Source organism: Epinephelus fuscoguttatus, linkage group LG18 (assembly GCF_011397635.1).
Source record: "Epinephelus fuscoguttatus linkage group LG18, E.fuscoguttatus.final_Chr_v1".
Lineage (NCBI taxonomy): Eukaryota > Metazoa > Chordata > Actinopteri > Perciformes > Serranidae > Epinephelus > Epinephelus fuscoguttatus.
In genome coordinates, this window is record NC_064769.1 from 20,032,516 (window position 1) to 20,162,911 (window position 130,396).

General features: G+C 40.9%; 8 protein-coding genes across 13 annotated transcripts; 6 read left to right on the top strand and 2 right to left on the bottom strand.

The window, feature by feature from the left end:
- The first annotated feature begins 788 nt into the window (after positions 1-788).
- On the top strand, positions 789-20,451 carry LOC125906171 (bone morphogenetic protein 1-like). 2 transcript variants are annotated; one of them, XM_049604620.1, is made up of 20 exons: positions 789-1,108; positions 6,802-6,900; positions 6,994-7,143; positions 7,273-7,390; positions 8,124-8,302; positions 8,402-8,507; positions 9,576-9,700; positions 9,905-10,020; positions 12,423-12,525; positions 12,696-12,812; positions 12,986-13,131; positions 13,361-13,556; positions 13,636-13,761; positions 15,491-15,654; positions 15,783-15,963; positions 16,938-17,063; positions 18,964-19,091; positions 19,206-19,419; positions 19,618-19,868; positions 19,956-20,451. In XM_049604620.1, exons 1-20 carry the CDS (start codon positions 976-978, stop codon positions 20,088-20,090), a joined length of 2,913 nt encoding a protein of 970 aa, XP_049460577.1. In that variant the 5' UTR covers positions 789-975; the 3' UTR covers positions 20,091-20,451. The 2 variants fall into 2 exon arrangements, with proteins under 2 accessions (XP_049460577.1, XP_049460578.1); XM_049604621.1 differs by having other exon boundaries at positions 15,494-15,654.
- Positions 20,452-21,804: 1,353 nt separating this feature from the next.
- On the bottom strand, positions 21,805-27,593 carry trim69 (tripartite motif containing 69). Its single transcript, XM_049604624.1, has 6 exons — positions 26,402-27,593; positions 25,959-26,054; positions 25,252-25,485; positions 24,552-24,574; positions 24,344-24,459; positions 21,805-23,755 (listed from the first exon to the last, which is right to left on the bottom strand). The coding sequence occupies exons 1-6, from the start codon at positions 27,035-27,037 to the stop codon at positions 23,211-23,213; spliced, it is 1,650 nt and encodes a 549-aa protein (XP_049460581.1). The 5' UTR covers positions 27,038-27,593; the 3' UTR covers positions 21,805-23,210.
- Positions 27,594-40,015: 12,422 nt separating this feature from the next.
- On the top strand, positions 40,016-64,127 carry LOC125906176 (calsenilin-like). Of its 3 annotated transcripts, XM_049604629.1 has the most exons (10): positions 40,016-40,122; positions 40,331-40,425; positions 46,812-46,986; positions 59,299-59,423; positions 62,311-62,380; positions 62,789-62,859; positions 62,951-63,058; positions 63,154-63,258; positions 63,449-63,511; positions 63,606-64,127. In XM_049604629.1, exons 2-10 carry the CDS (start codon positions 40,420-40,422, stop codon positions 63,651-63,653), a joined length of 771 nt encoding a protein of 256 aa, XP_049460586.1. In that variant the 5' UTR covers positions 40,016-40,122; positions 40,331-40,419; the 3' UTR covers positions 63,654-64,127. The 3 variants fall into 3 exon arrangements, with proteins under 3 accessions (XP_049460586.1, XP_049460585.1, XP_049460587.1); XM_049604628.1 differs by lacking the exon at positions 40,016-40,122 and having other exon boundaries at positions 40,285-40,425; XM_049604630.1 differs by lacking the exons at positions 40,016-40,122; positions 40,331-40,425; positions 46,812-46,986 and adding an exon at positions 54,472-56,698.
- A 6,453-nt stretch (positions 64,128-70,580) lies between these two features.
- On the bottom strand, positions 70,581-74,621 carry LOC125906174 (prisilkin-39-like). 2 transcript variants are annotated; one of them, XM_049604626.1, is made up of 3 exons: positions 74,467-74,621; positions 73,389-73,960; positions 70,581-73,358 (listed from the first exon to the last, which is right to left on the bottom strand). In XM_049604626.1, exons 2-3 carry the CDS (start codon positions 73,954-73,956, stop codon positions 72,469-72,471), a joined length of 1,458 nt encoding a protein of 485 aa, XP_049460583.1. In that variant the 5' UTR covers positions 73,957-73,960; positions 74,467-74,621; the 3' UTR covers positions 70,581-72,468. The 2 variants fall into 2 exon arrangements, with proteins under 2 accessions (XP_049460583.1, XP_049460582.1); XM_049604625.1 differs by having other exon boundaries at positions 70,581-73,960.
- Positions 74,622-76,692: 2,071 nt separating this feature from the next.
- LOC125905982 (protein phosphatase PTC7 homolog) lies at positions 76,693-86,709 on the top strand. The gene is made up of 6 exons (XM_049604334.1): positions 76,693-77,249; positions 79,195-79,374; positions 80,473-80,671; positions 82,427-82,550; positions 82,682-82,811; positions 84,065-86,709. The coding sequence occupies exons 1-6, from the start codon at positions 77,048-77,050 to the stop codon at positions 84,121-84,123; spliced, it is 894 nt and encodes a 297-aa protein (XP_049460291.1). The 5' UTR covers positions 76,693-77,047; the 3' UTR covers positions 84,124-86,709.
- A 2,257-nt stretch (positions 86,710-88,966) lies between these two features.
- Positions 88,967-98,315, top strand: tbc1d10ab (TBC1 domain family, member 10Ab). The gene is made up of 9 exons (XM_049604359.1): positions 88,967-89,601; positions 91,802-91,901; positions 92,233-92,340; positions 92,629-92,735; positions 92,835-92,949; positions 93,064-93,129; positions 93,629-93,818; positions 94,905-95,059; positions 95,283-98,315. The coding sequence occupies exons 1-9, from the start codon at positions 89,420-89,422 to the stop codon at positions 95,679-95,681; spliced, it is 1,422 nt and encodes a 473-aa protein (XP_049460316.1). The 5' UTR covers positions 88,967-89,419; the 3' UTR covers positions 95,682-98,315.
- A 16,648-nt stretch (positions 98,316-114,963) lies between these two features.
- On the top strand, positions 114,964-117,028 carry LOC125906283 (apelin receptor B-like). Its single transcript, XM_049604799.1, has one exon. The coding sequence runs from the start codon at positions 115,044-115,046 to the stop codon at positions 116,118-116,120; it is 1,077 nt and encodes a 358-aa protein (XP_049460756.1). The 5' UTR covers positions 114,964-115,043; the 3' UTR covers positions 116,121-117,028.
- Positions 117,029-123,470: 6,442 nt separating this feature from the next.
- On the top strand, positions 123,471-127,342 carry nfkbil1 (nuclear factor of kappa light polypeptide gene enhancer in B-cells inhibitor-like 1). Of its 2 annotated transcripts, none has more exons than XM_049604538.1 (5): positions 123,471-123,545; positions 124,130-124,424; positions 124,508-124,620; positions 126,444-126,555; positions 126,637-127,342. In XM_049604538.1, the coding sequence occupies exons 1-5, from the start codon at positions 123,522-123,524 to the stop codon at positions 127,224-127,226; spliced, it is 1,134 nt and encodes a 377-aa protein (XP_049460495.1). In that variant the 5' UTR covers positions 123,471-123,521; the 3' UTR covers positions 127,227-127,342. The 2 variants fall into 2 exon arrangements, with proteins under 2 accessions (XP_049460495.1, XP_049460497.1); XM_049604540.1 differs by lacking the exon at positions 123,471-123,545 and adding an exon at positions 123,721-123,790.
- The last annotated feature ends 3,054 nt before the right edge of the window (positions 127,343-130,396 follow it).

Genomic DNA, 130,396 nt, shown 5'->3' on the forward strand with positions numbered 1-130,396 from the left:
AATGTCAAGTAGGGTATATTAACTCAAACAACTTATTTGATGAAAATGAAAATGTGTGGGAACCCTGCCTTCAAAGTGCACATATTTTGAGACCTGAATGCTGCATTAGACTTTAGAAAACTGACTTCAAAATGTTAATAACCTCAAAGGACAACCTTGCAAAGCAACAGTAGCTGCTGCAGTGGAGATCCTTTGACACCAAACAAGCTAAACTGAACTGACAGAAGTTGGGCCTTTCATCCAAATGAAAAAAAAAAAAAAAACATGGCTGTAGTCCTTTCTGTTTGTGCCAACATGAAAACAGTTCATAGAAGAGACTGAATTTTCTCCTGCCATTACTACATGACACTGTGTAGCCGTACAGTGGCTCAGATGAGGAGCAGAAAATGGAATTTAGCCTATCTCACATAAAAGGTTTCACTAAATTTAAATGGGCAAATGAAATGCAGCAGTATAAGATAAAGTTTGCATGTGGCATGGATGATCTGAGGAGGACATTAAACTCATCACAGTCAGTAAGTCGATCATTTTCTGTCTTTACTTGTGCCAGTTCTACAATCTACAATGATAATTTTGCTCCAAAATGATTCTTTAACACCAAACTAAAGTTAAAACAGAAAGAAAGAAAGAAAGAAAGAAAGAAAGAAAGAAAAAGAAAGAAAGAAAGAAAGAAAGAAAGAAAGAAAGAAAAATGTTAAGTCACTTAGGCATTATGTAAATGTGCATGTAACCCATCTGCCTGCAGGTGAAGCACCTCTCAGGCTTCAGATGCATGGCTGTGTGTTTTGCTGTGGACTGTGCGCGCTCTGCTGTCGGTGCTGTATGGCAGCGGATCACTGCTGCAGAATGGAGACGTGAGAAAACAGCGCTGTGCTTTTTTTTTAAATCACATCGCAGCTGTCGAGAAACTTTATTTATTTTTTCCTCTTCCTACAAGTACCAATTTTACCTCGTGTAGATATTTGATCATAAGTTATGGAAGTAGCTCCAACATTTCTGTTCCTGCTGTGCGGTCTGCGCGTTTCTCTGGCGGCTGAGTGGGAGTTTGAGGACACTAATTTTACCTACCTCGGTGATGCAATCGATTACAAGGATCCCTGTAAAGCTGGTACAGTGACTTTATCTTCTCTAAGAATTTATTTATCTTTTGCATTTTATTTTAGTGTATATGTAGCCTAATGTGTGTTTAGCCAGTATCCCTATAGGCCCTGATCACTGTGAGCTAAAACATGTTTAAAGTTAAATTCAGCCTTAATGATTTTGATGTAAGAACAGTTGCCAAGTTAATAGGCTCATGTGAACATTTGCTAATAATTAATAGTTAATTAACCATTAAGTAACAATAAAGTCCTAACCTGCATAAACTGCATTACTTCATAGTAAGACTTATTTTCTTCATGTGTTACTGTCCCACTATATTTACTCGCTCCTTCCTTTCCATGCAGACCATCTGTTTAATATTGGCTTACTAGTAAAGTAAAACAAATGTGATCATAGTTGAGACAAATTTCCTTAAGTCAACAGCTCTCAAATAATGTTTAAGTTCTAGGTGTTTGCAGAAGTAAAACCACACTATGAAAATATTAAATTACAGGTACACGTCCTGTAACTTTGAAGACATCAAGGAGGTGTTAGAGGATAAGCAGCAAAATGCACTCAAGTATCATAAATAAAAGTTCTTAATATGTGACATTAGGCCCCTTTTATGTTGCTGTATTAAATTATTTTGTTATTATAATACATTTAGTTGCATTCTAATGTTTAAGTTGAGGTATAGATCATTTAAGCTATGTGGTACTTTCATTTTCAGCAAGTTTATGAGCTAATATTGATCTTCACAATGTTGTAATAACTACAGCTGTCAAATAAATGCAGTGGAGTATTTGCATTTGAAATGTTGTGAAGTAGAATTAGATCAAATAGCTTTAAATTCATGTATTCAGGTGAACCTTACACAAGAACCTTAAAACTGTGCTTAGGTGCTGTTTTTGAGTAGCCTAAATTTGTTCAGTGACGTGTTTCAAGATGAAGGGATCATACAGTTTAAAACAAGTTTCACATTTTTGTCTGAAAAACAATCTAATGAGAAAAAGAACATTCGATTAAACATATTGTATAGGCAATAAATGCAGGATACTGATGACATTTCAAACATGCATCATGGATTAAATGTCAGATCTAAATGAACTGGCATGAAGCTGCCTCTGATGTATCTGCCATGCCTTTGCAACCAGTCTTCTCCAGTGTTAAAGAATGTACAGCTTTCTTTTTTCCGTCATCGTACATGCCAAACAATTACTTTGGTTATTAGGATGGGCTCCAGTTGGTTGAGGTCCCTTTTCTCTTGTGACTTCTGAAACTTCCAAAACACACCACTCTTCTCCTCCGAGGCAGTTGCCTGGAGACTAGAGGTCATTGAGGCCGTGCCAGCGCAGTCCTCGGCTGGACGCCGGTGAAATCCCTCTGGCTTCAGGGCATGGGGTGCACACTGCAGGGGTGACAGTCATTTACAGTCACCCTTTGCATGAGTGAATTCACTTCAAAGGCCGACACAGGGCCCACTACGTCTTTTCATTTGGACTTTCAAAGGTTGTTACATCACATGGGCAAATGAGGTATTTAATGGGAGCGACTCTAGCGAGCTGCTCTGCTCGACTTGTACAACGTGGGATCCTGATTTATACATGAGGTCGTAATAATGGAAATGAATTGCTAAGCCCGTAAAGGGAACATAAAACTTGGTCAGAATGTGTGTGTGATGTCACCTACCATAATTTTAAGAATGAGCTTTTTAAAACCTGGATTTAGGTTTATCAATCAGTGTCAAATCTTAATTTGAGCTTCAGAATTAGCTACTGACCTCCGTTTTGTGGTTTGACTTTGTATTGTAAGGCAGAGGTTGAAGGTTTCCCGCTCACTTCAACACATTTTGTCGGAGTCACCAACCCAACTTTCCATCCCAGGCTATCATTCCTGCTCTTCACATGTCTGATTTCTTAGGATTGCTCCTTTTTGTCTCCCAATCTTCAGCTGTGAAGGTTGAATTATCTGAAAGGATGCATCTTTTTCAGCACATACGGTACTGAGTAGCAACTCAAGCTATTAAATTATAGCACTTCACCACTTATGTCTTCCAGTTTCTGTGCTATCAAATTAAATCCTGCAGTATCAGTGGTGGAGAAGTATTAAGATCCTTTATTTCAATAAAATACGTAGCACAACACCATAATAATACTCAATTACAAGTAAAAGTCCTTCATTTAAAATCTAATACCAGTAAAAGTAAGTATTATGAGAAAAATGTATCTAAAGTTTTACTCATTATGTAGAATGAATGACCCTTTTCAGAGTCGTATATATTTCAGTAAAATCACAATACAAACATATTTTATTATCAATGAGTTTATGATTCTGAGCAAATTGTAATTACAAACCACTAAAATTAGTTATTGAAGTTTTGGATTTACTTATATATAAAGAGTTTTGTCTGATGTGATCTATAACAGAGGAGCACATTAGGGGAACACATTATCACTGATGTGCAATACTGTTATGTGTAGTATGTGTTTTTAAGTTTTTATGGTGTATGTTTAATTTTGTCTAGACTATTATTGTAAGGCAGCAATACTTCACCACAGTTCATTACACTGAACATCAGTTTGATTATATAATAACTTTGCTTATAAATTTGTCATATCGTGATTTATATTATTACTGGAAAATATTGATTTCAAGTATCAACCAGCCCATTTGATAAAATAAAGCTTAAGCAGCATTTTAAAGTGGAAATGGACAGTTTTCTTTGCTTTCACTTATAGTTAAGAAGTAAATGTTTATTGCACAATGTCATGGCTACAGAATAATGACACAGTGGCATTTAGATTGGTTCCCTACATGACTCACTTTCAATATGAAACTCTGTCTGCCACTGGGGACGGTCTCCCATAGAAATGAAGGATTAGTTTACAGCACAAGGAAGTGTGTCAACCTTTCCGCAACCAAAACAGAAAGGATAGCTTTTTGTTTTCCACGGCAGCTATCTGTAACTATCCCCACTTATCAAAGAGGATCAGTATAAGTTCTCTGCAGTTACAATCCCAAGTAGCAGAGATGGTGGATGGTACAACAACTGAAGTAACCCACCTCCCCGCAACTGTTGAGCATAGATATTCTTGTGTGTTCACTCATGCCTTTTTATGTGTTTGTACTTGCTGTACAACTAATTGTCCTCTAGGGACAAAATAAATTTGAAGCTGGAGTTGAAGTTAAAAACAAAGTGTATCTTGTGTTGTTGGTAGTTGCCCCGAGGAAAACAGAAAGCAATCCAGTTGTCTTTGTGACAATGACGCCAACAATATTAGTATTTGGTAATGAAATAAACTAACTGTTTTTGAGTACAGGATCTGAGTAAATTAACTTCCACCACTGGCAGTAATGCATCGTATGTCTGGAAGCATACCACAAATCAGTGGTCAATAATGCAAATCAGTGGTTAATGATACCAAAGATGATCTTGAATGACCCTTAAACCCCCATTTTTAAAATTTCAGTTTGGTGTCAAAGGGCAAAATCAGTTCATGATTGTGATCGTTCTTTCTATGGCAATTTAATGTCCTGTAGAAAAGATGAAGTCTGAGACTGACATCATGATGTTGTTAACATAATCTGGGCCTCGTACAAAAGATAAGACTCATGTTTGGGAACTCCATGCTGCTAAACACACACTAAACAAACAAACAGTGTTCCTGGAGTGCTCACTAAATAATCATGATCCAGACTGATGGTCACAAGTGATTCATTTTAGACAACAATGAGTTTCCTCCCTACAGACTCCTCTACAGGTGAAGACATGCAGTTTGTTTAATCTACATGCTGTTCAGAGATGCAGTACTTCATGTTATCAGGCATAAGGTCATTGCTCCGACGTAGAGGACCTCACTCCTGGGTTAATGAATTGCTGAGCATGAGCATGGAAACATACCCCTGCTTACTGACCAAGGCACTGCACTACAACAGAGTCAGAGTTGTGTACATTTGGGAAAAACACAACCATCCAGATGTCGCCTGTAGGCCTTTCATTCATATTTGCAGTTATTTTTACTGTAGGTCACCATTTGAGTAGCTAAGTCTAGCACAGTGTCATTACAGTCCTGTAATGTATTCAGGTCACATCTTTATTCTTTAAAATGACACAGTAGTTAGACAGTTCTCCAATATGTCCCAGTTTGTGTTGGGGAGGTGTGTTTGCTGATCAAACAGACACACTGAGTCCAGTTCAGGAGCTCGTTTTAGAACAGAGATATGCACTTTTAGGACAGACAGACACAGCATAGCATGCAGTGGGCTTTGGCTCCTGTTTGCAGGTGAAAAGTTTAGTGAAATTCAGAGATAAAGTTTAAATACCAGCTGAAACTGGCTCTCTGTGTGCAGTGCAAATAATTTAACTGGAGTTCTACTTTTTTAAGTTCAGTTTTCAGATTAAGGTTTCTATTTACAGAACACTACTGAAAGAAATTGTTGGATATTTTGGGAAAGGCTTTGGATAAGAATGCCAATGCTAATATACAGCTACAGCCAGCAGATGGTTATCTTAGCTTAGCATAAAGGCTAGCAGCAGGGGTGACCAGTTAGCCCGGCTCTGTCCAAAGGTTAAAAACCTTAACAGCTCACTGATTCACAGTTTTATATCTTATTTATTTTAGCTCTGCTCACAACCATCTATAAATCCACTGTTTTTACCTTCTGGGTTTTGTATGTATAAAACAAATGAGATAACATGGTAATTAGTGAGCTGCAGATGTGCTGCCACAAAAAATGTTGGCATTGTATGTTTTTGTTTTTTATTTGTAGGTTATGTAGCAGATATTTTAAAACTCTATGTTTCAACAATGCTGTGGTCAATGTGGTTAGGTTTAGGCACAAAAACCACTTGGTTGTGGTGAGGAAAAAATTGGGGGGGGTTTTGGCTTAAAATACATGGTGCTAGGAGAACAATCCCTGCTAGAAGCATGACAGGTGCCTACATGGCAATACATGGCTAAATTATAATCGGTTGTTGATTGGTTTTCAGCAGTGGTCTGGAGTGGTCCACAGCTAGGCAGGCATCTCACTTAGGTGACAATCTGGGTCCGTGTCATTGGTCCGACAGCCCATTGGTCCGACATCCCATTAGTCCGACGGTCCGCGGTGCTGAATGGCTCCCGGCGGGCGTATTTCTACCTTAATGGTGCGCCACGACCGGCTCTGGGTGAGCTGGGAAAGGCTTGAGGCGAAGCAGGCTCACAGCTTTGTGTTTGTCACTTTCTTTTTCATTTTAACCCACACCATGATCTTTTCCTGACCCTAACCAAGTGGTTTTTGTGCCTAAACCTAACCAGACCTTAACCACAGGGCATCATGATGATTTCAGAACAACGGGACTTCGGAACAATGGGTTTAATATGGTCGGAACAATGGGATGTCAGACCAATGGGCAGTTCCCGACAATCCATCCACCATCCCCTCCACCTCGGCATGACATTAACTACATCACTTCAGAAACATTGATATGTGTATGAAATGTGCAAAAGTAATGTATTCATGGTTTGTATAAATGTACAATGCCAACATTTTCTACTGGTGACCAGCCTGGGATTTATACGGAGCCAAGCTAGCTGTTTGTGTTTCTAGTCTTTAAGCTAAGCTAAGCTAAGCTAGCCGTCTGCCAGCTGCAGCTTCATATTAAACAAACATATCAATATATTGTTTTATTTTGATCATAATGTCATCTGTATGTATGTATTATGTATCTGTTTGCCTCAGCTGCCTTTTGGGGAGATATTGCCCTCGATGAAGATGACCTCCGCATGTTCAAAGAGACCCCTGGACAGCACACTGTCCAGACTAACCACACAGACTCAGGTATCAAAGCAGGAACAGTTCTGACTGCCTGTTCAAATAAAAAGATGAGGAACGCTGATTTTCTTTTTTCTTTCTTTTTTTTTTTTTTAACAGATAACAGTTCCACCACCAATGACAGTGTCAGGAGTAAGAGAGCTGTGGACAGACAGAGTCTCCATCGTCGGAGGAGAGCGGCCACCTCCAGACCTGAGCGAGTGTGGCCAGATGGCATCATCCCATATGTGATCAGTGGGAATTTTACTGGTGAGCTCTGAATGCAAACAGTAAATTACTCACATATTCTTACAGGGGGAGTTTTCTGCTACATACAGCCAGCATGTGTTAGTTGCGGTTTTGACATTCTGAAGCTGTCAAAGTGTAATTTCTTTTCAGGCAGTCAGAGAGCCATTTTCCGTCAGGCGATGCGTCACTGGGAGAAACACACTTGTGTGACATTCATAGAGAGAACGACTGAAGAAAGCTACATTGTTTTCACCTACAGACCTTGTGGGTGAGTTGGCCATTAACCATTTTTAAATCATGTATTTGTTAAAGTTTAGTTGGGAGGTTTTTCTATCATGCTGTTGTGTTCTAAAAATTTAGACTGATTTTGTCTCTACTGTGCAAGACAGTCATTGATTTCCATTCATTCTTATATGATGTGAAAGTCACAGTATGTTTGGCTCCTTATATACAATATATAAACTACCTGCCAATTTGCAAACACATTGTGGTATGGCAACGTATCCTCCTACAAGGGTTCATATCTTACGAATTACCGCCCCACAAATGGTGTTGTGACATTACTTACTTTACATAACTTGTGCTTAACACCAAGGTTAGGCAAGAAACATTAGTAGATTAGATTTACGGAAAAGAAACATGGTGACAACATACCTGAAAGTTCACTTGGTTTCACATAGGACACAAACACTGGTCTCCTTGGACAAAGTCCTGTGTTTGTTTGACACATCCACCACCCCAACCTCCCTCATTATGTGGACTTTCACTCTTTATACTACTTTCTTCTTAACACCCAATAGTTCATTGGTTATGTGATCACAGCCTTCCCAATTAGATGGGTTATCTATGAATTCGGGTGCATTACTTTTTGGAAGTATACATACAAACAGTACATTAGAACAGCCTTGGAACGGCCATTTAATATTCATAAATAGCAAACAGTCGGTGTCTGTTCTGCAGGAGCTTCAGGATGTGGAACTAAACAGTGTCGCCCCCTGCAGGTGTTGCTCTTACGTAGGGAGGAGAGGTGGCGGCCCTCAGGCCATCTCCATCGGAAAGAACTGTGACAAGTTTGGCATTGTGGTGCATGAACTCGGCCACGTCATCGGCTTCTGGCATGAACACACACGTCCGGACCGTGACGAGCATGTAAGCATCATCAGAGACAACATCCAAGCAGGTACTGTTGTTGAAAAGAGTGTGAAAACGTGTGTGTGCTCACCGACCCTCCAGATGTTTCACCATTCATTCAGTCCACTGATTATGTGTATATGATTAGGACAGGAGTATAACTTCCTGAAGATGGAGCCAGGCGAGGTCGACTCACTTGGGGAGGTGTACGACTTTGGCAGCATCATGCATTATGCACGGAATACATTTTCCAGGTTGGCTTTTTGGTGCTTTCTTATGCATTTCCTTCCTGAAGTTAGTTTTTGTGTTAAAGCAACTGCAAGGATTTCATCACTTTAATTTCCCAGGTGTCATTTATTTTCAGCTCTACCCTGGTTTACATTAACAGTCCATTAAACAGCTCCACTGGGGCAGTTGCTGGACTCATGAGCCAGAACTGTTGAGCATTCTGTGATTCACTCTGTCCATCCTGCCTGTATGTTTTAACTGGCAACATAAAGTGCACCAGCCTGCTTCTCAAACCAGGCCATCACCAGCACCACCTTACCTCCGACAGTCAGTTATTAAACTCCTGTAAATTTCTGAAGTTTAGAGAAATTACTGTTTTTACTGTTAGTTGCACAGTATTTAATCAAGAGTTTCTGGTCATTTGACCTTCCTAACTGTCCCTAATATCATGCTGCATCATCAGCGGAGCTACTACACTGACCTGGTGTTTGTCCCTTCATTCAGCTCTGCTAAACAAGCTCCATAGGAAACCTCGGGGGATTTGATCCTTTATTGTCACAGAAATGGTTTCACACTAGTCTCCTTTTCATTTCTGTCTCGTGCATGTTGTTGCCCCGTTGCTTTTCTCTGTGCTTTGGTTTTTTACCTCCATTGCCGCTTTGCCGGTCTGGGTCATGGAGGCGAGCCAAGCTAAATAAAGGCCTGGCAGTTCAGGCTTTGTTGAACAATTTGGGCTGGAGTGGCCTTTTTCTCTGGCATTCAGGAGCGGGCTCCACTGAGCCGGCTGGCACCGTCGAAAGGCCCCATTCAGAGTGCTCTGTTTGCACATGCCTGTCATTCATGGGTGCATCACCATGGGAACTGTGCAAGAGTGAGCTCCAAACCCAGTGAGAGATTATCAGAATCAATAAAGTATCAAGGTGTTGAACAGGAGTCGGATCGAGAAAAAAAATCACGCTAATCTGTCTGTCAATGTGAGCTTCTGAAAAACACATTTTCTCATCAGGCTTCATGTGCTGTAAATGATTTTTGAATTATTACTTTTTTTTATCTTCTCTGATCTCTTTTGATTTCATGTTTGTGATATGAAACAGAGGAATCTTCTTGGACACAATCTTGCCCCGTTATGATGTTAATGGAGTCAGGCCAACTATTGGACAGAGGACCAGGCTTAGCAAAGGGGACATAGCACAAGCCCGCAAACTCTACAAGTGCACAAGTAAGCTGCATTATATATGTAGAAAATATAGTCACCCAATCTTACTTTTATCATTTTCAAAGTCAATGACATATTACACATCATGACTGGATGTGAGCTAAGCAGTTAAAAATCTCCCATGTTCTTCTGTCTGGGGCTTTAATGTTATGTCTTTGCTCTGTTGTTGTATAACCATGTGTACGTGATGGTGTCTGGTACTTAAAGGGTGTGGGGAGAGCCTGCAGGAGAGCACTGGAAACTTCTCTTCTCCTGGTTTTCCGAACGGCTACTCAGCGTATGCTCACTGCGTCTGGAGGATTTCTGTCACTCCTGGAGAGAAGGTGAGTGATGGCAAATACGTGGGAGTATTAACTCAAGAAGAGCTACACAGTTAACCAAATTTATCAAGTTACTGATTTAATGAATGCCAGTTACTCATATCACAATTTTCAGTAAATGAAATATCCCGAGACTGTCTGGACTTTTTAAAGCAGGGATGTCAAACTCATTTTATGTCATAGGCCACATACAGCCCAGTTTGATCTCCAGTGGGCCGGACCAGTAAAACCATTGCATAAAACCTGTAAATAACAGCATCTCCAAATGTTTCTCTTTCTTTTAGTGTAAAGAAGTACAAGCTCATTTTGAAAACAATCATATGTCTGTTTTTTAGCATTCAATCAGTCTACTACTCACTGTCACTACATGTGCATTTTCCATGTATGTCCTGTTGTTTGCAGTGATGCTAACATCACCACACCAAACTAAGGTGGCAGCTATTAGGAAGCAGGTTAAGTTATCCCTGCCTTATAAACTTTTTACAAATCAAAAGTTTTGGTACAGCCTCCTCAATCAGGTTTCAGCAATATTGTTTTAAGATAGAAGTCTGATACAGATTCATTTGTAGCCTACTGAAGCTGCTTATTGACAACATTTTGCACAATGTCTAATATTTAAGGATTAATCCACTAGTAGGTGTGTTCCAAACGGTTTTAATGCACAACATGGGGACAAAGAATTACCCGACACGCAGCAGAGGCTAGTTGCCTCCGTGAAGTGCATTAAAACTGTTTGGAACACACCTACTAGTGGATTAACCCGCTTATACCATGGTCATTTGCCAAGAATACAGGAATAAAAGGATTCGACAACTTTTGGTGAAAGTTTTGTACTCAAAATCGAAAGTTTTTGAAGCAAGAGCTCACCATTGTCATGACAAGGAATAAACTAGTCCCTTTAACAACCACGCCAGTTACAGTAGTCACAGTAGGACGGGATGAGGCTCAATTGCTTTAATAAAGCCAAAAGTAGCCTATTAAAAATTAAAATTAAGCTTGATTTAGGTCAAAATTATTCCACAGTGTGGTTATTGTTTATAAAACGATAGGACCAAGTAGTGAGTCGTGACCCAGTGTGCAGATAGGCCATCAGACTCTTCTGCGGATTCTTCCCCAAAATCCTTGTACTCTCCAAATAAGTTAAAAGAAATGTTAAAATCAGCCATTTCTGTTTGTTTTTCCCTCGGAAGTTGTTTGACAGCTGCAGTGTTTTTTTTTCCCTCGGCAGTTGACAGTTTGACAGCTGCGCTTGTTAATGTTGCTGTGGTTACAGGCTGGTTAGCAGATGAATTTAGACAGTTATAAAGTTTAGCCGAACTATGTGTGCATTAAAGGGTTTTAACGCGTACCTGCTGACCAAATCAGAAAAGAGTATTCACCCAGACCATGGTATAACTCTGAATAAGACCACAATAAGTATATTGTTGATCTAGAGATTTGTATTTTGGTCCAAGTGAAAAAGTTTCTGAAGCAACATTTTACATATTCAGTGTTTAACTTGCTCCTGAAACCTGGCACCTCTTAGCCTTCTCAAGTGCACCAATATAAGGTATGCAGAGTCATCTAGTGGGCCAGACTGGACCCTTTGGCGGTGGCCAGTTTTGGCCCACGGGCCGTATGTTTGACACCCCTGCTTTATAGGGACAATGAGGGTAGCGATAAATGGACTTCATTTGTATAGCGCCGTTCTAATCTTCCAACCATTTGAAATGCTTTTACACTGCACACCTCACACATTCATACACTGGTGGCCGAGGCTACCATACAAGGTGCCACCTGGTACTCATTTAAACATTCACACACATTCACACACAGATGGCACACAATTTAGGATCCAGTATCTTGTCTAAGGATACTTCGGACATGCAGACTGGAAGAGCCAATAATGTAGCCACTGAACTTCCGGTTAGTGGATGACCCGCTGTACCTCCTGAGCCACAGCTGCCCCGATTTGTCGCTCAGGAACTGTCCTGAGGGAAAGTTTGGAGTAGCTCCACTGATAGCTCACCTAGCACCACTGATAGTGTTACAGGCCAGCTGAGGAGGACGCCATTAATGTTTACATCTTGCACTGTCATGAGCAGGAGCTTCTTGTCCATGAGTAGATGCACGCTTCCTTCTGCGCAGTGATACAGTTAGTGTGTGTAGTTTGGTAGAGAGAAAATAGTTCCTACATGAAACTGCTCACAACAGTGGCACTTTGAGCACCACAAGACCAGTGCCATTTAGTTTCCTTATATTAGACTTAGAAGTTAACAAAACTTAGAAGTAACAAAAAGAGGAAAATTGTGTGTTTATTAATATTTCAACTGTTGTGAATCATATGAATAAAGATAGATGTCAAATCTTGATGCCAGATTTTTTCTGTAACACTCTGCCCTACATGTGTGTCTTCTGTCTTATAGATTGTTCTGAATTTTACTGCCATGGACCTCTTCAGGAGTCACTTGTGTTGGTACGACCACGTGGAGGTCCGAGATGGTTTCTGGAGAAAAGCTCCTCTGAAAGGTCTTTAACTTTGATTTACAGTGGAGCTCCTCTCCTTCCACTGAGTGTCATCTATAAATCTGTCATTAGACTGATACAGTGTCATGATGACTGTGTTATATACTCAGTAGCAAGCACTGTGAAGTAGTTACTGACAGACACTGCCATTATTTTTTTATGTGCTTTGGCAGGCCGTTTTTGTGGAGACGCACTTCCAGATTCAATCATCTCAACCGACAGTCGGCTTTGGATTGAGTTCAGAAGCAGCAGCAGCTGGGTGGGCAAAGGCTTTTCAGCAGTCTATGAAGGTGCAACACTGATGATATGTGGATTTTAATGTGCACTTTTATTTGCAGCATCCTCAGCAGTTACAGCAGATTTTACAGGTTTTACACTTCCTTTTCACTGTATATTGTCAACTGAAGGTAGAAATATAGAACAATCTCTGGATGAAACAAATCACTTCTCACCTCCTGTGCAGCCATCTGTGGGGGAGAGGTGAAGCGGGACAGCGGCCAGATCCAGTCCCCCAATTATCCTGATGACTACCTTTCCAACAAAGTGTGTGTGTGGAGAATTACAGTAGAGGAGGGATTCGATGTTGGCCTCTCCTTTCAGTCATTTGAGGTAAAAGCACTTTTGTTGTTACTGTTTACATATTAAGAAAATGAGGAAATGACTCCAGGAAAACTGTGAGAATGCTTCACAAATCAGGTCACTTGGAACTTCATTTTTGTTAGCCCTCACTTTTGTTTTACTTGCAAACTTCCTCAAAAGGAAGTAGGCCTGTTTAATCATCACTATCATCTGCTGTAAAATCTTTTTACAAACTTCACTGTCCTTGCTTCCACTGCAGATTGAGAGACATGACAGTTGTGCCTACGACTACGTTGAGGTGAGGGATGGCAGTTCAGAGAGCAGCCCGCTGCTCGGCCGTTTCTGTGGCTACGACAAACCAGACGACATCAAGAGCAGCTCCAACCAGCTCTGGCTGAAGTTTGTGTCTGATGGCTCGGTCAACAAAGCCGGGTTTGCAGCCAGCTTCTTTAAAGGTGAGAAACTCATGTTGGTCACAAGCTGCCAGAAATAAAAAGAATTCCTGGTTTAATTTTGGCGATTTTCTTTTGACAGAGATGGACGAGTGCTCCAGGCCTGACAACGGTCACTGCGAGCAGCGTTGTCTGAACACACTGGGCAGCTACAGATGTGCTTGTGACCCCGGATATGAGCTGGCAGCTGACAGACGCAGCTGTGAGAGTGAGTGTAGAGCACGACCATACACACTAAACCTGCAAGCTAGTTCAGACAGTCAGCTTGAGTCTGCCATTACACTCGGATGGCATACCACTCTCACTGCAACATACTGTATGTCCAACACACCTTTTCGATCATGGTGTAGTACTTCCCGTGAAAATTTGACATTTTGGGAAATACACTTTCTGGAGGAGGGTAAATTGAGAAGATCCTCTTACGTGTAGTGCTATTTATCAGTCTAGATTGTTTTGGTGTGAGTTGTTGAGTTCTGGAGAACCGTAGAGATATCTGCCTTCTCTCAAATATAATGGGACTAGATGGCACTTGGCTTGTGATGGTCAAGAAAGAAATACATTGTTGTCAGCAGTTTCATGTAGAAACTCTTCTCTTCTGACCAAAATACACCTGTCAACCTTATTACAGCACAGAAGGAAGTGTGCATCTACTTATGGACGAGGATCTCGTGTAAATATTAATGGCGCCCTTCACAGCTGGGCTGTAATGTTACCTAGCTCAGTGGTGCTAGGTGAGCTATCAGTAGATGCACGCTTCCTTCTGCACAGGGATACAGTTGACGGGTGTAGTTCAGTAGAAAGAAAATAGTTCTTACATGAAACTGCTCACAACAAGGTCTGTGGATTATCTTGAGTAACGAGGTCATGATTTCTGGAAAGAGACATTGAGTTTATCAAATGCATTTTTTGGGTAGCTTGAGTTCCACAAGCTGAGTGCCATCTAGTCATCTACATCTCTACAGTCGATATCTCCATCACTCTGCAACTCACACCAAAATAATGTAGATCAATAAGTAGCACCACAGGTAAGAGGAAAAAATGTTTTTGAGTTCAGGGTGAACTCTACCTTTAAAGTTTGGAAATAGGGTGAACAGCTGGCCTGGCAGCATCCAAGCATGATAAAATCCACCTATCAGCAGATGTTAGAGTCTTTGTGTTAAGCTAAGCTAACTACCTAACCACTGACATTTTATTCCACTTGAGTTCGTTCATCCTCAGGTTCATTCAACAGCTAAAATAGGCCCAATAAACAGTCTCTAGGTATGTTTGAGTTACTACAATAACAACAACAAATAAAAAAGCTCAGACAGGCCTGGGGACTGCAGCTGGGAAGTATCAACGTAGACCATGAAGTTAAAAATCTTTTTGTAATCAGATAGATAGATGACAAAAAAAAATTATATATGACATTTAACTTTTACAAGTGCTGCTCATACAGGCATAACAAACACGTGTATTCTGGGAAGAAGGTCTTATCTCTTTTTGCACAGTTGAGACCCAATTCTCTGGTAGTCTCTCTTCCACCACAAGAGGGCAGTACTCACTTACTGTAACTTCTTATGAGCCTCAACAGTCTATTGCAACACTGTTTTGATTAATCTGAACAGAACAAGAAGGGAAAACATTTCAACTCAGAACAATGTGTTGCTTTCCATTTTGTAGAAAGACAGAACATTTATCCTGCAACCTTTGATCACCAGTGATTCAGTTCCACAGTTCTATTACTTTGATTTTATTTGGGTATTACTTTATTTCTTGGTGTTTCTTGGTAATAAACAACATGCAAATTAAGAAATCATCTTTTTCTGCATTTAAATGATCAAATAAAAGGTTCAAGAATTCACAAATTCACACAATTGGGTGATTTGATTTATGTTATGCAAGTGTTTTTCTCTCACACTTCTACCACTAAAATCAGAATGCTCTCCCACCACCAGCAGCTGCCTGTGGCGGGTTCATCACCAAACTGAATGGCTCCCTCACCACCCCCGGGTGGCCCAAAGAATACCCACCCAACAAGAACTGTGTGTGGCAGCTGGTGGCACCCATTCAGTATCGCATCACTCTTGTATTCGATGTGTTTGAGACCGAAGGGAACGATGTAAGTGATGTTTTTACTGTGGCCTTTCTGCAGATGTTTCATCAGATAACCTGCGAAAATCATGCTAATTTCACAGGCCAATCCTTTGTCCTCTGTAGTAAGTAAAATGTTCTAGTGTTTACCATCAGGTGTGTAAGTATGATTATGTGGAGGTGCGCAGTGGGCTGAGTTCAGACTCAGAGCTTCATGGGAAGTTCTGTGGAGCAGAGAAACCCGAGGTCATCACCTCCCTGCACAACAACATGAGGATCGAGTTCAAGTCTGATAACACCGTCTCCAAGAGAGGCTTCAAGGCTCATTTCTTCTCTGGTGAGTCTCAAAGAGTGAAGTTATTCAGAAAGTACTGAGGAGGGAAACAGTGAGGAAGCATTACATAATGTCCAGACCTGGTACAGTGAGAAGGGCAAAACCATAAATTGACTCCAATAACAAAGCAGGCAGCTGTCTTCAGTCTCGAACACCAGAACTGAGGCAGTGTGGTTCGATTCTTTGAGAAGCTTGGATTTAATTTTGCACAATTTAATACCATAGGAGCATGCTTGGTGTTTAAGTGAGATAAATCTCTTAATTTTACACTCAGCATCACATTCACATTTTGCATTATTCACATGTAATCTTATTTTAAACTTTAAAGCAAGTCCAGTGTTTGTTTTTTTCCTAATAAGTATTGTAGTGAATATTTCATTGCATAGAAAAAAAGCTTTTTCACAAAATGATATGGAGAGCACTTAATGCCACAACAGCTTAAATGAATGTGTTCTATTTAATCAGACCACAGATGGCAATACATTTCCTGCTTGACTGCTTGTAATTGAAATAAATATTGATAGCTCATCTCAATATCCATGTGGGAATATCTCATTTACTCCTTATTTTAAAATTAAAAGTTGTGAAAGGGCCTGCTCACATGTTTTTTATTAGGTATTTGTTCACTGTTGACAGCATGAAACCAAATTAATGTTGATAAGTGGGAATGCAAGTTGTGGATATTTGACAACCCTCTATTTTGGCCTGTGGATGTGGAGAAGTGAGCTCTTCAGAAACACTAACACAGGGCTCTAACCCAAGAGATGTTTTGCTGATTGCTGACCCAGGGTTGTGGCTCTTGCGTGTTTCATACTGCAGATTCTTCCTCCTTGAGAAACACAACGAGCCTTTGTGTCCACACTCAGCAGTAGTTCTGGGCCTAAAATGTTAACTCAGTATATTCTGAAAGTTTTCTGCAGCCCACTGTGTCACAGATTCACATGTTGTGAATTAAAATTCCTCAAACACCCCAACAGATATAGATGAGTGCTCAAAGGAAAATGGAGGCTGCCAGCATGAATGTGTGAACACCTTCGGGAGCTACAGCTGTCAGTGCCGCAGCGGCTTCATGCTGCATGATAACAAGCACGACTGCAAGGAAGGTACAGTAAGTGTTTCTGCTGTCCACTCAAAGTATTTCACCACTGGAAAGATGGTATTTTGATAAAACTGGGCTGTCTGTGCAGTAGAAAGAGGCAAATACTTTTGAAATTGGTGCCACATGACCAGAGAACACAGAGAAAAGGGGCGGTGGCATTTTGCCCGAAAGGGAGAAAACCTACAACTACCAGAATGCACTGCGCCGCACCGGACCTATAGGTGCTCCCACTGGCAGGATAACATAACGCGAACTTGGCAGTTTGACAGAATAGCGGTGCTGGTAACAAATTATCTTGTATTACAGTTAAACGCTAAGTTAAAACATGTTTTTGAAAACATTTGAGGAAATAAGCGACGCGGTAACAGAATCATGGATTACATTTGCTCAGCACTGCTTAGTTTTAGCATTTGAAGGGAGTTTGGTTTGAGTTTCAAAGAGTGGACCGGGTCTGTCTTTTCATCCACTTCTGTACTCTTTGTGTCCATGGTGGTAGCATGCGTGGCAGTATAAAAATCCTGAAACACAGCCTGTAGTTTGAGTAACAGCCCGAGAGCCAGCAAAATGTTTTGCATCATCCGGCGGAGTTTGGCTGGGAGACGAGAAGGAAGATCTAGGGACTGGTTAGATGGAGGGAAGTTTACTATAGTTCATTTACAAATACTACTCACATTGTCATGATACAAAGCTGGCTGAAAATTGGTGAAGTATCCTTTTAAAGGTTCAGTTCACCCAAATTACATAAAGTCTAAAATTTATTTTTTATATTTGAGTGTTTGATTCTTCATCTTTTTCATGAGAATGAGGCCAGGAGAATGAGGCTGGATATAAAGTCATGAGGGGACAGAGACTGGGGTGTTCAATCTTCTTACTTTGTTTGATATGTCTTATTTTTACAGTACTGTAGCTACATGGATTTTCTATGTGTGGATGGTGTATGAAAATAATGAACGTAGCTACCATGACATCAGCCATTACTTTGTTGATTCCTGTCTAGAAACCTTGAGTTTGGAAATTTGATCGTTGCCATCTTGGATATTTGGGGCCAGAAGTGACCATATTTGAATGAGAAGGGGCTAGCTGCTAGCTTGGTTAGCGTGGTGTATTTGCGGTCGTGGTAACTGTGATAATGCTAATGCTAATTTTTGCCAGCAAAAAACATGCTTAAAACCCCTAAAGCAAAATATATTTACCAGAAAAACTAAACATCAGAGTCCTTGGAGGGTCTTTTAGTAAAACCAAACACAATACAAGAATTTTTGAGGTGACCAAAATTTTGCATTGAAGTGAAATCATGAAATCATCTGGAGTTACGTTATGGCACCATTTTGCTGTTGCTGCGACGGACAGCATGTCAGCACTCATCTGTCACTTAAAGCAGCCATGCCCCTTAATTATGCATATATTTTATGCCTTACAGAGTTTAAACAAATGAGCTGTAAAAATCACCCACCCTACATGAATGGAGAAAAAAAGCTATAGAGACAGAAACCGTTTTTGTACCAGGCTGTAAACATGTTTATTTGTGCTGTGAAGTTGGGTGTTATAATGTGAGGTCTGTAGGGATGTGACTCACTTTTGGAGCCAGCCTCAAGTGGCCGTTCGAGAAACTGCAGTTTTTGGCTTCATTTTTCAGCCCTGAATGTTGCCGCTTGGGAACTAGCCTACATAAAGCTAGCTCATTGTCTCACTTATTGTCTCTCCAAGTCACAATGAAATCTGTTTCCTCAGTCATGTTTGAAAAGTTTTAGTTTTGCTTTCATTATCATGTACATTTGATGGATACCTATTTAAAGGAAAAATTCCCCAGAGATCATTTCTTCCAAAGATTAGGAAATGATGTGACCTCCCAGTGATGCAGCTCTTATTGTTTTGTCCTGAAGTCATTTTCCTTTGTCCTTCAGCGGGCTGTGATCATGCTGTAAACACTGTGTCAGGGACGATGAGCAGCCCCAACTGGCCTGATAGGTATCCCAGCAAGAAGGCCTGCACCTGGTCTCTGACCACGACCCCGGGCCATCGTATCAAACTCGTATGCCATTGGATGTTTTTTCTTTTTTCATTAAAACTTTACGTCATGACCCAAATTAAAAATTGAAAAGCAACTTATAAAAGGTGATTCATAGCTTTCTAAAATGACTTTCAGGTTTTCAATGAGATCGACATGGAGGCTCATCTGGAGTGTGCTTATGACCATCTGGAGATCTACGACGGGCGAGACACGCGTGCCCCCAGTCTCGGACGCTTCTGTGGCACCAAAAAGCCTTCTCCAGTCATTTCCAGTGGCAACAAAATGTTCCTGCGTTTTTTCTCAGACAACTCAGTGCAGAAGAGAGGCTTTGAGGCTTCATACAGAGCAGGTGGGCACAGCAACTGTGGCTTTCCCAAAAAAGCCTGGAAAATGAGTACAATGGCACTCTGGGGAAAGAATAGACTACCAAAAACGTGACATTTTGACTATTGGTTTGTTTTCTGCCGTGTTTAGAAAGCTGCATTCTTCCCTCATTTTTACGAGTTCCTCTTTCTGACCCTCTAATTTTGTGGTTGTGAATTCCCAGAATGTGGAGGAAGTCTGAAAGCCGAGGTCAAGACAAAAGATCTCTACTCTCATGCCCAGTTTGGAGATAACAACTACCCCAGTGGCTCCGACTGTCTGTGGGTGGTCTCTGCTGAGAAGGGTTATGGAGTGGAGATCATCTTCCAAGTGTTTGAGATCGAGGAGGAAGCAGACTGCGGGTATGATTACGTGGAGCTGTATGACGGTGCTGACATCAAGTCTCCGAGGCTGGGACGATACTGTGGATCTGGGGTAAGGCTAAAAATATCAGTCTGCTGTAGTAAACACTGTTTAAATTACTCCTCAAAAACCCTCTTTTTTTGTCTCTCTTTTCCTCAGGTTCCAGAGGAAGTCTACTCAGCTGGGGACGCCATCCTTTTAAAGTTTCACTCAGACGACAGCATCAATAAAAAAGGCTTTCATGTACGCTACACAAGCACAAAGTTCCAGGACACGTTACACGCAAGCAAGTGACTCTCTGAAACTACCCCCAAACCTAAATGGAGACTTCACCCCTAACATTTGGTCGGACACACCCATCTCCAGGCGAGGAGTGGATGCATGGATTCACACCACAAACACCAACCCGCATACTTTACATTCACATCTGTTAGACAGAGTGAAGCCATGCAGACAAAATTGCACCTTTGCTCCTCCTCATTATATAGCTATATAGGATGAAAGGCGAGGACTAGTTTGCAGTGATAATTTCGAGTAAACAAGTAAAATGAGCTGATCACGTCATAGCACTTTGTTGAGATATAAAATGTATATATTGTGATATAGTTTTCTTGTTTTTTAATCAAAATATCAACTGTGTCACTTTTTTACTGTCTGGGGTTGAAAGTTCACTTCTAATGAATGTAATGCACTTTGTTGTATTATATCACTGGACAAATGCACATTATAATAATAATAATGAGGATGGAGGATGAAGAACATCTAAGCTTAGTTTTATTTTCCTTAAATCAGACTTGGTCTGTTATTTAAGTTTTCTGACCTGCCTTTGATTTACTTTAGTGATGTTTATGAGTTTCATTCCCTCACAGTATATTTTGAGTGGGGTTTCTGTGCTGTATATTCTCTTGCAACACTCAGCAGTACAGCATGATAACAGATAAAATTATTTTCACTTTACATCTCAGACTACTTGCTGATCAGGAAACATTTTCCACACTGACCTCAATCAGCAACTTAAAGATGGGGTAGGCAGTTTTATTTTGGCGTCACTGGGCGAACGTTCCTTAACAGCCTTTCAGCATATTGTAATTCAACTGCACTGAAAGAAAACTAATCTTCTGCACCTCCTCCTCCTCCACTTCTGCTCTGTCTTCAGGCTTTAGACAATCTAGCCCATGAGGGGAGACTTTGGCCAATCACAAGTCATTTCAGAGTAAGGGTGTTTTGATTGGCTGTTCTAGAAATGCAGATGCATGTGCACATCCTTTCAGGGAAAGCCCGATTGAATGGTGGAAAGTCCTGCAGGAAAAAGTTGCTATTCCAGCATTGGCAACAACTGCCTACACTTCAAAGCAACCCAAAAAGGAGGATGGACTTACCAAAAATACAGTGAAGTGTTTCAGAGATGGAGAGGAAATTTTGCTAATAGTTTAGCCTTATTGGTGTAGTGGTTAGCATTGTCACATCATAGCAAGAGGGTTTCTAGTTCAAACCTGGGGTGGGGGAACCCCTCTGTGCAACGTTTGCATGTTCTCCCTGTGTCAGCGTGGGTTTTCTCCGGGTATTCCAGCTTCCTCCCACAGTCCAAAGACATGCAGGTTAATTGGTGACTCTAAATTGCCCATAGATGTAAATATGAGTGTGAATGGTTGTCTGTCTCTATGTGTCAGCCCTGTGATAGTCTGGTGACCTGTCCAGGGTGTACCCTGCCTCTCGCCCACTGTCGGCTGGGATAGGCTCCAATGAATTTGAGTTGCTACAACCTATGCCGGAAGGTTTGTTTTCAGAGTTGCTGCCCATGCTGCTTCCAGGAATGAAGTCCTACAGCAGCAGCGAGCAAGGCGGACAGACAGCAGGGTGGCTAGATAGCTAATTATTGTCTAATTTGTGGTCTAATAAACAGAAAGCCAGGGATTGGAGCAAGGAGGGGCTGAGCAAATGCACTGTGTGCAGCTCTACAGTGAAATGAGATTAAATAAATCAGTGCGTTGGAAACATTTCACTGTATGAAGAGCGTGCAGACGCCCCTCTCATCTGGTGGGAGGGGCTTAGGACAGAGAGGGGAGAGCTGCAGGAGGAGGGTGTCACATTCTGCCATTTGTATTTTTTGCCTTTTCCAAAAAAAAAAAACACTGCCTACCCTAGCTTTAACACCAGCTGAATTTGCTCACAACAAGTGATTTTATTTCTTAACTTGCCCCACTGATGTAGAAGTGTACTCTGGATGGTGTCAGTACACTGTGACATCATCGGTGTGGTTACAGGTACAACAGAACACACATCTTACAGGGTGTGGACAGAGGAGCAACTTTAAACTTTAAACCAGAGAGCGCAGTGAAACTTTTTAGCCTGGTATTAAATGAGGAAATTCACTTACAGGACACACACAAAGTGACTGGGTTCAAAGAGAGAACAAAGGGAGGAAGGCAGCGTATACAGCCTCTCTATACGGTGAGGTGATTGTTCCAGGCAGAGGTGCTTGTGTGGTTCTTCCTGCCTCAGGTGTGATTAACTGACCTCTTGGGGACAACTCGTGAACAATTACACACTTCTTCGACGTCTACAGTATGTAGTCAAATTCAATGATGTTCTCTTCATTTTTATGTCAGAATAGGAACTAGGAATAGGAAGTTACAAGAAAGACTTTTATTGATATAATTCAGTGTGACACTAGGTGCCACTTAACATGCATCAGCCCTTGGATCAGCAAGGGTGAACAGGTGGTACAGTCACGGCATCAAGCACAAGAAGTACAAAGTAGATATCCAAAATTAAAATAATTTGTTGACATAAAAATGTTCTGCTACTAGTTTCAATAAAAACAGCTTAACATTTCCCACAGTCCCCAACTGCACCAAAGGCAGATTTGACACCACAAAATCAACTAAAACATAATATACAACTTTTCAACATGTCAATAAAATCACAGGATAGAGTGATAAACATGTTTCATTAAGTGTATTAGTGTAACATGCACAAAAAATATTACTGAATCATTAAAAACAAAAAAACATGAAAGCACATTTAACTCACTACAGTCAGGTAACCACAGTTTCACATTCTTCATTGAAGCACAGCTTCTCTGACATGAAATGTGTGGCAGTAGATCCAGTCTACAAACTGAGCAACGTCTTTGTTTATGTGGTGCACACAAAGCCGTATGAATGATGTCACACTGCTGTCACACCTGATCAACAGGTGGCAGTAAAAAGCTAATACTGTATATGCTGCAATGTGCACATGTGTCCACAGGGCACCTTTAAGATACATCTGTTTCTACTGGACAGATATTCTAATATCTGTCATTAATCTATTACTCTAATTCTTTACAATAGAAAGTAAACTTTTCCATGTTTGTTTGGTAACTTTGTACCCCTGTATCCCCCTTTCAGTTGTATTTTTGTCACAGTTTATTTAAATCTTTGGTAAGAAAACTTTGAGAGGCTCATTTTCATGCACCTTATCCAGAAAGCCCAGGTTGAAGTAAGGGTACAGGGTCTCAGTGAAGGTCTCCCTGAAGGTGTAGAGGTGTGTCATGCACTCTGCATTGTAAAAGGACACCAGGCCCCTCTTGTAGTCCAGGTACACTCCGATCCTGGCCAGTGGCTCCTCCAGGGACAGAACGGTCGGGGGTGAAGTGCCGGCCATGTACTGTATCCCATAAGAGAGGGAGAGAGTCCAGAAGCCGTTGGCAGGGAGGGCTTTGATGACCCCTTTTCTGGGCACCGACTCTCGGGCCACCCCTACAGTCCAGACTGTGCTGCTGTAGACTTCAATCTCCCAGTAGTGGCGCCCGTGGGTGAAGCCCTGGCTTCCGAGCAGTGACAGAGCAGCATTGAATCTGTAGGGGTTGTCCTGCACGGTGTGGTTAAAGGTCTGGTAGCGGACACAGGTGAGGGAGGAGGTCAGGCTGAGCCAAGGGTTGGCCGTGCTGGAGTTGAAGGTGATGGCTGCTGGAACTGAAAGCAGGAAAAGTACAAAACAATGAAGGATTTGGTGTTGGTTTCTGTATAATTCAGTGCTTGTAGTTTTAAATTTTAAAGTCTCACTTAAAGGTCTTGCATGTGGGATTTAGGGGGATATATTGGCAGAAAAATAATGTAATAAGTGTGTTTTCTTTAGTGTATAGTCACCTGAAAATAAGAATCTTTGTGCTTTTGTGACCTTAGACTGAGTTGTTTATATCTACATAGGGTGTAGGTCTTCGTCTACGGAGATCCCCATGCTTACGAACATTTTGGAGATGGGATGGTGAGGTGGAAGCCTGATTATGGAAACTGTTGAATATTTTTGGTGTACAGCATTTTTGGCTTTTATCCGTACATTTTTAGCATGGATCCTGCGCATTGTTTTATAAATGAGATCCCAGGTCCGTTTGTTTTGGAGAAGAGAACTCTGTATATTTTGGCGCCCATTACAATCTTCCCACATGATGAACGCTGAAGGAATTCTACCCAGGAGAGGTTTCAGCTGGTTTCAATCTAGGATCCTCACCACTAGATGCCACTAAATCCCCCTAAATCTCACACACTGTTTCTTTATAGTACCTGGGTAAATGCTTCCCTTCATGGATTTCCACACTCTGTACTGCAGGGGCCCCGCAAACCGACCTTCACACAGACTGGGCGGTGTAAACGCAGGTTTCTCAAACTTCAGCGAAGGCCTGCCAACCAAAGCAAAGTCAGAACAGTGAAGAAAGAGAATCAAAACAAAACCAATCCAGGACAAAACAGCTGAAGTGTTTCCCACACTCACCTCTGGAGCAGGACTTTGATGCTCTGAAATGAGAGATGGGAATAAACACAGGATAAGAGAGACAGAGAGTGGTGATTAGTTTTGTTGTATCTGAAAGAGAACGCTTTTTTCCACATTACATCAATGTCTGAGCTCACGCTATCCCACCCTGTGGGATCTCCCTGTGGCCCGGGGAAAGTCCCGCAGCCGTGGCCCAGAGTATGGCCCCGTGCCTGAGCTAAACTCCTTATCCTCCAGATCAACGAGTGACATCACTGGCCTACATCCTGTCTGCACTCACTGCTTAAGTCTTTTGTTATTAGAAAAGAAGCAGCACTGTTAACTTTTTTAACTATTATTTAAAACATTACTTCAAATAAATGCACACTGACATGATCAACATGCTGAGGACCTTTAAGAATAGAGTGCAAACTTAAGCAGGAAAATGGTCACACCCTTGCTCAGTTAATTCCTGAATGCTGAAGTTGGAGCCTGTTTAACATTTTGGCACAGACAGGAATAATGTATAAAACTAACTTTCACTCCAAATTGTACCTCCCTACTTAGTTTGCCTCCTTTGGGATATAAATAGCTCCGGAAACAAATAAGTTTAAAATACAGACATCAGCATTTCTCGCCTTAATCGTCCCCAGAGCTGACTCATCATGCTTTTAATAATTTCCAGATGGACTCTATTCATCATGTATGACGTTGAACCTACCCGCAGCAGAGTGAAGGCGTCCTGCTCTTTCAGCTTGTCCTCTATCTCGTGGAGGGCTCTCTGCAGACGAGAGATCTCCACGCACAGCAGGGCCTTGTGCTCGTCCAGTCGGATCAGCTCCCTGCGCTCTTCCGTCTTCAGCTTCACCTGCAGGAGCTTCTCCTCCTGGTACAGGAACTGATGCAGGTCGCTGAACTGGGCCTCAATGCGCTGCTTCAGGTCAGCGGTGTGCTCCTGAGTGGATGGAAGACGATGGGATCACTGGGAGTAACCACTTACAGTAAAAGGGTGGAGGTTTTTGTTTCAGCATTAGGGGGCAAATAATGAAACGGGGTGTGGGGGTCCCCCTCAGGAACTTTTTGGCATCAAACAATTAATTTCCTGCATTCTGGGGATTTTCCCACGCAATTTTGTGCCTTTTCTACATCAATTTAAGGTGAAAATGTCTTCAATTTCATCAAAATAAAGCCCTCTTCTACTTTAATGTCTTTATTATGGTGGCGGAGCACATGTTCTAAGCACTGAGCGGGACGTGTCCCCTGTGGTCCCCCCAAAATCTACACCCATGCCATGTTTTGCTCTTTTGTAGTGTCTTGTGTTTCAGGTAAAATCTGATTTTAAGACACTAAATAGGTCAAACCGAACAGTCATAGTCAAGTAGTGATTGCAGTGTGTGCGTTATGATATGTGCGTGCGTTTCCTCTCACCTTGAGCTTTTTAACCTCTTCCTCGGCTTCCCTGTCATACTGCAGCGCTGTGTTGAGCTCAGCTTTAAGGGAATCCATGGAGCTGTTCAGAGACGCCTGGCGGGATGGAGACACAACATCACTGCATGCTGACCTGCTTCTTACTTCAAGTGCAATAACACAACTAGTTTTTTTGAGGTGTTTTGGAGCCAAAACAATCGATAGATGCAGGTTAAAAACTCCATACTCCATACTCCACCACCTGCTGCGATGTTATTTATAACATAGTCAAAGTTAGTTTCCACCAATACAATGAGCATATATACTGTACTATGCACAGAGTAACATATGCATGATCCCTGAGATGCATCTTAATGTGTACAACAGAGGAAAACAAACAGTCAGACTTTATGACCGGATAAATTGTGAGATCTTGATGTTCTGCTGAGCTTTTTTTTACTCACCCTGTACTTCTGTTCAGCCTCCTGAACACACACCATGGTATGATTCCTGTGCTCCTGGGACAAACCACACACCAGACACACCAGCTCCTGGTCCTCTTCACAGTAAAGCTTCAGCTCCTCTCTGTGTCTGCTGCAGTGTGGGACCGGAGCAGGAGCCCTCTCTGTCACCGCAACATCTGCCAGCCGGGGTCCAGTCCCGCTCTCCTCCAGACCCTGACAGTAGCTCTCCACTATGTTGGCGACGATGCGGTTTGGCCTGTAGCTTTGCCCGGGGTACACCTTCCTGCACTGGGGGCAGGAGCCTGTGCCACCTTGACTGGGGCCCCTGGGGCCGGTCCAGTAACCCTCAATGCACGCCTGGCAGAAGGTGTGATCGCAGGGCAAAGACACCGGTTGCTTGAAGAGATCCAGGCAGATGGAGCAGGTGAGATCTCTGCTGATTCTGTGTGTATGTGCTGAGCTTTTGGTTACTTTTCCAGCTATGGGCGGCTGTCGCAGCTTTTCCATCGCTGCACCAAAGTCTCCCTCCTTTGGTTTCCAACTTTTCTTGTCTGGCTTTATCCCCTGGTTTAGTTTCTCCAAGTTCTGCAGATACACCGTCTGGATTTTCTTCACTTCTTTCTGATTCTTGCTCATTCCTTTGCCTTGATTGTTTTCCTTTGTTCTGACTGTACAGCTGGACCTCTACGTCCTTCCTCTCCTGCAGAGTGTGGCTGCTCTCGTTGGCCTCCAGTCTTCCTGTTGATTGTGGGGAAATGAAGTGGGTGGTGCAGAAGCAGCCACAGCCTCTCACATCCTCAGCAGATAGTGAGGGGATCTCAATGGGCCCCGCTTTTCCCTGCAGACTGACGTCACATCTTAGTCAGGAAACCGAGGCGGGCCGTTGATATTCTATCCTTAGCATGTTTGTTTAGTGGAGTCTGGCCAGTGAGTGCAAGAGAGTCCTGCTTCACTAAACTCATAATCTGTTGTAGAGTAACTGCAGAAAAATGTAAATCCATTCGCTGTGACTCTGAGTGTGTGCGTCCAGGCATGTGTGAGTGTGAGACAGAGTGAGACAGAAAGAGACAGCAACAGAAAGTCTGAGCAGTAACAGATTCCTGCTTCTTTTTATGGTAACACTGTCTGCCCAGTAAGTAATCATTGTTCTTGAAGGGTAAACAAGATCATTAGAAGATTTACACAGAGAGAGGAGAGCATCCTGCAGGCAGAGAGCTCCACCATGGACAAATACAAATACTGCAGGCATGCTGTGAGTGTCTTTTTCCCCTCATCCAGTTATAGATATTTACAGCTTGGTCCCTGAGGGCTGGAACAGCTGTCCAGTTAAGCTAGTTGACTGCTACAAAGAGAAAGAGCCCTGACACATATCAGCACGTGAGTAGTTTACACATTACAGGGTGTTACATGAAGCTAATCACACCGTGCTGCTGTACAGTCAATAGGTACAGACGCCCTGTGATTACACACTGGGACATTATCAAAGGTCAGGTGAGGGAAAATATGAAATTTGGAAAAACATGTCTGTGTGACAGTAGGAGAGAACAAAATTTACACAAATACAAACATGTAGTGTGTGTGGAGTGTATACAGACGATATGAGTCTCTTGTTAAAGGTAGAACTTGTATCTTTGAAAAGTCTGAGACAGCAAGATGATCAGCAGTTAACTTATGTTGTGGACACTACTGACATCTGGTGTCCAAACTGAAAATTACACAAAAATAAATTATTATGCAGTCACAGTCGTCCCAAAGGTGGTGATCTCTTGGGTAACTAGACAACCTAAGGCATCAGTTAGTAACTAGCGTCTCTGGAAAGAGAGTATGGGGTGCCGTTTGTAAAGTGTCTCACGCTGAAAATAACATCAACATTTTGCCACATTCAGCTTCAAACAATGTTTAAAAAAGTGTTTTTAACATCACCTTTTACCACATTTACAGCAATATTTGTTAACTTAGAAATATATTAAATAGTTAAATCTTAATATTAAATGTGGCACCTAAATGTTAAATGTTAAATCTCAATATTAAATCTAAATCTAAATGTTAAATCTAAATGCTAAATCTAAATCTAAATATTAAATGTGGCACCTAAATGTTAAATGTTACATCTAAATATTAAATCTAAATATTAAATCTAAATGCTAAATCTAAATCTAAATATAAACGTTAAATCTAAATGCTAAATATAAATATAAATGTTAAATCTAAATATTAAATATAAATATAAATCTAAATGTTAAATCTAAATGCTAAATATAAATATAAATGTTAACTGTTAAATCTAAATGTTCTGGGTGAAACTAAATATTTAGCTAATATGCAAATTCACACTGCCGGTCACCGGAAGTACCAAAATAAAAGCTCGAGATGGTCAGACTGTGTTTATAGAATCAAATAACGAATTAAAACCAACTTATCGGGGGAAATGGACAATTGAACATACATTAGCGTGATAATAACTACCTAAAATAACAAGAAACGTGTTTGGAGAAATTTTATTTGATGTGTACTTTGAGTTGTTAGTGTCCCTTCGGGGGGAATCACCTTGTTCTTTACAAATACTTCCGGGTAGAAAACCAGCGGAGTTTAGCTACATATATATATATACATGCATATCTCACATTTTTCATGTCACTATATCACCGTTTAGACTAATCTGATGTTTGTAAAGTCTATAAACACAATGATCGAACAAACATTACTATCACGTTCTGAAATTAATAACATGGTTATTGTAGATTAGCGGGGCTAGCCGTTAGCTGTTAGCCCAGTTAGAGATGTCTGTAATGACTCTAAACTCTAAACGGTCCGTGAAAAAAAAATTTTTTTCCAGCGGATGTCTTAGTTACAACATGATTGAGCTAACTGGAGTAGTTTCATGTCGTATCCGACAACGGGAGGCTTTTAACAGATGACGTCCTGATAGCTTTGCTGCTGCAGCCACTGATGCTTTCTAGACATCGTGATTTCCCAAAACTGAATAAATACCACACATCGCAACACAAAACTGCTTTGCTAGCTCAATCATGTTGTATCTAAGACATCCGCTGGAAAAAAATATATTTTTTTCACGGACCGTTTAAGAGTTAATGAGTCATTACAGACACTGCTAACGGGGCTAAGAGCTAACGGTTGTTAGCTTAGCTTAGGTTGTTAATCCCTCTGAAGGGACACTAACAACTCAAAGTACACATCAAATAAAATTTCTCCAAACATGTTTCTTGTTTGTAGTTATTATCACTCTAATGTATGTTCAAGTGTTCATTTCCCCCGATAAGTTGGTTTTAATTCATTATTTGATTCTATAAACACAGTCTGACCAACTCGAGCTTTTATTTTGGTACTTCCGGTGACCGGCAGTGTGAATTTGCATATTAGCTAAATATTTAGTTTCACCCAGAACATTTAGATATATATTTAGCATTTAGATTTAACATTTAGATTTAGATTTAGATTTAACATTTATATTTATATTTAGCATTTAGATTTAGATTTAGATTTAATATTTAGATTTAATATTTAACATTTAGGTGCCACATTTAATATTTAGATTTAACTATTTAATATATTTCTAAGTTACAAATATTGCTGTAAATGTGGTAAAAGGTGACATTAAAAAATTCACAAAATTATTTAACATCACCTTTTACCACATTTACAGCAATATTTGTTAACTTAGAAATATATTAAATAGTTAAATCTAAATATTAAATGTGGCACCTAAATATTAAATCTAAATCTAAATCTAAATGTTAAATCTAAATGCTAAATATGAATATAAATCTAAATGTTAAATCTAAATGCTAAATATAAATCTAAATGTTAAATGTTAAATCTAAATGTTCTGGGTGAAACTAAATATTTAGCTAATATGCAAATTCACACTGCCGGTCACCGGAAGTACCAAAATAAAAGCTCGAGATGGTCAGACTGCGTTTATAGAATCAAATAACGAATTAAAACCAACTTATCGGGGGAAATGAACACTTGAACATACATTAGAGTGATAATAACTACCTAAAATAACAAGCTCCGTTGCCGTAACCGTTAGCTCTTAGCCCCGTTAGCAGTGTCTGTAATGACTCATTAACTCTTAAACGGTCCGTGAAAAAAATATTTTTTTCCAGCGGATATCTTAGTTACAACATGACTGACCTAGCAAAACAGTTTTGTGTTGCGATGTGAGGTATTTGTTCAGTTTTGGGAAATCACGATGTCTAGAAAGCATCAGTGGCTGCAGCAGCAGCAAAGCTATCAGGACGTCATCTGTTAAAAGCCTCCCGTTGTCGGATACGACATGAAACTACTCCAGTTAGCTCAATCATGTTGTAACTAAGACATCCGCTGGAAAAAATATTTTCTTAACGGACCGTTTAGAGTTAATGGGTCATTACAGACACCGCTAACGGGGCTAACAGCTAACGGCTAGCCCCGCTAATCTACAATAACCATGTTATTAATTTCAGAACGTGATAGTAATGTTTGTTCAATCATTGTGTTTATAGACTTGACAAACACCAGATTAGTCTAAACGGCGATATAGTGACGTGAAAAATGTGAGATATTCATATATATATGTAGCTAAACTCCGCTGGTTTTCTACCCGGAAGTATTTGTAAACAACAAGGTGATTCCCTCCGAAGGGGCACTAATAACTCAAAGTACACATCAAATAAAATTTCTCCAAACGCGTTTCTTGTTATTTTAGGTAGTTATTATCACGCTAATGTATGTTCAAGTGTTCATTTCCCCCGATAAGTTGGTTTTAATTCGTTATTTGATTCTATAAACACAGTCTGACCATCTCGAGCTTTTATTTTGGTACTTCCAGTGACCGGCAGTGTGAATTTGCATATTAGCTAAATATTTAGTTTCACCCAGAACATTTAGATTTAATATTTAATTTAACATTTAGATTTATATTTAGCATTTAGATTTAACATTTAGATTTATATTTAGCATTTAGATTTCACATTTAGATTTAGATTCATATTTAATATTTAGATTTAACATTTAGATTTATATTTAGCATTTAGATTTAACATTTATATTTATATTTAACATTTAGATTTAGTATTTAGATTTAATATTTAGATTTAGACTTAGCATTTAGATTTAACATTTAGATTTAGATTTAATATTTAAATTTAACATTTAACATTTAGGTGCCACATTTAATATTTAGATTTAACTATTTAATATATTTCTAAGTTAACAAATATTGCTGTAATGTGGTAAAAGGTGACATTAAAAAATTCACAATACTTTTTTAAACATTGTTTGAAGCTAAATGTGGCAAAATGTTGATGTTATTTTCAGCGTGAGCCACTTTACAAACAGCACCCCATAAACGGCTCCCCATAAGAGAGACGTTCCCAGCTGGTGGGTCATTGTCCAGAAGTAGGTACGGATCCTTTCCCAGTGGAACGCAAGTGACTTGCAAATGTGTCAAGTTTATAAATAACATACTTTATTTTTAAGCGCACTGAATTTCTGGCACAAAGATTTTACTTTGAAGTGCGGTTTTCTGCTGTAGAGCGAGTGACTGACAGCCAGACTCCGCACAACTACCTAACAGAGACAGTAAAACAGCTTGACGACATGTTCAAATGCGAGTATGATGCTGAACGTATTAAACTATGTGAACCCTGAACTGATGACTGAGGAGAAATCTGGACCCCGCGGCTGGACCAGTTGGGAACCACTGGCCTAAATAACGCTATAAATTTAGGTTACAATTTTGTGAGGGAGAAACTGTCTTGGCCAATTTTGAAGTCTCGCTAAACTTGAGAGGGCTTGCTTCCAGTAAATGTTTTGTTCCTTATAATCAGTGTACTACTTCAAATTAAAGCTATATGTCTTTCATTTAAGGGCAATGAATCTGCTAACATGTTTAGACCTAGACACATAACACATTTATACAGGATTGTTGTGGATCTTATTAGTCTCTGCACATCAGGTTATTAGTAACATTAATCACAAACCATGAAACCAAAGCATAGCAGTACGCAATTCCTTAGTAGCTTTCACCTAGCCTATATATTTTAACAGCATTATAGAATTCCTAAAATTCAATCATGGCTTTCGGTTTTGGTGCCACCCCAAATGTCAGTGGCTCCATCTGGCTACCCCCATGAAAAATTTCTGGGGGGCACTGCTGCCTGAAGCTCAGAAATCAGGAGGGAAATACATGAGATAGTAGATAATGGAAAGCAAATGAAAATCAATTGTTATATCTTTGCGTGCATTGTGTTGTCATTCTCCAACCACACACCCTCAAGGTGTGCACTGCAGAACATTACATGTAGAAATACTACCTACCCTGTTGCAGCACACTTCATTGAGGCTGGGCACGGAGAAAGTGACTTGTCCTAGACGAGGAGGCAACCTTGATAGTTTGTTGTTAAATAGAGAGGCTTTTTGGATCTATTCCTGAAATACCCTTGTCCCTAATGGCCTTAATGTTGATTTTGACTTTGCATAGAGATCATCGTCTTCAGTACAGATAAATCTGTCTTTGTCCTTAACTTTTTCTACTTCTCCTCTTTTTCGTCAGTAGCATTAATTTTCTTTATGGAAAATTATTTTTTTCTACACTGACATGTTTCTTCTATACAAAATAGTCTAATATTTGTCTGTTTAAAAAATCATAAATACCACTACTACTGACTGTCTCTGCTGAGACATTTATGTCAACACCTTTAGGCCTCCTCCGTATAGGTGCTCAGTGGGAGCCAGTGATTTTTGGTTTTTCCTTTAAAAATAATGTCTCTCCTAATATTATTCATATTACACTTAGCTTTTTTCCTGTTTTATATGGAGGCTTTTGTTAAACATCATGTAGCTTAACATATCGTGAAATATATTGTGCCTTTCTAATTTTTGCATGTATATATTTTTTGGTACACTGTACATTTGAACCTGTTGATCAAATTGCTCTAATGTGACTTTTAAATTACATATAAACAAGTGGTTATTTGCTTCTCCTGCAATATGTAAGTATAAATGAGGACAATCCTCCCCATGATAGAGCACACCCATGTCCTGTCCTCTATTTAATGTGTGTTGAGCTGTTCTGTATCTAAATACCCTGAAGAAGATTGTCATGTTGAAATCTTGGTGAATTATTAAAATATTTTTGCTTTGTGGCTACAATTGTGCAGCTATCTTCATGCACATCATTCTCCAGCCAAAAGCTCCCACAAATTTTTTCCACACAGACCTACAGTATGAGGCAAAGATGGTGACCATGGCTGACAGAAAGATGAGGAGCTGATGTGTGTGGGAGCAGGTACGCATAAATCTGTGAAGAGATGAGGCATGTGTGACAGCAGTAATGGCTCCAGCAGTAGATCACCTCCGTCTCTTCTGCCACGATGATTGCAGATGTGCTGCAGATGTGTCTGAGGAGCTCCACTGTGAGTCTGTGGTGTTGGAGAGCCTTAAACGCTGTCTGTGGAGCTTAACATTAACAGGTATGACGCCCCAAGATCCACCTGTTAATTGGAAGATTGAGAAAGCAATCAAACTTGCAACTCTTTCTCCCCTATTATCCCTCCTGTCACCTTCTGTGTTCTTATCACATTTAAAACTGTAAATTAAATCAGGTCAGACGTGGTGTATGTGTTGTATTTCTCATGATGTGCAGTGACTGGAATATTAAAGGCAATAAGAAAGAGGCAATGTGACATGAAACTTTTATCTGCTGTGTTCCACATTCACTGCAGTTTTAGTGTAAAATAAGTTAATTGATGTCACTCAGTGTAATTAACCTGTAACCTTCAGTGGTCTCTAATAAAAATGACCATCTTCAGACCTGCACACACGTAATTAACACAGGAGGCAGATTAGGGTAGTTGAGTTAATTAAAAGGCTGAAATACTGTGGCATTAGGATTCCTGTAAACCTCATGGGCCAGGGGAGGTTTGAGTGGGGCGCAGGTAGCATGAGGGGAAGTGAGGAGGTTACTGTTATGTGTTGACTAAAATGCAAGCAGTGCCATTCATTCATTCATTCAGCACCCTTAGCAAGATTCACTTGTACCCCTAACCTATTGGGTCAATGACTCATTATCAGTTATTTCACTTTTCTTTTTTGTCAGGGGTCGAGTGCAGACCCAAATGCAGCACACTGAGGCAGGCAGACAGTTGGTGATGACTTTTATTGCTCACACAGATATGCAAAAGTTCAGTGGTCTTTGAGTTAAGCTTGCTTGTAGTGGAGTGAAGTCTGCTGTAGCTAGCCAAACCAGGAGAACTGAGGTAAGCAGGTTTGGTGCTGGACCATGCAGCCACAGAGCCAAGCAGACGGGAACCAGGAAGGGAGCAGACAGGATCGGTACTGAGGAATCAAGCCACGAGTGAACGCTGGAATGTCTTGCGTGTAGTCCAAAAAAAAAACAATCTGGCAAAGCGCGCGCGCGCGCGTGTGCTGGAGAGGCTTTTATACCACGCTGATGGCTGATGAGCTGCAGCTGTGGAGGCAGGTGAGAGGAGTTGTCTTGATGAGAGGGGCATGGCTGGCCAGCAGGGTGCAGGTGAATGGAAATGTACCAGGAGCAGGTGAGGGAGAGGAGCAGCTTTTTTCAAAAGATAATTTACAATTCATCCAAAATAAGATTATCTTTTGAAAAATGTTTTTGAAGACTGTGAAGGAAAAAAATATTGAAAAAGAAAAGTGAAATAACTGTGATAATTAGTCATGTGACCCATAGCACACCTGTGAGTGCTCGTGTGATTCTGTTGAGCGAACCTGAAGAAGCCATGGGCGAAACACGTTGTCCGCTCTTTATAAAATCACAGTAATTCAGTTCAGTGTGCGGTAGTTTATGTTGATGATTTTATCTGAGATGTTCCTGTGGCCACCCAGCACCTGATCCTTGAGACTTGCTGTGCAGAGGGAGTTTTGTTTACCCCCCAAAAATACTTTATTATCTTTTATATTTATTGCATTTATGACAAAAACAAGAGCTAATTAGAAATCAACACCAATAAACAACTTAGCTAAGTGACAATGATAACAAACAGTACGGTATGTGCAAACAGTGCCGGCCTGTAGCGTGGGCAGTATGGGCAAATGCCAGCGTCAGCTTGTTAGTATTTTATTTTGAATATTTTAGCATGCTGATGTTAGCATCTAGCTGAAGACTTGCAATGCAATCCACTATCCATACTACTATACTGTATAGTATGCCAGAAAAAGATTTAATGCATCCCAATACATAGTATGTCAAAAGCAGTATGCCAAAAATACCAGGATGTTCCACTACACCTGGTCCGATTGTGCAGTGTGCAAACCAACATGGTTTTCTGGCTATTCTGACCCACAATCCTTTGCACAGTGGACAATGTCACATGATTGACAGCTTATTGACAGCTATCAGAAGTTGCAATGACACCACATTCAAGTGACTGATGACCAGTTGATGCGTTTAATAATAGGAATATTAATAGTTTAAGTGAACAAAATAATCATAAAGATTATAAACAACAAAAGGACATAACTAAAAATAACAATTACAGAAAAATGCAGCTGTAACTTTACTGTCATGAACATGATATCTACATTTATGCAGTTACAACTTACATTGCAAAGTAACAACAGCAGAGCTCTCCAGGTCGACCTCTGTCTCTGTCGAGTCAGGTGGCGAGTGGCATTTGTTATATCTCCAAGGTAACAGACATAAAAGCAAGAGGGGTCAAAGTTCAGGGTTGTAATAAGAAAATTATAAGAAAGTAGTATGTCCCGATTGGGTGCATACTGCATGCAACAGTACATACTTTTGAGGGGTAGCTGCAGCACCTGCTGGAGTGCACATGGCTGCAGACTCTTATCTCAGAAACACTTCTTGCCAAAGTCAGATGTTAGTATTTTATTGTATAGTTTTGTTTATTGGGATTGCTGTGGAGATTTTAATTTTGCTTCCTCTATACTTCTGCTTTGTGTTTGGACCTTTGGGGAAAGAGTTATAACAGCAGAGTGTAAACAACAAGAAAGCTTTAATGTCCTCTTTGCTATGAGGCTGTTTATCCTCATCTGCTCCATTACATTACACGAATACCTTTGTATTACCTATGACTCAAACACAGGTTTTAATGTCACATTTCAAGGCTGTGCTCGTGTGTGTTATCATACAAAGGCATGAGAAGCAGTGGGTATTTGTGGCACAGCCGGAGACAAAGTGTGAATATGTGCACAAACGCGTGCAGCCATGCGTGTGAGTGTTTGTGGCAAATTCAGAAAGAAAATGCAACATTCATGAGGACAGAGAGGAAAATAAAAGAAACTCCCTTTCACAGAAACACACGCACATGCACACACACAGGGGGGCACATCTGCACCGAACACACACACCCTCAATTAAACCCTGAGCTGATGTGTAAGGCACCAGGGAAACTGGAGGCTCTCTGGAACTTGTGAGGCTAAAAATAGCCTCAGTGTCTGCAGGAGTGAGATAGACCTGTAGGAAGATAAGAGGCACAAGGACAGACAGTGCAAAATATTGAATTTCTACAGTTATGACGGTTATGGCGGTAACAGTGTGAAAGGTATTATTTTCTATTAATATGTCAACTATGAATTATCTAAAGCAAATAAAATATACATTTAATGATCTAATTTTAATCTCAAATTACTTTAGTTTTTCCCATTTTTAGCCCTGCAAGTGACACGGCAAAAATGACTAAATCCCCTAAATTTTCATATATTTTATCTGCACGCTCATCTTCTTTGTGAAGATGAAGTGGAGCAACAGCACTCTACAACTTTTCACTCTTAATGGTAACATTTTAACCAGTGTGGATAACTTTTGTCTGTAATTAAACAATATATCCTTTAGAATAAAAGAAGACTTTGGTATGCCCCAAAATACATATTTAATTCTTTCCATGCATCACCCAAATCATCTTTCTATCTTTCTCTTCCCTCCCCTCCATCACTGTTTTTTGTCAGATTCCCTCCGACAATAAAAAGCCCTCCTCCTCCTCCTCCGACTCCTCATGACTTTCATAGAATCTGAGAGGAGGCACTTAAGCAGATGCAGAGGCAATGTCAGGGCATATTTTGGGCACAGGAGGCAGCTTCCTGCGCTCGTATTCATTTACCTTTCAAGTTAATGTGAAACCATGGACAGAGGTGGTTGCACAGTACAAAGTGTGCTCGAACTGCGGTGTAATGTCACATTTCAAAGTCACATGCAGCTTGTTTATTCAGTGATGATGGGATGTTTTGTTGGTATCCGTGGTTGCTAATATTTGGCAAGAACTAACCAACCAATGTACCACCCAAATTTACGCTATTGTATTAGGGAGACAATACACAATGATTATTGTAATGCTGATATTTTTAAGCACTTAAATACTAAAATGGTTCTAAAAACAGTTAAAAGTCTGTTCAGTAAGTTCCAAATAGTACATTATGCAGACTTGTGGACTTCAGTCACTTGACTTGGACTCGTATCACCAATTTGATGACTTTAGAGTTGTAATGCCTCACCCTTAGGCAGCCCTATGGGGAAAACAAAACTCAAAATAAGCACACACACCTTTAAAACACTCAGATCCATGGGATATATTACAAGAAATATAAGCAAACAAGACAACAAAAATCCCACGCTGAGAGGCAGCAGGACCAGCAGTCCCCACACCAAAGGCCTCTCTCCTCTGCTGCTGCCACGGGAGCTTTCAAGCACCTCCTCCATGTCAGGTGCAATGCATCTTGTTAAGAAATGCAGCACACCTGGGCAGATCTACGACGGAGGGAAAAGGCACACAGCACAGAACACATACAGCTGTAACAAGAGTTGAGATGACAAAATCAAAAAAGACCTGCCACTTGACCTGGTCTTCAACACCAATGACTCGTGAGCCTTTATTTAAAGAATTGAGAATAGGGTTACTTCAGGCAGGACACAATGTCAAGCTCAGCTCACCTCACAGTTACATCAGCTGATCTCAAGCAGCCCAATAGCTGATTGCTGATGGATCACATGATTCCTTTCTCCACAACCAATTGGCAAATCTCAATCAGGGCGCCCTGTTTAAACTGCTCTGGCCTGACTGCTGTTGCTGCTTCCTCTGCAAGCCTGTTTGCAGCCCACCTCCACCCCAGCTCCTCCTTTTTATGCTGTGTCTGACTTGTCAATGCCATTGCTGTTAGTCATTAATGCTGCTCTGTTCTGTTCCTGAGAGGGTCTTTGCTGCTGCTCTCTCTGCCTTAGGCTTTCCACGTAGGCGCATGGAAGGGCAGAGAGGTTTACTCTCTGCCATCGGCTTTCCATGTAGGCACGTGAAAGGGCGAAGAGATGTGTTCTCTCTGCCTTAAGCTCTCCACGCAGACGCAGGGAGGGCGGAGAGGTTTGCCCTCTCTGCCTTTGGCTTTCTACAAGGGCAGAGCGGTTCCAGAACACAGCCATACCACCAAATATCAAATTGCAAATGGAAATAAAGTTTTCTTTAACTAAAGTGGTCCTGATTGAGTTTTTGTTCATTTATTTTGGGCTTCTATTTAATAAGACAGCTTACAGTAAGAGTGAAAGAGGGGATGATATGTGGCAAAGGACTGAGGGTCTAAATCAAACCCTGGGCCACGGCAGCAAGGACACACCCTTAGTACATAGTACACCTGCTCTACCAGGTGAGCTACTGGCTGCCCTGACTTGTGAGCCTTTTCACTTAATAATAGTTGATACCCTTCACCAAGCCTAAAGGTTAAAAAGTATCATATTTAAAGTGTACCACAAATCCATTAATTTCTTTTTTATTTCCTTAACATTAATCATTTTATTTTATCCAGACATAAAACATAAAGCACGCTACAACATACAATATCAATTTAAAGGAAGAATAATAAAGAATACATGATGAATTAAATAAAAGAAGACAGACAGACCTCATTCTGTTGTTTATGAACGTGCAATGTCAGCATTACTTTTTTATGATGAAATGCAGTCAAACTTGTTTTAACAAATAAAAATGAGAAGAGCATTCGTGAATTAATGTTAATTTATCATTACTCTATTGTAAAATGGCATTACATTTGGTAAAGAGGGCATAATGACTTGTTTAGGACCCGGAATTCAAAGTTTAGGACATCCCAGCTACTCTGGACTTTATAGGGTGCAAAGAGTTGAGACTCTGACATCATAATTATTTCTACATAATGCTGCCATTTTTATCCTGCAAATTGTGCACGACTTTTGCAGCTCAAAGATAATGACACACCTCAGACTGTCCCCCCAAAAAACAACTGTGAGTGGCTCAGAGTGAGAGATTGTTCCAAGTACCCTGTAAGACTGTCTTGTCTGTTGATATGAGGACTGTAAATCTCATAATATAATACTCCTCCTGTTATTATTATTATTATGATATCTGAACGGCATCACAGAGCTATAAAATCAAATCTATTTGGACAGTATGTGAGTATGAAACACAGCAATCTTCTTTAATTTCCTCAGAGAATCCGACTGTTAGCGCCTGTCTGAGTTTGGACCCATACACCATCACTGCAGGTTATAATATGTCTGGCACTTCTAATAATATGTGTCACGATGTGAACACCTCATGCACACCTCGCTCCTTCGGTCGCCCTATAAATTGTTTGCCTCATCTTCACTTGTTGAGAGCAGCTCGGGCTCCAGTGCTTCCAGTGTATCTGTGGAGGATCACGACCTCTGCTGCAGATCACTCTCTGAATCATTCTTTAATCCTCTGACTCTTCAGGTTTGTTCCTCTGTGGCTGTGATTATTGTGGTTTTATAGTGTGTGTGTGTGTGTGTTCCTCGGCACCTCAGTGTGTGTGTGAGTGTGTGTGTGTGTGTGTGTGTGTGAGAGAGAGAGAGAGAGAGAGAGAGAGCTCTGCACTGCGAGCAGCTCTGCTCCTCCTTGAAGTAGCTGGTGTCTCTCTGTCTCTCTCTGCATGCTGCTGCAGATCACTCCAGGGTCGTCTGAGGAGCGCGAGCGGAGGACGATTGCAGCGATTTTTCTTTTCTGCAAAACAGCAACACACATCCAGACGCAATGCAGGTACAATTAACATTGATTACTGTTTGCTTTCATTTACTTATTGCTGGAATAGACGCGCATGCAAACTGATTAATCGTGGTAATATTCCTTTATGTGCTGATATTACAGTTTGTTGCTAACTTGAAATGGTCTTGGTACTTTCTGATTCATCTGCAGCAGAAAGTCTGAAAACTGAGCTCAAAATGAGAAAAATCACTAGACCACACATTTTATTGAGGCATGCATTGTGATTTACAGTGTTGGAAGAAGTAGCCAGGTATACTTTAGAAAAAAATCTTACTTTTAAAAATTCTCTTAGATTTAGTGTCAACATTGGGGGACCAAATATTAAACTAAAGGTTTGGGAGGTCCTCCACCAGAAAAGTTTGAGCATTAAACATTTAATTTACTGCATTTTGGTGGTTTAAATGCACCCGTTTGTGTACTTTCTGCATCAATTTATGGTGGAAAAGACTTTAATTTTGTCAAAATTAAAGTCCTCTGCTGCTTTCATGTTTTATTGAGGGGGACAAATGCATGTTCTAAATATTGAGGGGTACGTGTCCCCTGTGTCCCCCCTGAAATCGACACCTATGCTCTAAGTAAAGAGGTATGATGAGCAAAACATACTAATCAAAAGTATAAACATACTAATTGTGCAGAATGGTCCCTTTCAGAGTATGATATATACTGTACTACTGGGTTAACATAAGCAGCATTGTTATGTCGGCTGTTAAATATCTTTAACCACTTAATAGCTGTTGCATAATTTAATCTATAAAAATGCATTATATATTATTTATTGATCATATATTTTGTATCTAATGTCTGTTAGATATATTTATATATGATAAAGTGGATTAAATGCACAATATTTACCTCTGAAATGTAGTTAAGAGGAAGCAGTGGGCGATATGGAGAAAATCAAATATGTCGCTGACCTTAATATCAATATTGTGATGATATTGTGGGGTTGACTATCTGTGCTGTCACAAAATGTTTATACAATGAGATTTTTGGTAAATAATCACCAGTAATGTGAGTATAATGACAAGGTGTTTAACAGAAGAGTCTGGTAAGTCCTGAAAATGTCATCACTTTACTGTAATTCAGTCTTTAAAACCTGGGAAAGACAGCATTTATGATTTAACAATATCCCAAATTTAAGATGACATCTACTTTCTTATTACAATATCAATATGTTGATATATTGCCCAGCCTTATAAGTGTAAAATAACATAAAAAATAAGGTCCTTATGTAAAGTACAAGCATCTCAAAATTTGATTTCAGTGCAGTGCTTGAGCTGAATTTGTGATTTCAACCTTTACATATAATTAAAAAGGGCGCATGCATTGTATGTCAAGCTAAGCTCAAGGTAGATACTCATACGATATTCTGTGTTTTTCATGAATATGTTAAAGTGGAGTTTGAATGACTTCAGGCCAAAACATCTGAGCCATATGGCATACAGAGATGAAAGGAGGTCAGGAGCATCACAGGTGATAAAGAGTTGTGTCAGGCTGTGCAGGCGGCAGGACTGGAAGCCAGCACACAAGCATAGGCAACATATGTGATGATCAGTGGAGGATGGTTGCCCACAGCGTTCACAGGGACTTGGATGATCACAGGGAGCATCTCGCAACTCAGCGCACATGACTTCAGTCCTTTGAATAATGCAGCTCTCTTAATGTTAAGAACCCAAATCATCTAACCCGAACTCACGTGGTTGCGTGTGTGTGTGTTCAGTGTGTTTTCAGTCGTTATTGTGGCTTTTGGAAGATCCATAGAACATTTCACTCGTAGTCATCTTTCACCTCACCGTTGCAGCCAACTCTGATCTTTTATTGATGCAGTTTTAAGGAGTGTGAATTATTGAGCGACATTCTCGATGCTCTGTATGCTTTGGCATCCTTTCATATTCAAATAGGGGACCGGGGGGACAGACAAGCTCCCGAGACAGTAGCTGTACCTATTTTCTCTACAAAGTCTTTACATTACAGCCTCTTAAAGCTCTTTACCACAGGCGAGTAAAAAGACTTTGTAGAGACAAAGAAAAAGGATTAAGAGAAGCAAAACAAAGCCAAAGAATTATCAAACTGTCTCCAAAGAACCAAACGAGAAAGGAAGGAGGAAGCGTCTGAAAGGCTGAACATGTAGTAGAGTCAGGCGGAACGGTATAGGGTACAATCACAGTGACAGCAGCTGTGAGTCATTCATACTGTATGGGACTGAAAACCAGTCCAACAAAGACGTGCCTCAGAAAACAAAATATTTAAAATGGGAACACAAACGCATCACAGTTATCATCCTCACATTACAGCAGATTGGTTAAAATTCACCCATTAAAGCTTTATTATCGCCAAAACATTAATGTGAATATAGAGACAGCGACTGTGCATCTGGTGTAAGAGGAGATGTCATGTAGTGATCAAAATACCTGGAAACTAGAGACCATCTTGCAATGGGATCACAACAGCTGTGACACTGATCTTAAAACGAATATGGGCCACTTGCATAAAGTGGCGATGTCACTGACCCCCTTTCCCAATTCCTGCCCCCTCACTGTCGGCGCCCTTCGTCGGACCACACCCAGCTTCAAACTCAGACTTCACTGTGATCCCAAGTACACACCTGTTAAAGGACAACTTCGGTATTTTTCAACCTGGGCCCTATTTCCCTATGTGTATGTGTGCGTATGATTCATGGGTACAACTCGTTCTAAAATTGGTTCAGTATTGAGGGGGTTAGGGTTAGGGTTAGGAGCTGCAACCGGAGCTGCGAAACGAGCTAAAACGGTAATGGGGGCAAATACGTCCCGTATAAGTTTGCGCATTAAAAGTGCTTTTTTTTTTGCCATTGACCGGTTCAGATGGCCAGTGCTATGAGTGGAGTCAGCTGTCAGTCAGTGCTGGAGCAGAGAGGGGGAGGGCGGTCCCGCTGGGTACTGTAAGTGAGTATGTGTGTGAAGTGTGTGTGTTACGCTAGAAGAGTCAGAGGACAGAGTCTTTTACAGGCTACTCCTTGGAGTGTTACCGGAGTTTTTGGAGTGCTCAAATAAACAGGCCTTTTTCCCAAACGTAAGAACAGGATGTCGCGTAACACCCCGTACAGCTTTCATAGGCTGCCTTTGTCGGACGGTGAGATGCTGAAGTTGTGGCTAGTTGTGCTACAAATGGATGCTAACACTCCTGTCCAGACACTGCTCCTTGCAGACCATCGGGTCTGCAGTGCTCACTTCTCCCAAGATGACTACTGCCAGCCGAAGAAGAGAAGACATCCAATCCCGAAACACCTCTTCCTCAAGAAAACGGCTGTCCCACGAGTAGAGACAGCTACAGACACAGTGGAGCAAAGCTTGTGATATCACACAGCCCAGAGGTAAGGGAAAGGCTAAGTTAGCATGCTATTTAGAGAGATAGCACTGGCGATCTGAACCAGTCAGTGGCGAAAAAACACACACTTCACACATACATACTCACTTACAGTACCCAGCGGGGCCGCCCTCCCCCTCTCTGCTCCAGCACTGACTGACAGCTGACTCCACTCATAGCACTCATAGCACTGGCGATCTGAACCAGTCAGTGGCGAAAAAAAGCACTTTTAATGCGCAAACATATACGGGACGCATTTGCCCCTGTTACCGTTTTAGCTCATTTCACAGCTACGGTTGCATCCGCCTCCCTCAATACTGAACCAATTTTAGAACGAGTTGTACCCATGAATCACTGTAAAGAACTGCCTTGCCCATCACTAATTCACACCCCTGTTCTTATAAGTCCTCATTTTACAAGAATATTTGATTTTTCCCAATTCTTTCTCTCTTTTTCTGGAAAGTAAGCACATTCAAAACTCCTTCTTTATCCTTTAATCTGTATAATGCATGAAAAAGAGAACACCATTTCACAGAACTGTGTAAACTCATCCCTTCTTAAATGCGATGTTTGTTGCTAGACACAAATGCAGCATGAAGATGCAAAAAGTCTCCAAGAATCTACGAGAGCCCTGCTATCTCATACAGATAATCAACCCTTATTTTGTTCAGCATTTGAGTCTTAAAGTATTGATTACTGAGGTATCGATCTGTTCAAACATACTCACCAGTTGGCTGGATGTCTGAATGTAACTCCTGCTGCTGGTCCAGCTGGCACAGTGTGTTTTATCTTAGAAAGCTATGAAAGCAGATCCAGCTCACCAGTGCCAAAGCTCCTGTTATGTCACACCACCTTGTGATTAAAAACCTACATCAATATATAACTTGTCCTTCCAAAAAGGCATTTATGGGAGGTTATACCAGAGGAAACTGTGCTTAAATTGGACTTTGTGTAAGACAGCACCTTATATGTAATATGTCTCTGTTTCAGGGTCTTACATTAAGTGTTAAAGACCTTCTGCTCTCTGTAATTTTCATTCTGTACCAGACAGTGGATGACAGGCATATAAGGCAAGTTGCAGTGAAGTTGGGAGCATTTCCTGCCTTTCTTAGATGTAGTGCAGTAGAGACAGGACATGAGGGAGATGATGTGTAACAAAGGCCGTAGCAACAGGAGAACCAGGGACATTGCAATTACATGGTCAGTTAATTTTCTAAATCCAATCTACCAACAGCAACACAGAGAGTCTGCAGCCATACTAGTGGCTCTGTGAGGCTTTTGTTAGGCACAATGGTACTTCGAACTAAATGTTAACATGCCAGTGCCAAGTAGGTATAATGTTAATTGTGCTCACCATCCTAGTTTAGTATTTTAGGATGCTAGTATTTGCTAATTAGCACTAAACACAAAGTACAGCTGAGGCTGATGGAAAATGGCAGTCATTTTGAAGGTGACTGACACTTTTGACCCTATGATGGTGCTGGATGAAAAGTTAAGGGTCACTAAAGTTATTACATTTCATCCTGAGGTGGACATGAGTCATTGCACCAAATTTCATGACAATCAATTTAATAGTTGTTAAGGCAGTTTACTCAAAACCACAAGCAAGAACTCAATGGATCTCTAAAGTCATAAGGATTCATCCTCTGAGCACCATGAATATCTGCACCAGATCTCATGGAAATACATCTAATAGGGCAGGGATGCTCAACTTGCTTTGCCCAGGGGCCACCTCTGCAAAATGGCAGGTGGCCAGGGGCCAGTTGCTGATAGCTTGCACAGATCAGGTTTACACAGAGGAGTTTCTAGGACTTGATGACATTCGGGGCTTAGCTTGGACCTCTGGCAGGTTTCAAGGGGATCCTTGCCTGGCACTTTTTTGACAAACAAGCTTTGTTTTGATGCTTTTTATGTACCCTGGCACCTAATTTATATTAAAAGTGCAAACAAAATTCACATTTTGGAACAACTTATTTTCATTGTGAAAGAAAATGGATGGGAGGCCACATGACAAGTTTTCACTGGCCAGATTTGGCTTACGGGCCACTAGTTGAGTATGACTGTAATAGGGCCCAATTGTTGAGCTATTTCAGTCTAGACTAAAGTAGTGGATAACAAAGGAGGGGAGAAACCTACACCCTTATGCTAGCTGCTATGAACAACCTGGTCTTACTCCCAACTCATCAAATACCAAAGCTAGGTCAGTGGCCCTAGGTGTCAGACATGCTGCACTGAGGCACCCCTTAGTGGCAGTATGAGACGCATCAGGTGGCAGCATTTTTTGACGCTCCAGACAACTACCGTAGTGTAAAGAGCATGAGAGTTCATCTAAAGTTTGTGCAGGAAGGGAGGTGGATGGGTCAAACAAACTCTGGATTTTCACCCGGGAGACCACTGTTTCCCATGTGAAACCACAGTCCATCAAGTTATTTTAATAACAACATAGTGTGCCAGTATGTGTAGCGTGATATGCAAGTGACATATGTCACACATGTCACAGATGTCATGGATGTCATGTGACACTGACGTTATTTTATTATTTTAAGTTAAGGCATTATGTTGTTTTTTTAAACCTAACCATGTCCTTTAGTTGCCTTCCTACCTAAGGAAGTACCTAGAACACAAGGTTGTTGTTTTTTTAACCTATGCTCTAAGTTTATTTTGAAAAGGCACTATGCATTTAACAAGCAGAAACTGTACTTTTCCTGTTGAAACAGAGGTGTATTTTGAAAAGACATGATTCCGGTAACAAGCGGAAATTGACACGCTGTCCCTGAGCATCCAAAACTGACACTGGACAGGCACCTAGCATGTCATAGTTCTACATCTAGGGCCACTGACCAAGCCTCTGTATTTGACGAGTTTGGAATGAGAATGCATTAAAACCAATAACATGGAAGAAATTACATCTGGGTTGTGTGTCTCTGTGTGGTCATGTGGACCCTCTGGTGGGGACTCCTCAAAGTGCAGAAGCACTATGAGGTCTGTCTTCTCTTTTCTCTCTCAGCGTACAGTTTCTTTTCTGTCTTCCTCAGGCGGACGGGAAGGCAGTGGATGGTGGCCTGCTGCCTGATGCCAACGGGAAAGACCCAAACCAGGGTGGACAGACAGACGGCTCCAAGTGGCAGAAACCACGGCTCACGCGTAAATCTCTGATGAAGTGTTGTCTCGTCAAGTGGATTATCGCCAGCACCACACAACAAGGGCCAGGTACAGGCACATAAAGAGGTGCACCACCAGGCTAACGCGTTACACAACAACAACACAGTGTATCTGCATGATTGTGTGTGACAGCAGGCGAAGTGGGATTCACAGCACCGCAGGAGGAGAGATACATAGGAGGGCAGGCCTTCAATCTCCTGCACTACAGAATACATGAATTTTAAAACATCTGCTCCATCTACTGTATATTCTCGCCCTTCTTTCCCTCTGTTCAGTATTTACAGCACAAACTTCTCTCTTTACTAAACGCCACTTCTATTCAGCAGCTAATCTGTCAGTGAATGAGCCGCTGCCGCTTTCGCTCTCACATCTGAATCTGCTTCAGAGAATCAAGTTTGATCTACCACAGCTTTTCCTCCCCATCTATAACACTCGTTTGCCATACCTTTTCTCTCATAGACACAAACACACATTTCACATCAAGAAATTTAAAGAATGATTTCATACAAAGGTCTACCTTTGTAGCAGAAGATTCTTAAGATGGGGAGCACAGTGTCTTCCACTGACTGCCCCTACATGCCCCCCTTTTTCTCAGCTTATCTAAATTATTGACATTGTCCTTCTGTGTGGGCAGACAGTGCAGACAGTCAGTTGTGTGCATGCACTTGACAGGCAGGACAGACTTTCATTTCTGCAATCTATCCAAGCAAGATCTTATAATTCCTTCAAACTACTTGTGATACTTTAATCAGCCTGTGTAGCAAACACTATGATGAGGAGATAAAATGTCTGTGCTGCAGCGTCCAGAAATGACCTGCTGTTGTCATTTTCCTGCTGACTTCTCTCTCTGCCAAGAGACAGATGGCCATGTGCCTTGGACAGGATGGTGATGTAAACAGTAACAGAGCAAATACTCCTGATGGCTGACAAACCATCAATTTGAGCAGGCACATAGTACAATTTAATAAAGTATGCCATCCTTCCTTTGGACTCTAGCAATGAAATGTGCTCAGTCTTTTATTTTAAAGGCCTCTAAGTTTATCTGCAGTAGGAATGTTCTGAAAATCTTCTTCACCATTAAACTCTACAAGCTCAATTACATCATCGTCCTCACTTAGTAATAATTTTATCCATCAGGGATGTTGGTTACACATTAAAATTGAAAAATGTGTTGAGGGTTTCAGCCGATCTTCTCCACTTTATAACCACTTGGTCGCCACCTACTGGGCTGCAGATGTTATAGCACCTGAGTGTCTCTTGCACCACTGTCTCTGTGCAGTAGAAGGTGGTCTGCACTCAGCGTCTCACACAGATGTATCTCATGCAGAACAACCCAATAAAAATGCTAGGTTGCTTTTAGAGGCATGCTTTCACAGAAACAAATATACTAACTTTAGAAAAATATATATGCTGGAACATGCAGAGTTACTGTGAACCAACTACAAGGAACTTTTGGAAGTGAGTAAATATAAGATATATTTTTGTTTTTAATGCTATTGTCATGCTTTTGCAGTACAAAGAGGAGCCAGTTGCAGGACAGCTGGCAGGTGGATAAAAGAAAAAGAGAGATATTATGTAGCTGGTAAGAGACAAAACTGCAGAAGCGGACAAACTCAAACTACAAAAACTAAACTGAGCACCAACCATAACGGCACATGATAACAGGGAGGCAATCCAGCAAAGAGCACTACTGACCTACACAGACAACCAGACAATGAAAGGACAGCACACAGACTAAATACACAATGAAATAATTAACTAATGGAACTTAGATGAAGTGGAGAGCAGACAAGAATAAGCACAAGGACATGATATGACTCACAAGCAGACTGACTACGAATAAGACATGAAACAGCAACAAACAAAAACCCAGGATCATGGCAAATTTTTTTTTAACACAGCTGTTTGCAGGATGCAAAGCAATGAGGTAATGTATATATTGTGGCTGCTTATTATTAACTGTAATATGAAACAAAGTAGACTTTAAATAAATAAAATAGACATATAACATACTTTCTGGGGTGCCCAGTAGCTTAGTAGGTTGGGAAGGTGCCCCATATAAAAAGGCAGCGTCCTTGCTGCAGCAGCTGTGGGTTCAATTCCAGCCCAGTTCCTGCATGTCATCCCCTTTATCTCTCCCCCTTCACTCTTCAAAACTGTCTTGTAATTAAAGGGAAAAAAAAACAAAAAAAACCTTTAACATAGCTTCTAGGAGGAAAAGGGCCAATGAGTTAAATGAGCAACCAAGGTTGACTCGTGTATTCACATGTGCTTCTTTTTCTTTTTCTTGCTGATCCCACCTTGGTATCAGCCATAACCACAAAATAACATCAAAAATAAAATTCTCTACAGAAAATCTCCTCCTGCTTCCTTTTAACTGGCTAACGTACTACTACTTACTGGGATATTTTGCCTTGGAAAAAATAAACACAGGCTCTTTTCAGTCTGCATGCTGCAATCGTTTCATCTGCAGGGAATTGGACTCGGGGACAGGCATGAAGAATAACTATATAATAATAACCAGTCTTCTTGCTGTTTGACTCATTTGTTTATGCAGGTCATACAGAGGCATCAGTATTAAATTGAGACTGTTCTATAACCAGTTAAAAACTCCTTGTAGCTGCTTTAATGATGCAATGCACAACAGGGTTTACACATTGTTGCTTCTCTCCTTATAAAAGTGAGAATAAACAGTCATTATCACTCCACATCAGCAGAGGATGTTGCATGTTATGTTTTCTATGATCTGATAACAGAGGTTTTTAGATATGTTCTGTCTGTGCTACGCAGATAGAGCTTTCACTTTGCCACCTCATACTTTAAATGAACCAGTGTACTCAACACTAAACATTAGCAGACCCACTCCTAGGAGCTCCTAGTCCAGCTCCTATACCGTACTCATCCAGAAATGACAAATCACTTTTTTAGTCTTCAGTCTTAATGTGGTTTTTTGAATGCCCTCCTATAATTGAAGAACTGCGGGTTGATCTTGAACAAATGATTGCAGCATACTATGTGAAGTGTCTTTGTGTTGCTCCTGAGTTTGAGCTGTTGTCTAATTAGGTGCGAGTAAATTAAACAAAGGTAGTGGTAATGTGTGAATTGGCCAAATATTTCAGAGGTCAATTGTACAGTAAATACCCATTAAGGCTGCTGCTGGGACTCCTGCACATTCTTCCCCTTGATAACTGTATAAGAGAGAAAGCTATGAGTCATATTATATTATAGAGAGTGAAAACATGTGCGCTTTGTGCCAAATCATGTCAGCTGTTAAATGTCTATAGATGATGAAAAGTGACATTTCAATGACTATGAGTCCATTTTAATTTTAGTTTTTCAGTTGATTAATCTTAGCAATGCACATTTGAAAACTATGTTTGACGATGCAATTCAAATTTTAATTAAATTGGACAAAATTCATATGAAAGGCCAGGGGGGATCCCGCTTGGCATGGTGCAAGGTGTGTGTGTGCAGCCTCTCCAGAAAGGTAATTTCTTGCCAAAAATAACACTCATAAAAATCAATGAAAGACTTATAAGCGTGCACTACGAAAAAAATGTCTGAGAGACAGCAAAGTTCGGGGGTGTTTAACAGTGTGACGAGAACTTGTGTGACAGTTTTTGATAGATGGGCTCGGGCTCTGAGCTGTAATGTTGCTCTCACTGCAGTCATTAAGACCTGATGGTGAGACTGATGGCTGCACTGTCTGCATCTCTGCATGCTTAAGCCACCTCACTCTTGTCTGTATTTAATAGAAGAACAGGGATAGATCAGCACTTAGGGCGCATTAAACAGTATAATGCTGCATTATTTTTATGGCAGGCGAGTTCCCACATGAGCTCATACATCTTGCATGTTCTGTAATGGCTGAGTGTGTTTCTGTCGGTGAGGTCAGATTAACCCACACATCAAAAACACAACACAGACACACACACAAAAAAATCCATATATGTATGCAAAGGGTAACTATTGCACCATTTTTATTAGCTGCGTGATTCATCACCGCCATCTCACAGTTAACACTCATATAAGACAAAGATAGGCACAATATTTTTTAGAAGATTTGGTTGTTTTATTACATCCTGTGCAAGACAGGCTTTCCCCCAAGTCTTTTCTGACAGAAATGTATTCATTACAACCAAACTACGACTACTAACTACTTAACAAGAGCAAGCTTTATTTGTTTCGCACATTTCACACACCAGGGCAGTTTAAAGGGCTTTACAGAGCAATAATTCACAAGAGAGGATCCAGATTTATGATAAAAGCATAAAAGAATAAAGAGGAAAAAAAGATTTAATAGGGAAAATTAATTCTAAATGATTTACAATTTTGAATAAAATCACCATTAAAAAGAGCAAGAGTGCAGACAAGAGGTGCAAAGATCAAAAGATTATTTAAAATGATTTAAAGTGAAGTTTAATAAAGTCGCAGTGCAGTTAAAATCAATACAGGTATATGAATAATAAAAATTACACTGCAGAGTAAGAAATGAATAAATATTTGATTTAATAAAAGGCAGCAGCAAAGAGATTAGTCTTCAACCTTGATTTAAGAGAAGTGAGAGATGGTGCAGAGCTGCAGTTTTCTGGGAGTTTGTTCCAGATATGTGGTGCATAAGAGCTAACCGCTGTTTCATCACATTCAGTCTTAGTTTAGTCTTTTAGTCTTTTTTGCTTTTTTCATCATGCCTGGAGGAGTACCATTATTCTGGCTGTTAGAAAATGTGAATCCCAGGCAAAGTCATTGTGCAGTGTTAAGTCACAGGCATCTTTGTCACTAGATCAGTGGTTCCCAACTGGTGGGTCGCAGTCCAAAAGTGGCTCACTTCACTGCAAGTGACTCTGAAACATGTCAGAGCTTTTATTTTGAAGTGCTGTTTCCTGCTGTAGAGTAAGTGACTAAAGCTGAAAACACACAGGTGCCGCCGCGGCATGGTGTGTCAAGTGTCACCCCTAGCACACACTGGACACGTCATGCTGCAGCTCGTCAACAGACAACCATGCAAAGTTATTACTACTTTTACTGAAAGATTTGTACTTCCTCCACCTCTGCATTGACTTACAATCATGTGTGAAGAGCCCCTAATTAAACTTGATTTCTCACCTGAAGAGCCGATCTCCAGAGCTATGACTCACCAGGCAATATCTTTTTGGCCATTGTCTTTATAATGGTAGGATTGTGGGTTGTTTAATTCAGAATATTTCTCAACCTTAACTACAAGTCTCCCCTTATCCATTCTTCATCACACACAAGACAGCAACATCTTTTTCATCAAAGGTTAGGAGAAGAGTCAAGCTGCCATAGGAGCAGAGAAAAGGACCTGCAGCAAGAGCTGGTATGTACGAGCCGAGAGAAAAGTGGGGGGAAAATGCATTTCAATTTGGGGTGGCAAGACTGGAAATAGGATGGTGGTATGAAGTGCTGCAGGGTGGCGCATCCAAAAGTGCCAATCTGCATCTAGTCACCGCAGCAGACAGAAAACTAGAGTCAGTGAACTAGCTTGACGGACTTGGCCAAACGTAAGTATGACACTAAATGTATTAAACTGCGTGAACTTTGAGCTAATGACTAAGGTGACCTCTGGAACCTGGGGCTGGACCAGTTGGGAGCCACTGCAGGTATACTATTTAGCCTATATGTGTATGGGGTGCCGTTTGTAAAGTGTCTCACGCTGAAAATAACATCAACATTTTGCCACATTTAGCTTCAAACAATGTTTAAAAAAGTATTGTGATTTTTTTAACGTCACCTTTTACCACATTTACAGCAATATTTGTTAACTTAGAAATATATTAAATAGTTAAATCTAAATATTAAATGTGGCACCTAAATGTTAAATGTTAAATCTAAATATTAAATCTAAATCTAAATGCTAAATCTAAATCTAAATCTAAATCTTAAATCTAAATCTAAATGCTAAATCTAAATCTAAATATTAAATCTAAATCTAAATGCTAAATATAAATATAAATATAAATATAAATGTTAAATCTAAATATTAAATCTAAATCTAAATCTAAATGTTAAATCTAAATGTTCTGGGTGAAACTAAATATTTAGCTAATATGCAAATTCACACTGCCGGTCACCGGAAGTACCAAAATAAAAGCTCGAGATGGTCAGACTGTGTTTATAGAATCAAATAACGAATTAAAACCAACTTATCGGGGGAAATGACACTTGAACATACATTAGCGTGATAATAACTACCTAAAATAACAAGAAACGTGTTTGGAGAAATTTTATTTGATGTGTACTTTGAGTTGTTAGTGCCCCTTCTGAGGGAATCACCTTGTTGTTTACAAATACTTCCGGGTAGAAGACCAGCGGAGTTTAGCAACATATATATATGCACATCTCACGTTTTTCACGTCACTGTATCACCGTTTAGACTAATCTGGTGTTTGTAAAGCCTATAAACACTATGACTGAACAAACATTACTATCACGGTCTGAAATTAATAACATGGTTATCGTAGATTAGCGAGGCTAACTGTTAGCTGTTAGCCCTGTTAGCGGTGTGTCTGTAATGACTCACTAACTCTAAACGGTCCGTGAAGAAAATATTTTTTCCAGCGGATGTCTTAGTTACAACATGATTGAGCTAACTGGAGTAGTTTAATGTCGTATCCGACAATGGGAGACATTTAACAGATGACGTCCTGATAGCTTTGCTGCTGCAGCCACTGGTGCTTTCTAGACATCGTGATTTCCCAAAACTGAATAAATACCACACATCGCAACACAAAACTGCTTTGCTAGCTCAATCATGTTGTAACTAAGACATCCGCTGGAAAAAATATTTTTTTCACGGACCGTTTAAGAGTTAATGAGTCATTACAGACACTGCCAACGGGGCTAAGAATTGACGGTTGTTAGCTTAGCTTAGGTTGTTAATCCCTCCGAAGGGACACTAACAACTCAAAGTACACGTCAAATAAAATTTCTCCAAACACGTTTCTTGTTATTTTAGGTAGTTATTATCACGCTAATGTAGTTCAAGTGTCCATTTCCCCCGATAAGTTGGTTTTAATTCGTTATTTGATTCTATAAACAGTCTGACCATCTCGAGCTTTTATTTTGGTACTTCCGGTGACCGGCAGTGTGAATTTGCATATTAGCTAAATATTTAGTTTCACCCAAAACATTTAGATTTAACATTTAGATTTAGATTTAGATTTAATATTTAGATTTAACATTTATATTTATATTTAGCATTTAGATTTAGATTTAATATTTAGATTTAGATTTAGCATTTAGATTTAGATTTAATATTTAGATTTAACATTTAGATTTAGATTTAGCATTTAGATTTAGATTTAATATTTAGATTTAACATTTAACATTTAGGTGCCACATTTAATATTTAGATTTAACTATTTAATATATTTCTAAGTTAACAAATATTGCTGTAAATGTGGTAAAAGGTGACGTTAAAAAAATCACAATACTTTTTTAAACATTGTTTGAAGCTAAATGTGGCAAAATGTTGATGTTATTTTCAGCGTGAGACACTTTACAAACGGCACCCCATATATGTGTACCAAATTTTATGGCATGCCTTCGAAATAGTTTTTGAGATATTTCAGTCTGGATCAAAGTGATGGAGTAACCAACCAATATCCCTGGAGCCACGCCACTAGCATGGCCAACAAATACTTTATAAAGTGTTTTCTAAATTGGACATCAGGCAGCAAACTCATGATCAAAGTAATTCACCTTTAGAGGTATTTATTGATGTTACAGAGCTGTTTTTATGAACATTGTCATGGCATTGTGGGATAATTAATCTGGCGTAGTGTCCACTGATTATATTCTGTAATATTTCACCTCGTGTAGTCTGAAATGTACATACTGTTGATATCATAGTAAAGTTTCAGACATACTTAAAAATCTCATCTACTGTTTTAGTGTACAAATAGTATGTAAGTATGGAATTTTGGATGCAGCCATATACCTGGGACATTTCCCTGGGTGCTCTCAGTGTCATCTGTAACACCTTTCCCAATTCATTGTCTATGGAGCAGCTCAAGACTTTGTACTTGATGACGTCACAAATCTAAGTTAAGCAGTTTAGTTGTTGGATTATGGAGAGAGGTGTTCATGTTTAGTAATATTTTCGGACTGTCTGAGGTCACAGGAAAAACATGTATGTGTTTGGTAAATGGGTACAGTTCCCCTTTAATGCCATGGCCTCAGTTTACTATTAACCATGCTGACGCACTTTGGCAAACGAGCCTTCTCAAGCTCCACAAGAGCTGCAAGGTTTTTTATAGACAATAAGCAGTAAGGAACTATTATGACGTATAATAGGCATCTTACATCAAAAGAATACAAACATAGACATCAAAATCTCACCCTGAGACGTCGATTGCAGACACACAACTGCTCCTTAGGTGCTCTGAAGTCATAGTATCGAATCGTTTTGTATTTTTGGAGTGGCACCATCCCAGTTCATTAGTTATCTCAGTAGCTGTTTGACTCAGACATTAAAGACGAGTCCATTTACATAAACCCTCCCCGGCTATCGAAATGCATTTCTGGCCCGCTTTCTCTCCCTCTTCTAAGACCAATATTTTACCTCTCGACAATTGATTTGCCCTCCACTCCCCTTCGTACTTTAACTGAGTCCATTATGTTGTGCAGAGTCATCAGCTGTGAACTATACTCAGATTCTTCTTCACTTTCATAGTGCGCCGGCACATTATAGTCATGCAAAGACTCACTTGTGTCTTAACAAAAAGTGGAAAAGTACTTTCAGACAATTAATACTCAGCATGTTTGTTACATGGAGGATTTACAGAAGCTCCAAACTGACCTCTGAGGTGTGCAGCTCGCCCTTGCAGCACAGATATGATTCACTTCGGCTCGACTATTCTTAACTACAATGTCATAAACGAAGCACCGTTTTTACAGTCACAACGGTCACAGTGTTTTTCAGCTCTGAGTGAATCCTCCTGAGTTATTGACCGCGTGTATGGCTGAACGACCGAGTAGATACAAGCAGCGCCACACAGGGCAGGGCAGGCTCCTTCATTCTAAGTGCTGTTCATATCCCAGCCATCAGCGGATGTGGATCAATGCTTGGTTTTACAGCTTTGCATCCTTGAAATGACTGAGCAAATAAAGACAGCTTAGACTGTCAATCAGAGACTATTAGTAAAGAAATTCCTTTAGTAACAAACCCTCCCTTACTAACCTCAAACACACTCACACACACAAACACACACAAACACACACACAGAGCTCAGGACAGTGTGATAGGAGATGGAGTGAGTGGGGGTGGAGCCCCTGAGTTGATGGAGTTGTGGGAGAGATCCTAAAATGAACTGACCAGGAGGTAAAATGCCGGCGAGTAGTAACAGAGATGGATCGTGTGCGCGTGGAGAAAGCTTTGGATCATTTTGGGGGATTAAGGCTCTATGAATTTCTCTGCACATGATGGACTTCAAATTTGTTTACTTAAAGGAGGATGCTCTGCGGGCTGTCTTTTTTGTGTAGCTGGTCAGTGGTCTAAGTCTTGGGTTTCATTTAAGTGACTGTAACTGCTGATGCCTGTGCAAAAACACTGATAAAAAGCACGGGGCAGGAGGAAGTTAACAGTAAGTTTTTTAAAAGGGCTTTTGCACAGGCGATATCTAATGCAAGGCAACAATGGAATTGGATGGCATGGAAGTAATTGCCATTGTTGTCGTCATCGGACTGTTTGTTGTCGTGCTCAAACAGTTTGGGGTTTGGGAACCTTTGTCACTGGAAGGTAAGAACTAAAGACATGTATGTGCATTTAATTTTTTTGTCTTTGGTGCTCTGTGTGTCATTAGAAGAATAATCTTGTTAAACTTCCTTGTTGTTTGAATTTGTTGATTGTAATAGTGATGCTAAAATTATGAGTAAGTGCAGTCACACAAACGGGCTGTGAAATATTCAAGGATAGGTTCACATAGAAAGAGTTTTTGGTTGCCTTAATTGTTCATCATTTGCAGCAACTGAGAACTTTTTAAGTTAAAAAAGTGACTCTATCCTTTAACTGTGTGTTCACTTTGTCTGTAAATTTTGGTAACTTGTAGATATCAAAGCAAATATTTAACAGCTCTGCAACTTTCTTCTTCCCCTCTCATTTCTTCATCATCATCTCCTCCTCATCTTTATCAACTTACCGTTTGTGTTTTTGCTCTTGTACAGATGGTGAGTAGCTCCGCTGGTATTCCTCCGCACATTATTGTTAAGTTTAATTTGAAACCAGCTAGGGCTGGGCAATATAATATTTTATTGATACTACTGACTAAATATGGTCTTAGATTTTGGATAATATACACCTAATATTGTAGTAATTGTCCTTCCTGGTTTTAAACTCGGAGAATATAAAAGAAGGAACAGTCATGACGACAGTGACAGTGTTCAAGGAGCCAGACTTCAGTGTCAGTTCTATTGGAGTCAGTGGGTCGGGCACTGCAAATCACAGTTTAACCCATCATATCTTTGTTGTTTCACCTTTGACTGAAAAATCCCTCCACCAGATTAAAAAACACGCACAATGTGATGCTTACTGATGGGTTGGGTTTTTTTTCAGTGAAATATGTGCATTTGTTTTCCTTTACCTTTACAGGTCCTGCAGCTGCAGGACAGAGCCATGACCTATTTGGGGACCAATAACAAGGAAAATGAATATGCAAATTTAGATTAAAAACATCAGTTAGCATTATGTAATGTGTGTTTTTTAATCTAGTGGAAGGATTTTTCAGTCAAAGTTGAAACAACAAAGATATGATGGTTAAATGTGATATGTAGTGCCGGCCCCATTGACTCCAATAGAACTGTCGGGCTCCTTGTACGCTGTCCATGTCATCATGACCGTTCCTTCTTTTATATTTTCCTTAAAAGGCATCATTACAGTGAAGTGATGATATTTTCTGAACTTACCAGACTGTTTTAGCTGTTCAATTATTTCCCTTTACTCATTTAGATGTTATATCCATGTTACTGATGATTATTTATCAGAATAGCTCATGTGTAAATATTTTGTGAAAGCACCAATAGTCAACCCCATAAAATCAATATTTAGGTATTTGGTCAAAAATATTGTAACCTTCGATTTTCCCCATGTTGCCCAGCCCTACATCCCAGCCGTCTCTGTAAACTAATTCCCCTTAATTTTTTAATCGAACTCTGGGGTGCCATTGTAGCTCACTTGGTACAATGTGTACCATTAAGGCTGAGTCCTTACTGCAGCGGCGGCCTGGGTTTGGGCCCTTCGCTACATGCCATCCCTTGCCTTTTCTGCTCATCTGTAACTGTCAAATAAAGCAGAAATGCCCCTCCAAAAAATATCTGCTTTTTTAAAAAAATTGAACTGAACTGCTCCGTCCCTTTGGCTGATACAACAAACCCTTCACAGTGGACATGTAGACTTGTCAAACACAGGTGTTACTGATGAGATTAATTATGGTTGCATTGAATTCAGGTGTGATGGTGTGCACTCTGCTGCAGAAACTTCATCAGTGGTAATTAGTGACACCTGTGATTATGAGTCAATGGCTATGTCTTAAATCACTCCCTATTTGCTACCCGCTTATTTTATTTAAGTGTTTGAATTATCAGTGTGAAATTTACACACTATTGACCTAAAAAAATGTCAAAAATGGAGCAGGAAGACTGTAGACTGCACATTTGACCATCCTAAATTCTTCATACCACTTTTTCTCCCACTTCTACAGCAAAAAAATTAAAAATTAAAAAAATCAAGTGCATTACTTTTGCTGAAAAGTGCACAAAATGATGATTCTTGTCAAAAATTTTCGTTTATTCCTCACCATAGAATAAACTTTTGTGTACTTATGAAGGAGCAGGGAGTGAATAACAGGGGGAGTTATTTCAGACACAGTCAAAGTGTCCACAATTAGAAAGGTGTTTATTTTTTCTTTATAGTATATCTACTTATTTCCTTAAACCACCCTAATATTGCCAAGCTTCAAGGTCCTTTTACTCTTAATTTTTACCATTTATCTGTCAAAAAATGTCCCTACATCTTTCCATCTGTCTCATCTTTAATCATATTTAACCTGTACTGTTCATTTTTCTTACCCTCTTTTATCTCCAACCCATCTCCTTGTCTCACCTTTCCTTCTTTTCCTTCAAAATCTATATTTTATTTGTGTAAAGATGGTGAGCATTTTCAGTTCTGTGCCGTACGTTTTTTTTTGCCTCCCATCTCTCTTGATTTTCCAGTATTTTCAACTCCTCCTCTCCCCTTCCTTTGTTTTTTCTTTCTTTCTGGTCTTACGGCTATGTCCTCCCTCTTTTCTTCCTCCCCCCTCTTTTCCCTCCCTGCCCCCTGTTTTCTCTGTTTCCCACTGACAGACAGCTGTGACAGCGACCTTGAACTCTCCATGGTGCGTCACCAACCTGAGGGCCTCGATCAGCTCCAAGCCCAGACACAGTTCACCAGGAAGGAGCTCCAGTCACTTTACAGAGGCTTCAAAAATGTATGAAAACAGTTAGCACAGTTGGCCGTCGCTGGTCATCCAAATTCAATTTGATATAAAAGAATGAGCGTCTGTCTTTGCAGACCTTATTAGATATCAACAACAGTAAAAGAAGCTCGAGGGTGCAGTTGAGACTGAGCAGAAACACAACCAACATTCAGACACAATTTACAATTCCTTAAATAAACACCACATGGCCAAAAGTATGCAGACACCCAAATATTTCACCCATATGTGATTTCAAACAGTACTCTGCTGCTATAACAGCCTTCACTCTTCTACGAAAGCTTTCCACAATATTTGGGGACCTGGCTGAGGGTGTGTAACCACCATAGACTGTAATAATAATGGATGTAGCAACCAAAACATCACCCAATGGTTTGTGGACTCTTGGACTCTTGTTTAAAGCAGGGGTGTCAAAGTCATTTTAGCTCAAGTAGCCTGTAAATAACAAAGCCTTCAAATTTGTCTCTATCTTTTAGTGTAAATTAAACATTCACAATTAATGTGAATTAACTCACCCTCAGAGTGTGGCTTTGATGCTGCTAGCTTTCACAGCCGCGATGCTGATCTCTCGGCTTGAACTAAAATCAGACTTATGTTTCGTCAAACCTGCTAACAATTAATTTCTCTGTTCTTAGTTGTCCTTACAAATTGTTGAATATTTCACCATAATGAGTTTGATAGTGGCATTAAATATAATATTCCATCAGCAATGAAAGGTGCTGTGAGCATGCAAAGCTCACTGGCTTCCCATTTACCTCTGTGAAGAAATAGGAGCTGGTTCATTTGGACAAATAGGAATAGCTGTGCATTTAATCGAAAAAGTGGAATTAATGACTTCTCTGCAATTTTTACACTTAGCAAAGTCATTGAGAGGGCCAGATTGGATCCTCTGGCAGAGCCGAAGTTAACATAATTGGGCGAGAGGCTGCCACTGTTGAGGAGCAGAGGGTGGATCTGACTTAGAAGCCAAGGATGGCTTCGGCCTGTCACTCAAAGCGCCTCGCCCTTAATTATGCTTAAATTCAAGCCTCAATAAAATGTACAAGGGCAAGTTATATAAAAATGTATCCCCTGTACAGTTCTCATGTAGAGGGAAATTAGTTATAGAGATCAAAACCGTGTTTTGCTTTGTTTTGTTTTGTACCACGCTGTAAACATGTTTAGTTCTGCTGTAAAGTTAGGCATTTTAAATTGGGGGTCTATGGGCATGACTAACTTCTGAAGCCAGCCTCAAATGGCTCTCAAAAAACCTGTGGCACTTCCTTGTTTGTTTAATTTTCAGTCCCACAGGTTGCCGCTTGGTAACCACACAGTATGTATGTTTTGTGCATGTGTATAGGTGTGTATGTGAATATGAATGTGTAGACAGTGTAGTAGGGACTTCACCGTGGCCTTGCCAAGACTGTTGCCAGTGCCACAGAGTTGGAGGCACGCTACTGTGGAAAATTGTGGTTACAGTCTTTTTTTGTGACCTCGTGAAATGAAGCTATGACTCCTCGTCACAGTTGCATGTGTTGCCTTTCTAAGGCAGTTTTATTGGAGTACATTTTAGATGCTTGAAGATGTAATTCACAACAGATATCAGAGGAAAGTCTTTTTTTCTACCATAATTATTGTTGGTGCTGATTTTTTTTTGTTCTCAATTTTCTATCTTTTGACCGCTCAGTTTTATGTGATTACCTTTTAAGAAAGTCTTGACCCAAATCTTGAGAGTCAGTGGTCTCAAACATTAATTTGAAAATGGAAATATGTAGATTTATTTGACTGATCAAATGTGTCTTTTGTGTGTTTTTAAAGATCCAGTGTGTAGGATTTAGAGGCATCTAGCAGTGAGGTTGCAGAAATGTGTGCCAAGTGTGTCGGAGAACTACAGTCGCCGACAACACACAAAAACACAAAAACCCCAAAACTCGAATGGCCTTATCTAGAGCCAGTGTTTGGTTGTCTGCTCTGGGCTACTGTAGAAACAACATGATGGACCCAGTGGAAGAGAACCCGCTCCTTATGTAGATAAAAAAGGCTCCTTTTAACACAATAAAAACACTAAGATTCTTATTTTCAGGTGATTATAAACAAATGAAAACATACATATGAATATTATATTCCATTTCTTCCAGTAGATGCCCCTAAGTCCTGACACTGGGCCTTTAAATCTTGTGTTCTGCCAACACAAGCACATGCACGACTGCAGGAGGGGCAGGATATACATTTTTGCAGACTGCAGAGGCGGGTAATGGATATCAGCAGTAAGTGGCTGTAATGTGCCATTAAAGGTAGCAAAGTGTCATCTAAGGAGGAAAAAGAAGAAGAAGAAAAGCTTTACACTTTAAAAAACTGGCAAATGTTTAATGAGGTTTGTGGGGTCTTAACGATACACATGATGAGATGTGGTGTAAATGTTCAGTGTAAACAAAACTGTAATGAAATCTCCACAGGGCGCCTTACTGTTGGTGGCTGATGGCTCTGTAAGTGACATCTCATGAAAAACATGCCTCTGTAGGACATTTTAGTTTTCAAAATCTAGTGCTTTTTGCTCCATCGTTGTTGTGCTGTTACTGAACTGCAGCTTCACTAAAACAGGATGTGAGAAATTATTACACCAGTTTGTACACATGTGCTATCAGTCTTTCCATCACTGTATCACTTTGGGGGGCCTGTATCGTGGGGGTTTATAAAGAAAAAGCACAAAAGGCCTCAGTCAAGATTAACCTGCTCCTCTTGCCCTCTAGTGGCCATAAACCTGCACTGCTGTCAGGGACTGTGTCTGCAGTGTACAATGATATACCATCAGTAACACTAACTTTAAACACTAACCTCTTTATAATAATAAAAACTAATGCAAGCACTCACTTAAATTATGTAAATATTTTTCTTTCAACAGGAATGTCCCAGTGGGCTGGTGGATGAGGAAACGTTCAAGTCTATATACTCACAGTTCTTCCCTCAAGGAGGTACTGTTTGTAACTAATGAACTGGTATCACAGACCCAGTCTGCTATTTTTTTTTTTAATATATATATATATATATATATATATAATTAAGATAAATTAAAATTAATTTTTACTTTTTGAAATATTTTTTATAAAATAAATTGTTTATATTATTATATTATATATAATTTATATTATTGTATTTATATATATAGATATAGATGTTATATTTCTTTTATTATTTTTTCGTAATTGTGTAAATTTTACAAGTTAATTAAAAATGTCTGAACAAACAGAATTAGTCCACATTACCAGTAATATTTTAATTATCTGAAATAGTAGTATTTCAGTTTGTGTGGACTAAAAGAAAAATGTGTGTCACATTTCAACAGTTCCTGTTAATTTCCAATCCTGCCTATTCATTTGCAGATGCAACCACATATGCACATTTCCTGTTCAACGCATTTGACATGGACAGAAATGGCTCCATCCGGTTTGAGGTGAGTTCACCCAGGAATGCATGTTTGTTAATAAGTTATCATGGGCAGCAAGTACAGTGATTAATAATAAAACTTCTTCTTGCTTTTACAGGACTTTGTGATAGGATTGTCTGTGTTGCTTAGAGGCTCTGTAACAGAGAAACTGCGGTGGGCGTTCAACCTTTATGACATCAACAAAGACGGCTACATTACTAAAGAGGTGCATTTAACAAACAATCTTCATTTATGAGAAGTCTGTTGCAGTGTCCTCATCATTGCAGATGTACTGTACTGTGTCTCTCTGATTTCCTGCAGGAAATGATGGCAATAATGACGTCCATTTATGACATGATGGGCAGGTATACTTTACCCAGTGTACGAGACGATTCCCCCTCTGAGCATGTAGAGAAATTCTTCCAGGTATGTTTTCTCTGCAACCACCAAACCACACAGACTAATTCTTGGCATCTAAATGTATATGATTACACCCAGATGTTATACTGATCCAAGACCATGACATGTGTCACTCCACTCTTCAACAGAAAAGGAAATGGTCTTTTAGAGAAAAGGGACACAAATTCTTTCCTTTAAATGTCATGACATTTTTCAGAAAATGGATCGAAACAGAGATGGAGTGGTGACTATTGATGAATTCATAGAAACCTGCCAAAAGGTAAACCCACCATCAAACTTGCCACATGGTTATTGACCGAGTTCATGCAGCTTTGTACACAAACACATTTTCTCTTGTCTCCTTCTCCCAACAGGATGAAAATATAATGGCTTCCATGCAGCTCTTTGAGAACGTCATCTAGCTGCTGCAGAGAGACGTGGATCGGTTATGCTGCATAGCGAGTGCTTCCAGCTGCTTCCGGGCCTGAAATAACTTCATTCATCCTGAGGAAGAAAAACTGGGTCGTGCAACACATGTTAATACAAATTGGTGAACACTATTACTTTTCCTGTCAAACTGTTCTATGCAGAGAAATGTGCAGAGTCCACCAAATCACCTGAGGATGAAATGTTTCTTTGCATGACAATTTTGTTTTTGCACATGATGGAAATCTTTATCAGATGAGCATGAGTGCTTGCCCAACTTTAAGAAGCATGTGATGCAAACCACAATGAACACAAGCGAGGGGTTTTACTGTTGAACACACTGGGCAAACGAGAATATTTTGTTACCGTATTATACTGCAAAGAAATTAATTATGTTTCTAAGTTCTTCAAATTTTTGTGTGTCATTGTCATGTTGACCCAAAACCTGCTGAAATAAATACACCTTCACACACTGATAACTCTCCTGAATATCTTTTTTTACACGACACACAAAGCTGGTGTCTGTGAATGCAGTGTGATGTCCTCAACAGCCATGTTTACTCCACACAAAGTCTAATATTTCATGAATGATTACACCAGATGTGTTGCAATATATTTGATTTTATATAACTGTAAAGCTCAAACAGCAACAAAACAAAATTCTGTGCAACTCACTGCATCTAGTCACATGGTAAATTGAATGTGTTAAGCCACTGTTCGACTGATACTGAACAAAACGTGCCCCCAAGCAGATCTTCTATATGACACAAAGCAAAAATTCATAGCTCTTTGAGAGAACTGCGCCCAGTTCATCGCAATTTGACCATCTCATGTCTCGGAACAGTTATCTCTCTTGTCCTACATCCTCTATGCTCTCTTGTTTTGTACTTGTTTTGTATCACAGACTTGATCTTTTGTACAAAACAGTTTAAATTCTTAAAGCCATCCCTCATGAGCTGTTGTGCTTCTGTTCAGTAACAGTTAACGTACTCTATTTTGGTCTGCATGATGAACCTTTCCATTTATAAGCTAAAGAATGTTCTTATTTATAGATATACACTTGCTCCTCCGGACCAAATGTCTTTAACATCTTGCTGCACATAAAGTGAGACAGTAAAGGCACAAGCTAATCAAAGAAACACAACAATAAAGACTCGATATGATACCTCAAGCATCTCCAATAGCCTACATTCTCTGTATGAGTTGAAAAGTTTAAAAAGTCAGTTTCAAGCTCTGGATTTACTTTTAAAGGTCCCATATTATTCTCATTTTCGTACTTGTATTCTGGGTTTCTACTAGAACATGTTCACATGCTTTAATGTTCCAAAAACAGATTGTCTTCCTCATACTGTCTCCTCTAAATATATCTGTATTCACCCTCTGACTAAAACGCTCCATTCTAGCTCCAGTGTCACACCCCCCTCCCGGAAAATCCCAGTCTGCTCTGATTCATCAGTGTTTCCGAGCCTTCCACATCTGTGCTCTAGAGCTGCTGCTTCTTTGCGTCGAAAGGGGTCAGTTGAGGTGGCCCGGGCATTTGATCAGGATGCCTCCTGGGCGCCTCCTATTGGAGGTGTTTTGGGCATGTCCCATTGGTAGGAGGCCCCGGGGAAGGCCCAGAACACGCTGGAGGGATTACATATCCCATCTGGCCTGTGAACACCTTGGGGTCCCCCAGGAGGAGCTGGAAAGTGTTGCTGGGGAGAGGGATGTCTGTGGTGCTTTGCTCGGCCTGCTGGCCCTGCGACGTAGCCACGGATAAGCAAAAGAAAATGGATGGATGGATGGATGGATGGATGGAAGACCAGAAAACACAGAGAAGCTCAATCTCTTAAGCACAGAATTAAGATTTCTGGTTATTATTGCACATATTATGATGAAAATAGCCTTCAAATGAAAAGCAGCAGTGCTGATCAATCCTTAAAGAGAGAATATTCTCCAGTTAAATATGTGTTAATGATTTACTGTCTTATAATAACTCCAGTGTATCTAGCCACAGGCTATCCTTCCAGCTAAACGGCCAGTTTAGGTTAAAGTTAAGTCAACAAACCATTCATTTCCCTAATCACTGCTGAGCATTAGACTCCTGTAGGTATAAACATGTACACATTTAATCAAGAAAAAGAAGTTCAAACACACAGACCTGTGACAGAAAATAACAAGTCAATACACACAGTGATATATTTGTTTTTGCAGCAGCCTTTGCCTTTGGTAAATAATGGGAGAACACGAGGTGACTGTATGTAAAATGCCACCATCAGCCAAAATCATTCAACCTGTACTGTATTATTGATCTTGAACCAATGGCAAAGCGGGATTTGTTTTGGGGAGGAGCTGTGCTGGCTCTGTTGAGTGGATGTTGGTGTGGTAATAATACTGATACCAAAATGCTGCTCTTCTGTGCTGTAAGTGTCCTCCAGCATCACAACCTCTTAGTGTGACCGCTCAGAAAGGTAAAAAAAAAAAGACAAAATCTTTATTTTTGTGTGTGAATTGTAAAATTGTTGATTTCAGCACATTTTATCTGTATGTTTTAAGATTTAGAAAGTACCTCCTTCCAGATGTAATGCTTATATGATGCATGCATATCCTCGCTGTTTGATACTACATCATAAATATGTTCTGTAACGATCACTGCTTATCAGAGCCAGGGAAAACAAATGCATTATGAAAGGGAGAAATATGCATCACACACATAATGCCCAGCTAATCCCAGTGTTGACAGAGCTAGACAGAGCATGTGGATAGTTCTGGATCTCTGTTGTGTCAGGTCTGGTGAGCATGTGACTCTGGATGTGCAGGGAGCTCAATCAAAAGCTTTAATGGCAGTTTGAACGACAGCCAAACCTTCTCGCTTTGTCTCTTAGATAATAGAATAAATATGCAGCATAAAACACAAAGACAGAGCAGTATCATTTAATTTTGTCAGCCTCAGGCTATTCACCCTGAGCCTTCACCTGTCACTCTTTTATTTATACATGTAGGTGTGTTTTGAGGGGTTCAGATCTCCAGTATGACCGGCCAGCAGAAGCTTCTCTTACTGTGGGTTTGGCTGTTGCTCATGGCAGCCCTGTGCCCAGGTGTTTACAGTAAGCGTGGAAGCAGCAAGAATAAAGGGAAAGGTGATGGCAGCAAAGCCCCTCCCTCCCAGGGCCGAGACCTCTCCAAGCAGGGCCTGAAGTGGGCGGGAGCAGCAGCAGCAGGGATTCTGGGAGGCACCGGAACCGGATACGGGCTGGGGTTGTTCGGCAAGCCAAAGCACGGATCTGGGAAGCATCACAGCCATAAGACCTCCTCGTCTGAGCAAGATCAGCAGCTTTACCCCAGAGAAGGCCAAAATTTGCAAAAGCAAGATCTCTGGAGAGCATTTGTTAAGGCGGCTGCCCCCGCACCCACGGCGAACATCTTCCTCACGCTTGGACATGTGGTGTCTTTCCTGATAGCAGCCTGGATAAGAGATATGTAACCACAAGGAAAGAAATCAATCATCAATAAAATAAAAGCCCCTTTGAACAAATTGTCCTTCCTGTCTTTTATTGTTTAATATAAGGTGATGGTGATATTACTAACTGTGTATGAGTGCAGAGTGCAGTATTTTATTTCTGGAATTTCAGTGGCTTTAGAAACCTTATTCTATGGTAGAAACATACACATGGTGTTTGTTTCATGGGCTGATTCCAGTATGATTGCTGACTCAGTAAAATTTGACTACCTTTAGGCCATCATGAAAAAACAGTTAATAATAATGGGCAAGGTACCTGGTGGCTTAGTGGGTTAGAGCATCCTATATTTGAAGGCAATGTCCTTGCCACGGCAGCCAAGGTCTTTACTCCAGCCTGCAGCCCTTTGCTGCATGTCATCCCCTCTCTTTTCCTCTGCCAAAGAAATCATCCTGCAAAAGAATGCATAAGCAGCATGGGCTGGGTATCACTATAAGTGACTATATTGCAGCTTCCTTTGGTGAACATATGTTTTGACTATAAAGCTATAACAAACAATTATTTCTGCTGATTTACTTGATTAATCAATCTATCTTCATCAATTTAGTCTGCAAAACATTAGAAAAGATGTCAATATACAAATTTTAAAAAATTCTCAAAGCTCAACGTGACAAGATCAAATGTTTTGTTCTGTTTAAGGAACAGTCAGGACCTCCAAAATATTCAAAATCCTGAGACCTAAGACAAAGAATAGCAGTCAGTTCTCACATTTGAAAAGCCGGAACCATCAAATAAGACAACTGCTGAGGTAAATGTCAAAAAATACAAATGACTCATTTTAGATTTATTAAACTTTTGTGTCAAGAGACTAATAATGCTGACACTTCATTTGGATAGTCTGCCTACAGAGAGTTTATAGAGTATTTGTAACGTTTCAACAGGTTATTAGTTGAGATTTGACAGTCACTTTATTCTGCAGATGTTTATCATCAATACATATTCCCAGAAAATGAATTTGAACTTGAACTATTTATTCAATCTAAGCTGCACAGGTTGTGTAAACAGTTCAAGTTCAACTACTGTAAAACTTTAATTAATAGCCCGGGCTCTAAATTTAGGACAGGCCTTTAATTCCTTTCACACAAAACTGTTGCTCAGCAAAGATCAGGAAATACAATCACGTTGTTTATTTAAACCTACGGATATTACTTGTGTATAAAATTAAGTTTCAGATAATATCTCAATCATGATCTGAGGACCCTTACGGACTTAAGGAATATGAGTAACTTACAGGGTAATTGAGGAATGGACACATAATTTGAGTTAGACAGCAACCTGGTTTTATACATTCAAATAATGTCTATTTTAAAAAAGAACTGCATGGCAACTAGACCAGGTGTCTAATTGAGACAGGCATTTATTTGTCAAAATAAGTAGCCACACCAAAAGGGACTTGAGGTTTTATGGTAAATTCTTCTGAGAATATGTAGGTATTTTCAGGAATTATGTTCGATAGTCTGTAAAACATCTGCAGAATTGTTGAATCTCAACTAATAAACTGTTGAAATGTAGGTTGACTATCCACATAAAATGTTGCCACTGTTTTTGGAGCTATAGTTTTGACCTTTTTTCATTCAACAAAATATACCAAATGCATTAATGTTAATAAAAAGCTTTGCCTAATACAGTCTAAAGTTGGAGATGTTTTCTAATGCAGATATGTCCTGTCAGAGTCAAAGCAAATGGTGGCTGAGAGTTAAACTGCAAGTAACTCTATAGGTTAGGTAACATATTAGCTATTATTTGTTTTATTGTCTTTATTCTATAAATTGGTGTTATTATTTAAATAGTGCTTTAGTATAAAGGAGATTGTGAACAAGAATATGTGGCAGTGTTTGTGGAGTTATATCATATAGACATGAGAAACCATTATGTTGTTACTTATTTTATTTAACACACAAACATTCATGACAAATCATATTAATCATGTAAGTAACCCAAAGCGTTAACAACTGCAAGTCAAAATCAGAGGAGTCACACAGATGTCAAAATGAGCTCAGTGACACAGATACAGAATATCTAAAGCTAAAGGGAAATAAGTGCACTTTACAGATATTCTACAGCCTGGTTAGTATGAAAATGTCAAATTGTCACTTCATATCAATTGAAAACATTTTGCCAGATTCAACAAAAATGAACAGGAAAAAATGCTGCAGACTTTGAAAGAATACAAGTGGAATGTGAAATAACACATAAGGACAAAAGACCTTCACTTTAAAACAGAGCATTTGAACACCTCTAGATACACTGTCAATGTTTGGACTGCATCATGCAACAGACAGGATGCAGGAGTGCTCTGTCAAAATAGCGGACTGAAATGAATAGTGACAGCTTCTCTTTAAAATAAACATTAACTTGAAAAGCCTTCAAACTTAATGTATGAACCACTTTTCAAAACACAGCAACGAAGTGCTTTACAAACGCAGAGGGGGAGAAATAATTAGAACATTCAGATAAAAAGAAAACAATCTGGAGCTGTAAAATCATCACAAACACAAAGAAATTAGGGTGCAGATAAATTTATACAATACACAAACTCACAGATCCAGTGGCAGAAAAAGGAGGGCAAGAGTTTCATTCCTGGGGAGACATACACCATGACAGCCAGGGGAGTCTGGGGTTTGTGGAAAGCAAACAGAAGTATTTACAGACCTGTAACTATCTGACTGTGATTCGCAAAGATTCAAGTGATGAGAGGAAGATGGGAGATGTACTGACTGGCTCAAACCTAGAAAATTGCTTGGAAACTCCAACCACAGCAGTATCCATGTACAATGTGACAGTGAACCAACAGACGCTGTAACCTCCACTGTTTCCAGGAAACTGTAAGCCAGTGCCTCCAGCTTCAGTTTAATCTTGCCTGACTCATGATAGATACGACATTAAGGGGCTGTGTGTGAAGAGTGAGATTACCGTAAAGCTTAGTGTTAATGCTCTGATACCAGAATTCAGCACTGAAGTCTTGAATTGTTACGGACCTTATCTGTGCAAAACCTCAGTCAAATCCCAGCTTGCACCGGACAACATGTAGCACTGCACAGACTTAAAACATCAGGCACGACAACAAATGTTCCTATTGTTCTCAACAGCTGCAGGCAAGGCAGCAACATCACTACACCACTGATGACATTTGCTGCACATCAAAGGACACAAGCTCACTGACGCCCCCCTATTGTCAAGGGCTATTAGATGCAATCCAGGATTTTACAGGCAGCAAACTGTGAGAGTACCACGTTCCTTCAGTCATATTTAGATTTGTACCATTTAAGTGTTTAACTGTTAACTGTAAGATAGTAAACCATTTGTCCACAGGCAGCATTTCCAAATATGGTCAACTGATGGTGGTCATTAGGGAAGTCTGATTCAATATGTTTGTATGGGACCATGTCTCGGTTATGACCATTAAATGGCCTCATCTCCATTAAACAACGCAGAGCCAGTCATCGCCACATATCCATTACTGAACTGTTAGCAAGCCACATTATGAACTGAGGGCGTTTACTTCTTTTCTGTCACTGATAACATATTTTCTTCTTGTTTTGGCTGTGCTTGATCCCGAAAAAAAAAACATCTGAAGGAATCATATCTCCTTTTGTTCCCATTGACATACTATATTATTTAGAAGTGACCACGACATCTGCTTTGAAAACCTGGTGTTTAAATGGTTTAAAGTGCATCAGCACTGGGTTAAACATTCTTTTGTGCAACCCAGAATCCAAAAAAGTTGTGACAATGTGTAAAACGGGAATAAAACCAGAACGCAATGGTTTGTAAATCCTTTTCAACCTGTATTTAATTGAACATAGTGTATAGTGTAATATAGTGTACTGATAAATTTGTTGTTTTGTGTAAATATACACTCATTCTGAATTTAATGCCTGCAACACGATCCAAAAATGTCGGGACAAGGGCATGTTAACCGCTGTGTTACATCACCTTCTCTTTTAATGAAATTCAGGAAGCGTTTCGGGAACTGAGGACACTAATACTCTTTTCCACCAACATTAAAGTGGTTCTATTCTAGTTTACACACCTAATCTTGATCCATTTAGAGCACTTTGGCCAAAAAATAAATTGGTTGAGAACCCAAAAAGTTAGTTCTCAGCTGGAACCAAAAAATGGCAGTTTTTCCTAGACGACATCAGTGGGCATGTCATATTCGACAGGTTGGACAGGGCAACACTGAGGAAGTCAAGTGAGAAATTGTCAGACAAAAAAAGAGCATGCAGTGGTCTCTTTAATAGTTGGTTCATACTTGAACATCATCCTGAACAGAACCACAAGAACCATAGCTAATTTGGTAGGAAAAGGGTATAATCGTTAAAGTTTTGAGGGTGAAAGTTCTTTTTTTATTTGTCTTCGCAACAGGCCCCAAAATTCTCAGGATTTAAAGAGTCTGTGTGGACGAATGGACCAACATCCCACCCGATGACTGTGAGAGATTTCTTTTTTAAAGACAGGAAGAGCCTTGATCTTGGCATTGCAAACAAAGGCTTCTCCAAGTGTTATATAAATGTCAGTCAGTGTGTTTAATACTTTTCTTCTGTGTCATTCCACACAATTTTTATGGATGAAAACATTACAGTTTCTTATCTTTGTAGTTTTATTGAGTTAATACTAATGTCTGGTCTTATCTCACATGAATAGCTGCATTGGAAATATGTTTCCTCCACTGTATGTCAAAAAGGATTTACATTACACTTTGTTTTTATGTCCATTTACACAGAATCCCAATTTTTTTTAAATCAGGGTTGTGTTACATGCGAGCAAAATTTCGCTTTAAGCACATTTAACCCACTGAAAAATCAGTCCGTTGAATTGTCCAGTGCAGATGAAACGGATGAGTGAATGATGTTAGTCGGAGCTCTTACTGTTACATTCATATTTTACACAGTAGCAGACATATTGTACCAATAAACTGTCACAAAAACTGAACTTAAGTACCCTGAATCTGTTTTCTATGCATTCAGTGCGTAATAATGTGGAGTAAAAATAAGTGCAAAAATAACAAAGATGTAAAATTAATTATTGAGAAACTTAACAGAGAGAAAATCGTGCAGCTTGTACAACACACAACTGATGCCTCCATGATCTAACTGTGAAATCTTACACTGACTGCTGCCTCTTAAAATGGACACCTTTAGTTACTATATACACATATTAGTTTTCTGAGACGATAATAGAGGACTGACTTTATATGACCCAGAAAGCCGCTATGGAGATAATATACATTAGCCTTGTATGGTCGTGCAGATATAATGGAGGAAGTAGAAATCCATTTAGGGTATAGTAAAAGGAGGACAAAGTGTTCTCACTGGAGGAGTAGCATGCTGGAAAGTAGCATGAGGAGGGACGTGAAAAGTTGAGCTGCCCCGTAGTTTATAGGGCTGCTGCCACTTGGCATGACTTGTTGTTCCGCCTTTCGTTCCTGCAGAAAGCGCTCCGAGTAGACCATATATTGCTCGACGCAGCGCCGGGCCTTGACTTGCACGATTAGGGCCGGGTATCCAATCTCCTCAATGCTGACGGTGTCATCATCATCATCAGCTTCACCCTGACTTTTAGGCGTGGTCGAGCCACTCCTCTGGTCTTTCAGAGTGTCAGTCCTATTCATACAGTTATCCATGAACTTGTCGTAAGACTCTGCCCGAGGTGGAGGCTTGTAGACATAATCACGCCCATAGTCCTTTTCATCCGTGGACTGGGTGCCATAACGCCGATACATGTAGTTGTTGTAGTAGTACTCTTCTTCGGGATTGCGGAAACTGAAGTGTGGTCGAGGGAAGCGCCCTAATCCATATCCGACGGCCATTCCAGCCACAGCACCCACGCCTGCTGCCAGCATGGCTTTCTTGGCAAAACCTGAAGACTTGGGCGCGTAGCCCATGTTCTGCACAGAACGAGAGAAAGGAGACCCTCCCATCCCATGACCACCGCCATATCCATATCCTCCACCATAGCGGGGACTGAGGATCTTATTATTCGGGTTCCAGTTGGTGTAGCCACCAACCCCTCCACCAGGGTAACCCCCCGGATACCCACCAGCTTGACCCCAGCCCGGCTGACCCCAACCCTGTCCTGTATTCCCCCCTCTGACTGGGTAACCACCTGCTGGGTAACCACCTGCTGGGTAACCACCTGCCGGGTACCCACCTGGATTGACACCTCCCCTATTAGGATACCCTCCTGCACCTGGGTAGCCTCCAGCAGGGTAGCCTCCTGCAGGGTAGCCTCCAGCAGGGTAGCCTCCAGCAGGGTAGCCTCCTGCAGGGTAGCCTCCTGCAGGGTTTTGGTTAGGATATCCTCCTGGGTTGCCAGGTCTGCCTGGATAGCTACCTCCCGCCGGGTAGCCTCCTGCAGGTGGATTTTGATGTGGATAATTCCCTCTCCCTGGGTTTTGGTTCGGATACCCCCCAGCAGGATATCCACCTGCAGGGTTCTGGTTTGGATAACCTCCAGGATTGGCTCTACCGGGATATTGGTTGGGGTTACTACCAACTCCTGGATAATTTGGTGGGTTTTGTCTGGGGACTCCTCCTGGATTAGTGTTGCCTGCTCCAGGGTAACTTCCCCCAGCAGGGTATGGATTGGGGTTTCGATTGGGACTCTGTGGCTGTCGGGGGTAGCTTCCCGGCTGAGATGGTTTTGACTGTGTCCCACCCCTGTTGTTCCAAGATGAAGAAGAAGAGGTTTTCTTGCCGCTGCTGCTGCCGCCTCTCTTCGCCCATGCTGATTCAGTGTTCAACAGAAACACAATCAGGAGGGACACAAGAGCTATGTCACACAACCTCCCCATCATGGACCTGGAGAGAAAAGTGTGTCACAGTAATGATCATAATAAGAGTCAAGCATATTAAAACAAGCGTTGCCACTCCTTTTCCTGAGAAATGACATATCAAATGGCCCAGTGCTACCTTCTCATTTAACAGTGGATTGTTATATAACCAATTATATTACTCTATAGACCAAAGAGCGAGAAATAGTCAATCAATCCAAAAAGGTAACTCGTAATAACGTTTCAAAGGCATTCACGATGCACCCTCTCACCATTATCCTCACATCATTTGATTAATCTAAATAGAAATATGCCTAAATACTAATAATAATAGGCCTGTGCCAGCAATAAAGAGTGAACGATGGCCTGTTTTTTTATCTTAAAACGGTGAGTACCAGTCATTGCATCATCAGCATCCTGCCGACAAAGCGGCACACATAGGCTCTAATAATATGTGTGTCGCTTATTTCCCCCGTCGAGCCTACCCACAAATAAATAACATCATCAACAGATTATAAGTGAATTATTTCTTACCGTGAAGAGACGGTCTGTGTGTGTATGTGTGTGTGTCTGTCTCAGTGGTAATTCGGTGATAATGCGTTGTTGTGCTCTCTCCCTCCCTCAGCACGGTTATGGACTCTGGCTCAGGGTGTTTCTTCTTGCTCGGGTGCGCTCGTTTTCATGCACAGCAAGTAGCCTGTAGGGAATAGAGGTGGGGACAGTTTCCTGTGACGTACTTGTGATAATGATGATTTAGCCCAAAACCACAACTAAAACCAAAAGGTTATTTCTGCACGTGTTTCATTTCAAGAAGCGTATGAATTTATTATCACTTATACATGGGCACTAACTCGAATTAGTTAGCTTTAACTGCCAGCTCCATTTCTGACCTCAAACTGTATTTTACTACAATATAAGCAGCATTTGCTGGTAGGCCAATTAAAAAAAAATACAAAGACAGATAGTGTGAGTTTTGATGGGTTTATATTTTCTGGAGCCTTTGTTAAATTATAAAATAACCTTATAATTAATAGAAATGCACCGCAGGCTAGACAGTGCCAAGGATGGTACAGTCCAACGTCCTCCGTTATGTCCAGACGTTTAGAACAAGTGCACATCTGAAGCCTGCGCACTTCATCCCAGCTCACTGCAGGAACTGCGGGTCCGTCGGGCTTTTTTTTTTTTTTTTTCCCTCCACAGTCTTTATTGTGCACGACTACATTTACAAAATACAAACGAATCATAAACAACAGAAATAAACGCAAAATAAAAGGACAAAATTAAAAAAAAAATCAACAAATAATATATTTTAATGTTATAATGCCAGAGGTTTTGTTATATGCATAATTTCATAGTCATTAAATAACTTAAAGCTCTTATTGTTGTTGTTGTTGTTTTGTCCACTTTCTTTATTGTGCACAAATACATTTACAGAACATAAACAGACAGAAACAACAAAAATAAACACAAACTATAAGGACAAAAAAAAACCATTTATAATACCAGGGTTTTTGTTATATGCATAAATTTATAATTATTTAATCACTTAAAAGTATTGGTGTTGTTGGCGTGGGTGGTGTTTGTCCACTGTCTTTATTGTGCACAAATACATTTACAGAATATAAACAGGTACAAAAACAACAAAAATAAACACAAACCAAAAGGACAAAAATTAAAAACACAAACAAAAAAATACAAAAATAATACAACGTTGCCAGGGTTTTTATTATATGCATCATTTTATAATCATTTAATAACTTAAAGGTATTGTTGTTGTTGTTGTTGTTGTTGTTTTGTCCACTTCCTTTATTGTGCACAAATACATTTCCAGAACATAAACAGATACAGAAACAATAAAATAAAAGAACAAAAACTCAAAACACACACACAAAAAATACAAAAATATAATACAAAATTTATAATGTCATGGTTTTTGTTATATGCATCATTGTATAATCATTTAATAACTTATAGGTCTTATTTTGTATTTTCTGTTTGTTTGTTTTTTTGGTTGTTCTTTTTCTAACATTAAGGAACATGGTGCTGTGTTGATAAAAATGTATTAATAAAGTACAGGAAAGTCGGTTTGGTTTCTGACCTTTTTTTTTCTTACGAATATGGAATTTTCCAAAATAATAAATAAAGAGTTGTGTGCTATGCAACATGTTATCATTACACATATCACATATATTATTACATCAAACGTATTTGTTTCAACATTTATCTCAAGTGTCTTTTTGGATAGTTGGAGGTACTCTTGTCTTTTTTAGGGAGCTGGCAACATCAATCCAAAATATTTTGGTGTATAACCAGAAAAAAATAAAAATAAATAAATAATGGGAAATAATATCTTTTTTCCAGTCCATAGAAATCACACTTATAATCAATATTCAGTATAAGTCTGTCTAACAAAAGCTTTACCAAGTAATTTATATAATATCTTGAAATATCCTTCTTAACGGTTATTTATACAGTATTTATCATACATTGTTTGCTTTCTCTATCTGTTTATCATTAAATAAGGAAGGCTAAAAGCATCTAGAAGAATGGTCGGGAGCAGAACTTAATGTGCTCCTGATATTTTTTTGTCAGAGCACTTCTGTTTCAATATATACGTATATAAAATAATTTCCACCCAGTCTTCAGCATGGACGGAACAGGTGGATTGATATTCTATGGCTCAGTATCCGCAGCACGAGCGTTCGTCACGCTGCTCTGTCATTGGATGATGTCGGCCTGCCGTGACGTCAATTTAGTAAACCGTCAAACACCCGTATGTACTCGCAGCTCTCTGTCCGGTACACAGTGGAAACATGTCGGGAAGGAGGGAGCCCAGCGGAGGAACTGCGTTCATGAAACCTACACCTGAGACATAAACTGACCGTTAATCAGTCCGGACGGACGGTGGGGTGTTAGCCGAGTTAGCAACCGCTGGGGCCACGTTACTATTTCACGGAAGCGGGCCGGTCACGAGCGAATGGACGGATAAAGACAGACAGCCGGGGCTCTATCAGAAGAAGTAGCCCAGCAGGCAGGCGGCCGGGGCCGGGCAGAGAGAGAAGAAGGGACAGTGTGTGTGTGCTTGAAACAAGACTGGGTTGCTGCTTGCTAGGGGATGTTATCCGTACTGTCTTATGGCAGACTGGTAGCCAGGGCTGTCCTGGGCGGACTCTCTCAGACGGACGGTCGGGACTACAGCCTGATCACCGCCAGTTATGGCTTCGGTAAAGACTTTCGTAAGGGGATCCTGAAGAAAGGGATGTGCTACGGTGATGATGCCTGCTTCATTGCGCGGAACAGGAACGCAGACGTTTTGGGTAAGCTCACAAAAACACTGCATTTATCTTGCTGGGGTATGTTAGACACCATCTGTGCTCAGGTGACCTTCAGTTAGCTAGCCTGCACGTGCACCGACCCTCAGATGAAAACACAACTGCCCCCACCCCCTCCAGATACACAGCTATAACTTTTCTCCCCTCTCCATCGCTATGTCAGCTCCTCTTGGTTTAAATGACGCCTCACAAATCCTCACAGAAGCTCAATGTGGCAACAAGCATGTAATTTGACATATAAACTGTCGTTATGTACCGTTAGCGGGTGATATTAAGGTGAAACACCGAGTGACCTTTCACCCAGATGAGCTCCAACTGCAGAATACACAGCGGCAATGCAACATATCAAACACACCTAATTAGGAGACGTAGATAAGCTTCATTAAAGGTGGCGAGCACTTTAAAAGTCCTTATAACAGCCTCCCAGACTCAACATTACAATGTCTTGCAAAGGTCAGAATGGTTGAGCATGGAGGCAGCCATGTTGCTAATAGCGTCAGTAGCCTGCTAGCTTAGCCGAGTGTAATTGCTTTGTCCTCACCGCCCAGCTGACAGGAGGTTAAACAGCGAAATACTTCACTAACCACGTGGCTTGGTCGACACGTTTGCTTCGTGTTTTATAGTTTTCAAGCAATGTGGAGTCTGAAATGTTGAACTGGTGATATAAAGTAAAAATAGCCAGTGCTGAGAAACAAAACCCCCAACAGGGGCTTCACGTGTTTCACATGGCAAGCTGAGATGTGGTGGTAGTTAAATCTGGGGTGAACTTCCCTGAAGTGGACTGGGGTGGCTATCAAGACAGTTTTTTAAGAAATATTATTTTTGCTTGAATAACAGTAATGGATGGTGGTTCTTTCTTCCAACATGGCAGAGGGAATTTCCAGGAGATTCCCAGGGTGTATTTTGTTATTTTAGTTTCCTAATCCAGGGAATTTCCACCTGCAGCACAAACAGAAAATGAAACTACAGCATGGGGATATTACATATGATTAAAAATGATGTTTTCACATACCATAGATTGATGCCAGTAGCTCACTAACAACGTGATGAACATGGACATGACATGGGGTAACTGAGGGCAAAATACTATAATAGTATGCCTTGAAGATACATGTTATAGCACTATCATTACAAGCATTTTCTTCTTGTTTTACAGCTCTGATTTTAAAGAAACATCCATTTTTTTAAACATAACCAAAAGTATTTGCTTTGTCGGGTGATGCAAGCTGCAGTTTAATCAAGGTCTGTTTGCTCCTGCCACCGTCTTTATAGCTCTTGATCTTGACAGTATGCACTAAAAAGATATGCAGTCGAGTCATCCAGTATCATCCTGCTGAATCCTGAGTATGCGCTACCCACTTGGATCGGCTGCCATCACATTTATTTCTCTCTGATCCAGTCTGGCATTTTGTTAATCCAAAAAAGCATTAACCCTCACAGCAGTTGCGGTGTTTGGTTCGGATGATGATTTTCATGTCGCCTTCTGCAGGCAGAGAAAGTTACTGCTGCTGCAGTTTATTAAATTTAAATGACATATGATGGGTCTGGGGTTTGGTGCTTCACATCAATGCCAGACTGTGTCCTTGTACAATTAATTATTCTTTTCATTATTGATGCATCTTCCATTTATTTTTTAGAAATAAAATGTCAGTAAATTGCTTGTTTTGTCTGAGCTAGATATTCATAACACAAGACGAATGAAAGCAGCGAGTGCCCACATTTTTAAAGCTGTGTTTGGCATTTTTCCTTGAGAAATGACTCAGATAATTAATTGATTTTCAAAATAGTTGCTGATTGAATTTTCTGGTGTTGGACTCATTGGTAAGTCAGCCCTGTTGTTTCAGCTAGTATGATTAAAGCATTTGTTTGCAGATGGGTGAGCACCAAGAAAACAACTACATTAAAGTTCTGTTCCCCTGTTGTGTATCAGGTGTTGCAGATGGCGTAGGTGGTTGGCGTGACTACGGCGTCGACCCGTCTCAGTTCTCAGCCACGTTAATGAGAACCTGCGAGCGACTGGTGAAGGAGGGACGCTTCACTCCCAGTAACCCAGTGGGTATCCTTACATCTGGCTACTATGAGCTTCTACAGAACAAAGTTCCCCTGCTAGGTGAGTACACACCGATTCAAAATTACATACAGGTTATGCCTTATGGTGCACACACAGTCAGCGATGCAGTGAGTCATGCCTCCCATGAGACCAGCTGTACTCTGAGAAATGCATAACATCTACAGGATGAGTCAGAGTGCTGGTCTTGCTTAGCGAGATGCAGAGAACATGTTACTATAAGTCGTAGCAGAACAGATTTTCATTTAAATTGCATGTTTGTTTTTTTACCAACCTGGCAGAAAGATGCGTGGAAGGATGGAGGAGTAAATAAGACAGATAATGATTAAAAAGTAATATATATGATAAGGCACAGAACGTCAGGGATTTTAGTTATCATTGATTTAGGTTTAGGTCAGTATCCTGAGTGATGTAATACCTATGAGATAACTAACTGTATTTTGTCATGCGTCCACTTGGAAGTCAAGAGACAGTGACCTTGTGGCACTGAACAGCTTCCCTTGTATGCGGGGTGAACATTTAGCTTCACACCAGAGCCCCATAAGGTCAAGAATCTGTAACTGACACTGCAGGAGGGCTGGACAGTTTTTTAAAACCATGCACATGTCCAACAGGTGACCAAGGTCACATTTTTTTCTGAGACGCAGTATCCCTGATTTATAGCCAGCACGTACATTGAGTGTTTCCCTCCTCCCCTCCTTGTCACGATGTTTGTCAAATGGCCTACTTTTATTTTGAGAAGCTGTGACAAGGTCTGTGCCTGACCTTCCCTGCTCAAGGTTACTTGGACTGTTGGCACCTAAAGTTACTGGGTATCTGGGACAGGCTCAGTCCATGACCTTTGTGTTTGTTTTCTTTGTTTTTCAAATTGCATAATAAGCTCAACCTCCCACTGTGGGACCATGAAATTCGTGAGGAAGGTGCACCAAAAGGCGACGATATACTGGTTGAGGTGCATTCTGCCTCTCTAGAAGCACACGAATACAGCATGTGCTCCTTTTCTGCCTCTCTGTTCAAACTGAAAAACATATCTTTGCATTTTTCCCACTGACATGAATGTCTTTTTCACCGTGTCTCATCAGATTTCACCATCTATATTTATCCATAACCTTGTTGTTGTTTGCTCTCCTCTCTTTGTAGGGAGCAGCACAGCCTGTATCGTGATTCTGGATCGACGGAGTCACCGGCTACACACATGTAACCTGGGTGACTCAGGCTTCTTGGTGGTTCGGGGAGGAGAGGTGGTTCATCGCTCAGACGAGCAACAGCACTATTTTAACACGCCCTTCCAGCTGTCAATCGCTCCCCCCGGAGCTGAAGGGGTGGTGCTCAGCGACAGGTCAGTTGCAAATTGTGTGAATGCAATTTAAAGAATAGAAATTAGAAAAAAAGATTCATAGTAGAGGCAATACTGCTGGCTTTACAACACACTGCACAGGTTATCTTTAATACAAGGGGAATCACAGAAAGATGAAAGTTAAATTGTCCTTTGTAAACCTAGTTGTGTTGCTGAGCTACTCCCTGTAAGGTGTGCCCACTATTTTGCAAAGCAAATGATTAAAAGTCAGGTTCATTTTCACTTTTGCTTCCAAACAATTGTTCAGATGGCAGAGTCACGCTGGATTTGTTAACACATGCCACATCCTTTTAATGTGGGCAGCAAACAAATTTGTAATAGGAACTGTCAGAGAGTGTTTGCAAAACAAACAAGATCTGCTATGGTGTCACACTCCTGGCCAAACTAGGCTCAGCCTCCACATAGCCGCCTTAGATACTTAATAATCCTTTATTATTTATCGTTATCGCCTGCAGGGGAAATCTTTTCATATCCTGTTTATAGTTTGTCGTTTTCGTTTACAGTTCAGAGATTTTAGAAGTGAGCACACTGTCCTCTTTATCATCAAAACGTCCTATAAAACTCATCAGTACGAGGCGTGTGATAGTGAACATACACATTAAGTATCGTCAAGAATGCTGTTCCAAAATGTTTCCTCATAAAGTGATATCTCAAGCACAAGACACACAATGTACAAGCATGCACACAGGCGTGTCAGGCCACCCAGATAGGTGTCACAACTTGATTCTGACAATGGCAGCCTGATTAACAAGGGATAAATCTTTAGTAATCCATTTAGAGCAGCCTTGAGGTCCTGTTTTTAAAGTGTCTTTTCCCCCCTGCTGGTTTAATCCTGCTCTTCAGGTGTGAAATAAAGTTTAAGGTTTAGCTGTTCAATGAGTAAATGTTCCTTTTTAAAGGGAAACTACGCCCATTTTCAAAATTAATGCAATGGTCTAATGGTTCTATGGTCTAAGACAGTCCAAAAACACTTGCAAAAATGAGCATCTTTCTTCCAAATCCAAAAACTAGAGTGCCAAAATTCATATTTGTGATGTCTGGTGTGAAGTCTGGAGCTGCTCCACGACAGTGAATTAGGAAACATATTATTACTGATGGCACTGAGAGCTCCCAGGGGAATGTTCTGAGCATATGGGTACATTGTTTTAGAGCTGAGAACACATAATAGAACAAAGCTCATATAGGTATAAAAAAGAAAATGAACACACAAAATAAGGCTCCCATTCATCGTCTTTGCACCAGCAACTTTATACTTGATGACATCACAATTTGGAGACCTACTTCTCTAGTTTCAGGCTTTGAGCGAGAGAGTAGCTCAGGCTCATGTTGATTGATTGTATTGATTAATCTTTCCCAGGCCATGGAGATAACGTATTGGATATATTAATTTAGGTGGTGTTCCTCTTTAAGTACATGTACTGCTCTGTGATTTGCCACCTTAAAATAAAAACCCCCAAGATGAAGCATGAACATAAGGTGAAAGGCTCTCGATAATTAAACTTGAGTCGTGGGTAAGGCGCCAGCAAGCAACAGGACCTCTGCAAGGACACACCGGACAGGCTGCTTCCGAGTCAGCTGTCAGATTAAACACCCACGCTGCGTCCACCGGCAAGATTTGGCAGAGTGACTTCTGACCTGCTTAATTCCATATTGGACACTGTTGACAGCAGCTCAGGCGCCGCCGGCTCCTGTTACACTTGTGACTGATCTTTCCATGCCCGTGTGTGTTTCCTCTAGCCCCGAAGCAGCTGACAGCTCCTCCTTCGACGTGCAGCTCGGTGACATCATCCTGACGGCAACCGACGGCCTCTTTGACAACATGCCAGACTATATGATTCTGCAGGAGCTCAAAAAACTCAAGGTGCCGCTCTCACACATCAGTCATATTAGTCAATCATCATATCAGTTTCCTCGAGCTGTCACATAAACTGTATCTGATTGTAAGTGAACACAGATGCAGACATATTTAATTCTATTTTTTAATCCTTTTAGACTACCAACTATGACAGCGTCCTGCAGACTGCACAGAGTATTGCAAAGCAAGCTCACGACCTTGCCTACGACCCCAATTACATGTCCCCTTTTGCACAGTTTGCCTGTGACAATGGCCTGAATGTAAGAGGTAAGTACACTGTGCTTCAGATACTACATTATCCCTTTTTAAAAACACCCTCCTTTTAACAGTACATGTAATTCAAGCATTATTAAAAGCTGTTAAAGCCTGTTAAAAAATAGCTTTTTGCTGAAACTGTCACTCAATTCCAAAAGAAGAACAAGAGACATGATAGTCTGCCAGACAAATCCTGTCCCTCCTCCTCTTCCTACTGCTTCTGATGGCCTTGACTCACCAAAAACAACCAGTGGAGTCTCTAACACAGCTGTCAGTCATGTCAGTCACAGCTCATGAACTGCAGTCAGAGTAGGCAGTGCTGATTAGATATGACTCAAGATTCTGTTACCACATGTCTGTGTTTCACCTCATTTGTTTTCAGAAACAATTTAGTGATCATTTTAACTGTAAAATAAGAAAGTTTGCTCCAGCCAGTGGGCGGTGTTTTGTTTCAGTTCATGGCAGCATATCTAACAGGTAACCAGTACACTAAAATTTGTTCCTGGAAACATTTGAGGTGAGAAAAAGGCAATCTTGATTCATATTTGATAAGCGCTGCCTAGTTTGACAGTTTGCCGCAGGTCATGAGCAGTGTCCATGATTGACAGCTGCGTTCAGGACTCCTCTGCATTGTTTGGTTGTTTTTGTCCACATGCAGTAAGGCCATGAGAAGCGCTACAAAGCAATAGAGTAGGTAGAGGAATATGATTTATTTTTCGCAGATTATCTGTCTCATTTAATTCTGTATCAATACAGTGACAGATTCAGCAAGTATGACAAAACTGTATTGTTTTTTAAGAGTTACCAAATACAGCTTTAAACCAAAACAGCCTTTTTGCCTTTTTTCCTTAAATAAAGGTTGACACAAAATAGCCATCACTATATCTTGTCAATTTTAACAGCTATTTTTTAAGTTTGATTTGATATTACACATACTTGAAGCAGATATGTTAATATAAAATATACTATAGACCATTTGATTGTAAGCGAGAGAATACGAGTTGTGAATATTTTTGCTGTCCTTAAAAATCATCTGCTTAAAAATGTAAAACTTAAATACCCATGTTTAGAGTTATTTTCTGGCTGCACTCGCACCTTTAGTTTGGCTCCATTTGCTGGATCAAAGCTAAATAAAAAAAAGGAAGTGTCAGTGAGTTCAAAATAGCCTTACACTCGGGTGTGGGAAAAAAATTCCAGCCCTACTTTGCGTGAACTGATGATAAGTGTTGGCACGGTTCCTCACACTCTTTTGTCTTCTTCTGCAGGAGGGAAGCCAGATGATATCACGGTGCTGCTGTCCATTGTGGCTGAATACACAGACTAAAAAGTGTGTCTGAGAGTGTGTGTGTGCTTCTCTGGGGCCGACCCTCCCTTCCCGTCTGCATAAGTCTTCCACCTGCAGCCCTCCCAAAAATGCACTGCATCCTGTGGGCTGACAGGGGAGGCTCACCAACCACGACACACACTCCTCGCTGCGGGGCCGACGTCCACCCGTGTACATTTTTTGTTTTCTTCCTCTGTTGTTGTTTTGGTGCTTGAACGGTTGAGGGGAATCAGGCAGCTAGGACATTTTCATGTTGATCATGAGGCAGGAGGAGTTGAGCACGACGGGCTGAGGGATGCCTTTCAGTCGCTTGTGTCTGAATGTGTCGCGTCAACACTTTCTAGGTGTCTGGGAGACAGCCTGGGACAGATCGGCTTAAAAGGGGCTTTAAAACCTGGTAGCCCTTGTGTACAAAAAAGTGATATAATAAGAACAGTAAGCCAAGTTTGGGATTTTTGGGAGAGTAGTGATAGAGTATTGAACCTGGCTAGCTGTCTCTGTTGCTCCAGTTGTTATTCTGTTCCTTGTTGTTAATGTGTTTGAACAAAGCAAATGTATGGACTGAGAAAGCAGATGTCAGTAATGGATGGGTATTATTAGAGAATGAGATTCAAGAATGGGCTTTCAGTTTCTTGGGAATGTGAACGTTGAAAGAGCAAAGTGCTCCGATCAAAGAAACCTGTAAAGGGAAACCATAACACTTGTTAGAACTTACACGTGAAGGCTAATCAGTTTTCGTCACTTGGCAGGGGGGAATCTGTCGGAGCGCACATCCCGATAAGTTGTAAATATTTTTGTGTTGTTAGGGCTTCGTTCCAGCCTTTCTGTTGTCTTTGCTTCGGCTGCTGAAGCAAAGAGCTATTTCGTTACTATCGTGGAGGATGTACACATGCATTCATAAATATATTTTCTTGTATAGATGTTAATCTTGAAGTGAGCTTTATCAATCCCACACTTCCACTGGCCGAAATGAACAAGAAGATCTTTGCTGAGATTGATCGCTGCAACACGTGTGGTAGGGAGGATGTTTTTAAAAAAAAAAAAAAAAAAAAAAAGCGTGAGTGTGTGTGGTACACATGTGAGTTATTGGGATGTGTGGCGTACTTAATGTTAATATTTGCTATCTCACAAAGCTAAAGCTAGCATCTGGGAATGCTTACTATTGCAATGATAGGTCAGGCGTGTGTTTAAAGGAAGAGATGTATTTTTTTAAAGTAGTAAGAGTTTGAAGTGTCTGCTGAAAGGAAATATGTGTCATGGATGACAAAGATCCAGCTATCTTAACGAGAATCAGGTGTGTGTGTGTGTGTGTGTGTGTGTAGGTGTGTGAGGGTGTGTCAAATTTGTTTTTACGTCTCCGTTCCTTATTTCCCTTTTACATTTGTTTGCTGCTTCTCTTTTGTAATTCAGATGTCTGTATATGACTTGACATGATTTATACGAACACGGTCGCCATGATTGTAACGAGTGTGTGTAAATGTGTGTGTGTGTGTGTGTGTGTGTGTGTGTGTGTGTGTGTGTGTGTGTGTGTTGCATCAAATGACATTAATCAAAGACCTTGATTAGTACTGTTCTGCTCATGATAGTTTGTCCCTTTTTGTCTAACAGCTCACCCAAGTGGTTCGGACAATGTCTTTACAGTTTAAAAGCAGGTGCACCAAAGACACATTTTCTTTGTGTATGTCATACACAGCGCTTTGTTGTTACAAACATCATACAGCAATACTGTAAATTCCTTGTGCTCTGAGTCTTGTGTGATGGCCAGAGGTGTGGGTCGACACGTTCAGATGGACATTAAAAATGTCTTTTCTATGCCTAAAGTTGTTTTTATCCGAGCAAAAGCTGTATCATATTCTTGGGTTAAGATGTGTGTGTGTGACTGGTTGTAACAAAGTATAGACAGGTTTATGAAACCAAAGAAGGAAAGCCATATGTAAACACATGATCAGGGCACTGATGTGTGAGCCCTGCTGTAAAGATGACATGTTTCTTCCTCATACACATAATGGACACAGTGATCTGCATATTAACCGTCTGCACTGTTCTTTCTGCATGGTTTCTTTCTCAGCTACTGGTACCATTTTACAAAGTTAAAAATCATCTGTTCTTGTCTTTCAGAGTGGTTTATAAAGGTGTATAAAGGTTCTGAACTTGTATTTACTTCAGAGATAGCCCTATATTTAACAGAGGGATGTATCCCATATGCAGAAGAAGAAGGGGTGGTGATGTAGGTGATGCTGCTGTGAACTTACAGAATGAGGGTGAGCACAGTTTCAGCCTTAACAAATAGCTAGACCTGTAATCAAGAGGCCTTTCCTGTCATTGCAAGCTTGTGTCGTGTCGGTCACGTTGCCCGGTGTTTGATGTAAGTGAAAGTCCCTCCCCCGTCTTTACTCTCCTGTAAAGTTGTTTCTCAAAGGTGCTTCTGCAGTCTGTATGGTATGATTGTCCTCCTTTCAGCAAGCGATGTTTGTGTGTATGAAAGATACACCTATGTCTACAGTGTAACAATGCAGGTCTAATTTATGTAAATATGTTTTAAAATATGTACAATATTTAAATAAAGAATCTAGTATTTATACTAAATTCTCCTTGGTCTTTCATTGATGCTGTTCCAGGTTTCATCTTCAGAGGCAGATGTGCTGTTCACAAAAGACACATCCGAACATGCAAAGTGATTGACAGCTCTAATAAAGCAGCTTTTGTTACAGTGAGGTTGAGAAAATTTGGATTATTGCATCAGCTGCATCCTGAATATTAGATGATATAATTTATGTACTGAGGGCACACATTTACCACATTGGAACAGGTTAAATACAAAGGTGGTACAGCAGGCACATCATCCTTTTATAACTGTAAAATGAGATTTTTCATAATTAAAATTATCACAATTCAATAGCAGTTATGTGTATATATGCCCACTGTAAGTGTGAAAATACATCGTCATCTGTTTGACTTACTGTATTGCTCGCATTTTTTTCCCCTTTTTGTACTTTAACATGTCCGAAATAACACCTTCAAACAAACAAACAGTATTTCCATTTTCTGCTATTTCAAACTTAAGCTCTTCTACTACTGCTACACTCAGAGGGAAATATATTAATTTTTTCTACTCTATTACATTTATTTGACACATAAACTAAGTACAAAAAGGAAGGAAATTTGTGTTTCATAGATCAATAAATCAAATCTTACACTATTGGAAAGACACTTTATTTCCCTTTTAAATGGTGCCACATTTGTAAGCAACATGCATTTGTGGGATGAGCAGCAGAGCTGAGTATGTGGGTTGCGTCCATGAAAATTTGCCAGTTTTGAGCTTCTGGTACCCCCAGGTGCTGACAATCAGGTGCCAATCAGTTGGTGTCTGCTCCAAGAATCGACATAACACGTTTGACTGATCTGGATAGGGCCCGTGTGATAGAGCAACTTCAAGTTGGTGTTGCGGCATTATTTGGAATGAGCCCTAGCACCATCTGCAAACTGAAGGCCAAGTTCCATATAACAGGGGATGTCAGAGACAGGCCACGAAGTGGGCGTCCCAAGAAGACGACACCCCAAAACACTGAGAACTGAGCAAACCACGCAGCTTGTTTACTTTTTAGTAGTTAGTTTACAGTTTTTGATTTTACATACAAAACATGACCAACAAATAAAAGTACACATTTACATTTTGAAATTATACATCGAACCACATAGGGGTATATGAAGCAAAAAGTGGCTCCCCCCTCAAGCAGCTACAACATTAATATGCTGCTTACATGTTAATGCATCAATAATCCCATAATACAACAATAACCCTCTCAAACAGGGGTAAAATTTAAATAATAAGTAGATAATTGAAATTATGAATGCAGGACTGCTACTCATTTTTACATGGTGGTATTATTACTGGGGGCCACAGACTGTTACAAAGTCTTGTTGAAGTATCTGGAAGTAATATATATTTAAGGGGAACTACATCCATTTTCAGAATTCATACATGTTATTCATACATGTTATTGCTGTGGTCTAAGACAGTACATAGTAAAATTAAACAACTCTCTCCTAAATCCAAAAGCTAGAGTGCTAAAACTAAAATTGTTGAAGCCATAAAGTCTAGAGCTGCTCCATCAATGAAGAATTAGACAAGATGTTATAGATGAAACTGAGAGCACCCGCAGAAATGTTTTGAATGTATAGGAACATTTTCTGTTTCAAACCTGAGAACAATACTACTGAATAAAGCTCATTTGAGTATAAAAAATATAACAAAACTTCTGTGGCTCCACAAAATCAGGCTCCCAGCTGTGTCAGCGAAGAGGCTCCATATTTAATACCCTATAACATGACAAGTTTGACACTGACTTCTCTGGTTTCTGGCTTTGAGAGAGCAGCACCTGCTCACAAATACCAATTGAACTTTCCTCGACCATGGAAATAACATTTTGGAATCCATAATTTAGGTGGTGTAAATCTTTAAGGGTTAATTTCACTTTTCCTGTTCTTCATATCGTTTACTCATACTAGGTCATCAGTTAAAACAATCTACATGAGTGGAATTAGTCTGAACATGGCGCCTGTAAATGTACCTAATTAAACAGTTATTTTTCCAGAGAGGAACTGCTGCTGCATGTGACCTTTAACTGCCTTTAACACATCATAAAATCACAAAATAAAGTGAAGTAAAGTCAAATTACTCTGGCATGCACAACTATAAAACTATTAACATAAATAAGTTGATAAATCGATCTGTTGGTGACGGACTATAGAGACTTTGAATGTGTGATTTTGAGCTTTAACATTAGATGGCAGTGCAGAGTTAAAGGATGCTATGGCTGTTTTGTTTACTAATCTTCCAGCTTCTCTTCCTGGTAGCCACCAGCTAACCTACATTCTTGCTGACAGCAGAGATTCCGCTTTAAATAACGCTAGGTGTGTGTCAGCTGACAGCTGTGTGATGCTAGCATGTTAGCTCCGGAGCTAGCAAGCAGACAGTACTAATTTTGTATTTACCAAACCAGCTGCATTTGCTCTTTTATAGTTCGATTATTTTTTGTTAGACCTGAACATTGTTTAACGTTATATGACTAAAGCGAACAAGTCTGTCGACATTAAACACTGTCACGCTAAGTTGTGTTTATAGCACTAGCGAGCTAGCAGCTAGGAAGCTAATCCTCCTAGCAACTGTGGCTAGCCCCGGGCGTCTTCATGGAGAGCTTTAAAGAGTTAGTTGAGCTTCCAAGATTGGTCGGAAGGGTAAGTTATGTGAACACAGTGTAGACGGAAGGCTTCCGCTCAGGTAAATGTGGATTAAATGGCAAAAACGGAGCAGGGCAATGGACTGGACATGCGGGGCAGCACAGAGAAGCTGACAGATAATAATGGCAAAGGCGGCTCGTATGGATCAGACCCAGAGATAAATGGCACCGTCCCCGGGGAGAGACAGGTGGACAAGTATGGATTCACTGGAGGAGCACAGCAGCACTCCGGAGAGACGTAAGTGCTGGTGATGTCCCAAAATATCTGGTTACATTACCTGAATGAAATGTTGGTTAATGTCTTCACAGACTTCCACACAGATAGTCTGTTTCTTCTTGCACTCAGTTGAAGACAGATAAAGGTGACAAATCCTCCTGTGAATGCTGAAGTCATCAGATAATTATTGTGAGAATCTGACATTTCTTCCTTGCAAAGATACCTGCTGTCATTTGAAAGACTATTTTTTATGTAGAAGATGCAAAACAAAGATTAGATCCAGTCTGGTTAATAACCCTGATTTATAGCTGAAGTTCTTGACATCTGGGCCCTTTTAAAGCAAAGGTGTGTCCACTTGTGACCCCTTGACCTTGTCACAGGTTATATTACAAAGAAAACTATTTTTAAAAAAGCACAATATCTGTTATAAAACTTGTTTTTTAACTTGTGAGCCCCCATGTAGGGAACCACTGACATAGACCACTGCCATTTCATATCATTTAGTCAGTACTCCTTGTTCCTGCCTTCCTTGGTCATTTTACATCTGGCACCAAACAGAGAGAGAGAGAGAGAGAGAGAGAGACTACATTACTCGTGTCCTTAAGGTCTCATTTTATTACACAAAACAAGGCCTGAAAGAGGCGTACACCATTTTCCAATGCAAAAGTTGCAATCTATAAAAACAGAGTTAATGGGATAAACTTTGACCCATGTGTATAAACCTGGCGTCGCACATGGTGAGGTGGAAGCCTGATTGTAGAAGTTGTCGATTATTTTTTGGCACGCACCATTTTTGACTTTTGTCTGTACGTAGGCGACCCTTCTCTCTCATCACTGGTCTTCACTAAAGTATAGAATAGGGCTGCATATTCCCACGCAGTTGCCACACCTCTGACCTTTTAAACTGTCAAATGTCCGGTAGCTCTCTGAGGTCCTCTGACCCGCAGCTGCTGGCTGTTGCTAGTACAAAGTCTGAATGCAAGTGGGATTAAGTGTTTGTTGTTGTGGCCCCTATAATGTATTCTCTGTCACTTGGACCTGCATAATGTCCCAGTTTGTGTTCTGCATCTGTGCCGCTCACACAGCTGATTGTTAAAGGAATACTTCACCCACAAAAATGATATATCAGCTAGTCATGCCGTCTTATTTTGAACTTGTGAACATATTAATTTATTGATTGATAGAGGACCACTTTAACTATGATAAAACTATATGTAATATCTGTTCACAAACTCTCACACAAGTCATTCAGTATAATCCAAGTCTCGTTAATCTAGTTGTACGCTTACTAGTACCTCTCAAGCAAATACACTTTCAATTAAACATCAGTATTGAAAGCTGAACTAAAAGTGAAACTTATCTATGCTCTCTTCAAAGCCAGACTCCAGTATTAAGGTTGTTTAGTGAAAATGCATGCACTTAGGAAAAACTGATCATATGGCTGGATAAATAAGACCTTGATAATACTGCACGAGTTGTGTTAGAGTTTATAAATGGATGTTTTGCTGTAAACGGCATGACCAACTGATTTATAAATGGTCATGCTGTGAGTGAAGTCCTTTAAACTCTCCTTGAGAAATGTACAGCACTTTTGTAATGACTTAGATACAAGGCACCAGGGATACTGGAAGAACTGAGCAAACCAGGCAGCTTGAGCTCGTCATCTGCCATAAATATCTTAGTGGTTGTGTCCTAATTTGAAGACCTAAAAGTAACCGTTCCAGTCATTGGTCTTTAGTTCTTATGAGTTCAGTCAAGTCACTGTGGTATCTTATAAAGAGTAGTGATTGACAACTGTTTAACTTTCTTTAGCTTTTGTATGCAAAAGCACGTCAGTGAGCTCTTTAAATTTTTTTGCCAAAATGAGCGTGCAGGAAAGTGTGCATAACAATATGACAGCTCTGATCTTTGATAGGACTGTAGTGAAGTGAGACACTGGTGTAAGTTGTGTGTAGGAGGTTATAGGGAACTGAGCTAGGGGAAAGTTCTCCCACAGCTTCCTGTTTTCCTTGTAGTCCACGGCCGATGGCAAGTGTTCCACTGTTTTGTCTGAGGTTAGGCTTCCTGTGTGGACGAAGAAGAGATGAGCCACTGTCCCGTCCCCTCTGAAGACAGGATTACCCCAGTACAGGGACGTGATGCTGTGCAGTACAGCTGTTGTCCGTCTATATGAAAATAATGTGATTGCTTTTATCAGTGACATTGTCTCCCATTTCCACAGTGCTGAAGAAATACCCCCTGAGGTGCTGAGGCAGCGGGAGGTAAAATGGCTGGAGATGCTCAACAGCTGGGACAAATGGATGGCCAAAAAACACAAGAAGGTCTGCTTAATAAACTGTGAATTAAATCTTGCTCCACTATTTTATTTCTTTGTAATAAAATTGTACACTTTGCAGGAGTTTATCTAATGTGCACTGGCTGCTCTGGAGCACGAGCATGGTTGTTGTTGCAGTGGTTTTAAAATAGACTAAACAGTATAAATTCATGTTGAAAACTGAGGTGGAAGACTTGTAGTCATTCCATCACTATGGCGTTTTATTTTTTTCCTTCATCTTTGAAGATCAGTTGCATGTCATTTCATGTCAGTGTCAGTGTTGCTTTCTTTTGATCTTCCTTTCTCTTGTTTTAAACTGTGCACATGTTGACTAACAGGTGAAAGAGCGCTGTCAGAAGGGGATCCCTCCATCCCTGCGTGGCCGGGCCTGGCTCTACCTTACGGGGGGCAAAGTGAGAAGGGAGCAAAACCAGGGAAAATTCCATGTGAGTTGAATATATGTGATCCCTGCTGTCATCAACTTATTTAAATAAAAAAAACATGCCTCTTTCATGCTTGGGATAAATCATAGTCACTCAAAGTACTGAGTGTGTCTCAGTTTTAGGCACCCAGACTCTTATAGGGGCTTGGCTCTGTCTAAGGTTATAACTTTCACTGAGACTTTAAGTTCCAGAGTCAGCATGATAAAATTGCTATGAACAGTGGATGATGGGAAAAGACTAAGAAAAAACATAAGGTATACCGTTGCAAAAGCTGTTACTCTGTGTTTCTAGGAACTGGACAGCCGGCCAGGAGATCCTAAATGGGTAGATATTATAGAGCGGGACCTCCATCGACAGTTCCCCTTCCATGAAATGTTTGCAGCAAGAGGAGGTCATGGGTAAGCACTCCCTTCTGAAGGCTTGTCAAGATGCCTATTGTTGTGTTTGTGTAGATAATATAGTTTCTGAATATCGTTTATGTTTCTTCAAACATTCAGGCAGCAAGACCTGTTCCGTGTGTTGAAGGCTTATACTCTGCATCGCCCCGAGGAGGGTTACTGTCAGGCTCAGGCTCCCATCGCTGCTGTTCTTCTAATGCACATGCCAGCAGAGGTGAACTGAACACACACTAGCAATTTGTGAATGATACTTTAAGCAAAAAATCACCGTATAATGTCACATTTTACTATAATAAATCCCTACCTTTGTTTCCTTTCTTTGTCCCAGGATGCATTCTGGTGTCTTGTTCAGATCTGTGAGAAATACCTTCCTGGTTACTACAGCACAGGGCTGGTAAGGGTCCACACAGACACACCGTCACATGATTTTGTAAAGAGGACTTTAATATCATAAGAAGAGCTTGAGAGTGCAACCTGTAACAGGATTACATATTAACAGTGTTCAGCATGTCAATTATTATCTCTGTGAACCCTATAAATATTGCCAAAATGAATCTCTTGTTTACTGTAAGCAAAAATGAACTCACAATACTGTAGCAGTGCCCAAGAACACTGGGTTTCTTAAGACTGCATATCTGCTGATTTAACCAGCCAAACAGAAGTCTCAAGTCAGTCAACTTCAGTTTACAGATGTAATATGTGGCTGGTGGCGGTGTTGGATTTCTCAGGCCAGCGTGTCCCCAGCTTAACACCGATACGCTAACGACGTAATACCACGAGGTGGTGACCAGGCCACAAGGACGAGATAATCAGACAGAATCAGATTAAGCAAAGAGAAAGGTGTCTGTTCCCTCTCTCCCTTCATTGACTGCTGTTCCATGTCGTCTCTGCAGGAGGCGATCCAGCTGGACGGGGAGATCCTGTATGCTCTCCTGCGGCGTGTGTCTCCTGTGGCCCACCGTCACTTAAAGAAGCACAAACTGGAGCCCATCCTGTACATGACCGAGTGGTTCATGTGCGCTTTCTCTCGGACTCTGCCGTGGGCCTCGGTGCTGCGGGTCTGGGACATGTTTCTTTGTGAGGGTGAGGCACTGCACTATATATGTTACACGGTGCATGAAAAAACACTATCAAAAGTGGTTTTGCCAGACCTGACAAGTCTCATTTATAAAGATTATGTCATGAATTAGGGATGGACGATATGGCCAAAATCTTCTCTGCTTCCACTCTGTGTGGCCCATAGTGACGGCTATTTTTACTTTAACGCTCCAGTAACATGAATGGGGATAAAATGATTCATGTTATTGGACCAAATATATCAAACTCTGATAGTGAAACAAGCTCAAAAATGTATCCACTAATTTGCAGATGTCTTTTTCGCCATCTAAGTCTATGGGGAAAAAGTCTCTTTGGGCCGCAGGGCATCACTTGATGGACTTAATTCTACTATTTGGCTGCTACGAAAGTTGGCTTCAAAGCCCAGCACATTGCCCAGGGGCCTGTGCAAGGCAGCTGGATTCACATGATCACACGCAAATCACGAAAAACGTCACAAGTTTGCACGAGAATGACATGACCATGCGATAATCCAGTCCCGTTTTGCCACGTAGCCTGCCCCGAATATCCCCCCCCAGTCGAGACGATATCTCTACATTTCTACCGTCCAACGGAAAATACCATCATATCAGCCAACCCTGTCATGTATAAATGTATTTAATGCTGAGTCTCAATGGCTCGATTTTGAAATGGAAAATATTACTTTTAGTTCAAAAACAGTAGCTTTGTCTGACGTGGTAGAATCGAGGATTGTTTAACGGGTAAAACTCCAGAGTTATGTACACGGTACAGTAGTACAGCCGTATTTAATTTTCCTCCAGGCCCTGTCATGTGCTTATTATCCTACTGTTTAATTTCATATGTAAAACACCAGAGCATGTTCACTTTTAAAGCACCTATGCAAATGTTGAATACATAAAGCTTACCTGTTGTTTTAGTTTGGGATAAAGAATATGAGAATATATATGAAGTAGCTCACCACGCTGCAAGACTGTCACAACACCATAGTTATCCATCTAAGTATTCACATAATTTAATTGGTCGTTAGTTGTGCTATATTAAAATATAAGTGTTGCTCTAGCTGCATGTTGTCTGATGTTACGCTGTTCTCAGGAGTGAAGATCCTCTTTCGAGTGGGCCTGGTTCTCCTAAAATGCATGTTGGGATCCCAAGAGAAAGTGAAGTCCTGTCAAGGCCTCTATGAAACAATGGAGCTGCTGCGAGCCATACACCCACAGTACATGAGAGAAGGCTTCCTGGTGCACGAGGTACAGTTACACGCCGTCATGGTTGTAGTCTGTGTCATCCATTTTATTGTTTTGGCCCAGCACCTACTGCACAATCTGTCTTTCTCTTTGACTTTGCCCCTCTGCAGTTGTGCTGACAGAGATATAAAAAGACTTATTAACCTTTAATGTGCTGGAACACTTAACCAGAAAATCCAGGCACTACTCACATGTGATTCACACTCATTCTCCGCTTGTGTTTCAGATCATCGAGTTAGTGGTGTCTGAGAAGGACATTGAGAAGGAACACCTCGCTCAGCTGCGGCACTGGAAGGAGACTCGCGGAGATCTACACTGCAAGTCCCCTCCCAGGATGCACGGCGCTAAGGCCATCATGGCCGCCGAGCCGCCCAGTCGACAGGACCTGAAGCAAATGCCCACCATCATTGTGGAGTCTCCCCTGGCACCCAAGACAGACCGGGAGAGAGTAGAGGACGCCAAGGACAGTGGAAAGGAGGAAAAACAGAAGAAAACACTCCTACCGCCACAACAGACTGTAAATCCTGCCTTTCCTCCCACTGACCCTTCACCTCTCGTCGAAGGCAAGAATGGAAAAGGGTCCAAAGAGAGTCTGAGCAGCGCAGAGCATGACACCTACCTGTAGCAGGCTAAGTGTCACCAGCTTACTAACATAAATCATTCCATACAGCCTCGACTAACTCACTAACGTTCTCACATATCACAGTTGTCAGTGACATGACAAACTTTTCCATGACTTGGTGTGTCCGTAGGAGTCGTAACTGTGACAGGTTTTAAGAAAAAATTACAATCAAGAAATAAGTAATCAAAGCTGGCCTGAGCAGAATGCCTCTGCTCAGATCATGAAGCAGTCACTGTGATACTCAACACATTTTCAGTGTAATTTCATTTATATAGGTTGCAATGTACTCTACTTTAAACTAAGTGCAGTTATGGACATTTAGGATAAAAGTATGTGGAGCTCAGAGGTGTGTAATTGCCAGGGAGCAACAACAGATGGAGACTATGTGCCCTTTGCGCACATAGGTTTTTGGCGCTATTAGCTTCATATGACTGAACTTGTGGGGATATACACTCGCTAACTCACTGTTAAAGGTATACTATGCAGGATTGTCGTGCTACATTACAGAGAAATACAAAACCGTACTAATGACCCTTCATTAATATAGGCCTATATTTTATCTACAAGTGCACGTCACACACTGAGCAAGCCGCCTGTTAATGATGCTGTCGGCAAAGCAGTAATGATTGTGCTAAGTGGCTAATGGGCATGTAGCTGCTTCCATGTTTCAGATGATACGTCATATTTGTAGTCGACCAATGAAGATGAGTTTACGTATCACCTTGGGTTCGTCCTTCACCTTCTCAAAATGATCCCACACTTTGGATTTCCTGCCTGACATGTTATTAACTAGCCTGTGGAATCATTTTTTAGAAAAATCCTGCACAGTATATCTTTACCAGCTACTGCTGTTATTTACCTCTTAGATTTTAAATTTACCTCTTGGATTTTTTACTTTGTTGTAAATGAAGTCTGATTTTGTCTTAATTGATAAGATCTTCTCAAGAGCACTTTGCCTTTGTAGTCTTCCTCTTCGCCTACGTTAGTCACTACGTTGCCAACGCAGAGATTTGTATCTACCCTGCTTCGCTAGACTCGCACTATTTAGCAGACACGCAGCTGATCGGTGTGTCTGATAAGCACAGTTGTTTTGACTGTTATGCTGCATCCAGTTTGTCTTTGCTCTTGTTGAACACTTGAGGGCGTCCAGAGATTATCTCACAGCCTCAGCGGTGACCAGCTCTAATCTTTGTGAGAGCAGAAACTGACACAATGAAGGAAGAGGTGTGCAGGGATATTTTTGTGCCACTAAGCCAAAGATTTGTAATGCATATTTTTTAAGACAAATGTTGTCCAAGCAGTTTATTCAATCATACTGTGATACAGTATTTGGGAGAGGATTGGGTTTATATTTATGTCGTGAATGAGATATGGTAAAAATGCCATTTTGAAGAACGCTAATATAAAGCTGTTTTTTTGTAATCATGCCTAAAGGTTTGTGGATCCTGAGACTTAAAGATATCTGATGTTAATGTAAAAAAAAAGGCATTAGGAGATTCCTTCTCTGAAATCCCCATACCAAACACTTAATGTGATATTTGTTGACAAAACTGCTTTGGATAAGTGAAAAAGAACATTTCTTTTCTTGTGGCATTATTTAGCTAAAATGAATGGAAACACTGTGTCTTGATATCTGAAATTTATGACTACATGATTTTCACTTCACTTTTAATGAGATGGCAACTAAACTCTTTGAGCATTGAAAGATATTAAAAGTCCAAGGAGCCATGAACCTCTGATAATGACCAAACAGTATGTGGATACACATTTTATCTGAGATGTTTAAATGAAGAAATTGTTTGGGAAAAAAAGCAATCAGATTATCAGACTTTTTGCTGTCAGAGTTTTTATAATGAAAAACTAATGTGGGCATATGTTCATTTTCCACACTGTGGAGATTTTTATATACTACAGGTTTATTTTGTGTCTGTTAGGAAGCACTGTTTACCTGCCATGTTGTATGAAGCTTTTACTATTCAGATTTTAAAAGTGTTTGACTCTGTAGCAAGAGCTCAGCTCACACGTGACCAACATGCAGAGTTTCTGCTGGGAGCTTTCTCTACTGTCATGTAGATGGAGCCATTGAGCTTCACCCAGGGATTCAAATGACTGGTTACACAGTCGTCCTGAAGGAAACAGGATAAACAGGATGTGGTTTGGCATCTAAAAACTTTATGTTGATTTATTAAAAAGCCTTTAAATATCCATCAAAAAATGTACATTCAGGATGTTGAGACGCTCCTGATTACTAACCATTGCAGCTGTTATGATTAAAGAGACCATTGTTTAAGCCTCGGGCTTGTAAATGTGCAACTCAGGCTTAGTCCACACAGACACAGGTATTTTTGTAAATGTATTTTTTTTTTAATGCATTTTAGCCTTTTGTCCACATACAAACTGTGTTATGTCACTAAAAACGAACCCAGTGTAAAACTACGTCCAGGTTTTCAGTGTTGATGTGTGCGCCATTATCACCTTTGATAAGGTGGCATTTTGTGCAATGGTGGATGTGACCAAACCAGGGCTGGACATTAACTTTTTTGTCCACCTGCCACCATGGCTGGTGATTTCAAAAGCTCATCAGCCACTCTATAGATAACCATTGTTCTTTTGGCCAGTATATGAAGAAAATACAGCAGCCACTTGAGTATTTGACATGACTTTATACATGTTAACACATAAATGTACAATTACTCTTCCACTATGTTGAGGAACAGAGGCGTCAGAATGTACTACAGAGGTCAAGGTAGCCAATGTCGTTGTCTTCTTTGCGTGGTTTAAGGGTTACAGTTATATCGTTGCATGTTAGTTAGGCATGCTCTTGACGGCACTGCAGTTGTGTTTGCATTTTCATTTGGACAGATTTTTCAAGACAGTGTTTGTGGACAAGAATTTTCCTTTTGAGAACGAAGGCGGAAAAAAACCAGTTTACAAAAATACAGTGTCTGTGGACTTTGCCTCATCCTGCTGTTTTTATCAGTGTATAGGATTTCATTTCTGATCTGTTTGCTCATTTGATTTGAAATCAACTCCTCATATCTATAAGCTGTTTTATACCAAATCACATTTAAATCAATAAAATTTTAAACTCCTGGCTTTTGCAGATCTGTGATGTTTTTTTCCGTTTTATTCCGACATCAAATTTCCCTTCTTTTCCCCTGCATTTAATATGAAACAACAGAAAATGAGACAAGAGAAGAAGTGCCCCACAGACTAGACTGAACAAGCAGGATTTCAATACACCCTGTGTTATCATTCAGCACCCTCACACCCCCCCGCCCGCCCGCTCTCCCTCATCCACGCAGCAGCACACTTCCTTGGACACCTGTTTCTCCGGCTCTTTCAGCTCTTTGAGGAATTTGCATCTCAAATAAGGCGAATTCCCACAGCACCGTCCAGAGCGCCTCACCCAGCCATTTGCCTTTGGTCTCTGAATGGTGTCTTCTGCATGCATACAGGCCTTCTTCTTCTTCTTCTTCTTCTTCTGCTGCTTCTTCCTCGACAAGGTTCAGCTGCAGTCCAAGAACATGACAGTCAAGAACGCTGTCCTCTACATTTTAATTTACCCAAACAGTGAAACCCCAAAGCTGTCAATTTATTTACGTACGAGATAATTACAATACTATTGTCAGTAGAGTTTTAATGGCCTTCCTATCTTGTCTACATGCCCATACAAGTAGTTGTGTCATTTGAGAATACACTTGTTGGCAGCACCCAACAATTAGAGGAGATGATTAAGGTTTTTCTTGAGTCTCCCTCACAGCCGTTGCAGCGGCTTTTTCTATTTCAATGAAGCATTTTGTGTGTCACTGCTCTGATGCCTCTCATTAGCGCATTTTTGCATTTCTGGCTCCTCTCATCATCTCTTTTGTGCCTTTCGTTATCTGTAAACAATAACAGCTTCTCACCCCAACTCCACCCTTCACCTCAATCCAACCCCACCCCACCCCACCGGACCCCACCAACCCCCCACCTGTCTGCCTCTCCCCTGTGATGGTGCTCAGGCGTTCACCAGACCTGAGTTTAGACCAGAGAGGGTGTAATGGGAGACTGGCTTTATGGCTCGCCTGCAGAGGAGGAGGAGATGTGACCCAGACGTGCCCCCGTAACCGCACTCTCAGGAGAGGCAGTACTTGTAGCTTTCGTGGTACAACTGCGAGTCGCTAGAGCAAGAACATCATGATATACTCTATCACAATGGACCTTTAAAGAGTTAAATAAGCATATGTAGGAAATTGGTGTTCTCATCCTTTAGTGTATATTCCCCTTTTCTCCAGTAGCCATCTCTCCCACTCTATGTTGCTGCTGAAGCCACGTTCAGACTGAAAATAGGTCTGTGTTTAAAAAAAACAGGGGGCTATGTTGGTGTGGACGTGTTGCTACAAGTACTGGTGAGAAGATGAAATATGATCTAGGTTGTCCAGTTCACGTGATACACTTCATCCATGAACTTAAAGACTCATCAGACGCAGTTTATTACACAGTGAGACAGGATTTTGGAAACTTTGGAAAGTCGTCGTGGCTACAATCATTTTATCCTCCATCTTGGTGATTGCAAGATCTACCAGGAAAGAACTCTTGCACATGCAGTCTGTTGGATTGTACTGGCATCAGATGACGGTGCGCTGTGTTGCAGTAAGGTTGACCAAGCTTCAGGGCGGCCTTGTGGTTTCACCAACCATAAACTGCAGTGTGCCCGATTTGAATCTGACCTTTATTGCATCTTTCTCACCCTCTTTTTCTGTCATCTCTTTACTGTCACTATCTAAAGCCTCTTTTCCACTGGACAAAAAAAACAGCAACACCCATTAACAAGTGGTCTTTAGTAGGAAAGTTTATAATTGGCATTCATTCCCAGGACAAGTGACTGTGCAGTAGTCATGGATATTTATCAGCTCCAGCTCTGACTGGCTCCGATCAGCAGTGATAGAAATATAACACCCTGTGCAAGTTTCTTTATCGTATGACGGTGAAGGCATGAGTCTGCCTTACTCAGCCTCTGATTGGCTTACCCTTATATTCTTACCCTAACCCTAACCAATCCCAGCAATATTACTCTGCCACAAATACCGTCCATCTCTGCCCAAGCAGCGCTCCAACATCGCTCCAAATTAGCCGGTGCCAAGTTTTAAGAGACACTGAATAAGTAACAGACATATAAAAAAAAGCAGTAACCACAGCAACAATGTAACTGGCCTCCATGCTGCTTTCTACTGTTTAGTTACCTGTTTTCTGGCACATCGAGCATGACACACCAGTAAAAAAACAGGAAGGCACACTCATCTTCTGCAGAGCCGTGTACATGACTCCAGTCTGCTGGCAGTGGGAAAGGAGTCTATTGCCTATTTTTAGCAGGTTTTTCTGCATTTAAAAAAACGTATAATAAAGACATGGCATACCCAAAAAATACATTTAAAAAAACACAAATGGATCCAGGCTGATGTTTTTTTTCCCCCAAATGACGCTGCTACAACCCTGTGTTTTTTCTAGCGGGATCTCAGATGCCCCAACTCAGTGGTCTCATTGCAGTGACAGCTATTGTTGGACCACTCCTGGCTTCCTTGAGGGCATAAGAAGACAGTGTCGACAGAACAACCAGTGAGCTCATATTACACTTTCCCTGTTCACATAGCTGTGGGGCCTTCATGGGGCATATTTTGTCATCTGCCGTGTCCGCAAGGGTCCATAGTGCAGGCTGTAAGCACAGTCTGCACATGGTTTTGAAGTTCAACCATGTGGTACAAACAGAACTGCATCTACTGTCTGTGTCCATGTCTTGTTTAAACTATATCAGAGCCTTAAAGGTTCAGTGTGTAGGATTTAAGGGGATATATTGTATGTTTTCTGCGGTGTATAATCACCTGAAAATAAGGGTGTTTTTACATATAGTCCTTTTTAAACAAACTGAACTCAGTCCTCTTAAAGTGGACCAAAAAGGGGACCAACAGAAAAGGGACCCAGTTCTTTTTGTGTTCACATTGTCAGTTCATTTGAAAGAGGACTCATTTCTGTGTCTGGTCAACCTCAGCTCTGATGGGACCTCAGTCCTCTTTCTGTTCACACTATAGCCTATGTATAATATATACTGACATAGTTTTATTTTTACTTTGATGTGGCACTGTAGTGTGGTTATGACGCCCCTCGCTTTCAGATGAACTTGAAATTGGAGAAAAACCCTTGTGTTTCTGTGCTGTAGAGCGTTGACGTTTGATGTATTCTACATCCCACATCTGGAGACCTGCAGTGTCTTCTGTAGACCAAACTACTTCTTGACTGTTTTATCAAGCGTCCCAGTGCAACAGCATGTGACCTAGAGGGCTAAATACAACAGCAAAGAGCAAAGTGAACCTGGAGCGCTTTGTGCACAGGTTAAGTGAACCGCACCGTGGACTTGTAGCGATCCAAACTCAGGGGTCTGAGTTCTCCTGGAGTGTTCACATATGTGCAGAAAATGCTAAGTCACCGCTCTGAGTCTGTTTAGGGGGCTGAAAAGGAAGTGTGAAGTGTGAAAACGCCCTAAGAATCATATGTTTTTGTTACCTTAGAATGAGCTGTTTATGTCTACACAGGGGGCAGTGCCTCGTCCTAGGAGTCTGACACTACAGCCCAGAAATGACAAACCAAATACTGTCTCTAGATAGGACCATTTTTGTTTTCACGGCCACCATAGCAGCCCTCTGTGACAAGCAGTGTCAGACTTGTTTTTAACATGAAACTGCTTTATGCAGAGTTTTTACCCCTTTAAATCATTGCTCTATTTGTTTTAGGGACAAAGACACCTCTGTGGGTAATTTGGCTCCCGGTAAAAACCTCCTGAACTGAAGGAATCATAACCAGGAGCTTACACTTGGCACAAAAGAGAAGTTTCAGCTGGTTGTAATCTGCAATCCTCACAGCTAGATGGCACTAAATCGAACACACTGCTCCTTTAACTAGTGCTGCTTAATGTCACCAAACCACCACCACTGGGGAGCAACAGGTTGGCGAAACTGGTACAAATTTGTACCTTAAACTACCAGAAAATATGCTTTATCTTTATCTATGGCGGTCAAAATGTGTCAATTATTTGCCTGTTATATCTATGAAATGTTTACTTGTACTTACAAGCTGTGATTAAACAGCCAGGAGTAAAGAAATAATCTCCACAATCAAGTTTACTCTTTAGTACGCAAAAGCTGTGATGACATACCTCCATTTTCTGACAGTGCGTCTTTATCTGAAGTTCATTCACTGGATGTGTGTGTAAACAGATACCCCACCCATGTGATATCTGTTTTTACACTGTAGCTGTTAATGGGGGGTGGGTGAGCAGAGTGGGGTGGATGATCTCATGAGAACATATGTGTGAAGCGTCTGGGAGATTATAGTCTGGCTTCATGAGCTGTAAAGCTCCTCTAAAGCTTTTTGGTAACAAGGACCAAGGGTCTGCACCCTTATCCCCCGGCCTGCCATCCCCCCATCATGCCCTCTGCCCAAAGAGGGGATTAGAAGGGGTAGAGGTCAGAGGCAGGAAACAAAAAATACAACTGTGACTCGCTGATAATGGTTTTAATTGTTGAACTGGATTGCAGCTGTCGTGCCTTTTCTGCAGTATGCGTTTGTATGCATGATGTGAGTTTTGTCTGTTACAATATAATGCAATATGTGTGTGTTTATAGGTAAAATAAGTGGAAAACCATCAGTGTTCCCCTTATTTTGTCTACACCCTGTGTATGAGAGAGGCCTGAGAACTGACGGGCACTCTTATTTGGGACTTTTCCATGTTTTACAGGGAAACACTTTGATGAAAAGTTCAAGTAGTGGAGCTGCACGTGTGGGAGAGGAAGCAGAGTCGGAGTGGAAGGTGTCACAGGTCAGACAGATGCTCATTCAGTGGAGAGTGGGCAGGATGTGTGTGTCCTTTTATGGTTCTCCTCAGGATAACAGTAGCTGCACATGAATCCCTAATGATCCCAGATCCATCAGGGCTTCTGACACTGGGTTATGATTTGTAATAGGAAATGATAACATACACTTGTTTGGTTTCAGACGGGGGATCCCCCTGATCTCCTTCACATTAAAGTCCGAGCAGAATCATGAATCATCATAAGACTGATTTATAGCGCTCCGCACACACTGCACGGCAACGTCAGATCCACATCCAAGTTATTGTTCCTGTGTCAGATGAGGTCATTGAAAAGTTCATTTTCTGCTAAAAAGTGCCTAATAACAAAACTCTAGTCAGGAATTAAAGTTATTGATTCTCCTAGTACTGAATTTATTTAATAGGGTTTTTTTTAAGTATATACAGTATATAAATAAACCAGAGCCGATCTGTGCAATACAAAAGATAAAGCAAGCAAGATAAAGTCTATCCTGTCATTTAAATGAGCTCTATATTATATTCAAAGCATTAATATAGCAGCAAACATCCATTTGCTTTGTACAGATATAGTGAAGTGATGGCATCCTGAGCAGAGAATGAATGTGTTGTAAGTAGAGGGGACCCCAGATAGTAGACTATTCGATGATTCGATCACGGGAGACTAATTTGACTGCCAATTTCACAATCAAATCGTAGCAAATGCAGGAAAATGCAACAAAGGATCGTTCCATTCAGGGTATATGGAGATGCTTAATGTCTGATTTAACATAGAACTGTTTGGTTTCTCCCCAAAAAAATCACATAAATCTTATTATATATTGTAGCATCCCCAGCTGATTAATGGTCTGGCTCTCTACCATTAGGTAGCTTTATTTCCAATAATGTACCTCCAAACATATCATGAACACACTGTAAGAGCTAGAATAAAACAAAACATAAACAAAATATTACATTTCTTCCTTAGCTAACACACTTTAGGCACACTGGGCTAACAGTAGCATTTTTCTAGCACACACATGCTCATTTAAACTCCAAGAAAACTATTGAAATATAAGTAAAAAGCAACACAATTTTAAACATAATATGAAATAAAATGTAGACAAACCTTGTGCAAAATAAGAGCTCCCACCTTTACAATCTCACTTCCTGGCTTTTACTTGTCAATGTAAGAGCACACCTTTACAATTCAACTAACACATGGAGCATGGCGAAGGTCATTTACGTATATAACCTAATTTGGTTAAAATAATCAGAGCTCTCACAAAAAACTTTGAACTTATGAACAATGCTCTGCCAGCTGTTTGTGGTTTGCCGCTTGCATCTTTCTCTGTCTCTATGACAAAGTCAAAAGTTCTGTTTACAACTACGGAAAGCAAACAGGAACCGAGCTAAGGGAGGTGTTCTGTCTGTCTATCGATCTTCCGCTCCCTTTCAGTACTGTGAACAGAATATGGATTTGACTATCAGTTGACAGTAGGCAAGACTTGACTAAACCTAGTTGTAAATTATTCTGAGATTCTCTGTTCGGTAGACGGTCGGAGTCCTGTTTGTGTATCCCACTGGTTAAGTAATCGCCGCCGCCCTGCACTGTGCATGTAAGACAGTTACTGCTGCTATCAGGACAACGGTGTTGAAGCATAGCACCCCCCCACTGGTTCCTCCCTGGTTAACACCGTTGACTCTGTAAGCACCATTGCTGTTGAAAGCACAACGTTAGCATTATTAGCTGCTAGCCGCCGATTAAGCCACCTCCATGTTGAGAGACGTGTGCAAACAACCTCTGAATCATAGACAGGCTCTGAATATTGTATGAAGCTCCTTTGAAGACAAAACCAGAGTTTTTGTTGGATTTGTTTTTGCACAGTAAAGTTTTTTCCTGTTTGCCGCCAGTCCAGAATACTTCAGATAAACTTCTGGCTTTTTTCCACTTGATTTCAGAGTGTTTGAAGTTGGGCTCCTGGTTACATGTTACACAACTGCCAGACCTATCAGGTTTTCTGTTTTAGGGACCTCGGTGTGACCTCTGAACTGTTCAACAGCCACCCCCCCCCCCCCCCCCTCTCCATCTGCACCCACTGTTGACTCTTTCAACTTCCTGCAAACTGTTTGCTTTTATTTTGGAGCTTTCTTGATTGTCTTTGTCTTATCATGCGGATGTTTTTTTTATGTTTATTTGCTTTGTGCAGCATCGTAATTCACTGTGGCTTGTGTTTAAATCCACTTGAGTTGACAGGAATAAATAACTCCGGCCTGTTAGTTGCTGCTGTTAAAGCTGTCGTGGCGTATTATCAGTTAGCACATATGAAATACGGAGCTTTTAAAAATAACCAGAGTAATTCTTTGTGGTTACAGCATTTTGAATTTAGCATATGATTACAGTAATTGAGGGTATGTAGCCAGTGTATGATTAATATATGATTAACATAATTAAATTGTAAATCAGATACTCAGAGAAAACCCCTGCAGAATGTAGAAAGTGTTGTTAAAACCTCATTTGTTGGTAATGAAAGAAGACAAAATGTCCTGTAACATGCCGTCTTAAAGGGTTTTGCTGCCTCGTTACATTTATTTGGCACTGCTTGTGTTGCTTGTTTATCTCTTCACCGGGGATGTTTGTTACCTCTGTGCTCCTGTGTTGATGTGTGTGCGCTAATCTGTATTGATCTGAAGTCACTTCCTGCCATTGTTGTGTCACATCCCCACTGTCTCCTCTCTTCCTGTCCATCTATTCCCCTCTTTCCCCATCAAGGAAGCCAGAGGCTGAGAGAGGATACACAGGAGGAGGAGAGGGCGGGGGGCAGTGCTGTGAGTGTGTATGTTGCTGTGTTTGTGAATATGTCGTATGTGCGTGTGCGTGTGTGTGTGCGTGTGTGTGTGTGTGTGTGTGTGTGTGTGTGTGTGTGTGTGTGTGTTTGACAGAGACACAGAGAGCGAGAGGGGGAGCCCTGCCCTGATAAACCTGTGCCAGACTTAACTGGGACAGACTGATATTGATGGTGAGCAGCAGAAGCACGAGCAGACTGTGATAACAGACGGAGAAACAAGCAGATAAGAACTGGAGGGTTTTCTTGTAAGATAAAAAAAAAAAGTCACCCACTGTGACAAATATCAAGCTTGGACTCAGACAGTGATCTGGTGTCTGCCTGCAGGAGAGCGTGTGTCCTGCAAAATTAGGCTAGTTAACAGTTAGGCTTTTTGCATTAATATTTGTATTTGAATTGCGTGTGTGCGCATGAGTGTGTGTGTGTGTGTGTGTGTGTGTGTGTGTGTGTGTGTGTGTGTGTGCTTGAGAGAGAGAGTAAAAGGAAGTATGTCTTAACACACATCAGTGAGTGACCTCATTGCCCGTTATAATTGAGACTGATGACAACAGCATATGGGCGTCAAGACCTTTGGTTTGAGGTTACAATAGCTTATTGTATTGCATCCAGTGTAGTCATGGGTGTTACATAGTGTGTGTGAACTTGCAGGATTGTGGAGTGCGTTTTGTGCATGTGTGCGTGTGTGTATGTGTGTGTGCATCTCTCAACCTTGAAACTAAACTGGAGGCTTGTGTTTCAAAACTCTGTGAAGTTGGGACAGCCATAAAATTCTATAAAACAGTTCATGTTACATGTGAGGGATAAAACGACTTTGTAAATCCTGCAGTGCATTTAGAATAATTCACACAGTTTCCAGACTACCTTCTGTTCTTTGACCCATCGCTGTTTCACACGACTTTGAGAATAATGTCAGTCCTGCATGTAGGAGGAGGAGGTGGAGGCCGGAGAGCTGCAGAGGGAAGTTTCTGGCCTGCTGGACGTTGCTCACAGGAAGAGGTAAATGTGGGTGCAGGTTTTAATGCAGCTTTCTGGTGTTTAGAGGCAGGAAGGCTTTATCTCTGGGGTTTGTTGAGCATGAGATATTGTCCTAAATTCAATATATGGTATGCAATAAAGCATGATGTGTCTTCAAAGAGTGTGGCATGATGAAAGTTGTAGGCATGTTGTAAGTAATCCTCACCCTACAAACAAACCTCCTTCTTCATCCATCCTGTGTCAAACAGGAAGTGGAACCAAACTCAAGCCCTTTTTAAACTGAGATGCTGCAAAACTGCTGCTAAGAAGGTCGGCCATCACCCTCGCTGTGCTTTTACACACTGAACCACACTCTGGCATAATGCTGCCCCAGTGTGTGATGTTGAATAGCATGCCAGTGTTCCAGAGGCAAAAGAGTTGTGAAGTGTAACACAACTGCATCGGCTCTTGTGCCATTTTAAACAAACCTCAATTCAACACTGTTACTATCTCTATTGCCAGCTTAACGGCGGAACAATAATGCCTCCCATTCCGCGTTTGTACGTTTTATGGAGAGCAGTGAGGAGGAACAACAGCGCAACATTACCGCCTTGAACAGGCCGCAAAAAGGGAGCTGATACAACTCTTTATCTGTGTAACCAAACCACAGTGGTCAGGATGACTTGCAGCAGCAGCAGTGTTACCCAACTGCTTCTATAAATGATAAATTCACTTCTCGCTTTTGTTCTTTCTGATCTAAACTCTCCTGCGTGACAAAGAGGAGGCACCCCGCCTTTCTCTAATAGTCATATTTTCACTTGTGACGCTGAAGTCTGAGCTATTTATACCTCTTGGAGAAAACTGTTTGGGATTTCCCTCTCCTGTCATATTTATATTTGATAAACATTTCTGTTCAGCTGCTACTGGCACAAGAAGACAACAACATCTTGAGAGCAGGAAGATTCATATCAACAGAATCATCCGGTCGCCTGACCTGCAAATGGGAAACAGAAATTGGACAACCATGTGTGTTAGCTGCTAATTGGGAATAGCTGCTGCTGCTCTGGGGGTGTGAGGGACTGCAGTGCAGTGGGGTCAGCGGGGTCGTATGGTCATGAAAACATTGTGCACATGTGTTGAGTGGGGTCAAAGGAGAGCACTGTTATCATATAGATACAAACTCAGCAAGAAGACTGCACCAGGGATGTTTCCTGACCTTTCAAAAACATGTAGGACTTGGACCCTTTTTCCCCAGTACTCTAATTAATGATCCTGAATTGGAGACGCAAAGTGGACAATAATGGGTGAATCTATGTTCAAAGAGAAGAAAAAGCAGAAGATGACATAATCTATGTTCACTGTAAGATTTAGGCCACATCCACACTAATACATGTTCATACAAGTGCATTTAAAAAAAAGACAATCTCTGTACACACAAGTGTTTTAGCACTGCTTCAGAAATCATCTCCATCCAGAGGGACATGTCTGAAAACACATATCACATGACTATTCTCACATAATGGGCTGATGCTGATGTGAACAGGAAGCAGACTGTCTATTTTGCGGTTGGTTGCTTGGTTACAGAACGAACTCTGAGATGGTGAAATAGTAGAAACCCAGTGAACGACGCGGCACATAGTAGATTTGTGTACATGAAATACCTCGCCAAAAACTGACTGGAAAGATTCTGTTGAATAAAACCGCAGAGCAATCACAATTGTAACAGGGCTCGAAGAGCGCAACTGCGGAAAGTTGAGTGATCCAACTGTAGATGTTGACACAAATTATAAATTGACCTCTGATAAAATTCTGGTGCACAGTGAATTGCTCATCATTAAGGGTGTCCATCGGGTTTTCCCTGTCACAGAACACTATTCTTGGGATGCGTTCTTTTTCCTCATTAATCACCATAAACTCACCTGTGTCACTCTGCAGTTACACCTTCAGAACACCAGTTGGCGGTGGGGTTTCTGTGAAGTGCTGTTAAGTTTAGTTGATTCAAAACACACCTAAAACACACATTAAACATGGCTTCATAGAGACAGTTTCAAACACAAGTACACAAATCAGCTTCACTATAACTCACAGCATTCACAGACAAACACTTGTCTTTATCTGGACACAATTTCCCCACAAATACAAACTGCTAACGTTATTAGCACAAGTCTATGGCATTTTACATTGTATAAACTAGCCTAGCAGCTAGTGATCTTTTCCTCTTCTCATACAAAACCAGGGACAACAGCAACATTTAACAAAGGTAACAGTACATAATTTGGAGCATATGCAGTAGCTACGCCGTCGAATCAACGCAAAAACTTTGGTTGCTAAGGTCCTCTGTGAGACAGTTTAATGAACTTTAAGCAGTTCCTTAAGTATAAGACCAAGATAAGGAGAAAAACTTAAGGAAACCTGAAGGAGATGACCTAAGAATGTTTTGTGCAACCCAGTTTTATTTAAGGAAACCTTAAGGGTGCTTTGTGCAACTGGCCCCTTTTTTCCTTGGACCTATGACGAGGTGAAACTCAAAGTAACACATGAGTATAAGCACATGAAAAGCAAATATGGCGACATATCAGAGTGGTAAAAGGACCATTATCCATTGCTCAAGGACGCCACGGCAATGGGAAAGAAGATAGGTGTAAACTTTGCGGGAGGTGCAGAGGACATGTCCCCCTCAATATTTAGAACATGTGCATTTGTCCCCCCAAAAAACACGACAGTAGCAGATGACTTTTATTTTGACAAACTTAAAGACATTAACACCCTAAACTGGTGCAGGAAATGCAGGAAATTAAGAGTTTGATGCTCAAAATGTTCTGGCAGAGGACCCCCAAACCCCCATTTTGTATGTGTCCCACCCAATGTTGAAACAAAACCTATGCCCTTAGAAAAGTGTACCCACACAAGACGGATAAAATCACAAAAAGTATTCTTAGCTATAATGTTTTGGCTTGACATGTTGTGACTGATAAGACCCAATCGGGAAGCAAACATGGGTGTCTGCATCATCATTTCAAACTAAAACAGCATCAGCACCGTCTTTAAAGATCTCCATTTTAGGGCTTCTAAAACACAGGAGTAGTGTAGACGTTAGGTGTAAACACAGCAATAGTATTAGTGTGGATTTGAGCCAATTTCAACTGACTGTCAGTTCACTTCTGAGCTTTGGCACCAGGGGACCAAATGTGAGATATCTGGCTCAGTCAGTTTATGGCTGCTACAACTGGCTGTTTCTGGGGTAAGGATTTGGGCCAGCTGGGACTGAGAATCGATTACTGTTTGGTTCAGTACCTGGAAATCAAATTAGTCTACATGGAACGATTATGCTGCAGCCTTCATCAAATCAACCCGGACAACCCATTCATCTGAATGAGTCCAGTCTGTTGGTACGTCCGTTGTGCCAATCCCATTCTGCGCTGCTCTGCCATTATAACCAATTCTGTTCTGTGTACCAGAGGACACAGTCAGTTACAGTCACTTTACAGGCTTAAAGGCTGTAAAACTCTAGCTGAGGCCACATTAGTCTTCACTGGAACAGTAAAGAAGAAGGTGTGAACCTCTCCCATCATGGTGGCATTTGTGTCTGACAAGCCGGTGTCAATCACCTCCTTGTCTTTGCTGAGAAGAGTAAATGCAGAGCAGGAGCAGGCGGTAACGACGGCCAAATGTTGGAGCTTTCCAGCCGTGTTGACAGCATTAGCTTTGACAGCATTCAGATAATTAAAAGCGCAGATCAGACTGTTGATGTGATTGGTAATGTAAATGGTGCTGATGGAAGGTGTTTGCCCGAGGGTCTGTTTATCATCGGGGCTGTCGGGCTGCTACCAGGTCAGACGTGTGATATCATGAATTTCCATGAGAGCTCGAGGCTGACTCAGAGTTGGTCAGATCGCGAAGCCTTGAGGAACCAGCTGTCTCGGCACAGGTGGGGGGGGTTGCCGTGCATGTGGTCTGTGACAGCTTAACACACACATCAAACAACTGTCAAAACCCCCACACACACCGTAACAACAAGAACACACACCTCATGCTCTTTTGGCACTGCGAGGATCACCAAAAACAGACTCATAAACTCACAAACACACAAGGTCATGATAAAAGATGAAAGAGACGCTCTGCAGCCACAAAGACAGACCGTCACTGTAGTGTGTGTTTGTGTCTTTCTGCCTTTGTGTATATTTTGAGATGCAACTACTCATCCTTTTCTATATCCTCAGGATATGAAGTCTGTTTTCTGTCTGTTACTGACTCATCGCTGATGGACAGTCAGACGAATGATGGATGAAAGGCCTTAATGTGGTTACATAAGAGTGCAAAAACATGAGGAATGTCTTGGTGTCCTCATGGTGTGTGGTTTACAGCACAAGGCCACACATGAGAGGACAGCACCAACAATAACAACAATCAATTTGAGGCACAGGTGGGCTGTTAGAGGAAAAACACGAGCTAAATGGTGCTAACGGGTCTCTGGTATGCTGAATGACAAGATGGACACTTGGCAAGGAGGTTCAAATTTGGTCCAATTGGAACTTGTCACTCCTTAAAAGCAAAAAATAATTTCCTTATGCCACTTATATTCTTGTTTCTTTTCTTGTCCTTACAAAACTGCTCCATACAGACTGATGGGGGGGATTTTAGGGGAAAAGTGAGTGGGCGGATTGATGTATTCATCAAGGCCTGATGTTTTATTTAGCTGTATATTCACAACCCCGTCAGTGAACGCAGCTAAAAACAGACCTCAGTCCCAGCAGAGCACAGATAGGAAGCTTGCTCTATGCTTCTTTTCCTGTTCTGCTGGACAGACAAAGAGCTGAACGGACAATCAACTGCAACGAGAGAGGACGCAGTTCAGGTGGAGGCACACAAACACAATCACATCAGTTTAATTAACAGATGCCTACACGATCCCATCCCAATAATTGGCAACAACAAACAGTTCTCTGAGAGTAAATGACGTTGGTGAAAGCGGAGGAAGACGGGAATCCGTCCTCATCTTCATAATCAGAGGAAGGCGGAGATGAGGGAAGAGGAGGAGGAGGATGGTTGGGGTGGAGGAAGGGATCAGTGGAGGAAAAGATTGTTGAGTGATACAGTAGTTGTGTCTAAAGGTCGGTGCCCTGGCGCCACCGCTGCCACTCTGCTGAGAGACGGAGCAGACTGAAGACTGAGCCATCCCACCTGGGCCAACAAATACACCCAAGAGACAGCAAAGCAGTGAAAGACAGATGAAGAGTGTTACTTGTTTCAGCTCTTAACATGGCGTTCTCAGACTATGTTTCTCCTTGAGTGGCTTTAAAGTGGAAAAAAATCATCTTATTCCATACTGTCTGACAGTATCACACATACTATACTCTCAGTCAGAGTTATAACTCCTCATTGAAGCTACAGTGTGCAGAGGAGGTATTCAGTTTAAAATTCAAGCCCCAGTACTCCATGTTTTTTATGGTTGCACCATTCAATCATGTAGAAAAATCTTGGGCATAATTACCCCAAAATTCAGCCTGAAATATTTGGTATCATTGGAAACTTTCCCATCTAAGATTTAATATAAAGTTTGCAGCTTAAAACAATATTTGGCTGCATAGCAACCACTTTTAAGTTCTTTCCTGTACTGTTTTTATAAAGGTGTTGTTTTCTTTCACACCATGCACAGCGCTCATATTTCTTCTCCTGTGAAAATCAACAAGAAGTTCAAAACATGCACAAAATTTCATGCCAGTAGAGATGAAAATATATCATATTTCACACCCTAGAGGTGTCAGAATGCACAGGCAATGACGTAATATTTAAAAAATAAAATAGGTTATTGACATTGTGTTAATTTCATGTAAATAATCCAGCGCCTCTTGAATCATTTCCTTCTGTTCTCACGCTGCTCCAATGCCATGTAGTTACCTTTTCATTATTCATTAAATATAAATGCTGTTGTTGCATGATTTTGTACAGTTGTCGTTACAGACTCTCTCTACTATGCACTTGTATTCTGAGTGTAATGTGTTTGGGGAAAAAAAGGAATTTTTTACAGATATCATGATAACATCATTGTTGTTCACTCCTTTGGCTATGATACTTGTGCAGTGAAAATCTGATACCCTGCCAGCCCTAATTTGCCCTCATTTGAATTTTAAAATAAGATTTTAATAATAAGGACTTTTACATAAATACATATTGTGTCTTTTATTTTGTAGTATTTATGGGTGCATGTCTTTGTTTATATCATATTCTAGCCATTCCCTTAATTAATGTCATTTTGTTGTGGATCATTTATCAGTTTAATTGTTTTTTAGCAACCCAATCACTGGGAAAATGTTGGCATTGTACATTTCATCAAAACCCTGGATACATTACATTTGCACATTATTATGTAGTGGATATGTTTAAAACAAGTATACAATAATGCTGTGGTTATATTTAGCCATAAAAAACACTTGCTATGGTTAGTAAAAGACCATGTTTTGGAGGCACAATCCCAAAGGTAAAGCAGTGATGTCTTGGTAAAAAACATTTGCTTTTCTTGCCACTAATCCCACTTGGCAAAAACAGCAATGGGTCACTATGAACACTGACATTTGGTGCTAAAAAAGTCCATGGAGACACAGCAATGACTCACTGAAACTCAACATGTTTTGTTGTTTGTTGTTCTCAAACTCTGGTCTGCAGCTTGGCAGGCCCAGTGTCAGGAAATCCATCATCCCCTCTGCCTCCCAATGACAGGATCAGCTCCTGCAGCCTGCTACGTTACTTTAGAAATGTTGATATGATACACATGAAACATGCAAATGTAATGTAATTGTGGTTTGGCAATGGCAACATTTTCCTCTGGCAACTAACCTTAATTTTTCTATCATTAAATCTTGCCACTTTGTGCCATTTGTCTTAAAAAGCTTTCATGGAATGGAAATAATTTTTAACTCAAGGCTATAAACATGTTTCTAACCTTTTCTTGGTATCATTGTATATTTTAATTTAAAGATCTGAAGGTTTGTTTGTTTAACCAACAGTTCATTAAAGCTGAACACATCTTTATTTTGTCTTCACTTTGTGGTTTCTACTTGTCTGAGCATGTACAGACATGAAAAACAGTCGTAGAAATGTAAATAGTGCGGCCCATTCAGATTTCAGCACAGTGCTCCGGTGCCAGGAGGACTCTCAATTGATATTGAAATCGACTACTTCATGAAACTTGTCATGCCCAGACTTGACTCATGGGCCGCTGTACAAACATGTCTTGTAAATTTTCATTTCCTAAAGTTAAATAAAGTGTTGCAACTATATTTGTGGCAAGATTTATACTTCGGACAGACTTTTGCCTCTGGATATCAATGTCTGTATCCAGGCAATTGTGCATTAAAAGTGAAGGACAAGAAGGAATATCCTGAAAAATACAAGCAAATAAAAAGAACTATTGGCATTTTCAACCAGTATTACATGCATTAAAGTGACTCCACTATGCAGTATGTTGTACACAAACCAAATGAATGAGTGAGAGGTGGGCGTGTACGCAGTGAAAGAGTGTGTTCTTCAGAGCAGAGAGGAGGAGGGCAGTGGGAGGGGAGGAGGGGGCATCCTGGGAGGGTACAAGTCTGAGGGAGTATATAAAGGAGGGCAGATTACACATGCAGCAACACACTACAGAGTGCTGACAACTTCTGTAGACCTATCTGCACCACGCAGAGACTTTTCTTTTTCACATTAAGAAGGAGGATAAGAAAGAAGGAGAACATGGAGATGGAGCCAACTGAAGGTCCTTATGAGTACTACGACTACGATGAGACAGAAAACTCCACCATGTGTGACTATTCTGACTGGACACCGTCGTACTCCATCATCCCAGTGCTATTCATGCTTATTTTCATCCTCGGCCTCTCTGGAAATGGGGTGGTGATCTTCACCGTGTGGAGAGCCCAAGGTAAGCGGCGAGCTGCTGACGTCTACATTGGCAACCTGGCCCTGGCTGACCTCACCTTCGTGGTCACCCTGCCTCTGTGGGCTGTGTACACCGCCATGGGCTACCACTGGCCCTTCGGAGTGGCCCTGTGCAAGATCAGCAGCTACGTGGTCCTGCTCAACATGTACGCCAGCGTCTTCTGCCTCACCTGCATGAGCTTCGACCGCTACCTGGCCATCGTGCACTCCTTGTCCAGCACCCAGCTGCGCACCCGTGGCCACATGCAAGCCTCCATAACAGCCATCTGGATGCTGTCCGGTATCCTGGCTGCCCCGACTCTGCTGTTCCGTACGACCAAAAATGAACCAACCAGCAACCGCACATCCTGCGCCATGGACTTCAGCCTGGTGATGACCAGGAAAGATCAAGAGAACCTGTGGATCGCAGGTCTCAGCATCTCCTCTTCAGCTCTGGGCTTCCTTCTACCTTTCTTGGCGATGATGGTGTGCTACGGCTTCATCGGCTGCACCGTCACCCGCCACTTCAACACCCTGCGCAAAGAGGACCAGCGTAAGAGGAGGCTGCTGAAGATCATCACCACGCTGGTAGTGGTGTTCGCCGTCTGCTGGATGCCCTTCCATGTTGTGAAGAGCGCCGACGCTCTCTCCTACCTGGAGCTGTTTCCCGCCACCTGTGCCTTCCTGCGCTTCCTGCTGCTGGCTCACCCCTACGCCACCTGCCTTGCCTACGTCAACAGCTGCCTCAACCCCTTTCTTTATGCCTTCTTCGACCTGCGCTTCAGATCCCAGTGTCTGTGCCTGCTCAACCTGAAGAAGTCCTTGCACGCGAGCCCTGTCAGCTCCCTGTCCTCTCAGAAGACAGAGGCTCAGTCTCTGGCCACGAAGGTTTGACGACAGCTGAGGGCCCAGAGGCATGCTGGGGAAGAGGAGAACAATGCAGAACAATGCAAGTAAATTAAGACTGTACAGCACTAGGTGCTTGCTCACAGTTTCGGGGTGTCATCCTTGCTCCTCTCTGACTGTGGACTACTGTGGGTGTTTGCTTGAACACGACAGTCAGACTTGGGGCTTTGGAGTCTGACCAAACTTCAGCCTCACTTTCAGGAGCAGGAGGCAAAACTGAACTATTAAATACGGGGGACCAAGCATGAACCAGACTGAATGTATTTTTAAAAGGACCACGTGTTTATGTGCTTCTACTGTGGACTTTAATGCAAAATACTGAGCTGTTGAACTCTTGCTTCTGAAGTCCCGGTGAAGTGTATAACTCGTGCATTTCCCCCCGCTGTTCTTGTTTTCATTTGTAAGCACTTGAGGTGTGATACCAACCAGACCGCCATGATCTCCAGCTCAAATTGTAGTATCTGTATCACAGCCAGCAGTGTTACATATGTGTGTGTGTGTGTGTGTGTGTGTGTGTGTGTGTGTGTGTGTGTGTGTGTGTGTGTGTGTGTGTAGAAAGGGTGTAGAGGTCAGTAAAAAGTGTTGGAGTCTGACAAAAGTGTTGTAAGGAGAGACGGAGATAGTGGGGTGGGGTGGGTGTGGGTCCCAGACAGACAGACAGACAGATGGCAGCTGACAAATGTTTTCAGGCTGGCGGAGAGCCCAATTAAAAGGTGACTGCTTTAACAGTCTGCTGGCATGCGTGTGAGTGTGTGTCTGTGTGTGTGAAGCAACGACTTTGTTTATAAAGCGTCAGAATGACAATGAATTTGTTCCTGACGTATACATGAAAGCATTTTGTGAATACGCATCATTTTGAATTGTCTATGATTTGTAATAAAAAGAAAAGTGCTTTGAAAAACACAACTCTTCTCTGTCTCGTCTCACTCTGTCACTTGTGATAGCTTGTTAAGTCTCGCTGGAATGTATTTTCTCCTATCCAGTGAATGTGCTTCTTCCTGTTGGTGCATTGCTGAGGGGAGGCAGCCTCCTTCCCATTGTGTTTCGCAGGGGCCAAAATCAAAGCATGTGTCTGCAGGAAATGCAAGTCCGACTTCTGTTTCCCCCCTCCATAGTGTTTGTTTCTTCTCCTCCTTACAATTCGCTCACGTAAACAGTCAGTGAGTAAAGGGTTTCTGAATTGGATCAACCACAGGACTTGGCTTTGTCCCAGAGATGTTGAAGTCTGACGGGTTAATTAACACAACTTTGGAGCTGCTTTGTACAAAATACATCTGAAAGAGTCCTCGTGTTATTAGTCTATCACGATTAACCGCAGCCAAATGTGCTGTTTCTAGTAAACAAAGCAACAGGCTGTTGAGCTTTAAATTATATGACTATTTTGACTGTAAAGAGCTTTTTACAGAATGTAATTAGCAACAGCAGGGAGACAGAAGGATCGGACTAATCCTTGGTTACTGATTTGTAGTAGGAGCCCCTCCCTGTGTAATACCTGTGACGGAGAGTGGCTTAGTCTAAATCACCTACAATTACATGTCCCCAAAGTGTGCTGTTTAGCTATGTGCGACAAAAGCTGACCTCCTCATTGATGTGAAAAGTCATCTGTGTCTTTAACTTCACAGGTGACATCTGAAAACTTTTGTTGTCTTTGGAAGAGACAAGAAATCCGACAGCTGCAGCGACATTCCCCCCATCTCCTTCATCGCTGTCTCAGCTCTGTTTAATCTCATCTGAGCCAGAGCACAAACACAGACATGCAAACAAAATCTTTGTTAAATAGATCTCTGAATTTAGTCTAGAGAGTTTGTATATAGGGGTAGATTTCAGGGGGGACGCAGGGGACATGTCCCCGTCAATATCTAAAACATGAAAGTAGACAAATAAAAGACATTTACACCATACATTGATGCAGAAAAAGCACAAATTGGGAGCATAAAAATTTAACAGAACGCAGAAAAGCTTGGTTTTCAATGCTCACAATTTTCTTGCAGAGGACCCCCAAACTCTCCATTTTATGTGCCCCTGCAAATGTTGAAACAAAACCTACGCCCTTGTATAAAAGGCAGGGAATTTCCTAAAAACTAATTGTGTTCTACAACTTGCTGGAAATCAATAAAAGCTGGTCTAACAGTAAATCAAATAGTGGCACAGTCCAGGCACTCAAGTGTCTGCACAACAGCATGTTTTATTGGAGAAACATGCAGCAGCTATTTCTTTACAGGACGACTTGTCACATTATCCTCCACCTGTCAGCATCAAAGCCAAAGCCCGCCGTGAAAGATAATCTGGATATATTAATGCCATGGCTTTTTTCAAGTTTTACGAAGCCAATGTGATTGTGTTACCAAGATTTCATGGCACAAACTTTGCCTAAGTGCTACGGGAGAAAAGGGATTTACACTCTTTGATCTGCAATAGACTGAGTGTTGTCTGCACAGAAATGATTACACAAATGTTTTCATTCCTCTGTAATAACAGAGTGTGAAAATTGAGTGTGTCTACGCTGGAAGCAGGCCTGCAGCGGGGAATCCCAAGGGTATAAACAGTCTTCATTCTCCCTTTCTAAGAAACAGCTTTCTTGAAACTAAAGCTTTGTTCTCTTTTTTAAAAATGTGACTGAAACTGTAGTGTGTTTGTGATTTCTGATGCAACAGATGATCTCTCTCTGTGTACAGGCGAGCACCTCTGTTGTCTGAAAACACTGCTGAGAGAAAAAAAAATCAAAGCTCTATGTAATGTCGAAAGATAACAAACTCCAACCACTAATTATATCCATAATAGCATCTTGTAGACAGTTAACACAACAGTCTTTTAAGTGCTTCTTACAACATAAATTGGCTTCACTCTAAATGTTTGTATCATAAAATGTCTACACGTGTTCAGAATTTCCACTGTTCCCAGTAGAAATGAAGACACCAGTTAAAGGGTCAGTCAGCAGTTTTCATGTGAAGTATTGAGAGTTTCTAATGAAACTGTAGCAAAGTACATTCACTATTTACACCTGCACACCAACACATAAACACTGTTGTTTTGTTCCACTACATGTATTTGACATGTGTTGCTATTTTTCAGAGTACAGCAAGGGCAGCAGCTCAATTCATAGGGACTTGGCTTGGGAACTGGAAGGTCGCCGGCTCAAGTCCCCACCTAGACCAAATATGGAGTGAGGACTGGTAGCTGGAGAGGTGCCAGTTCACCTTGCAGACACTGCGGAAGTCCCCCTTGAGCAAAGCACCAAACCCCAACTGCTCAGCGCGCCCGTTCATGGACAGCCCGCTCACTCTGACATCTCCCCATTTAATGCATGTATAGGTCCTGTTTGTGCATGTGTGTATATTTCAGGCCTGTGTGTGTGTGTGTGTGTGTGTGTGACAGCAGAGTATTAAAACTGATTATTCCCCTCAGGGATTAATAATAAAGCATATCTTCTAAGAATTTACAACAAAACATACAGTTTGCAATGATGTGCTCTATCTCAACGAGCTGCAACATTAAAATGATGCTCACAAATCAACGCATCTGTAATTCAGTTATAGAGTAATATAACACAGGAGCCTTTCTTCTGTGTGAGTAAACTGTGCAAATTGTTAAATTTAAACCATTAGCATCTAATATTAAAGTTCTAGTATGTCAGATTTAGTGGCATCTGGCAGTGAGGTTGCAGAACTGAAACTTTTCCAATGTGCCAAGCGTGTAGGTGAACTACGGTGGCAGAAGTGAAAACTTAAATGGCCCTACCTAGAGCCAGTGCTTGATTTGTCTGTTCTGGGCTACTGTAGAAACAACATCGCAAACACTAGGAGGAGGATCTGCTCTGTATGCAGATGTTAACACCTCATTATAAGGAAACGAAAACACGACTTTTCTTAGTTTCAGGTTTATAAACTGTAAAATGAAAACATAGTTTTGAGTATTATATACCATCTCTGCCAATAGGCACCCCTTAATCCTACATACTGGACCTTTCCTACATGAAACCAGATCAGAATTAGGTTTAGTGCTGCAAAAGACAAGAATCATAAGTATAAAATGAAAAAAAAAAAAAGCTTAAATATACAAGTATTTCAAATGAAAAGAGCTGCATACTGAAAGGAAGAAAAGAAGGAAGGTGATGAAAAGTCCAAAATTTTGATCAAAGAATATGCAGAAGTTCACAGTATAAAGCATATGTGCATTGTACCAAGATAATAATCCAAAAGATGTGCATCAGTGTAACACATTGAGTCAGATACAACTGGGATTACGTCATTTTATTTTTTATATTTCCTGAAATGAAAAGGTTCACTGTGTAGGATTTAGGGGAATATGTTGGCAGAAATGGTATATAGTATAATGAGTATATTTTATTTAGTTTATAATCACCAGAAATACGAATCCTCATGCTCTAGTTACCTTAGAATGAGCTGTTCATATCTACACAGGGAGTGGATCCTCGTCCACACTGATCACCACGTTGCACTGCCATGTTTCTACAATAGCCCAGAACATACAAACCAAACTGGCTTTAGTTGGGGCCATTTACAGTTTTATGTCAGCCACTGTAGTTAGCAGCCCCTTCACGATGAGCCGAACAGAGCTGGAAAAACACTTATTTTTAACAGGCAATTGCTTTATTCTGTGTTTTCTACCAGATTTAATTACCTGGTCTGTTTTTTACGGAGACCTCTGTGGATAATTTGGCTCCCGCTAAAAACCTCCGGAACAATGAACACTGAAGGAATCCTAACCAGGAGTTCATGCTTGGCAAAGTTTCAGCTGGTTGCAATCTGACATCCTCACTGCTAGATGCCGCTAAATCCTACACTGCTCTTTTAAACCCAGACAGAGAGGTATATATGATCTATAAACACTGCACAATTCAGATTGTAAAAAGGCCAAACCCAAAATCTTTACCAGACTAGACAGCGTGTTTTTTGCCTACCTGGTATCAACAGAAACTAAAGGCAGAGGTAAGAAGGCTGAGTTTCTATACGGGAGCCCACTTTAACTCATTCACTGTCATATCAACGGGTGATAAATTGCCTTTGTGTTGTTTTAAATCAGGCTCACAGCCAGGGCTCCTGTATGTTAGCGGCACATGTTGAGGTGCCATAAATCAGAACCCAATGAGCCAGGTCATGCAGAAAATAGACAGAGGAAGTGTGCACGCATTTCTCCTCCATCCTAACAATGGAGGCCGGGCAACACAGCCAGCAGACCGGACCTTGAGTCTGCCCTGACCGTAGCATGGTAGGATGAGATGCTGACCCCTGGAGCGTCTTGGAGGACCCTCAGCTTCCTGTCGCTCGTTCTTGCAGCACTTCTCCCTGCACCGTCCCAGGAGGACGACAGACCTCACAGACAGGATAAGACTCAGTAGGCCAGGCAGGAAAGGCAAGGTAGGGGTTCCTGACAGGGATATCCTGTCTTTCAGAGGCATCTCTCTGCTTTTAGGGCCCTAAAACCTTCCCTCTGAGGTCTTGGAGGACGAGGGTGCTTGATTTTCTTCTACATGAGCGTGTGAGACAAAGGGGAGCTATAAGAAAAAGGGACAATAAAGCACATAGTGGCAAACATGTGACTCAAACACCTGAGGTGACAAATCAGATGTCTCTTTCTCCCTCGCTCTCTGCCCTCACTTTGTCTCTCCTGAGATGGCAGACATTTCAAAGGCATTCACACAAGACAGCCATCATTAGTGGGGACACGTCGTTTCCGACAGCAGAAAGGAGCGGAAGTGCCCAAGCTTTGGGTGACTCCGGATCTTGGGTTATGTGAGTCTCAGAGAAGATCATCCTCTTCACAGGGCACAAAGGTGTCCCTTCATTCCCTCCTCTATCCTCTCCATTGTGCAGCCTGCCCTCCCTCGGGCCTAAATGGATGCACTGTCATCTGCAGCAGGACTGAGCCAGTTCAGAGGCTCAGCTGCACTGACTTGAGCATCACAGGTAAAAGATAGCTGCACGTGCAAGCAAGAAATTACGTAACACTAACACCACAGCACAGTTTTCACTGATAACTGTAGCTTTAGTCTGACAACATATTAAACTGCAGTGGTGATTTAACATTAAGCACATTTTCTGTGTTCACGATAAAAACATGCTGCCAGTCATCATCTGTTATTGCAGCCTGATCTAGAAGGTCTCTGTAACAACAATCTGCAACCACACACAGATTCTCACTATCTGTTAGCGCCGTAGATTGTCACTCTTAAGACTCAATATGGACCAAATGAAAAATCGCAACCTTAATTTCTTAAAGATTCCATTAAGACATGTTGTGAGACATCAAAATATTCTGCTTTAAATAACCAAAAATGAATCTCTCTGTAAAAATTCTCCTGCTGTACTGGGGGATGAACACAACTCTCTTATTTATATATACAACAACATCTGAGTCACAGACGTCACTAAACAGACTTGAACATGGAAGTTTAAACTACATATTTTGATGTTATGAAGATGGTGGTGGAGAGCATTGTCTTCCATTGGTTTTTAACTGGGTTGAGATCTGGTGACTGTTAAGGCTGTAGCATTTCATGTCATTGCATCACGTCATCTCACCAAACCATTCAGCAAGCCGTGGTGCAAAATAACCATGGAGAGGAAGTGAAACAAGTGGAACTCACTCTTATGACTCTTACTCACATTGGGCTCACTTCTACAGTGAATCAGATAGTGAAAATAAAATATTCTCCATTTTTCTGGGCACTCCTGTTAATCCTTCGATGACCCCTGGGGGTTCCTGGATGCCTGGTTAAGAACTAATCCTCTAGTCTATAGTAAGACATTTTTAGTCATGTAGGAGATACATAGGCAGCTGTAATAGTTCTTTTACTACACCCCTGTACACTGAGTCATAACAGAATAAAAGAAAGCCTAAAAGAAAGGTATTTGCACATCCAAGTGTCTCAGATGCAGGTGTGTTGGAAAGAATCAATTGAGACTTTGAACAGAAAATCCTGCACACTGCGCTTACTCAGCTTCACAATTTTAGTAAGACTAATATTTCGGTCCTCCTGGATCTTCGTCAAGAGCGTTCAATGACATTATTTCCAACACTGAGCTTAAATAGAAACTGTTAAATAGGCTGGTCATTTATAAGATCAACATTTTTGTAAATAGCCTTTATTGTGTAAGGAGCTTAAGTGTTCTAGGTGTTTACTGTGGATTTCTTGTTCCCTTGCACGTTTGTTTGGTGCACAGGCTGTTGTCAATTATTGAGAGCTGCTGATTAATTCCCCCACACCTGTGCACACCTGTGAAATGGGTGGGGCAGTTTCTATTTAAGCTCAATGTTGGAAATAATGGTGTTAAACACTCTTGACGAAGGTCCAGGAGGACTGAAACGTTAATGTCACTAGTAGTTTGTGAAGCCGAGCAAGAGCAGTGTGTGGGAGTTCCTTTTCAAATGACCCAGAATTTTAAAATAAAGGTACAACATCATGTAAATTTGAGTTACCAGAGCACATTTTCAGAAAAAAAAAGGCTAATTGGAACAATTTTTAACCACTGGTGTACACACCCACACACAGAAGCACACAGATAACCTCTTACATAACATCGCCCTGGCAGGTGGCATGTAAAAGGAGGCTGATACACAGAAACCCAAAGACAGCAGGCATGGCTTTTGAATACTGAGTAATTAGCCATGTAGAAGATGGCAACCACATCCTGGAAGTATGAAGAATATCACTTCTGGTTTTCTGTCCTTACATAGAATGTAATTTGGGCTTTTTTCCATCATAGAGGGAAGGAAGAAATACAAGTAGCATTTCAGTGTGCTGCTGAGTCAATAAAAGGTTTACTTTATAGTTTAATGGCTGATTTAGAAAGATGGTCAACACTGACACCTAGTGACAACACCGGAACCATTCTGTTCCCGGAACGTTGGTGTCCGAGCTAATGCTAGCTTCGGACTTATTAAGAAGATGGACCGGATTAGCCGATGCTAAGGCTAACAAAGCTAACACAAACCAGCCGTAGAGATAAATCAAATTAACCTCCTTTGTTTCACAGTCTGGTTCGTTTTCAGTCCGCATGGTGTCACGCAAACAGAAGCGGGTGTGGAAATACGTGGAGGAAGGCAGCGTGCTGAGGCTGAAGTCGTACCTGCGGAAGCACCGGGACCTGGATGTGAACTTCTCCCAGGGCAAGAGGGAGAGGAGCCCGCTGCACCTGGCCTGCTGCCTGGGAGACGACGCCGTGCTGCGGCTGCTGCTGAAACACGGAGCCGATGTTCTCCAGAGGGACCGTAAAGGGGACACGGCGTTACACGTTGCAGTCAACAGGGCTTTGAAACACGGGAAGACAGGTGAGGAGGCCGGGGAGAGTATGTATTGTTTTAGTTTTACATGTTAACAGTCATAACTTGACTTTTGTTTTTGTTTCCTTCAGCGTATGATGACCTGGTTGTGCCTCTGAAAAAGAGCTGCCCAGAGGCTTTGAATGCATCAAACAGAGCTGGAGTTACACCTCAAGACCTGCTGAACTGGAGCAAACACACAGAGGTAGGTAACACACGTACATAAAGATCTATGTTATGGTTGTATACTGTATTTTGACAGCTGTTTTTAAAAACTGTAGGGCTGTAACTAATGGTAATTTTCATTGTAGTCCAGTGTGTTTGTCAGGATATTCTTATTGGCAATTTATTAGGGATGCACGATACTGGATTTTTTTGCCAATATCCAATATGCCAATGTGTGACAACTCATCTGACCGATAACCGATACTGATAGCGATATATCCACTTTTTCCCTGCCTAGTTTTAGTGATCATCAAGTCTATTCTGTAGTGGAATTAATATCATATTATGCATGATGGCCCACCAGCAGATGGAGACATGAAATACAATGCTTTTCAATGTGATGTGCCAATATTGTTGTGCATTCCTATAATTTATAAAACAATTTACTGATTAAACAGGTCAGTGCATTGGAAAATAATCAGGAACTGTTTTGGTAATTGATTATTGTTACATCTTGTCTTTCTTCTTATAGTCACTGTAAACTGTATGTCTTTGGGTTTTTGGCTGTTGGTGAAATAATACAAGATATTTAAGGCATGGAAAGATGTAGACAGTACAGGATAAACACACCCCAATATGTCATTGTGGTCATTTTGTGTCTCTCTGTGGACATTTTTCACCCGTTGTTTTGTCCCTTGCTGTGGACATTTGGCAGTTTTCGTGCCTTTTTCCTTGACATTTCACATATGAACGCCAGGGGCCCCCTAAACCTTTGGCTCCTGGGCCTGTGCTTAGACCTTTTCAATAATCCATCCATGATCAGAGGACATTATCTTGGATTCTGGGAAACTGGACCTAACTTTATTTATGTATTTATTCCCACTTTCTGATTTCCAGACAAAGTGACTAATCAGAGTGAAGTTTACTGCCACACATTTTGCCTTGGTATTTCTGCCCATAACAGTCGCAATAAATATAGTAAGACAAAAGTAAAAGAGTAATGGAAACGCCAAGACTCAGAAATATAAAATAGAAATTTACAGTAACAATGATAATGTAAGATAAATCTGTTTTAAAATGACAGGAGCTCTGCAGTGTTTGAAGCAAAATATCGACTGAATGTCCAATAGTGCACATGGTGACGAATATGTGTGAATATAATAACCAAAACATGCAAAATTGCGTGTTAATGTAATGCATCCAGTTAGATCGCTCAATTGAGGAGATTATCAGAAGATTCATTCATAGTGAAAATAATAATTATTTGTGAGAAGAAGTGAAAAGCTGTAACAAGGGAATGTTTTTTATTTTTGCATAAAAACTACTGAATTGTCAATCAGTTTTCATAATACTTGCAGATTATTTTTCTGTCAATGAATCTTTTCAACTTTAAACCAGATATTACACCATAATCCCACAGCATTTATATAGTGTTATTACTTTTAAAAGCTGTAACCGCAACACAGAGTGTGTAGGAGTTAGTAGAGGTTAGTCTGTGTAGAGCAGTAACCACGGGTGGACTGAAATTCCATTATGTCTGATAGAGTCAGCTGATTTTAACTTGTCACAGACACAGATAAGTGACAGTAAAGTCCAGTGCAGACATGCCAGTGATATTCTGTACATATCTTTGTCACAATTCCTTTGAGAAAGTGTCCAATCACAGTGAACATGTTGTAAGTATTACCAATAAAAGACAGATCAATTTAAGAGTAGGTCTTTTCTATCTGTATTTTAATGCTGGTTGTCTTTCAGGGTTGATTCTGTGTAAAACAAATATATAAAGTGTGTGATTGTCAGCAGAGCACAGTTTGGTTAGGTGCTGGATCAGGTTGACACACAATTTCTTTGTGTTCTTCACAGACTGCAGAGAACATGAGCCGCCCATCTGAGAGAGACACTGAGAAGGAGTGGATGGAAAAGCTGTTTGATGAATGCGAGGATGAATTCTTTGAAACCTTTGGAGTATACGATGGTAAATTTAAACTCATCCTCTACGTCTGAATTTAAGTTTGACTTTAAACTTCATAGTAACACTGCTGTATTTGTTTGACAGCTGATGATTTTCTCCCTGTGGACGATGACGAGGAAGACTTTGGGGACTGGGCTGACCGTATTAGAAAAGAATACTTTGATAAAAAGCACGCTGAGGCTCAAAGACTGGCGTCGTCGTCTTCTGGGCATAGAAAAAGGAAGAGTAGACAAGAGAGAGAGCAGGAGGAGAAAAGCAACAAGGAGCTGCATGAGAAGCTGCAGAGGGAACATGAAGAGTATCTGGCCCGGGCAGCACGTAAAGAGGAAGAGACTCGGCAGGGTAAGAAGCGCAGGTACGACGAGAGGTGTGCGGCTACTTTTGCTGGTGCCTCTTCATCCGGTGGCACAAAGCTGAGCTACAGCGACATCCCCTGGCCGGCTCCACGAGGTACAGTAGAGGAGATGCTGGATGTGATGCTGCACGGCGTGGACAGGAAAGACGTTCCAGTGTTTCGTAAAATGCTCCGGAAGCAGCAAGCGCTGTGGCATCCTGATAAATTCGCTCAGCGATGTGAAGCTCGGTTGGAGGAGAAGGACAAGCAGCGGATCCTGGATACAGTTACAGCGCTGTCGCAGGAGCTCAACAGACTGGCCCAGAGTCTGAGGACTTAAAACTATGCTTGAATAAGAGAAAAGATTATTCATCCAAAACTCTGTCTTAAATTTATTTAAAAAATCATCTTGAAAAAGTCTTAAAAAGCATTAAATTTAAGTGTCTGATACCTGTAGACACCATGAGTTAATGTGTGTTTCTGGAAAACTCTGTAAACACCCTGAACTGTTCACAAAATTTGTTCCATTGACATAAAAGAACCAAAAATCCAGCACAGTGTTTAACAACATTTTGAGGCAGACAAACAGCACCAGTATGTAAATGTCAGTTGAGGAAAACACAAATGAGAGAGCTCTCCTAGCTTTTATTCAAATGAAGGAGAAGATTCCAGGTGGTTTCAGGTACCACACACACACCTGGAGGCTACCCAGTACAATCCCAGTCTGACCAGTGAGCAGCTGAGGGAATCGGCAACCTTCGGTAGTGCCGCTATAGTCCTTGAAGTAGACCACTGTCATGCTCCTGATGTATTTATGTATGAAGGTGGGGGGGGCATAAGAGATGCTTGAAACATTGAAACAAATGCCTCTGCCACTATTGTGAATATTTAAAATTTTCTGGGGTTTCTGGTGGCTTATATTAGCATTTGCTAGTTATTCTTTCAGACGGCAGTTGATTTTTGTGGGGCGGCACGGTAGTACAGTGTCGAGCATGGGTTTTCTCTGGATACTCCAGCTTCCTCCCACAGTCCAAAGACATGCAGGTTAACTGGTGACTCTAAATTGTCCGTAGGTGTGAATGTGAGTGTGAATGGTTGTCTGTCTCTATGTGTCAGCCCAGTGATAGTCTGGTGACCTGTTCAGGGTGTACCCCGCCTCTCGCCCAACATCAGCTGGGACAGGCAAGAACCTGTGCCACCCCCCCAACAGGATAATAAAAATGAATGAATGAGTTAATGTATGTGTTTTTATCGATATATTTTGGAGCGAGGGATTTTAACCATATCACATAAGGACTGTTTTCCTGATATATGTAAGCATGGATTACTGATCGGGCCTACTGGGCACAGGCCCAAAGGCCCAAAGTGTCAGGGGCCGTCTTGTCCTTCTGCAAAGTCTCACTTAAATTACTGTTATATTTATTGACCATGAACACACTCAATGAGAATGAGATGCAAAGAGAAATGACCTCAGAGAGATGTATGCTGGCTCCACAGAGATGCAAAGCAACAACAGAGAAAGAGGGGGGAAAAATAGTTTGTCTTGTTCCTTTGTCAGAGAGATGGTGGGGGCTTTTGCATGTCTTTGCCCAGGGGCCCATTGTCTGTGCTTGCAGGATTGAAACGGCAGAGATGAGTGGTTTTGGTACCAGTTTGGACACTGAGTATAAACATGCTGCTGCTAAACGCCTGATTTTAAAAAAAATTAAATGAACATCATCACCCAGATTCCTCTAATCCTGAGTAACATTTGTGTTGAGTCATGTGGGCCCAGTGCCGGTATGCATGCTCCTAAAGCACGTGACGCCATGTAGTCAGCGTGTCATCAGACAGATGCTCGTGTCTGTGATCTGCAGGTTTATTAAAAATATCCAGTTATGATTTATCAAACGGGAAAATTGTTCTGAAAACGCCACAATCAACACATCATACTGAAAGAGCCTAAATAAAGGATTTCGCACACAAAGAGGAGCAGATGGTCGGCCCGCTTTCAGTGATGGAACAGAGCGAGAAGATGCGCGGGTTGCCAGGTTTGTTCACTAACCCCCTTAAAATGTGTCATTTACGAGCACAGTTTAAATGGAGACAAATTACCCAACATGTTTACACCTACATTTTATACTTTGGCTCTTTTTTATTATGACAAATAACATTATGCAACATATAGCAACACGCAGCACGGTACACATAGGCCTATATATGTCTGCCTCCCTCTGGCCACCAACTCAGACTTGCCATTAGCATGTTGACAGATTCCTCCAGATAAATACCATAACATTCACACATATGCAGTACATACACACACACACACATCTCTACAAATGATGTAATACATAAAACAGTCAAACACATGCTGACACACACACACACACATGCACACAAATGTGCATTAAATAGGAGTATGTAGAGGAAAATAAAATTATAATAATAGTTAATGGTTGTAATGATTGCAGTAGTAATTAAAGGAAATACTCATATAAGCATATGATACATAATTCTTAATCAGCATAATATATGTGGTCCTGACTAGACCAAATCTGATCCACCAGGCAAAGGGCCATGCTCATGGTTTATTCCTATTATTGTTAACATATTATCCAAACACAACGAGTATTAAAGGGAAGGTAAGCTGATAAAATTATGATACAAAATGTATAGTTTCAAAGGTTCGGGGATGAATATGTCTTCAAAATGTTCATTTTATCATGTTGGAATATAAAAGTTAATTGTGTATATTAATTATTATTTATTGTTAATATATTTGTCATCTCATAAACCTTTTTGCTTGAGCTGCATTCAAGTAGACTGTATTTAAGTTGATTTTTCTGAATACAAACTCTACGTGCAGACACATTAGTGTAAGGCAAATTTAGGCTTTAAACATAACCTCCTGGGACCCTTTGTACGCATATGAGGACATCACATTTTGGGTTTACTTGACCTTATACTCTATTCTACTTAACTTAGACCTGTTGTCCCTGGTCATGGACACTTTTTTGTGTCAGCCAGTGGTAGCAAGAGCACAATACACTAATCCATGTAAAAACAAGATGGCAGCCATCTCTGCTAAATTAGTCTGCAGTCAATCCCGACACAAAAATGGACAAGGTCCAAACCCTGATCACATTTTGTGGTTGAAACTTGTTTATTTATGATTAATAATGTTTGTAGTTTGATATGCCATACAAAATTTGACCAATTTTATCAACAATAACAAGTTAAGACATTGTTAATTTAGAGGTAGGCTACTTCTTTGACATTGAGACTACATTATTGTCTCATTTGAGGACATTCAGACTTCATTGGTGCCCATTTAAGGTCATCGGGACTGTTTGTAGACACTTTTTTTGTGTCATCCGGTAAGAGCACAATACACTAATCCATGTAAAAACAAGATGGCAGCCATCTCTGCCAAGTCAGTCTGCGGTCAATCCCGACACAAAAATGGACAAGGTCCAAAAGCTGATCATATTTAATGGTTAAAACTTGTTTATTTATGATTAATAATGT

Excerpts from the sequence above, each read along its gene's own strand:
- LOC125906171 (XM_049604620.1), top strand. The coding sequence starts at position 976 with ATGGAAGTAGCTCCAACATTTCTGTTCCTGCTGTGCGGTCTGCGCGTT. Across the intron at positions 6,901-6,993 it reads GACTAACCACACAGACTCAG|ATAACAGTTCCACCACCAAT; the intron begins GTATCAAAGCAG and ends TTTTTTTAACAG. Across the intron at positions 8,508-9,575 it reads GCACGGAATACATTTTCCAG|AGGAATCTTCTTGGACACAA; the intron begins GTTGGCTTTTTG and ends GATATGAAACAG.
- trim69 (XM_049604624.1), bottom strand. The coding sequence starts at position 27,037 with ATGAGCAAGAATCAGAAAGAAGTGAAGAAAATCCAGACGGTGTATCTG. Across the intron at positions 25,486-25,958 it reads AAGAGGTTAAAAAGCTCAAG|GAGCACACCGCTGACCTGAA; the intron begins GTGAGAGGAAAC and ends CCATCCACTCAG. Across the intron at positions 23,756-24,343 it reads GAAGGGAAGCATTTACCCAG|TTCCAGCAGCCATCACCTTC; the intron begins GTACTATAAAGA and ends TCCTGCTTTCAG.
- LOC125906176 (XM_049604629.1), top strand. Across the intron at positions 62,860-62,950 it reads ATGGCTCCATCCGGTTTGAG|GACTTTGTGATAGGATTGTC; the intron begins GTGAGTTCACCC and ends TTGCTTTTACAG. Across the intron at positions 63,512-63,605 it reads TCATAGAAACCTGCCAAAAG|GATGAAAATATAATGGCTTC; the intron begins GTAAACCCACCA and ends TTCTCCCAACAG.
- LOC125906174 (XM_049604625.1), bottom strand. The coding sequence starts at position 73,956 with ATGATGGGGAGGTTGTGTGACATAGCTCTTGTGTCCCTCCTGATTGTG.
- LOC125905982 (XM_049604334.1), top strand. The coding sequence starts at position 77,048 with ATGTTATCCGTACTGTCTTATGGCAGACTGGTAGCCAGGGCTGTCCTG. Across the intron at positions 77,250-79,194 it reads CAGGAACGCAGACGTTTTGG|GTGTTGCAGATGGCGTAGGT; the intron begins GTAAGCTCACAA and ends GTTGTGTATCAG. Across the intron at positions 82,551-82,681 it reads AGGAGCTCAAAAAACTCAAG|ACTACCAACTATGACAGCGT; the intron begins GTGCCGCTCTCA and ends TAATCCTTTTAG.
- tbc1d10ab (XM_049604359.1), top strand. The coding sequence starts at position 89,420 with ATGGCAAAAACGGAGCAGGGCAATGGACTGGACATGCGGGGCAGCACA. Across the intron at positions 92,736-92,834 it reads GCAGCAAGAGGAGGTCATGG|GCAGCAAGACCTGTTCCGTG; the intron begins GTAAGCACTCCC and ends TCAAACATTCAG. Across the intron at positions 95,060-95,282 it reads AAGGCTTCCTGGTGCACGAG|ATCATCGAGTTAGTGGTGTC; the intron begins GTACAGTTACAC and ends CTTGTGTTTCAG.
- LOC125906283 (XM_049604799.1), top strand. The coding sequence starts at position 115,044 with ATGGAGATGGAGCCAACTGAAGGTCCTTATGAGTACTACGACTACGAT.
- nfkbil1 (XM_049604538.1), top strand. The coding sequence starts at position 123,522 with ATGACCCAGAATTTTAAAATAAAG. Across the intron at positions 123,546-124,129 it reads CCCAGAATTTTAAAATAAAG|TCTGGTTCGTTTTCAGTCCG; the intron begins GTACAACATCAT and ends TTTGTTTCACAG. Across the intron at positions 124,425-124,507 it reads TTTGAAACACGGGAAGACAG|CGTATGATGACCTGGTTGTG; the intron begins GTGAGGAGGCCG and ends TGTTTCCTTCAG.